The 124,898-nt window shown below is 32.7% G+C and overlaps 10 protein-coding genes across 10 annotated transcripts; 2 read left to right on the top strand and 8 right to left on the bottom strand.

The window, feature by feature from the left end:
• Positions 1 to 32,818: 32,818 nt before the first annotated feature.
• LOTGIDRAFT_93542 (hypothetical protein) lies at positions 32,819 to 34,174 on the bottom strand (the record flags this gene model as incomplete). The annotated part of the gene is made up of 1 exon (XM_009057035.1): positions 32,819 to 34,174. A coding segment is annotated over one exon (1,356 nt), but the record flags the coding sequence as incomplete, so codon positions are not given.
• A 6,378-nt stretch (positions 34,175 to 40,552) lies between these two features.
• On the bottom strand, positions 40,553 to 50,070 carry LOTGIDRAFT_228655 (hypothetical protein; the record flags this gene model as incomplete). The annotated part of the gene is made up of 5 exons (XM_009057322.1): positions 40,553 to 42,414; positions 42,704 to 42,841; positions 43,132 to 43,228; positions 44,466 to 44,596; positions 50,020 to 50,070. 5 exons carry the CDS (start codon positions 50,068 to 50,070, stop codon positions 41,497 to 41,499), a joined length of 1,335 nt encoding a protein of 444 aa, XP_009055570.1. The 3' UTR covers positions 40,553 to 41,496.
• A 13,648-nt stretch (positions 50,071 to 63,718) lies between these two features.
• Positions 63,719 to 76,428, top strand: LOTGIDRAFT_209470 (hypothetical protein; the record flags this gene model as incomplete). The annotated part of the gene is made up of 17 exons (XM_009057321.1): positions 63,719 to 63,786; positions 66,709 to 66,782; positions 67,520 to 67,626; positions 68,262 to 68,339; positions 68,527 to 68,606; positions 68,772 to 68,909; positions 69,218 to 69,327; positions 69,995 to 70,097; positions 70,522 to 70,589; positions 70,999 to 71,041; positions 71,271 to 71,351; positions 71,595 to 71,673; positions 71,997 to 72,093; positions 72,344 to 72,549; positions 74,597 to 74,740; positions 75,121 to 75,198; positions 76,180 to 76,428. Coding segments are annotated over 17 exons (1,658 nt in total), but the record flags the coding sequence as incomplete, so codon positions are not given.
• Positions 76,429 to 79,659: 3,231 nt separating this feature from the next.
• Positions 79,660 to 92,746, bottom strand: LOTGIDRAFT_209465 (hypothetical protein; the record flags this gene model as incomplete). Its single annotated transcript, XM_009057320.1, has 30 exons — positions 79,660 to 79,816; positions 79,988 to 80,155; positions 80,603 to 80,834; positions 81,117 to 81,222; positions 81,320 to 81,371; positions 81,637 to 81,750; positions 82,080 to 82,208; positions 82,490 to 82,549; positions 82,752 to 82,840; positions 83,202 to 83,377; positions 84,365 to 84,537; positions 84,780 to 84,941; positions 85,430 to 85,487; positions 85,754 to 85,826; positions 86,052 to 86,178; positions 86,950 to 87,011; positions 87,255 to 87,400; positions 87,724 to 87,778; positions 87,938 to 88,016; positions 88,302 to 88,381; positions 88,886 to 88,976; positions 89,239 to 89,380; positions 89,578 to 89,711; positions 90,056 to 90,152; positions 90,737 to 90,810; positions 91,050 to 91,149; positions 91,337 to 91,451; positions 91,661 to 91,731; positions 92,090 to 92,259; positions 92,546 to 92,746. The coding sequence occupies 30 exons, from the start codon at positions 92,744 to 92,746 to the stop codon at positions 79,784 to 79,786; spliced, it is 3,369 nt and encodes a 1,122-aa protein (XP_009055568.1). The 3' UTR covers positions 79,660 to 79,783.
• A 1,576-nt stretch (positions 92,747 to 94,322) lies between these two features.
• On the bottom strand, positions 94,323 to 99,396 carry LOTGIDRAFT_228652 (hypothetical protein). The gene is made up of 8 exons (XM_009057319.1): positions 99,211 to 99,396; positions 97,793 to 97,832; positions 97,105 to 97,224; positions 96,838 to 96,945; positions 96,385 to 96,447; positions 96,140 to 96,262; positions 95,610 to 95,738; positions 94,323 to 94,622 (listed from the first exon to the last, which is right to left on the bottom strand). The coding sequence occupies exons 1-8, from the start codon at positions 99,328 to 99,330 to the stop codon at positions 94,519 to 94,521; spliced, it is 807 nt and encodes a 268-aa protein (XP_009055567.1). The 5' UTR covers positions 99,331 to 99,396; the 3' UTR covers positions 94,323 to 94,518.
• Positions 99,397 to 103,801: 4,405 nt separating this feature from the next.
• On the bottom strand, positions 103,802 to 105,194 carry LOTGIDRAFT_95897 (hypothetical protein; the record flags this gene model as incomplete). The annotated part of the gene is made up of 2 exons (XM_009057318.1): positions 103,802 to 104,613; positions 105,161 to 105,194. Coding segments are annotated over 2 exons (846 nt in total), but the record flags the coding sequence as incomplete, so codon positions are not given.
• Positions 105,195 to 108,205: 3,011 nt separating this feature from the next.
• LOTGIDRAFT_105064 (hypothetical protein) lies at positions 108,206 to 108,784 on the bottom strand (the record flags this gene model as incomplete). Its single annotated transcript, XM_009057317.1, has 1 exon — positions 108,206 to 108,784. A coding segment is annotated over one exon (579 nt), but the record flags the coding sequence as incomplete, so codon positions are not given.
• Positions 108,785 to 108,883: 99 nt separating this feature from the next.
• LOTGIDRAFT_100449 (hypothetical protein) lies at positions 108,884 to 109,114 on the bottom strand (the record flags this gene model as incomplete). Its single annotated transcript, XM_009057316.1, has 1 exon — positions 108,884 to 109,114. A coding segment is annotated over one exon (231 nt), but the record flags the coding sequence as incomplete, so codon positions are not given.
• Positions 109,115 to 111,819: 2,705 nt separating this feature from the next.
• Positions 111,820 to 117,061, bottom strand: LOTGIDRAFT_153427 (hypothetical protein; the record flags this gene model as incomplete). The annotated part of the gene is made up of 15 exons (XM_009057315.1): positions 111,820 to 112,057; positions 112,455 to 112,527; positions 112,704 to 112,801; positions 113,267 to 113,409; positions 113,570 to 113,709; positions 114,078 to 114,198; positions 114,419 to 114,462; positions 114,520 to 114,522; positions 114,723 to 114,840; positions 115,323 to 115,390; positions 115,552 to 115,593; positions 115,657 to 115,658; positions 115,941 to 116,134; positions 116,306 to 116,384; positions 116,997 to 117,061. 15 exons carry the CDS (start codon positions 117,059 to 117,061, stop codon positions 111,820 to 111,822), a joined length of 1,428 nt encoding a protein of 475 aa, XP_009055563.1.
• LOTGIDRAFT_182349 (hypothetical protein) lies at positions 116,847 to 121,331 on the top strand. The gene is made up of 7 exons (XM_009057314.1): positions 116,847 to 116,863; positions 117,673 to 117,963; positions 118,225 to 118,374; positions 118,668 to 118,818; positions 118,996 to 119,130; positions 120,163 to 120,262; positions 120,864 to 121,331. The coding sequence occupies exons 2-7, from the start codon at positions 117,685 to 117,687 to the stop codon at positions 121,075 to 121,077; spliced, it is 1,029 nt and encodes a 342-aa protein (XP_009055562.1). The 5' UTR covers positions 116,847 to 116,863; positions 117,673 to 117,684; the 3' UTR covers positions 121,078 to 121,331.
• The last annotated feature ends 3,567 nt before the right edge of the window (positions 121,332 to 124,898 follow it).

Raw genomic sequence — 124,898 nt, 5'->3', positions numbered from 1 at the left:
ACATGGCGCTAACTAGTTTGGTCTGTAGGGGGTAATATCAGGATACATACTCAATTAACATTCTAATTACAGGCATTTAAACTAGAGTGAAGACTGTTAGCATGTTTTCTCACCACTCTATGGGTGGTGGTCGAACCTGTTTTCTTGTGTAGACTACACCGTGACATCAAAATAGCAATTCAGCTTGCTATGCTTTCCTCGACGTAGTTACATTTTAGCTGCCTAAGAAAGTGCAGAGAACAAAGGTAAAAGAAATGAATTAAAATTTAATCGATTTATAAGAGTCTTAGGTATCTGCATATTGTACATGATAAAATTTTGACGTAACCTGTACTGGAATAGAAGGAAGAAAGGCATTGAATATTGGAATGACTGTTGTAAACTGGGGTTAGCTGGGGTTAGCAATAACCGCGTACCTTTAAACATAGCCAGTTAACAAAATGTAGAGACACGAGGAAATGTAATGCAATGATTCAAGCATGTAAGATATTAGATCGGTGTCTAATGTAATTAGTCACCATATAATTAATAGGGGTGATAAAGTATACGTATAACAAGTCTTCTACTCTAAGCGGTAATTGCTAATTTAATACCCATGTTATATGGTCCGTGTAAATGTACATGTTCACCAATTAAACGGGTCAATACACGATGTTTACCCACAGTCTATATTAAATTATATAATATTTAATTCTACAAGTACAACATAAACCTCATAACCAGAGTGTTACTATTATTTTAAAGACCACGTCTAAAGCACATCCGTCTTTCGTTGTCAATCTCTGCCTTTTTAAGATCAAATATTTTTGATAATAAAACCCACCCGATTGGAATAAGCCAGTGTCTGTAGTATCACAGAAACCGTTGTTTTAACCAGCTTACACCCATCCTCAATTTTAACAGGACAATAATTCTATAATACAGATAAGTATAGTATAACGCTCATTTATCATTCGGTTGTCATGGGGAAATTATGTCACTGAAATTAAAGATTGCAATGACATTGATAGAGAGGCTATTTAAGCCCTTACTTACCTGCATTGTAATAAATTTGGTGAACCGCAATCTGTGTAGCCCGAGCTAAATTTATAATATCCCGTCGTGATTATCAAGAAATAAATTGTCTTTTATTTGCTTCTTCCAGAGAATAAGACATCTTATTCTTGTAAGACACAATTTACAACCAGTATGAGCTACAGAATCCCTTAAAACGTCAGGTATGAAATGATCTGATTGTTTTTAACGATTTTTACCTAGTAGTCGCTAGGGAGACCATGCGTACTCCATTACTATCAGGCTCGTAACCAGCCCAATGTGCCACGGGGGCGGCCGCATTTGCATAGGGGGCAAAAGCTGATAGAGACCGATTTCCTGTTGCTCTCGAATTTGTCCTGCTTTGGACAACATTTTTGGTTACTGAAATTGTTTTGCTAATGCTGTTTTTCGCATTGCCTTCTTTAGCGGTTATGAGTTAATCAAGGAAGTTAAATTTATGAAAGCATTTTCTTATTCTTTTACAAGGCAATTTCAATTAATTAATACTTTTTTAAAACATTAACATATTTTATTCATTATAGCGGACACTTCATAAATTAAAAACACCTTCAGGCGCTCTTAATCATCACAACCAATTTGTTAATTAGATCTGCTAATTAATTCATCTAATAATCTTTTCTAATAATATAATATGAATAGGTTCACTTTACGAGGAGACGTCTGAAGTCTAAGAAATCCAGTCTGGACAAAGACGATATCAGTTACATTCTGCTGACAATGATAATATTTGATGTAAACGGTTCTCCATAATGATTCTGCCATTCAAAGAAGAAATTGTATTGTTTATATAGCCACAGCTTAACGTCGTTATAATAATTGATGCTATCGTCGAAATCCTCAGGGAAAATTACTCTTTTATTTGTTTTTTCTTCTTCAGAACACAATATAAATCGAATTAACCTTGTCCCGAGAATTGTTGGTCAGTCGTTTATTTTTGTCCATAAGGTTTTGCTTCTATTAAAGAAAGGGCCCCTCATTGATTCGACTGACACTTGTATGAATGAGTTGTAAATTGGTGTAGTGTGTTTTAACACCATTGTACAGTATTATCTTATTTACATACGAAATTGTTGCTATTGTAATTTCAGCAAAGTAAAGCAAAGCAATTTTGGATTAATATGTAATATAACGTTTACTTGTTTTTCATTGTTTTGAATTCAGCTCTTCTAAACGTTAGGTGTTTTAATGTAGGAAGTGTTGGCTTATATTTTTTTTAACAACTTTTGTTTTCAGAAGGTAGAACTATGATTAGTTATACTGAAATATCTTTCATCAGAGGATTTGATAAATTAGAGTATAGGCTATAGAGTGTAGTTCGTTTTTGGAGCAAGAACCTGCATTAGATGTTATCCGATGTTGCACAGTAATTGCATTCAGTCAAATCACTTTCTTGTAGAACTGAATAATTAATGGGTTAGCAGAAGAGGTAGGATGAACGAACCAGTTTTTAAATAAAACTGATGGTTAATTTACTAACGGACCAGATGTTAAGAAGACTTCCTAATGCTTTCTTGAACTTCTGTTGTAAATACTTCCTTAATGAAACAGACCCACTCACTCTTTTATTGGTAAAACATCCCACCATGTACATTAAATAGATTAAAAAGTTTTAGACAATAAATATGTTTAACAGGTCATTTTTTATTCTCCATGTGAACACAAGTTGAAAGAATATTCCTGAAAATTTCTGAAATAACTTGACATCTTTAAACAAGTGGTTTACATTTAGATTTGGTAGCGTTGCCATAGAAACTGCAATGGTCTCCAGACTCGAATATCGTGTGTCCCATGATTTAGTTCAAACTTAGCCTGCAATTTCCCGCCTTTGTTCAAATCATCGACAGACGACCATATCATTCGGAACACGATTCTTTGATGACAAAACCCGAGTGAAAAAATAAAAGACTTAAACATTTATTATTACTATTAGAAAGAATGCGACAATGTCACGTCTTGAACACATACAGGTCGTTTTGCTTGTCAACCATCGTAGGTTAAAATGAAGTGCAAACCGCAGTTATTTTACTGAATATTAAACAACAATTATTAAATTTTGATTACTCTGTAGGAATTTCATAGAAAAAATTATTAAAGGAAATGGAAATTTATATTTTAGATTTTTACCGACAATGTAGGAAGCAGGGAGCACGACCCATCTAGTAGTCACTGCATTTCATGTGGACGTAAGGCTACATTACATAAGACAATTAAATAGTGAAAGACGAGGGGTCAGGACAATCTCCAAAATAGCCTTGTCTATTGCTACACTCATCTAGCTATTCACGGACCGAGGCCTTTTTCAACAGCATTGGATTACCCATAAATGTTATCTGAAATGGAGCAGAGTCCTCAGCACAGACGAGAGCCGTCAATATATGGCATTATGAGGACAGAGAGCCTGTCTGTTCAGATACTGGGGACGGGACTGCGAGGTGGTCCGAGTATAATGAATCATCGGTCCGGCCCGGCATGGCAGGGGACAATGATGCCATAGCCGCTGGGTAAATAGTCTGGAGGCCATACATTAATATGTGCCACATTTTGCTCTGAAAAGTCGAGTTTAAGACTTAAATTTGGGATCGTGAAAGTAAAATCCTGAATATTTCCTTGTTTAACACGTGTGATGTATGTTTTACACTACTGTGAGATATATTATACCGACTGTGTACAAAAACTACAGAGATTTCAGTAACTTGAGACAAAAGAAACAGATGAAATATTCGAGGATCTTATCGATGTTTAAAGAATAAACTGGTCTCTGCATTAAATACATATCAGGCATAACATAAACTAAAAAATATACCCCAAACCTGTCAACAATGTCTGTAAAATATGGGATTAAGTTCTACGCGTGCCTTTACGTATGTTATTAATATTAACAATTAATATGCATATTTTATTTCATATACAATCTATATTTTGAACATTGTGTATTCATATAATGCACAATTTATTTGTCTTTTCAATATTTCATAATGCACAAGCTGTTTCTTGATATTGTTTGAATGTGTTTATACTTTCAGTCGATTTAATAATTGTCATAATATATCAATACGAGGACTGATATAGGCTAAATATCGACTATGTTATATTCAAAAAGTATATGTATTAATTTTCAGAAAGGGTTGAATGAATCCTCGTTGTTATGGTTATTGTGTGTGAGAGTTCTGGTGTGATATTAACAAGCATTCATAACACCAAGTATCTGACTGATCCTGAACTCATCAGCACTCTGACTGAAACCTATACAGTTCAGGCCCGTAAATAAGGGGGTCGGCAAATTAGTCTGGTTACGGGTCTGATACAGCCAGCATAATTAGTAGAAGTTAATCTACAAAATATCAACTTGTCATTCTTAGCTGGATAAACCATACCTCTATTAAGCTCACCACCTCTTAGTAGGCAGCCACTTTTGAGTATTCCCTTGACTGGCTGCTTATTACAAGTTAGACTGTATTTTGTTACCCAGTACAACCATCAACATGAGATAACCCAACAGGCATCTCAACAGAGCTTTTTTGTTCGCTTAATTCTTAACAATCTTCAGCAATTTCATCAGATAGGTCAACTTCTTTCATTCCTAAACTCAAAACAATCATCAGCAAAACATCAGATAGGAACATTACAGTGCTCCAGTACCACAGAAGAGATTAGGCCTAACCGTTTATTTAACCCAAAACATTCTGTGTTTCATCAGATACGTCAACTGCCTTTTCGGTCCAGTATCTAAGTTGATATTACCCATTCCTTAACTCAAAGCTATCATCAGTATAGACGATAACATTGATCCAGTATCTCAGAAGAGATGAACCGTATATTCTACCCAAAACAACCCGCAACTACCTTCTTGGTCCAGTGTTTAAGAAGAGTTAATCCATACTTTAACTCAAGACAATAATCAGCATTGCCTTAAAAAGTCCTGAAACAACTTTTCATGAGATATCTTCTAGGTCCAGTATTTAAGATGGGCTTAACCATTCTGAATTTCCATTGTCATAAGACATCAGTTAGGTCGACAACCTCCTTGTGTCTCAGAGGATAACCCAGCATACCGGCGTGAATTTACTGTCTTAATCTGCTTGGAACTATGGCAGAAATTAGTTACACTGTTATTTTTCATTCATTTGATGCACGTTTTTTTTTTATTAACTTTAGCGTACCCCAACCCTTTGAGTGTGGTTTTACGTCTAAATACGCTATATCTTATTTGAGCCTTGATGAAAAAGAGAAAGCCGATGTTTGGTCAAAAGTTTGTGTTTTTAATAGAGTCCTACAGATTCAAACATCCTATCCCAAAAGGAAGAGTGGTCTTAGTCTGGTGTCCAATGTAACTTCATTAGAATTACTGCTGTTAGTAAATAGATTATCTCCAGAGGTTCGCCATAAATTATGTTAATCTGTGTCAGGGTCGTCGTCAACATTGTTTACTGGTCGTTAATCTCAACTGACCACTACACTACTGACCGAAGGTCAGTCTAATCTCTCCTTATAAACAAGTGGACAATTCACCAAGTATTTTACACCATCCAGCTAAAGTATATCGTACGTTTATCTATCGAAGTTTCGAAGATTTAATTAGTATCTTAAATGTTATACTTTCCTGCAATATATGTATAGTAGCCTTTTTCGTGGTGATTTTAATTCATATTCCACATTCAAAACCTAATGCTTTCTAGCATATACATCTGAAAATATAGCCGGTGCCGACATTTGCATACTTTTCATTTTAAAATTTAAATAAAAATTATAAAAAAACACTTTTCGATACCAAATTATTAAACGCTCTAAATTCTTACATATTTGTTTCCACGTGGACAATTCTTATATCATCACATGTATCTTAGCCTGGCAGAACAAGAACATTCTGACCTATGATCAACTCGAGCTAAAGGGTATATAACTTAGACGTTAAAACAAATTCTATGAGCATTTAAATCTGTATCAAAGATAGCCAACTCCATGATCTCTAGTCTTAAAGGTCAGCTAATGTTTTATTTCGTACTCTCCCACCAAGACTATGGGTAAACAGTTATTGACATAACGCTTATTAAAGGTTGAACGTTTGTACTTACTAATACAAAGCCAAAATGGTATTTATTTTTCACTGGTAGGCTATATTGTTCATAAGCCACAATACGATTTCGTTTGTTGTACTTCTAAATCATTAGGGTGGCTTAAGTTGTTCGATTTATACAGATAAAGGCGATATCCGTAATACCCCTTAGACTCTTAGGTTAACGTTAATCAATGCTCAATGATAGTATACAATAACGAAGCTTTTCATATACTTACTGGGTTAGCATATCAAATTGTATACACACGTGCTTTTTGATGGTCCTTTTGAGACAAGTGGCGACATGTAAATGCAATGTTTCCTTACTCTCGGTCAAAGTTAATAAAATAAACATTGAAGCATGGGCGACGTTTGGGGTGCATTTGAGTTCAGTTACCCATTAGAACTGAAGATAAAGAATACGAAAAAAACCACGGATAACATCACTGAAACCTGAAACCTGCAATTTTTGGTGTATTAACGACCTTGAAATTCCAATGTATTTAAGACTAATATAATGTGCCATGTTTGGTTGGTTGGTTGGTACATGACAGGTTAATGTTCGCTTCCAGTGCATGCTGATATCGCAAACTAGGCAATGAGAATGGTTGAATTGGATGATTCTGCAATGTGCTGCTGGTTTGGTAGTTGAAGATTGAAGTGCCATGTTTTGTATCAGTATCTAATTATAGTTTTAACTTGTAACACTGTTTTCAAAGTAAAGTGGTTTTGTCGTGTTAGATAAACTACACTACGTTCTATTTTTTATTTGTTATTCAATATTTGTATTGCCATTGTGTCAACAAGATTTTTACTACATCTGATTTGTTGCTTGGTAGATAGTAGATACCTGGCGAACTAATGTCTGTCGCCGCTTTTTTGTTCAAATAGAAGAATCTAGCCCCTCCGTGGGGAGAATATGGTGAATCTCTAGGAGGTGAATCGGCACCAAAAAAAAGGGCCCAATACATATTTCTTCCGTGTTGCACTATGCCAGTTAATTTCGTACCAAGGATCAGGTAATTAATAGTTGCAAATTATTTACAATCCATACGTTTGAAACTCGCGAATAATATGGGCAACCAGTCCCGATTAAGAGAGGTCGTTTTGATTGGTTAAAATTTCACCGCATCATACGAATATTTGACTTCAGTAAATCAGCTATATTATTTTATTTCATACAGTAACATGACATGTAAGTCGTTAAATCGACTAAGAAAATTGTTTGTTGGACTCGGCTAGGAGGTGAAAAATGGTTATTGCATTCCGTTTCCACAGGCCCAATTAATTAGACATTAATAAACCTGGTAGGAGGTTGATGATGATGATCGTAGAAATTATAATTTTAGTTTTAGATTACCCACTCTGGGTGTGGATTGGAAAACCATCAATATGTGGCAATAGCTGCATTCTGTATCATTCACTCCACAAACTTTTAATAAACTTTTCAATTACTCAATTGTAAATCTTAACAAAGGAAACGAATCATTTCAAACCTTACTCACTGTACTGTAACTGGTCATATAATTCAAACATCAACATATAAATTAATATTGCACTCGAACAGTTGGAAGATAATTGCGTAGGTGCATGACGAACATAACACATTATAAACAAAACTTTCACCTGTAACAGCAAAGCCCCCATGCAGGCTATTAAAAAAGCAAAGGTTGCAGTGGACAAGTACTCCATCTGTGATAGTTTGTGGGCTTATTTTCTAACACTTATTATATGCAGCAACATAGTCTTAAAAGTTGTTCCATTGAATTTTGTTGTGTCAGCAACATCCGCTTTTCTCTATCAAATTTGAAAGATTTAGCTTAAAAGTTCCAAATTGCACCCATATGGTAGCCAGATTCTACAGACCTATTCTATCAGAAGATAATCTGCCGAAACAAAAGAAATATGATTCAGTCTTTTCTGATAATGATAATGCTATCCTACAATCAGTCGTGTAATTTTTTCATTCTTGCGTGATATATCACGAATAGTTTTAACATATGTAGTATGTTTAGGTTTGTACAATAGAATGCAGTATTTCTACACTAATGTCAAGTTAAACTAATGAAAATGTCACTGGAAACTTTTTTTATGTAATGCAGTCTTCATAAAGTGACTCAAAATGTTAGATTAAAATTATATCCACGAATTTCAACAACGTTCAAGTGAATACCACCATATTGCATAGTGTGTAATACATTGTTTTAATATAGAAAGTGTTTCAAGCGAGATTTGGCATAAAAAAGCAGAACACCAGCCAACTGCAAGTGATGATCTTGACTGAGCAGTGGCTCAACTACTGTAGGGACTGATGGAACCAAGTCCACAACTCCCCGCCCCTAAGCTCCCCCCTCCCCCTCCCAGAAGAAATGCAGGAGAGAATGTGCCATAAAAAAAAGATTTTCCGACGGAGGGGCCTCAACCCTGTTAAGTCCACGATCCCCACTCATCTAGTAGAGACACTGTGACTAAGACGTTTTAAAAGTCATCGCGGTCGATTTTATCATGCTTAAATCATGGAGCAATTGTCCTCAAATAACCTTGCAATTTATTGTAGTGTTTAAATGTTATATAAATTGTCGCAACAATGTATGACGTATTTTATCATCCAGTTTCTTTTATTGTGTGTAGTGGATAAAGTAGTGAACATCGAGACGGTTTGCGTTGCCTGCGATATTTGATATTGATATACTGCATTTAACTTGTTCTTCGTCATGAATATCGTCAGAAAAAAAACTAGAAAAAACTTTTGAAAGGGTATGACATGAAGATCATATATTAAAATGATAAGTATATTCGAAACTACGTTGATCTCCAGTTTAGGAAATGTGATACTCTTAGCTAAAATTGTACTCTTTCCGTTGAGTTTCGATACCTACTTTGCATTTCATATGCAACTAATACAGTAATATAATATAATAATATAAGCTACGAGCTCAAATCAATTCGCACCAGACAGTCCCAAAAGAATTCGCTGTGCCTTATAAATTCATGAATATATAATTATATATATATATAGTTGGAGTGATGTTCTAACCTTTACGGGTATATTATAATGTTGACGTTACTGATAAATATTATTATTGTAAATACGAATTAATCCTTTTATTTACACATTACAATATTGACATATAATCTCAATAATAAACATCACCATAGTTTATATAGGTTTATCATGACCGTAAAAAGTTAGGATGTCTGTAACCCAAGACTTCAAAGGTAGTCTATATATATATATATAATTCAGAATCGATCAATACAAGTGAATATTAATGTTTTAAATGTATGAAACAATTTTATTTTCGTAGCATCAAATAGTCTATGACGTCAAAATCACCCATTACACACATCATAAAGATGTAGCTGAAGCCCAACAACAGTCCTGATTGTTCGGGCTCTAAAATTGGAATTGATGAAAACCAGACCAAATAACCAATAGTAAGATATAATTGGCTTTACAACTAGACAAGATAACAACGTCTCAACAACTAGATTTGATGATGGCATTGTCTCGGTAACTAGACAGAATGGAAAATACTCAAATCTACAGTTGGTGATGACATTGGCTTGATAACTAAACAGAATGCAAATACTAAAATCTAGAGCTAGATAAAGATAAAGTAAAGGTTCGAACGTCATACCCACTATATATATCTTTGAATTTATGAGGCACAGCGAATTCTTTTGTGTCTCTCTCTATCTAGAGTTGATGATGACATTGGCTTGGTAAATAAACAAAATGGAAAATACTCAAATCTAGAGTTGATGCTGATATTGGCTTGGTAATTAGCCAGAATGCAAATACTCCTATTTAGAGTTGATGACAAATACTCATATCTAGAGTTGATGATGACATCAGCTTGGTAACTAAACAAAATGCAAATACTAAAATCTAGAGTTGATGGTATTTGCATGGTTACTGGACAGAATGAAAAATATTCAATTTTGGGCCGATAATAGCATTGACTTTGTAACTAAAGAGAATGGAAAATTCAATGTGCTCAAAAGTTAGCTATTCGGATCTGAAACTAGATATTGCATAATTCTAAAGCTAGATATGATGACGGAATTGTCTAACGAGACAGGATGGTCCATACACTAGTTAAAAAGAATGACAACTTTGACATTAGTTTCAACCTTATTACCAGCACCAGGTCTAGTTTTAGACACGATAGCAGAGGACCGGGTTATTGGTTGTTACAGACATCTAAATACAGATTCAGGTCGCGTTATCGCCGACGGCAAAGAACATATGTTTGGAATCGAGACAGTAATCTTTTTGAATTCATGGTTAGAAAATGTCACAGTGATGCCCGACTTCCCTCTAAATCTTTTAATGTACAAACATGTTTGTTTAAATTTTAAATATACACGTAAATTTTATAGGAAGTTTTGTGCGAGTCACTAAGTATTTTAAATTATTTTGTTTATCTGATCGTCTTTACATCTGTCAATTCACCCCGAGACAACCTTTTATCAAAATGTCTCAAATGTGTTTTATTAGTAATAAAAATAGCTGACATTTTAAAGATATACTTGGCACGATTTTGCTTGGTACGTCCTAGACCTAATATTGGTCAATTTTCAAGCAAGCAGCTCTGTGGCACCGGAAATTTCGACGGCATAAGTTGAAGCAAGTTCCAATATGAGTTAACATGGGAAAACTAAGGCCATGTGTATTACGGCTTGTATTCTCTCGACAATTTCAAAACTTAAAAAGCCGAGTCTGTTGTCTGAAATTTATTACATGATGAAACTTTCTCTTGTGTTGACCCACTTTCAAACGCTGTGTTGATTATTTAACACAGCTTCACCCGATAATAGCATCAGGATAAAGTTGATATGCTGGGAGGAAAAGGTCGTGAGAATTCTATGAAATAAGTTGTTGTTTACAATATCGGCACATGTCATTCATAATCTTAAATATTAGCCTCACTTAAACTGGTATTTGAAGATTTTAAGTATTCTACTAGAGGAAAAATAATTTACATCGAAAAAGAGTCAGGGGATGAGACCCTTCAAAACGATTCACCTACATCAACACATCAAAAGACTGTAGAGATTGCCGCAAAAGTGACCGAATCCCGAATGAAAGTCCTGAATAGATGGACTTGCCCCTGAACAAATTCTGACAACGACCAATTTCATTACTGCAAATATACACACACACCATCGCCCCTCCGGATATATTACTTAGAATATTGGATAGTACATCTGGTGGTTTCTGCTCTCTGAGTCAATCAAATTTTCCCCATTCTACATGAATCAGGCTGTGAATGTATGATCAATCTTTATTAGTTCACATGGGTTTCAACTCGTGGCTATCAGTCATTATACAATAAGATTGACAGTGTCTACTTCCTGTTTATTGAAAGTTTATTACTAAAACTTTCCTTTATCGTTACCTATTTTGCAAATTAAAAGAGACGTGATTGTGTTACGGCGATCTAAAATGAATCTCTTTGTATTGAGTGTTAAGCCATATTGTATTTATGAGCCCATCAAATCAGATTCTGATCAGTCAATTGTGATCATTTTAATACTCCATAATCGAATGAATGAAGCCAATGAATTCTCTGCTAGCATAATTTCACTTCTGTTAAAAAATCATGTAGTTAAGGTATTGCTGGGAATTTTACTTCGATAGAAAGATCCTTAAATAGTTGGATTATAGATATACATGTCTGTCCATTGATGTCTCAAAAACATGTTTGATCTAATCACAACATGAGAGGATTGTAACTTGAATCGTAAATTTTGAGAAAGTGTAACTTGAACTAATTATGCAAGGAATTTGTTATTTTCTCACAAGAAACTACCTAACCCCTGTAGTGCTGTCAAAGTATTGGATTTCTAAAACAAGTGTCCAACATATAGTGTTACTTAATGTTTGTATCTGATAGAGACTGGAATCGACAAATATGATATTTCCCTGCCTGTCTAGAGACATCAGGTCGCTGATATTACGTAAATAAAATAGGCTACATACTTTCTATTATTCTTCGTCAAATTAATAATTCTGAAACAGCCTTGCGAAGACAGAGTTACTGAAGATTATGAATTGCCCATTGTCCTTAACAGAAAATGTTTGTTGTTTAATTTAAACGCCTCCAAGCGACTAACCTTTTGATACTCTCAGAAACTCAAAAAAGAGATATGGTGTTTTAAGTCCGCTTTTGAAAGTTTGAGAAGATTGCTTTTAGAAGAAGTACGTACATTGTGAATCCAGCATCGGCCTATTCATTACCATTCTTAAATTCATTTCTGAGATTTGATCTGTATTGCAATGGACATTTTAATCAAGCAGGTAATGATTTTATTACAGGTGAACGTCAAGTCATCAAGATAACAACAGATTCTCTTCAACCAATTCTGTGATAAAAATGCAAGTATGAGATACCAATTCCACAATTTTCAACCTTCTCGCCGACTTCAATTCCAAACGTGTTGTTATTTTTACATCTTCAAGAGTAAATGATACTTAGTTCATGAATTTGTATGTCGATCTTCGAGCGATTTTCTCAGTTCAAAAACAGCAATCAATTGTGATTCTATTATTTTCTTATCATTTTGACTACAAGTAAATTCTAGATCGTATCTTTGACCGATGGCACCATGAATGGTAACCGAGTTATGTATGTAAGGAATGATGATTTTTATTAGATTGTTTATATACCAGTCGTCCTAGACCTGTTCACATCTGTTTTCTTCTTCACTCTACCTGGATAAATAACGAAGTCCAGATGATTGAAAGGTGCTTTAGATGTTTATAAATAAGTACCTTTCTTTGGAGGTAACGAATATACCATTCCGAGAGGATAATGCGCTCAATTTCTAGCTGCTCTTAGTGCACCATTATAGAGTGACCCTTTCCAATATCTCAGATGGCCAGCAGTGCTTGAACATTGATGCAATTCCCCTTTGTAGCTTAAATAATATTGTTCCAGTGAAAGAAAAATAGTGGACATTGCTGTCCCAAGCTTTCGTTGATCACCATTTATTCCCATCAATGTCCAAAATTGGACGCCTCATGTTAGCAGCTTCACCGTCAATATATAAAAGCGAACGTTCGTTCAGCCTAAACTCTAAGTCTAGAAAAAGCTTTTGAGAAGTCCTACTGGTGATGACCACTTAGATGACTTGATTCTGCTCTTCTGCGAATGGGATCTGACAGACGTTATCGATATTGATGCTTAGCCAATATATGGGCTTAACTCCGCAGTATGAGGATAAGTTTTTGAAAGAAAAACTCAAAACTTATCGTCATCTTAATACGATTTTTGCCTACACTGTGCTGGCATATGAAGGCAAAAATCATACTAAGGTGATATCTTGTCATATGTTATTAAATATTATTAGAATACTTCATTTTTTCAGAACAAATAATGTTTTGATCCTTTTTTTTATGAAATCTCGGGAACATTTTTCAACACCCCCAGTCACGATTTTATATGGACGCACCTGTTGGTAAATTCTTATCTGAGGCCATAATCCCGTAATACGTACTGCTTTTTCTTTCTAACGCTCCATTAATGATGATGATATTGGTATAAAATGAAGACTGCCATTGAAGTAAACGGTTTTGGCAAAGTAATCAAACAAATACCAATAAATGGGTGCTCGGAAAATAATGGCCAACAATGTGTCAGATATGACTAGTCCAAATTGAAACTATTATGTTGATCAGAAAATAATGGTATTATGAAAGCTAGTATTTGTATAGTCATACAGATAGAGAAATGGAGATCCAACAGGTTAAAGATGTTGATGGTTAAAATAGACTGAAAGAGTATTGGCCAATATACAGCCGACTCCAAGGTTACGTTTGGACTAAATGCAAGATTTACATGAAAATCCCACAAACTGAGAAACTACGTCGTATATTCCAAATATAGATTACGGAGATCGAACATCTGGAAGAAAGTGTGGACTTGTAGAAAATTGTCTTGCCGATCCCAATAGCACAATTAAATGTTATAGTTTAGCATCAGATTGAAAACCAATGACTTTGGCATAATTATTTGTGAGTGGCCCAAAGGTAATGTCTTAATTCCCAGATTAAAACACATTTCTGGTGACCTAAATGCTAGCTAATTGGTCTGTTGAATACCAATGATTATCATTGCGTCAATAATAAAGAGAGCCAGACGATTTAAAGCAGACAAGGGTTTCCCAAGTTGTTAAGATGTTGTCTATGTCTAACATCTGTATATTTCACTAGCCTTCTATTGTAAACCTGGAAAAAATAAATATTTACACCATTAAATATTTTATGATTTATACACGCGTCATCTCTTCTTTACTTCATGTCTGCAAAATGTAACTTGTAAGTTATAAAAAGATGAAAAAATTGTTAGAACATTCTTTAACACTACAATAAAAGAGATCCATATATCAAGATTCCTATGTGTATGTGTTCCAGTGCTGACATCCGTTTGTTTTCAAGAAGAAAAAAAAGTGGAAAAGCTGTATAATCCACTGTATTTTATGTTCCAGAGAATTATTTACTGCAAACTACAATTTTTGGACTCAGAAATTTGGTATAGTAGGATGAGACAGGTATAATGTTGTACTCGGTACAGTGCCAGTCACCTGAAACTGGGGGTCAAAAAGAGGACAGACTGACTCAATATGGGAATAACTGACATGGCTGAATTCAAAACTCTATGGAGGTGTCATAGTCGCAAGTCTCTAATTGAGTGTCTGAAACGGTTCTCCTAAAAAATATTTCGAAAAATTGATTTCATTTAGTTCATTCCGACACATATTTTTAAACCACTTTTCTTTGGGGGCAAATGTCCTTCTGTGCCCCAACTTTCTTACTCTTTCGAAATCAAAACATGGAGTCTTAAAACGAAAGACAACCATTGTTTACGTATTCTTTGGGTATCATCTTTAAGACACTCGAATTTACACTGCCATTAAGCTAACAGACATTATGATATTAAGTCAGAAATGTTATTGAAACATTTAACGCCATTACCACCAGAACACATTACCTTACAACCTCTCTAAATAATATGAATTAAAAACCAGATCATAAAACGTAAACATACCTCTGTAGGTCATTTCATTTTATTACAGGTATAGGTAAATTGGTCTGTGCTGTTATTTCGTGTATAAAGATAAATTAAGTTAGATGAACAAAAGTCTCAGATTGTCTTTGTGTCAGAATGAAATATCATTATTATTTGTACAGAGAGTGAATTCCAGTCAAAATGTTTTCGGTTGCAATATGTCAAGAAGTGTGTTAATGTCAAAAATAAGATTTGAAAGTATCAGGACGATAACGTCACAGAAAGATATTCCAATGGGGCAAGGCTTCAGGGTAACCATAGAATTTTATGAGTACCGGAAGTAGAACAGATGGAACCGGCTGGAGGCACCTGTCATGTTAAGATGTTGACTTTGATATCGCTAAGTGGCCGTTTATTGCTATCGTTAAATTGCAGTATGAAACTATTATCAATTTGTGTCCTAAACAGTATGCTAAGAGGAAATTGGCCTACAGACCTAGCCAAATTCTTGGGAGAACATACCGTTGTAGAAAGAATTAGATTAAAGTAAATAAAAATATTGTTCACGGTCAAAAATTTGTAATCGAGTCTGAATTAGTTTTATTATTAATTGTATAAAAGGCAGGAAAGTCTACCACTAAAGAAACAATTGTATTGCTTTATTTCTATCATTAGGTAAGATTGTATTTTAAAATAGAGTAATGGTTTTCACATTTATCTTTTCAATGTTTAATGAATAATAAAATTGTACGCTCGAGTGGACGTTGGAAATAATCTCAATACGGTCCTTGATATTTGACAGTTTTACATGGTAAACATCCACACCTAAAATCAGCTGTTTCACCTGTACCGTAAGTTTTGTTAACAGTTGTGCGTATTTACATTTGGTTGAAGTGTTTTACATATCAAGGGTATCCTGAATAATAATTTATGTAAGGTTGAAATCGCGTCTGGATATTCGAGGTTTCTGACCCGAATTTTTAGACCTATTATCTAGAGTTCTGGTTAACAATAGCGTCGTTTAAAAAAGTTTTGTTACATGAGATTCGAGATAACATGAATCTGTCACACCCATATATCACTTCACTTGATATAGGATATCTTATCATTATAACGGTTAAAGATACACTCCTTTTTCATGTTGTACAATTACAACTAATGACCTATATTTATTTTCTACTTTCTATTCAGTGTTATTTTTGGAAGTCAATCTCGAGTGTATTACTACATTATATCAGATGCAGAGGCACTCCCTGTCTTAAAACAACTAATGCTAACTACCGTCCTTACCACTAAAAAAATTGATGCCCTTAGCAGTTGAGCAGTTGAGATACTATACTCAGAGGTTCTATTCAGCGTCGGAACCAAAGAAACCGGATTTGGTATTTCACAAGCGATTATTCAGAATGACCCTAATTCACTGACTGACGTCAACTTTTATTTCTTTTTTATTCATAGCTTTACATAGCTGGCAGTGTAGTAACAAATCTGCCAATGAGCGATGCAATGAACGTCCTTTGAAAAATAACCATGTGAAGAAGGGATCGGCTCGTCATAATACGATCAATACGACCCCCTAGATCGACAAGATTCAGCGTTGAACATGGGCAACAGACGGCAACTGCAATTTTTTTTTAAAGATAACTTGCCAGACAAGGTAATATACGCTAACTCGCAGCTTTGATTTTAAAAAAAATATTTGGCAGTACAGTAACAATTTTCAGTATTAAATATTCAGCCTTCAGTCATGCACTTCTTGCGAATTTTTTGAGGCGATACTGAATAATTTTACCAAGTTTCGTCAAAGTCTGTCAAGAACTGAACTGAGTGTTAACAGGCTAAGAATTGAATGCGTTTTTAAGAACAAGGGCAATAACTCATAATAAATATTTTTCGATTCTTTTGATTTTCGCGATGGTTCATCCTTGGTTGATAACAAACACTCACACCAAATTTCCATTTCATGTGGGCCCAATTTGTAAAATGAAACATACATGGATATTTTGAACAAATATTAGACAGTTGCAACAAAGCTTTATTGGTACAAAGACAAAATTATAAGATAACGGAAGTTGAATCTTTCCATGGGTGGTTACCGACCATATCAAGATTTTCTGGAAACGTTCTTCTGTCCAAAGCTCTATTAAAATCCCATGTTTGATGAAAATATTGTATATGGAATGGATATGAATAACGCTACACCCTGCTTGCACTCAACAACATAGTAGGTTTGAGAATAATTATTTGAGTTTTGACACGAGTTTGTTTCTTCTGATGGGCGAGCATCTTATCTTTAGTACTTATTGTTTATCTATGGTATTGTACTATATTTAACTAATTCCATACCAAAAGATAGTCCAATACATAAAGTCAATAGTAGATATAATATAACCAACTTTCTCATCTTCAACTCTGAAAGGAGTTTGATTGTTTGCTCAATTGTACACAGCAACTCCCTCAATGGAATGCGTTCAATTTCTAAGGTGTTAAGCTTGCCATAAATGCTATACTTTTTGTATTTCGAATGTAAATAGAAATGTTAAACCTGTAAACAATGCAGTAAGTATCAACCTTAGGGCAAGGTCCAGCAAGGAATATATGTATATTAACACGACGTGTCTTGCTGACATAAAGTATATTCTAGATAATATTTATTCTGAAGACTGGATAATTAAAACCCATTTTCATGTATTTATAATGGAACTGTCTGTAGTTAGGACCAAATTATACTGCATCACGTTGATCAGACCTTTACTAATCAGAAAGTTGAGGACACCAAAACAATAATTTACTACGGTTGCTTTTTGTTTTATCAGTGGCGGCTCTAGCCTACCGAGACCGGTGGTACAAACAAGGGACAGACATAGCGGCAACTCTGTGAAGATGTCAGTTGCAAGCCCCTGATAGATTTAAGTGTTGTTACAAATATTTGCCAAACCAAAGAGGATATTAAAACGAGTTGGTTCTTTTATTGAAGTGCTTTGCTTTTTCAATCTAATTTTAATTGAATAGTCACCATCCTCGAAAATAGAAAAGAACCTTGGATTAAAAACATTTTCGTCGAACTTCTGATTTTTGTATATATAATCTGAAAAGGAAGTTCATGTTGTAAAGGCGCAACTGTTCTAATAAAGCGATAAAAAAACAAAAAGGAAACTAAAATAAAAACAACATAATAATATTATTGTGCAAAACGGAAGAAGGATATGAGGAAAAAGCTTGAAATTAATCGACGAGGTTTTTGAATATCACTTTTTTCACCAGATATGAAGAAACATCTAAATTCTGCATATATTCCGACTTACTAGAACCGACAGGCTGAAATGTAGAGGAATCTGCAATGGCATTTTGATGGAGAGTCCATGCTAGAAATTAAGAATTTAAATGACAACCTTGTTCATGGCAAATTAAAGCATAAGAAACCAGAAAAATACATCCCCTGACCGCATTTTCCGATTTCTAAATGAAGTATCTGTTCCATCCTATGCCTGTACATAAGGGAGAATCAAACCCTCGAACAACAGTTCAGATATCTGAGTTCTGCTACATCAGTTGTAAAAACTTTAATTTAACTTGGCATTGAGTTTCACTTCCACCAATAAGTGAAACAGGAACAGAGGAAATATGTGGTGATTTATGGTCAAATTATCGATAATGCTTCCACGAAGCATTTGAGGAATTATAGTCTGTGTGACTAAAAGTTATTTACACTTCGAAACGACGTGTAGGTGTGTTGATACCAAAAACTTATTGTGCATTGGCATGTAATGTAATGGAAATAGTGAAAGAGGTGGATTGAAAATGGCTTTACAGCTGATTTTACGTGAAATACTTCCTGAATGGAAAACAACTATAGGGCAACAACTGTGTTGCGAAAACATGTGCTTGTAAGGTTTGAAGCCATTCAAACTGGACTGTTTTTCGCAGTCAAACACTTAAAAGTCCTATAAACGTTCAAACCAAGCTTAAGACTGCATGTCCTATATCAAAGAAGAATTTTTTCTGGATTTCTTAATGGACATGATTACATTTAACATTGGTGATAAAGAGCATTAAGTTATTAAGTGGTATACTAATAGATATTGGAAGATATATTTAGCTCGTTATATCTGTATTATTTATGATCGTTAAACAGTATAATTGGTCGTTATTGATAATAATGTTATAGTATTTATTATTTTATATCTTTAGTGTATATCACTATTAATAACCAATTGAACTTAGCCGATACAAGTGACTATAGTTTGTTGATAGATGTGTGATGAATATTGTTCGAAACGCTGAATATAGAAAGAAAGAATATTATGTCAATCGTTAAATAGAATAACACTCAAAGTCGACCGATTTCGATTGGCACAATGCTCAGTCCCGTATTATTGTAAACATATTTCCGGTGACCAGATATCCATACTCTGCATCAATAGATATACCAAATAAAGATTATAAGATATGTGTTCTCTGAGTACTGGATATCTACTTGACAAAACAAAATGATCATGAAGACCATCAGAAGAGTTGTTGATTGATTTGTAAAAATAGATAAACAATATGCACTATGTCGGATCTCCTGTGTTATATTTTGCAGATAATTGCAATACATAATAACACGTTATTAATATTAACTATATCGAATACGTATGGAATTTTATTATCTGTTGAATCTTAGGAACAATTTATCATATCCATTTCACTTCCGATAATATTATAGTCGACACGAAATTCTTTTTATGGGTTTACCGGACAAGAGGGATTTTTCACAAGTTTTTACCTTGCTGACTCGTGTCGGTTTTGTCTTACGATTTGAGTTCATTCGCTTCAAAAACCAAGGATAACTGTACCGTAGCTCAACTACTACATCAGATGAGAAACGTTGTTTTTTTCTTTCCGCTTGGTCAGTGTTTTATACTACGACCAGCGGTGCTACATCATTTGATTGACAAGTATAGATAGGTGAAACGATAAATGTGTCATATTTCTATGAAAACCTATTGTCCATGATGTTAAACCACCTCCAGGCTAAACTCTCAGTATTTATGAATGCCTTATTTAACTACACAATTTGTAGTTTCAGATTTATTTATTTTATCTTAACCAAACTTGTTTTCATTTAAATATGAAACATGTTCGAACAATATATTTTTCGGAAGCCTTTTTCAGTTTTTTGGGTGCCTATTTTGACTAATTTTTTGGTCTAGATTTGGAAATTAATGTCAGGAATCACATTTTCTTTCAGATTTGGGAATTAGCCGAAGTCGGTCCATTTTCGTATGGATCTATTATTACCCACTGGAACATCAATCAGTGAATTTGTATTGGTAGTAGTACATAATAAGAAATTGATGTCAAAAAATAAAGAATGAAATGAATGGAGTTTTACGTGCTACTCTTCTGTACCGAAGAGGGCTAACGAAGACGTGCAACGCCATGCAGTCAGCAATGAGGCAAATTTTGCCAGGACAGCAGCATAAAGCTGCTCGTTTTCGATTTCCAACTGTCGAGGGATCTTTCTCATGCACAGCGTACACGGGGCCTCGTTTTTTTTTATTGTCCCTCTTATCTGCATCACTAACAGGGGGGAAACCGGATTGGATTTATGCTTTTCTTTCCCAGTTTTGAAGTAGTCACAATATATGCCCCTGACCTTAGTTATGAATGAATGCATCAATAAGGTTTTATTTCAACGAACCTCTTCAAATTAGATCTTCCTGATTAACCCTTATAATTTCTTCAAATTACATATACATAGAGGTTAACTTATCAAATCATATAAAGAATGCAGGTTAACAAATTTACGCTCATCGCGAAGGTTTCAATCACTGAACTGTAACAATATAATTGTTCACTACTTTAAAAATAACGTTATATCTATGACGAGTATTGTTGTGTTTCTGCTCGATGTCCTAAACATATTATCTTCCCTGCCGGGACTTGACAATGTGATTCGCGCTGTAGATATAATGTTTCTTTTACCAATCTGTCAATCATCACATATGGACGCTATATAAGTACAATATTGGTTATATCCGGTTTTCAGTTTAACATAACCAGAATTTGTGTTATGGTATTACCCTTGAAAAAAAATCATCTGTATCAATAAAAGACCTCGACTGATTCGCCATCCCTTTACGAAACCAAATTTTAAATTTATTCCAAATTCTCATACGAAAATGTAATTAACCTACACTTGTATCCACGTGTGGATTAACATATATCGAATGCATCTCGAGCATGCATGACCTGGCGAAACAAGTTCACTGACATCAAATACATTTCAAATTACCATATCAAACAGTAAGGCCTCCTCTAGAATTACACTAGCCAAGTGTGTCCACTAAAAGATTTACTATTTGAGTGACCAGCTAGTGTAAAATGACCATCATTGGCTTCGAATATTGACAATAAAAATGTGTATGACGGTCGTCATCTTGAATCAATATAAAAGAGGACTGATGGATACACACAGAGTACTTGTAAAAGTGACCTTTTCAAATTGATAGTCCCAAGATTATTTTGAAAATCAAGTATGTTTCAAGCTTCAAACACATTTTCTTCACATATGCTTGAATTCTCTTTTTTAAAGATTCTTGTGATAATAGTAAAATATGCAATATCAACGTAATCACGACGTTGTAAATGCCCACCGAACTGTATGAGGGAAATGAGGACCGTTCAGTTTAAATTTGATCGTGTATAGCTTTGCGAGGTGAAATATCTTCAGGGCCAAAGTAATCTACAAGGGATTAAATTTGTGAACCTTTCTTCATCAATTTATCCCCCTTTGTTGTCTCCGGTGTTCCAGATATTTAAATACAATAATGGAGAGAAAATACAATATGGAAAATTAATAAAGGGGGATAATAAAGTCTATTATTATTCGTGTGCTTGAGAGAATGTTAAGTTTAAGTGTCAATAAAGCGTCCATCTGACAAGAAATGTTCAAATATTTTTTCATCCCTCTGTGAATATTAATTTTGCCTATTAAAAAGTTGACACTAGTCCCAATTTCTTTTTTTCAATAACATATAATGAGTTGGAAAGAGTTCAATCTTCAACTAAGAAGGCGGTTCCGTGGGAAATCCTAGTGTTTGATTCCTGCATAGTATAAGCCCGTACCAATAAATAACTGAAACAATTAATATAGGCACATTCTTCTTTCAGCATTTCTCTTAGAGTACATGCCGTACAGATCTGTTCAATTTTATACTTCAGAATGGAGCTCTGCAAAACATTTTCGGTAGAATCTTCAGTCAAAGTTTCTATTCAGAAAGTTCTATTGGAATGGATAATACTACTAACATAAGTGAAGACTGGAACACCTGATAACACTTGTAGCATACGGTAGAATCTGATAAGTATATAGATAGTATATAGTCTATATAGTAAATGTGTTTATTTAAGAAATTGATGCCAATTCCACGATAATTATTACAGAAACCGGATAGTTCTTAACTTTCCTTGTTTTGAAAATTGGAATTTACGAGATAATTTGTTTCAGACAGACAAACAGACATGCTGCAAAGTTTTTTTCCTCTTTTACATAAGGGCTGTGAGCCTGGTAAAACTTGAACTGAAGAGAATGTTAACCAATAGCCTTTGTTTTGAATAGTAAGTAAAAGTGTCAAGAAGAGATGGTAATTTAAAGAAAGTTAACGCTAATAAAACTTGGTGTTAATAGGTAAAAATAACACTGGGGTGTTTCATCCCACTAACACTATAGTGTAATATAATTGCTAGTTATTGTAATACAATATTCTTATTACAGATTAAGTTTTAGTGTTATTACTCAATTTATTTTACATCTTCAGAAGGTTTTCTGTACTCCCCATCGATATATAAATTTCTATAACAAGAAATGGATTAGGATGGGACTTCATTTACTATATAGTTGTAAACCCCTCAGTTACTGTCCATTATACCCCAATCAACAGAAATTGCTTAATTCTGCAAATAATAAGGCGCCAAAGAAGTCGGGTCAGAGAAACATGCTTACAAACTTACAAGACTCAAAGATGAAATCCAGGATCACATACCACTACCACCGCTTTCACCTTCTACTATCAGTATGTCTGAGTAGATGGTGATCCTAGAAGCTTTTAAAAAATACGAATACAACAAAGATTCTCATCTTGATAAAATCTGCAATGAAATACACTAATTTATCTATTGGAAAACTGAAATTGTCTTCAAGAATCTGATATCTGTGATTCTATTCAACACTGTTTATACGATCAAAAATGTCCGTGCTGTTGCGTCTGGTAGTTTTGCCTACATCTTTTTTAAATGGCCGACCTATATTTTAACTCTGCAACTTACCGTGAGAGTCTAATCCTTACAAACTACCTTCAGATGATTTTAATTAGAAAATTATGCCTTATTGTATAATTCTTTTTTATTGAGGCAATTACGCCCAATTTGAATGTTATTAATCAAATATAAACCAATATGAATTAGAGATACTACAGCTAAATTCGCATATCTCAAATAATAATATCTAAGAAGACGTCATTGCGGTACAATCTAATTGTATAAATATACAGTAGAGTGGGTGAAATGTCTTCCTCGGGCCATTTACTTAAGAATTTGATTACCAAACGTTGTCATGCTCCAACGACTAGGTTGAATTTCTTTTCAAAGGTGAAATTATATACGGAAGGGCAATCAAGCAAAATTAAAACATTCAAACATAAACCCCAATATGTGTATTTTGAATTCTAAATTAGTTCATGTCTTTGTCGGTAGTTTACCAAAAGGCAATTTAATCTGCATCGTTTAGAAATCTTTGAAATTAACGATTCATCGTTGATGTACTGTTCATCCTCAATAGGCAACTCGTACATCAATGTCTACATAGTCAGCCCGCTGGTCAACAAAAGTCGCCCTCTGTCCAATTAAATTCATTGATCGTTGTTATGTATCAAGGTCAAACGCTTAACAATCAATCTGTTTAAACCAGATTTAAATTGTCGAATTAAATATTTAACGAACATTTAATTCACCTTGATTCAACATTAACTAAATTTAATTCAAAAACAGATCCAGATATTTCGTTTATGCGATATTGCATTAGGTTGTTTCTCTGAGCTATAGTATTTGTAAATGAATCCTCGTCTGTGACCATAAGGCATGCGGTATATACTTCAATGGACGTTTTCAAGTATTGGTGGATAGGGATATCGAAACAGCGATAATTTGTATGCCTTCTATAAATCATAGAAGTTATAATTTCCAACCTTCAGAGAAGTTATAATTTCCCTACCTCTAAGGAGAGGTGGGGTTTCCGAATGAATCACTAACGTCAATAAATTCACAGTTTATTGGTAGTTCGAATGTTGATTTAGAAATACGAGTACGTGTATACTAAGATTTCAAGATGAGTTCAGATGACAAGTTATGATCATTTATGGCCTTGTTCAGATTAAATTTCATCTGGTGTAAACATAAGGTAAAATTTATTAGAATGGGGTTTCTTTAAAGTAGTAGCCGGATCTGAATTGGTGATTGACAATAACTGAAATTCTGGTATACAGAATCAAATTCAGTACATCTTACATTGACTTAAGCTTGTAGGAAATCATTTCGATAATTGAGAAATTTATAGAATCATGCTCAAAGAAAACACTGATAATCCAACCGAATATTTGTATGTCCCCTGTCCTATTTTCGTGACAAATGATTTTAAAAACCTGAAACCTTAATTACAAGCTTTGTTATTTTCTTAGCATTTCGGCCAATTGACAAAGTTGTTAATAATAACGTCGTGTTCTGGATCTACGTGCGGTTATGCGTCAAACATGCTCAGAAATGGATCTTAAAATAAAAAATACTTAAGCCAATAAAAAGGAGCCCTTCTTTTTGACCCATTTAAATCATATTTTTATCTGTAGTAAATAATACGAAACGTTAATAGTATTTTACCTATATACATATCAAGATTGTTTATATTGTTTTGGGTTTTTTTTGTACACTTGCCAAGTAGCTTAAAAGTTAAAGTGCCTCTGTGTCGCTGAGCAGAACTGAATAATAAGTGACCTAGTCTGTTTTTCATCATTTCATTATTTTTTTTAAGTTATATTTTCCAGCACTAATAATATTTTGAAATTTGAAATATAGGTATATCGTGCAATATTTTACGTGGAAAGAAAAGATACGCACATCTCACCAAAAGAACATAAATTGGGTTTAAATATTATCAACTGTAAAAGGTCATCTATGATAAGGGTCACAAACTATTCTCGCCCTTGAAGAGCTTTCATTGGTCGATTTTAATTGTAAACACTCGTGACCACACGTTATTAGTTTAAATTTCGGACGTACTGTAATGAATGACAAATAGTATTGTATTATATAGATTTCGATTTCATGTAGAGTTACTAAGGTTTTAATCGCACTAGACCTAGTAATATGGCAATTGTAATAAATATCAATAACGAAGTCACTGCCATTCAGTTTCGGACTTAATGTAATGAGTAACATAGTTGGTTTCTAATATATAGATGCATAAAAACCGAACGACACCTAGCATTTGATAATATGGATTTCACTTTAAATTGCTCATATACGCACTATATACTTAGTAATATTAAAAATGTAATAAATATCAACGACGTCATTACTGAACCGTATTGCACATTGTTAAAAATATTGAGTATTCTGAATAATATAGGTTATAGTTATATATTATCAATTCAATTTATTGATTTCCTTTTTAATTCATTGGTTTAAAGTCGCTTGAAAACAAAACTCCGATATTAACTTTCAGTCATTAAAATTCAGAAAACAAATTTCATTCCATTATAGCAATATCTTGTTTTGGATTTCGGGTTTTTGTTTTGTACTTCGAATTTCATGAATGTTTCATGAATGTAATATATAAAGTTATTGTTGTATATTGATAAGTTTGTGTAGAGGATTGTTGTATATTGATAAATTTGTGTAGAGGATTGTTGTATATTGATAAGTTTGTGTAGAGGATTGTTGTATATTGATAAGTTTGTGTAGAGGATTGTTGTATATTGATAAGTTTGTGTAGAGGATTGTTGTATATTGATAAGTTGGTAAAGATAAGATTGTGGAAGATTTTTTGTAGAATGATCTATTGTATGATGATTAGTTTGTGGAAGATTGTTGTATAATGATAATTTGGTAGAAGATTGTTGTATATTGATAAATTTGTGTAGAGGATTGTTGTATATTGATAAGTTGGTAAAGATAAGTTTGTGGAATATTTTTTGTAGAATGATCTATTGTATGATGATTAGTTTGAGGAAGATTGTTGTATAATGATAATTTGGTAGAAGATTGTTGTATAATGATAATTTGGTAGAAGATTATTGTTTAATGATAAGTTTGTGTAGAAGATTGTTGTATATTGATAAGTTTGTGTAGAGGATTGTTGTGTATTGATAGGTTTGTGTAGAAGATTGTTGTATATTGATAAGTTGGTAAAGATAAGATTGTGGAAGATTTTTTGTAGAATGATCTATTGTATGATGATTAGGTTGTGAAAGATTGTTGTATAATGATAATTTGGTAGAATATTATTGTTTAATGATAATTTGGTAGACGATTGTTGTATAATGATAATTTGGTAGAAGATTGTTGTATATTGATAAATTTGTGTAGAGGATTGTTGTATATTGATAAGTTGGTAAAGATAAGTTTGTGGAATATTTTTTGTAGAATGATCTATTGTATGATGATTAGTTTGAGGAAGATTGTTGTATAATGATAATTTGGTAGAAGATTGTTGTATAATGATAATTTGGTAGAAGATTATTGTTTAATGATAATTTGGTAGACGATTGTTGTGTATTGATAAATTGGTAAAGATAAGTTTGTGTAGAAGATTGTTGTATATTGATAAGTTGGTACAGATAAGATTGTGGAAGATTTTTTGTAGAATGATCTATTGTATGATGATTAGTTTGTGGAAGATTGTTGTATAATGATAATTTGGTAGAAGATTATTGTTTAATGATAATTTGGTAGACTATTGTTGTATAATGATAAGTTGGTAGAAGATTGTTGTATATTGATAAATTTGTGTAGAGGATTGTTGTATATTGATAAGTTGGAAAAGATAAGTTTGTGGAATATTTTTTGTAGAATGATCTATTGTATGATGATTAGTTTGAGGAAGATTGTTGTATAATGATAATTTGGTAGAAGATTGTTGTATAATGATAATTTGGTAGAAGATTATTGTTTAATGATAATTTGATAGACGATTGTTGTATAATGATAAGTTGGTAGAAGATTGTTGTATATTGATACATTTGTGTAGAGGATTGTTGTATATTGATAAGTTGGTAAGGATAAGTTTGTGGAAGATTTTTTGTAGAATGATCTATTGTATGATGATTAGTTTGAGGAAGATTGTTGTATAATGATAATTTGGTAGAAGATTGTTGTATAATGATAATTTGGTAGAAGATTATTGTTTAATGATAAGTTTGTGTAGAAGATTGTTGAATATTGATAAGTTTGTGTAGAGGATTGTTGTATATTGATAAGTTTGTGTAGAGGATTGTTGTATATTGATAAGTTGGTAAGGATAAGTTTGTAGAAGATTTTTTGTAGAATGATCTATTGTATGACGATTAGTTTGTGGAAGATTGTTGTATAATGATAATTTGGTAGAAGACTGTTGTATATTGATAAATTGGTAAAGATAAGTTTGTGTAGAAGATTGTTGTATATTGATAAGTTGGTAAAGATAAGACTGTGGAATATTTTTGTAGAATGATCTGATTTTTGTAAAATATTAAATCAAATATTGAAATAACAGGTTAATCGACAGATATCTGAAGGCTTAACAAATCTGAATAGATCTTATCAATAAGTGTAGGAGTGTGGTTAATTTTATCGTCACAAGGGTAGGTGTGTCTTTTCGTCCTTTCCCATGACAAATTTCCGCTGTAGGTTAGAAACATTTAACTGAACGTTCAATGCATGAATACAACACTACTCGACAATTTTGCACCACCGACAATTTTTTAAACCAAATGAGAATGAAATCACTTGAGGCTATCCGAATATCAGACATATATATTATCACAAGAGAATGGTGTTAATAAGAATCTCTTAAACTTTTCCATTTTTCATCCTTTTGATCTTATCACATATTTTCAGTAGTTACAAGGTATTTTATAAATATTTTGGATTTGTATTTACATAATTACATATAACCTTAGCATATATTATTATATATTATGGTATATAGGCAATCAATTTGTGAAGAATTCAATGTGTTTGAAGTTGTATAATCGTACACCCAAATGAAGTTTAACAATTTTGAGTATCGTCTATCTTGGCATACGAAAATCATGAGAATATTATTGAATATGAAGTAAAAGGTATCTTGCCTGTAACAGCTGTTTATGACATCATCTCACCATCCAATATATTGACAGGTTGTAATAATGATATATGATAATTTACCTGTTTAGGTGACTCATTATTGGCAAATCATTATGGTTAATCATTTATTTGAAAGGTATACTTCCTCTCAGGATGACCAAATAATTGAAATTAATAAACTTGGTTAAAATGAGTCTTTGTTCATCAGTGGACATACCTGGTGTCAGAACTATAAAACAGAATCCCTCTGTAATCCAATAACTCTATAAAACTAAGTAATAATTCATTAAATTAAGTAATTTTGGAACAGTCTTAGAATTTCAATTATTATTTAGTTTAATGGATATCTAATATAGAGATTATTCTTTATTCATGTCAACTGGTAAGTCTAACTGTTGAATATATATACACTTGGTGACCAAGTTTGTGACTTAAAATTTTTTGTCCATTCTAAGAGCTAGGTAGTATTCTGGAGCTTATGATTTGCTTTGAATAAACTTGATCAACAAAATCAACAGTTTAAGATTTTTTAATTGGTATACAATAGTAGTATGGTTCTTTTATCACAGACCTATACAAACAAGGTAAAAGGAATCTACCACGAAATTTAATAATCACTTATTTCAAAGGAATTTCTCAAACTTAGTGTGTACAAGCTCATACTCGAGTTTAAAAAAAATCAACAGAAACATATCCACATACTCAAAGAAATCGCACAGTTAAACCCATCCAAACCCAGTTAAGCAGAAACTCTGCAAAGGGCGAGCATGCCCTTCATCAATTATACTAGGCCTATGTTTCGAATTTGGTATCGGGAGCTCTATGCTGATGTTCAAAATGCTTGAGACAAATTTTGTGTAGAATAATATACATCGCAAGATATGTATATTGCCAATGAATTGGCAACGGCGATAATAAAATCACGAACACACAAAGTCACAAAAAGCAGTCAGTGATGTAGGACTGTAAAACTAATCACAAAAGTAAAGGGTTTCTAAAATCACAAAAGTAAAGGGTTTGCTCACTTAGTATTGTACTTGTTACTTCCCTTTAATACTGACTATTGGGTTCGCAATGGTTGAGTACTGCAGTTTGACGGCTGTTTGGTTACCTGGGGGTCTATGATTCAATCTGGGTACAGGTTGAGATATGACCTTGGATCTTTCAACTCGGATATCCCCGTGTCATTGATGTTAAAGCGTCTCGTCATTCGGATATGCATGTTGAAGATCACTTGACAAATTGAAAAAAAAAAAAATAGGTTAATGTCGTTGTCCCGACAAAAGGTACCGCATGCATACAATACTTAGTTCATGCATGGCAGAAAGTTGGAAGTTCATTATATATGCATGTATTTATAATTATGTTTTATGCAGTAAGTGTTTCGTTGTTCAGATTTGACTATTAGGCCGTGTTTTTCATCTCTTGAAAGTTAGATATTAAAAGACTGGCACAAGGTTGATGTACGGGTAAAATTTCTATAATTGCACTCTCGATTTCACTTTTTTCACTTTTACAACGGACTAAACATTTTGGCAACTCTAGTATTGAACATAAAAGAACCCTATTTGGTTCGCGAACTTAATTATGTTAAATTGATAAGATTATTTGTGTATTAACCTGCAGTTTAAAACAGAAAAGAAAAGACACATTAATTTTTGACAATGCCTATCTGTCAAAATTAAAAATACAAGACAAGACTCAAATTAGATTTTATATTCAAATTAGATTTTATATTAGCCTTCATAATACTTAAATATAAAAGAGTTGTATATATATGTCTTTTCTATCTATGACAGAGTCTCAAGAAAAAGACAGTCGTCATTTTAACTTACAAACGCGGATTTATCTGGACAAACATGGATTTGAAGGCTAAAATCTCGTCGGTGAGCTGAACACTATTACTGATTAGCTTAGCTAAAATATTACCGTTTCTGAGACTAAGGTTCTATTGGTCAAACAGATGGCGAACCTATTCCTTTAAATTCGTTTCCATTTTTAAGGATGGAAATTAATCTCACAATAAAACGATTTATTATGAGTAAAATATTCCAATCTAGATAGTACCTAATCTAAGTCCTTCTTCTTTTTTATTTTTTTATTATGAGAGAAAGGCATTGTCAAAAATTAATGTTTCTTTTCTCTTCTCTTCTTTGTCATTGCATGTATAGCATGCAGGGTTTTAAACTGCAGGTTTATCCCATAAATAGCTTTTGGGTTATTTTTTTAAGGTAAAAATTTTTTGTGCTCAAATTTTTCAAAACTAGTCACCAAAATCAAGAGATACGTGTCCATTTTAAAATTTTAACTAAAAAAATCTAGCCGTTGATTTTTTTGACCCAAAAAATATTTAAAACGTAAATTTACATTAACTTTTAAAGTCGGTCATTCTTTTGAAAGCTGTTTAAAAGGTACTCCACTAAATATGTCTCTAGCGTATTCTAAACGTTTCAACTAATAATATCGAGTCATTATAAAGCCTAACACCAGCAACTGTTTAATCATCGATTAGTACTCTCCTTTTTTAATTAACCCTCATCTTCCTCATTACTTCCCATACTCTACATTGTCTATTCTTCCTTCCACCCTATTTCACGTTTCAATTTAATCGTAGAATCATTTAGTCATTCGCATTGAAGATCACTTGACAGTTGAAAATCTAGGCTTATACCGCTTTCCTAACAAAAAATCCCTCATTGCACAGTGCATGGCGATGTCCGACTTCTTTGCAGAAAGAAGGACGTTCATTATGTACATACTTGTATGTATGTATATGTTTTTATACAAAAAAACTGTTTCGTTGTCCATATTCGACAATAAACTTTAATTGACTTTTATCCTACTTTGGAGACAATATTTTTACAAGTGAGAGGAAGATGGGCTATTAAAGGGAGGCAAATAGATTGTTTTTGGCTACATCGTGACCAATATTGATGTAGATTTGAGATAATTGACAAAAGACCACTTCTGATAAAAAAAAAAATAATTGTGTATTGAGCACTATTTTTACGTTAAAATTTTTCGTTATTGTTACTTCCTGTAATAAATAGTTCATTTACAGTCACCAATGTATTGCTACACTTCATTATAACCTTGAGTTCACGGTATTACATTACATGATCCGCAACAGCATTCGAGGTCCAGTGGGTCATCAAATGAACACACATAAAATGGAATAAATGAAGTCAAATTTTTAAAAAATAATTTAATATTCAAATCAAATATAGCTTGCCACGCCCATTGGTAGCTTTCCTTTACATCAGAACATTTGGCAAAACCAGCATACGCCTTAAATTCATTCATGCATTACCTTCTTTAATTTAACTTCTTTAATTTCTATCAATACGTGTATCAATAATTTCACCAAGTTTCTCAAAATCCATAATTAAATGTACGTGTTTCAAAGATTGTTGAGAATATCTCATATACTTTCCGATTTATTTTATTTTCGATAGAGTTTCATCTTTTCAACAAATTTTATCCAAATTCTGTAAAGTATTATGCTTTCTTGTTACGGATGGACCGTCGGATATGGGTGAAGACAATGTACGCTCTACAATTCAGTGAGCGCTTAAAAATAAGAATGCCACTGAATTTGTTGCACAGACTAAAACTTTAGGAAGCCAAATATTTTATATCATTGTCTTTAGCATAATATTTTCGTTGCCAGAAAACAGCTAGACCCTGACGTGAAATCATTATAGTACCACATTATTATTGCTAGATCTTTTCCAACACTGTCACTGATCATTGATAGTAAGAGTCTGTTTTACAATAGTCGAAAGTTTGCTTTATGCTATCATTATTTTCAGATTGACAATATGTTAAAGTTTAGACCATAGTAGTTCCAGTTGGCAAATGGGCAAAGAATTCGCATTAAAACATCATGATTTTGCAATGTAAAGATTAAAATTTGATACGTTTAAAATTTGCAAAAAAAGCTTTTGGAATCAAATACAAGAGTAGAAGCTACAATCTAAAAAAAACTATCACAGCCGTGATGATAATGATGATAATAATGATAATAATGATGATAATGATGATGATGATGTTCTTTGGATATTTTGATTGACAATATTTTAAACATTCATTATACAGGTATCACTTGAACAAAAATTGAAAAGGTGAAAAAGAAAATGGAAGAAAAATTAATAAGAGCACTTGGTGAACTTTTGTCACATTATATTCATAGTTCCATAATAATTAAATTACTCTCTTGAAATGTAACGGTAATTATAGATAGTATTTAATAAGCTTCATTATGGAGAAAAGTGTTTCACTGATTATCTGAGACATTTTGATCCCTTATTGAACCCACGCCCAGGATTTAGGAGCAGTAACAAAAAGACCTCATATTAGGTGTTACACAATCCCCATCAGAATCATACCTATTTATTCTATCTATACTTTCCAAGGAGGTAAAGAATTTCTTTAGCTTTAATTTATACATCACAGTGGCATCGAACATACCATCACCAGGTGTCGTTTTGATCACTATCCCGAACATCAAACAGTCCTTTTCCCGCCATTTTGTATCCAACTTTTGTAAAATATCTTGATAAGTGATGTTTAAATTGTAGTTTGTAACAGACACTCTGGCGCTGATTATTGAAGCTAATTTTAATTGAGAACATTGTCGGAACGGAGAAATATTTTTGTTTATTAAATCAACTAGGTATTGTGAAGCTCTTTGTACAATTTCGTCACCAATGGAAAACCCTTCAACATCTTTATATTTGCAAGTACAATAATGAAGAGGAATTTGTGCGTCTTCACATCTCCTAAATTCTGGAATGCAATCAAAAAGGCTTATACCACGTTGGCCCACTGAGCATGTTTTTCTTGGAACACCAGTGAAGTCTAAGATGTCCTTTAGAAATTCGTGAATATCAAACGGCGTGGTCAACCGTTTGCTATTAGTCACGACATTTTTATATATGTCGGGATATCTGTTAGAAAACCAAGTTGGAAAGACAATATACATCATTGGTAGGCGACTTTGTATTCTTCCATAATCTGTTTTCATGATCTTTCCAAAGCGATATCCATGATCACCAAAAAACATTAAGATCGTATTATTTAAAACCCCACTTTGAAACGTCCTGACCAAAAATTCATAATAATATAAATCGGCAGTAGTAAGTATTTCTATGCTGTCGTGAGTTAATCGCGTATTGAATGTAAATGAAAATTTTGGCACATCTTTAACATAGTTCATAAAATCTGATGAATAATCTAATACTATGTTCGTTTCTGGGCGATTCAAAATACAGAATCCATTATTCCATACTGAAGAATCATCATCAAGCGACAGAGTGAATGGTCGAAAGTAATAGTCTGTTGGAGGGTTCTTGAAACCATGAGCTTTGTAGTTATATATAGAAATCAAAGGATGGTCTTCTGCAAAAAGTAGTGCGTAACCCATTTTGGAATAATTTTTTAAGATGAAATTGAAATCATCAACAAAAGAAGATTTTCTATCTGAGATATTAAGACGCTGATGTTCCTCGGAAAGGAAATTACCAGTGAACATTGGTGTTAAATTAACAACTGTATTATCAGCCACTTTATTATAACCTTCCAACTCAATGGCTGAAAGATTGGTCAGGAGAAAGTCACGAGTTTTAGGCATTTTGACAATATGATTGAAACGAGAGATTGAGTCAATACCTATCATCATTACGTCTAAAACTTCTTTTGGAGAGTCTTTCAGTTGTCTTTGTTGGTGTCGTTGTTTTAATGTATTCAATTTCTTTGGCTTTGGAATGAGAAAGGCATGAAAATTTCTGTATATATTCCAACCTGCTTTATCAAAGCAGTAAACTCGCAGAAACTCATCTGAAACATTGATATCCTTATTGAAAACAATCGGAGTGGAGTAATTTACTTCATCGTCTGTTCCAGGCACACGAAGGATCGCTTCATATTGGCAGTAAGCGAAATTCGGTATTGTATCGCGAACAGATTCATTTAATTTTAGTGTCACATTTTTTTGATATGTTAATGGAATCTTATCTATACATTTGATTATGTTTGCATCTAAACCAAAGTATTCATTCAAGCCTGGGTGAAATGGGTCATAAGACGGAATCCTACATCCTTCAGTATCCAACATATACGATGTCACTTTTAAACGAGGTATAAAAGTGATTCTGTTTTCCAACCAATACTCGTATGACACTCTGTATATTATGATGTACAAGACCACACAGAAGAACAATCTGAATTTTATACCGAAGTATGGCAAAATGATGTTTTTAAACTTCTTCCAGATCATTGTCGTTCCTCAATGATTCACAGACCTTCAGAGTCTCCTGAAAAACAAAACAATGGTCATAGATTTAAAACAAAAATGCAACAATGGAGCACTTAATTGAACATCTTCATGGCTACATGATTTCAACTCATTAGTTCTCATTCTTTTAGGTTCTTTCCTAAATCTTAATTAAATATTCCGAAATCGATAGCTTTAGATTGATACAACTTTACAAAAAACATTATTCTGAATAAATGAATAAAATTCATATTTTTGTTTTGTGTTTTTTTTTTTCTGCAGATAAACTACAGTCATCCATGATCTGACAAGTTCCGGTTCCTACTCTCAAATGTACTGTTCAATAAAATAATTTGTTTTATTTAACCACTTTATTATTGTTTCGCATACCATGACCTTTTATGATGCTATTGGGTTCAAATTCAACTGTACATACTTTAAAGAGAATCTTGTCACATTATGAATGATAGGGGAAGGGAAAATAAAGATGATAGCATTGTATGGATATACCAATGGTTTATTAAATCCTAGTTTGATTTGAAAAAATGTGAACTGTTCTGTATTAGTTATATTATAGCTGATGTAATGAATTCGGATGCATTGGGTCATTATAACCTGTAACATTTAACATATAGTTCAAATTTTTAAAATAAAACTCTACTTCCTATTGAAATTAAAAACCACGTGTGTATGGCTTGTTGGTACGAAAAATGATACCAAGAGCAGCTGCGACCATCCAACATGCGCAGCTCTTTGGAAGTGCGTAGGCATAAGAAAACTTATTGAAAAATAGAATTGGTTTTGTGCATTCTGGTGCATCCTCCCACGGACTAACACCACTGGCGCCGCTACTGACCAGGAAACATCCAATCAAGAGTAGTGCATATCAAATTATGCCATTAGGTCAAAAGTTGATATATGTCATAGAATGCCGAACACTATTGTATACTAAACACAATTCGGCTTACCTTGCAATAGGCCTACATAAATATATATATATCCAATCCATTATATGAAGGTTATCAAATACATTTCCAGTACTGAGTAAAATAAGAATGAAATGGCAGACATTATAGGATGAACCGTGTTTCAAATGAAATATACAATTGTAGTCTAGAATGATACAATTATGTTGGCCTCCAATTCACGCGAAAGCAGGATAGTATATTTAGTATGTCAGTTATCAGTAGAATGAGACAGACCTATAACTTAAAGAAAATCTCATAGTAATTATAAGATAATACTATTTAACTTAATGACTTAACTTACATAAAACTTTTAAGATGCTGTATTCCGCTCTGTTCATTTTGCTTAAGAGGTCGATCCTTTTTGCGGATTCCAAGGCGAGGAAATATCCAAAAACGACCCCAATGAAAGTAGAGCAATTATTGATAGATATTACTTATCCTATCACTGACCAACGGCTATAGTACACCTTGTCCGATCTATCATATTTCTTATCTTATATTTGAATGTAGATATACAGGACTCAGACCACTAAAATCCTCTTTCTCCCTTATTTTGGATTTTTGAATGCCTATTTTTGACTAATTTTTTGTCTAGATTTGAAAGTTGATGTGTGAAATTGCATTTTCTTCCAGATTTTGTGAGATGGTGAGAGATTTTCATGCGGAAGGATATAATTCTAAAAATAGTCTTTTTTTGTCTGGGACAGTCAAGCGGGTGTTGATTCAATGTTGTGGTCATGATATATTGAATTTGGCAAGGCTTTCATGTGACGTATTGGAAAATTTTCAACGAGATTTCTGGAAAAAGTTATAGAAGTTGAATTTCGTGATTTCATGGAAATAGATGACAAATGAAATACCGGTCTTAGTCCGTATGTAGATGTAACACAAACCGAGCTTGGAAACTTAAAGATGGGTTCCCTCATTTTCATTTATGAAAAATCAAAATATTAATACTTATGTGAATAGAAAGTAGAGGTGTTCTAATGACTTGGAAAAATACCAGTTTATCTCAAATGTCCATGACTAATTCATAATTAGCTGAATTAGAAGAGAATTAACAGCCGAATTCTAATGAGTGACCGATCATGAAAGGTCAAAAAGTCTTATTTTTGTTTATCCAGACAGTACCTACATGGCCATTTATGATTGGTTAAAACCCTTAATTATATGCAAAAAGAACATATTGATATGATTAAGAATAAGTGATAATTCATTAGAAACACCAATTAATTAAATAGTTTGCTTAATTTGACACTAAAAAATAAGGAACCCCATCTTGACATCCTCTGCATGGTTACATGGCTAATCCGGGAAATATCAATACCAAGAGTTTGGCCAAAACGGATCTAAGTTGTCATCAATTTTTTTTTGTCTTTCTTCCTGGGCCAAAAAACAACTCTCGGTTTCACTAAACCTAGTTCGATCCATGCCAAGTTTCAAGGAAATCGACAGAGGTATATTTCCTAGTAGGACATTACTATAGAGCAATTAATTACATGTATCATGACACTCCACTTCTTGTTAAATCAATTGCTAAATATTTGTATTTGCCTCTATTGCTACATATAAATATCGATTCGAAACGCGAAAATACGACGGAGTAATGTGACCTGATAACTCATAGGATAATAATACCACTCCAAATTGGGAGTATAATCAAAGGACAAAGGTTTTTTCGAATATCTACCCTAAGGAGCGGTATAACGAACACATACATTTTACTTTTAAATTATTAACATTTCCCTACAGATAGCGATTTTATTGTAATGGCAGCCAAGTCGTCCGGGGTATTTTCATATTAGAGTTCCACAGCATTTTTCTATCTTCCTCGTTTTATTTTCAATAGGGTACGTCCTTAGTAATAATATTCAATATCACAAAGTTTCGTCTAAATCCGTCAAGGTCAATAACTTAAATTTTTCTTATTTTCAGTAGGGTTCATCATTGGGTGATTGCAAACAATCATACCAAGTTTCATCAAAATCCGTCAAGAAACCAGCAATTGTGGACAGACTGACAGACAGACAAACAAACAGAAAAGCAGGGGCGATGACTATATACGCACACATTTATGTAATTTTTATAACAAGGTCAATGCAGAAATTTGATTGGATTATACGCTAACCAATACACATTACAGTCGTTACAAAGACTATGTTAAGTTTTCTGTAGACGTATTCGATTTATTGTATTTTTTTATTGACAAAGTATAAATAATCTGAGGTCTATTTAATTGTTTTTAGTAAATTTTAACTTAAAATAGGTTATCTCCCGTTTGTTACGCGTCCAAAATGTCAAACACTTGAAACAATATACAACGACTGCATCGTCCTGCATGTATCGAATAATTAGTATAAAAAAATATAAAACTTTATAGAATTCTTTACCAAAAAACAGACGGTTGGACGGACCTTTCAAATATCGTGTAGGTGTTTACCAATCAATACATTTTATTTACAAGTTACTGTAAACGGGAATGATTCAATATTTATTTTTTAATTTTTTCATAGGCGTTTCTAAATTAAATTACGATTATGATATGATAAAACGATTTTAAGCATTACTAAAAGTAACCATACTACACATGGAACACACGTTTGAAATATTAGAATATGCATACACTTTTAATCGAATCTTAATGAATCTGGGTAACTCCCAATTTTGAGGTATTGTAATACTTGGCTTACAGAAAAGTTTTTCTCCAATATAAAGGAATATGATATAATAATTGAAACAAAACAAAATTGAACTTTATTTCTAGATTCTATCACAATACATAATTTCACTAAACCATGTGCCGAACTGTTGGCTTTTTGACAAAGATATGAATCATCACTGCTATCCACGTTATGTCTGTTATTGGTGTATTTCGCAGTATGAGTTGTTGGAGTATGTTATTCTCTCAAGTAAGAAATGGACAATAGCGAACTTCCTATTCCCCCTCTTACATGAGACCTAAGAACATTGACTTCAGATTTAGATACAAGACGAAGACAATGCGATGAGGTTACATTCAGATCTAATGCGAAATCAGCATATTATACTGCACTGAATTCCTCTTGATAAGTTGATATATTTTGTCGATAATTACATAATTCCTTATCTTTCTTACCTTTTTATGTATGAAATAACTAAACCTCCTTTCTTGACATTGCTATCTACCACCTATAATTTACACATGTTCCATGTAATATTCTCAGTATTGACCATTTCGGCACGCGGCTTTGTGCATGCCGAGTCAATCGATTTTCCTCAAGTCCATTTTCGGCTCATACGAAACTATGTATGGTTCCTACATGGAAATAACACAAAGGAATTTGGTTCACAATCACCATAATAGGCATCGACTTAATTAATAGAATTTTCTAAAAAAAAAAAAAATAATATTTCAATTCAGCCTTCAGTCAATTTTACATGTATTTTTGGCTGTTTACATACATCTTCATAATGTTAAGCTATTACGAACTTCGTCTAATACCTTGACTGCACTAGCCACCTTTTTTGCATAATGAAAGTTTAAAAATGGAGCAATTTGGTTGCATTATACGTTAGCGAATACAACAAAAGAACGTCTCAAACAAAAAAGCTATGTCATTTGCAGTCTGCATTCTGTCGGTTGACAATATTCGCTGTCGTTCAATCCAATCAAATCGCTACTTTCCGTGATACATGAAAGGTTAATATTGCAATCAACGTAAAAGACGAAAAAGAAAATGTAGAATATGTAATACATGTATTGCAGATTAGTGAAAATAATGTTCAAAACATTTTGTTTTGCATGTAAGAAATTGAATGATGTTTTTTGGTGGTTTTATTTTGGCAATTTATATTTTCTGACCCACAACATGTTAAAAGCAATATGTTTTCAAGTGTCTTTCGGACATTTGCCAATGTTCTGACGTAGCAACGAGAACAGAGTATGAAAAAATAGCAAAATTACGAGAAATAATACGTGGGCAATAATGCTAAATCGATTCTCTTTTTTGAATATCAACCCCAAGTTACGAACTATAATCATGCATATTAAAACTGTAATAACATCTTCATCTTTTAACCGGTATATATGATATGTAGATGGTCATTAAAATAAAGTTGGACAATTTGCGACTTAACCATTCTATATATCAAAAATGAAAATGCAGTAGCTTCCTTAAGTTGTCAACCTATGTTTGTTATAAAACCATGTATGAAGGTAGAAAAGTTGCTCGTTTCGTCAACAACATGCTTAAGACTATAAGAGGGCGTATTTGAACGTGTCCATTCTTTGTTGTCGTCGCATTGTGAAATTGTTGGAATTAATTGTTAATCTCGCCAGTATGTTTGATATTGACCTACCCAGTTGACGCATATCGGGTATGTATGATATTGACCTACTGCAGTTGACGCATATCGGGTATGTATGATATTGACCTACTGCAGTTGACGCATATCGGGTATGTATGATATTGACCTACTGCAGTTAACGCATATCGGGTATGTATGATATTGACCTACTGCTGTTGACGCATATCGGGTATGTATGATATTGACCTACTGCAGTTGACGCATATCGGGTATGTATGATATTGACCTACTGCAGATGACGCATGTCGGGTATGTATGATATTGACCTACTGCAGTTGACGCATATCGGGTATGTATGATATTGACCGACTGCAGATGACGCATGTCGGGTATGTATGATATTGACCGACGCATATCGAGTATGTGTGATATCCTATGATACAGGCCAGGTTTGAGTCAAATGAGGTTCACAGTAGGTGGTGCTTTCATATTTTCCAGCCCTAAGTAATTGTTTTCCTCATAGAAAGAAACACAGACCATCAATGAACAATAATTTATTCAATCATAAATACGCTTTGAACCACTTAATTCTAAAATGTGAAAAAGTGAAATAAAAAACTTGTTCATCAAAAATTAGAAGTTGTATCGCTTGTCTCAGCGTGTATTTGGAAGTCTTTCGAGTGTTAAATCTTCACTAGAGCGATGATGAGTATTTCTTTAGCATATTTATAAAACATATAAAATAAAGCGTACAAATAATTTTTCAAATTTTTACATCGAAAAAAACTGAAACAAATATATTTTCTTACAAAATAAATCAAAAGATGCCTACTTTGTTCAGGCACTAACAGTCCAAAAAGGTTTGGTAAACTACTTTTGGCAACTAGAAACTCTCTTTCTATATCCATCTTTTACATGTTTTGGACGGACAAAGTAAAAGGCCTCGTGGATTATTTTTGTTTTAACTACAAGGTAACCATTGAAATTAATTCAAATATGACAAATCAGAAGCAGCCGATGACTTATATTAAGATTAATTCAACATTTTTATCGGTTATTTTCTCAGTGGAAGACTATCGAATGATATGTAGTAGAGATTTGGGGTTGGGCACTGGCAAGTTTCCGGGCTTATGTGAACTTGATCAACTACAAATGATCTTAGGAAATGGGCAGAGATTGGCACAACTAATTCACTTCATACATGCAACTACCTAGACTTTTGAAATTGAGCACATGAGTATGTTATAGTTGCGTGACGTTAAGGAACTTAAATAAGAAAGCTGATATATATACAGTTTGTTTTTCAAGAGAACAAAATACAGATAGTTCAAAAATCTGACAAAAAATTAAAAAAGAAGCGAAAGTAACCATTGATTTGGTAATCATTGTTTTGATGCATGGGATATTTTTGTTTCCTTTCGTGTCCTATTGGTATTCATCACCTTCCACGGAACAGATTCTAATACATTTAAAGAATACAGATTACTCGTCTTCTTGGATTTCAATTGGCTTTGGTTTTAAGATATCTCTTCTACCACCGAAGGACATACCAGATTGGTTAGCCCCGGATGGATTACCGTATTGAAGGTTAATAGCTGATTTGGAGTCTGCGGCCATATCTTCAACTTTAATATCTGAAATGTGTCTCATGGCTCCCATACCCATCATACCTTTCTGTGAGGCAAATTGATTTGTACCAGATTGTAAACCAATAACACCCTGGCCATCTTGAACAGCATCGTCAGCTCTGATATCGGACACGTGACGTACAGCTCCAAAAGACATACCTTTCTGTGAAGCGAATTTGTTTGTTCCGGACTGGAGACCAATAACACCTTGACCATCTTGGGCGGCATTATCAGCTCGGATGTCAGCGATGTGACGGACAGCTCCGAAAGACATGCCACTCTGGCTGGCAAATTTGTTTGTTCCTGACTGCAAGCCGATGACACCCTGTCCGTCTTGTACAGCATCATCAGCTCTGATATCTGATACATGTCTCACAGCCCCCATAACCATACCGGCTTGACTGGCGCATTTGTTGGTACCAGATTGGAGACCAATCACTCCCTGGCCCTCTTGGATGGCATCATCAGCACGGATATCGGCGATGTGACGTACAGCTCCGAAAGACATTCCTTTCTGTGAAGCAAATTTATTAGTTCCGGATTGGAGACCAATTACACCTTGACCCTCTCGGAGACAATCATCAGCCTTAATATCAGCAACGTGACGTACTCCACCGATCGTCATACCCTTCTGTGAAGCCAATTTGTTTGTTCCGGCTTGAAGGCCAATAATGGTATCTCCTGCTCTTAGCTGTTCTTCGGTAAATACAACTCTGTGCTTTTCAGTAGGTTTAGATCCACAAGTTTTACCTTCGAAACCATGTCGTTGTGCCTAAAAGATAATGCCGAGGACTTAAAATAATCCCTTTTATTCAAAATAATGAATAATGGAGTGATAATGTAAAACACTATGACATCCTACGTCAATACATCCACATTGGTCCAAATAATCATTGAAATGGATATGTGCTACTACCTTATACAGGTACTCCATCCAATACGTTGTGTATATTAGAAGTTCTTCTACCATAAAGTATATTGAAAATGACAGAAGAGTTATGAGAATGGTATTAACACTGCTATTGTATGTAGAATAATAAAAATGATTCAAATGGACTTACTTCGGTTCCTACTTGCAAAATTGTTGCTAAGACCATAGCCATGTTTCTACCTTCAAATAAATCTGATGTTAGAAACAAACTAGACTGCTTCACACCATAGGCATTCGACGCTTTCAAAAAGAGTTCAATGTTTTCCATCTGCAATAGAAACCATTTACATTAAGGATGCTATAAACAATTGATACATACAACAGGATAAATTACTAGAGAATAGTTTTGTTTTCTAAATCTCTCTTGTGTGTATTGAAAGGGCGAATTCCTGCTTTCCAAGTCATTTGGGTACGGTAATCCGGGAGACTAAATGGTCAAGACATTTGACCCAAGTGTTTTCGCTGAAAGTGCCATCTTTACTTGTTTTGCCACACATGGTTATAATAGAAGACAGTATTTAAAAGAAATCTTTAAATTAATATCGAACTGATACGAACCTGTTTGAAGTGAGAAGTTGGGGGATTAACTTTAATTCTGATATTATCACATGCTGGTGGTTTGTTTGGTGTTCCTTCGTAGATTTTCTTAATCAATCTGAAATCAATTTAGGAATTGAAGCAACATTGGATTTTGATGTAATACATACATTGTCTTATGGACAGTAACAATATCACATCATGATCTTGAATAACGTCGACATGGTGCAGAAAAGTAGGACGTAAAACTCCATTCATTTCATTTCATTTGAATAATATCGGATTGTAGGGAGGGGGTTGCTCTGATAATAAGGGCACTTTTACGACAACTAAAGCTACCATAGATAGGAAACGTCAAATCTGATCATAAAGGTTATAATGCACTCGAAAATGCATAGTGCTTGAATTAATTTGCACAATGATTTGATATTAATGAGTCTGCTATGTAATATGTATGTATGGATTTTTTAATGTGACACATGAATGCAGTAAAGGTTCGGGGAATTGTTATTCGTCAATAAGATCGTAAATCACTTCATCAGAAATCTAGCATCAAGTACTAAAGGAATACTCCGGTTGTAGCGGCTAATCCAGTACTGTTGATAACAAAGCAGCATCTCCATTTTCGGACAAACAATTTGATTTTACATACAGCAACCACAAAAACAGTAAAAAACCACACAAACAAAGTGTCCTGTATTTTACAAACAACTTTATGAGATGACAATACAAACAAACGAAGAACTGTGGAGATTGGTATTCCATTCGAAAACTATCGATGTTTTTCATATACCAGCCTTATACTTTGATTTTGAAATATGTTTTCCGCATTGTGGTATAAAAGTATAAAATCTTTAGTGTTTTCCACGTTGCAGGTAAAACTTATGATGTGGAATTTTTTAAACTTCAACGATGAAGATGTGTCACCATTGTTAAATGATATTTCACTCTAACTGTGATGCAAGTAACTCCGAGTTTTCCGGTACACCCGATAGCTAGAATTATTTATTAAGTGTTTTTGTGGAGCCGATCATTGATTGTACTTCATCGAACTTTATCAACTCTGATTTTGTGATTCTTCTGTGCACGTTTAAGAATCCTCGATAGGTGGAAATCAAAAATGAGGAGGCAAGGTCTTGACTTGTCAAAACGATAATCAGCCAGGACGTCATCCCTTAGAAATTGGCATTCCAACAGCAACAAACATTGAACTTTTTTGTGTTCCTTTGCCTATGACGTCATGGTGGGGGAAAAATCATTGAATTGATCAATTGAAATAGACTCCAATGGTCTTTAATATCCAAGAAGACAAGATGGAAATAAGAGAATCTGTCAATTCAACAACATTTACTTACTTCATTAAAGTTTCACCATTTCTTAGATTCTTCTCAACTTCAAATGTACCGGTACCAATATCAATATCTAATAATTCTTTTATCCATTGCCTTACTTCAGCTTCGGCTGCTGTGTCGTATTTGGCGCCCATCTGGAATTAAAATATAGGATGTGCTTAATTGGGTAGGGTCATCTTCCACAGGAATTTTTTTTTTTTTTTGAATAGGCTCTCCTTCATTTTTTTCTAGGGATGGGGCCTCTTGGAATTGTTTCCCGTGGACTTGGTTGAATCAGTCCCTGTTGTAGTTGATCCACAGTCTAATGCTCTATATTAACTGATGACCTTAGACAAACAAGGTGTCGGGACTTTTGAATGCTACTTTATGACATACAAAAATAAAATATCTGTTTGTGACATATTATAGATTTGAATCAATAATTGTTTCACTTTAATTTAGTGAAGGCATTTGCATCTTCAGCGAATGCCTTCACTAAATGAAAGAAAAGTTCCCTTATCCTAATCCATTTCTTTTATGATTAAAATATTACAACAATGTATGCAAATTGGACAGATTAGCAATTGTTTAAAACATTTCGCTTTATGAACACGACAAAAAATTCACTGAAAGAAAATTTAGCTTATGTACTGCTGTTCTGGTTTGTCAATGAGCTTGTACATTTATGGTAATTTCAACATATTTCGCTTAATGAACTACAAAGAGTTATTTAATTTAGCATAATACAAAAGAGCATAAACTGCTACGTATCCAATATTATTATAATATTATGTAATATTGGAAATAAATGGGGTTGATTCCACGCGAGAAATTTATATTCTGATAATTATTTAATTAAATAATTATTTATGCAACATTTCACTTCCTGCCGATATGTCCTTCATTACAATATAACGTGCCGCTTGGTTAAAAATAAAGTTGGTTAAGAAGAGAGTTTTTCAGAATCAGTTCAGAAATTCAGGTAATTTTCAGTTAACAATCTGGTAAAAAGCGACTCACTAGAATCTCATTCTATTAATAACATTTCGCCTTTCAAAACATTTCAGAATGTCTGGATAATGTTGGCTGAACGTAAATATCAATAACATGTGACTGGTTAATCGTGATTGAGAACAGACGAGATGTTTGTGATGAGGTATCAGGTTTCAGCAGTCTATCTTTAGATAACGATGCCATGGTTGCACTGCGAACTTGAATACATATTTACTCAATTTAGCTTAGTTCGGATTATTCTTCTGTCGTACTTGGTTTTCTGTTATATTCTCCTATTTCATCGAAATTTTGTAAAATTTAGTTCCCAGCTGTGTTAAAGAAGCCTAGGTTTCAAAATGGCGTCGTATCTGCCTAGTGGTTACTCTGCCAAGAAGAAAAGTGTAGTGTATTTTTGTCGTTACCGAATAAAGGAATTTCTGCTTCCGATTACGTCATACGTTCATCAATGTTACATCATTCATTTCTGCTTATTAGCTTTCGAAATACTTTAGTTTGATATTTTTTATTGATTAGCCTTAGAGCTTACGATTTGTTTGTGAATTCTCTAATTCAAATGAGCCTTAAATTTTAATAACATTTTGGATCTATGAATAGAAAAATTGTCCTATTTTCTTTCTTGTGGAAGAAACAGGTTACGTAGAAATTCTATAGATTATGGTGGTCATTTAACTGTGAGAATAAACAGATGCATCTTCAGCCTCGTTTGCCGAATGGTTGTATTCATATATTTTCTCACCGAACGAGACATAGTAGACAGTACTTGTTGAAACATACGTTAATTAAAATTAAAGCCAATGGTAGTTTTTCATGATGCGAAAAGCCGGAATTAATGCCGAGAGAACAAACATTCGTCATTCAACACAAGTATTCTGCTTAATTCGTATAGTTTTTTTGTTTGGGGTTCACTAATTCTAGTATTCAGTCCGTCGAAGAAAGGTCGAAATCGGTTAGAAGCAGATTACTGTCCGGCTTTGAGACGTGGTGTGCTTGTATGCTCGAGATGATTCAACTCAAGTTATTTGAGATGTAAACGCTACTTTCAAAATAGTGTGGATTATGGTCCTCAGCGAGCCAACAGAATACAATTTCATATCTTACAGAGTCATATGGAGACTCAGAGATCCCTTTCCTTATATGTGCTTTTATCATCCTGCCTCTTTTCGTTTGGTATGGATCGAACGTTCTTAATGCTTCTGCTCTTTATTCTTATATTATATTTACACAATATTTGATGAATAATTTCTTTTTAATCGGGTTTCATCTGACGGTGCATATGGATTTTTAAATTGCCACGTGAGCATGGAATTGTTGAGTCTTGAGCAGATTTTCTTTCTTCTTTTGCCCATGAAAACATTCCTAATCAGTTGAAGAATTTTCGTGTAAGTGGTTCTTGTTGTAGAACACATCTCTTCTCAATACAAGTAAGTATTATTCATCCCTTGACAATCTTTTGACAAAAGTAGGCATGGTTAAATACTCAAAAGAGTATTGCTTAACTCAATTCCTTGGTTTTAAGTTAGTGTGAATGTGTGATATATCGGTGTAAGAAAAATGCGTTTATCACTTATGTTTTGTATGTATTTAATTAAATCAGATAGGGAAAAGAATCGATTCCTTGTTTGCCTCTGGTATACATCGTCTTCTTTTAGAGTATAGTCTGATAAACCAGCAGACGATAAAACATCTGGTGAAATGTTCGGCTGCTACAGGAATCTGACGCGTGTCGGCTGCTGTTTACCGGTTAAAGTGTTGATAAGGGATGAAATGTAATTCAAGAAATATGCCAGCCGACCTAGTATAAATATATTTTATAAGAATAATAACATCATTTTAGGAATTATTCGTGCTCTCTTTCACAAATAGCAAAACACAGCATATGATGTCAGTTTGACCTGTCCTAAATATTCATTCATGACCAATAACTCCCCACAAATAGTCAGGAAACGAAACAACTGAGATGGTCCATATTAAGGAGAGCATGGAGACCCTATTAGGCCTTGTCGTTTCTCCCTTCCTTTATATTAATTAAGAGTATAGCCCTTACAACCACAAGTCTCAAAATTCCCTGAAATCGGACACTAGCTATCTAGCACCACACGGGGAACTAATCTTTGTCTCATTTGAATATCGTCATCAAAAATCAAAGGATTTCATGGGAAACTCTAGACGATTGTATACGATTGAGGCATCACTCGCCTGGTTTTTTTTGCATATTTGAAATATCTTGATATTAATAAGCCATAACATTCATAGAACACCACTTCACAGTTAAAATATAGTTAAGTATTCAATTATATTTGAATCTTTAATTTGAATCACTTTAAATTGTAAAAGAAAGATTAAATGTTCAAATTTTGGTGCATAAATTAATCACTGATACTGCCATAGAATCCCCATGAGGATTTAGACTGATTAAATTTGAATTTGGCAAGCTAAAAATTGCCACCTAAAATATCGCACAGGAATGAAGCATCGAATACATATTTTGAATCGGTATAATTTAGTGAAACATGCATTTCAATCATTTAGAGCCACTCTGTTGAATTTCCCCACCCTCCCCCAAAGCATTTGTGGCTATTGTGCTCACAGTTTAGTGCTTGAGGCAAGAGATGTACATATTCTGCATTACATGAAGAACCTTATTAAATCTAGGAGCGGTATTTGACAAGGGATGTTTCAAACCTAAGATAGACCTATACCTACTTTTTGGCAAGAGATTATTATAGAGACTTTTTACCAAGAGACGTGCTTTGCCTTCTTTCGTTAAGAGATTATTGAGGAATTCTTATTAAAGCTAACTTTGTCATTTAATGTACAATGTCTACTTTTGTTAAAAGATTGTCAATGACTGATTTGGTATTTTGAAGAGATGTGTTCTAGCTTCTTTTTGACAAGAGGAGTACTATATTCCCAGAGTTTTTCAAGATATATATCAAATATCTACTTGTTTCCAATTGCTTGTGTATGTATCAAATATTGTAAATCATTACACATGGTGTATGCAAGGAAAATAGCGACCAGTATAACGAAATGTTAGAAGAGTGGAAAATTTTGGTGGTTTGATTGGAATATAAATATTTGTCCATAAGGAATTGAAGCAGTATAGCATTATGGTCACCCGAATCGATAGCTTAATAAGTCACCGATTTACTTGATCATGATAGTTTCTGTCTATTGCATTTTATTAATATCTTAAAGGTACCAACTGCAGAATTCGTATCATTAATTCTCGAATATAAAGAACCAGTACCCGTAATAGATTAAAATAATTGACTTAAATCAAATTAAGTCAAAGATATAGTCCAGCAGTTACGTTTAGTGACTGGTAGGTATAATTCCGGGCGCATCTTTAAAAACATTTAAAAGAATTGGTGAAGAAATGAACAGGTTGGCTGTTTCACTCCACCAAGGATACAATACTACCACCAGGTTCTAATGAACTATACAGACAGAAGTAGGTTTATTAGTGAGCGAGCTATTTTAAGAACTACCTTTCACCTCTGATGAATAAATGCCTACTGTTTTCACTATCGTATATCCTAACTACCTAGACGCTATGTTCTATAACTTCACTACTTAATGATCATATTAGGTAATGCTAGTTATTTCGCTTATTTGATGAAATCAACATTTAGAACCTTTTGAATACATGATAATTTATTCTAAGAAAGGTATGCGTAGGAGGGCTTGGCTCTGGGAAGGAGATTGAAAGAAAGTGATGAAATTTGATTATTATGTAATTGATACCGATTTTCCAAGGCGTTTTGCTGGAATGGCCTGTTTGATGCCATTGTTGTCATTTCGAGAGTTATTGATTAGCTTTTGATTGTTAAGTTTGAGCAATTTTTGTAAGAAAAACTAAAGACGTAGTCGTTTCACTACTGTTTGTTTTTTGTTCGTTTGGTAAATAGATTGTTCAGGTATAAATAATACACTAAAATAATTTTGCTTAGCCTAGTCAAGTGTGTTTTCTGTGGATGAACTAAACACATATTTTAGAAAAGGTGGGTGCATTTTGTTTGTTTGGGTGCCTAGATTTAAAGCTTGGCATTTGTGCACATTCATATACTAACAATTTGGAGAATCACAATGGTAAAGGCATTAGAAAAGATAGAATAATGGTTCCTGATAGTCGAATCTATATATAGATAATTTTAATGGACATAATGACCTTGACATTGTTCATTATTAATGTCAGTTTAATTTTCTTCAAATTTGCAAAATAATATTTGGAGTGTAATTTGTAACCACTATGTAGTGAATACATAACATTATAGTATCAAGGCGTTTTGAGTGCATAGCTATGCATTTGGGAATCGCATTACATCTTGCCCAAAAACGGTGTAATGGCGGCCTACAGGTGTGAAGTAGCATATTTTCAGGAGGAAGTAGGTTTTTCTGGTTAAAAATCATATGATGAGCTGATAGTGGTGATCTGGTAGATAGAAGAGTGCTATTGATGATAAGGAAGGTTTATCTTGAAATTAGATCTCTCAATATTCCACTTTGACATTATTGGCACGAAATAAAAAAGTATTAAAAAACACTAGAAAAAATTCCTCACCTTTGTGATCAAGGCACGATCCATGCCCTTTGGTGCTGCTATGATAGCCATGGCGAATGTTTTCTAAAATACACTGTCCACTAAAAGAATAAAAACTGTTGTAAGTGTGATCCCTTAGTTTGTAATGCCTGCCAAGGAACTGGACAAAGTGTGGTACCGGTTGGCTAAATAGAACACCTCACGACTTTCACGGCAAGCTTCGATAGAAAGGATGAGCAGTACAATACGAAACTAGTAGTCTTGCCTACTCAGCTGCCGAAAACTTGGCCGTTACCTAGGTTTCATGTTTCAGATATCTACATGCCTTCGCCATATATGTCGTGGTACCATGTGACTGACGAGCTGTTCCGTTAACGCGTTTGGTTAAGAAAAGATAGTGCACGCCTTCGGAAGTAGTCGTTGCTAGGGAAGAGATTACTGACTCAGATGGAAGGAAAAGATGGAACCTACGAAAGTTTCTTACCTGTATTATCAGTCTTTAGATATCGTCATCCAGTACACGTTTTTTAACTTCGAGAACCATAAGAAATACGTAATCATCTGGAGTTGGGATTACGATTGACTAATCGAGACTAGCAAGTCTATTGATACCAAACTCCTCCCTGAAAATTATTTCTTTATTTATTTACAGTAATAGAAAATTTGTGATTTGAACCAGTAGATTCCTGATCGCGGTGGTAATCATAGTCTGAGTCATTCTGACATATTTGTAGTACTATATTTTGATCGGTTTGAAACGTGGATTAGAATTTAATAAAATTTCTAACCCTGAGTAACCGGTTCACATGATATGTTATTGATGACGTTTCCAGATAAACCATCAACCTATCTTGTAATATTATAGTGTGAATATATACACGAGTTGTTAGTTGATAACAGTAGTTATCAATATTGTTTTTGTCGAACTTTTGGGCGAGGTTGATGCATTAATGTGATAATTGTACTGAATTAAAATGGGAAAAAGAATTCAGTAGCTGAACTGATGAGAACGATAAGAAAATGCGTAGGATATAAGATTTGAGGATAAGCTGCTATGTAATATGTTATAATATCATAATTGTTCTTACAGAGTACGTCTAGTTAACATATATTGCACATAATGAATAATGATAGCAATTTCAGTGCTAATCTCACAGTATGAGACCGACACTTGAGAGCCCATTAATTATGTTCAGCCCCTCTTAATCAATTTTGAAAGGGATTTGGCAAGATAAGAAATAGAAGTGTTATCTACGAGCTGCGAGTTTCGTACCTATTACATATCAATAATTTTATGATAGATGTCACAAGACAGTCGAGTTCCTTGATAAGAATTAATTGTATCAATGAAATACTGTTTAATATCGAGTTACTGTACCGAATTGGACATTAAGTTACTGAAACGAAATGGACATATGAGTAAATGAAAAGTAATCATGTGAAATGGACTTTAAGTTATTGAAATGGAATGGTATGGCATGGACATTAAGTAACTGAAACGGAATGATATGGCATGGACATTAAGTCACTGAAACGGAATGATATGGCATGGACATTAAGTAACTGAAACGGAATGATATGGCATGGACATTAAGTAACTGAAACGGAATGATATGGCATGGACATTAAGTAACTGAAACGGAATGATATGGCATGGACATTAAGTCACTGAAACGGAATGGTATGACATGGGCATTAAGTTACTGAAACGGAATGGTATGCCATGGACATTAAGTTATTGTAACGGAATGGTATGACATGGACTTTAAGTTACTGAAACGGAATGATATGGCATGGACATTAAGTTACTGAAACGGAATGGTATGACATGGGCATTAAGTTACTGAAACGGAATGGTATGCCATGGACATTAAGTTATTGTAACGGAATGGTATGACATGGACTTTAAGTTATTGAAATGGAATGATTTGGCATGGACATTAAGTAACTGAAACGGAATGATATGGCATGGACATAAAGTCACTGAAACGGAATGGTATGACATGGGCATTAAGTTACTGAAACGGAATGGTATGCCATGGACATTAAGTTATTGTAACGGAATGGTATGACATGGACTTTAAGTTACTGAAACGGAATGATATGGCATGGACATTAAGTTACTGAAACGGAATGATATGGCGTGGACATTAAGTTACTGAAACGGAATGATATGGCATGGACATTAAGTTATTGTAACGGAATGGTATGACATGGACTTTAAGTTACTGAAACGGAATGATATGGCATGGACATTAAGTTACTGAAACGGAATGATAAGGCATGGACATTAAGTTATTGAAACGGAATGATATGGCATGGACATTAAGTAACTGAAACAGAATGATATGGCATGGACATTAAGTTACTGAAACGGAATGGGGTAACTGAAACATCATGGAAATTCAGTTACCGAAATGACATCCATACGATTACTAAAAGGACATTGACATTGAGAAATCTTAAGTTCCTGTAATTAGATATTGACGCTAATCAATGACTATACCTTACTGCAATAACTGGAATTTGAAATTGAAATTATGTAACTGGAATAGAATACTGCAAATACAGCACTTAAAAAACAAAACATGGTTAATTGACATTGCCATTACGTAAAGGAATATTGACACCAGCCTCCTTTAAGACATTTGCCAATAATCTAAACATCACAATTTGTCCTGAGATGTGAGATAGCCTTTGGATCACATGCGAAATTATGCAATTATCTACTTTTAGCTCTATGTTTTGGTGTTCTTTTGGCTTGGAAATGATGTTGTACTTAAAGAGGCTTGTCCAGAAGTTATTCAGAGATGAAAGAGGTGGAACATTTGCTAAAGTCATGGGACTATACTACTTTCCCCCGCCTAACTAAAAGTGGCAGGGGGTTCCGAAAAGCTTTCTGAAACAATTTCCAAAAAGTAGTGTTTATATCATGAGTTATTCCGATGCTTTGTCGAATTATACATTGAGGTTTTTACCTCGGCCTACTGCAAAATAATCATTTGCTCATATGTTCGATTGTACCTAGAGATTGCCTATTATGGTTAGAAAAGTTCATATTGCAACAGTGAAGAGTTTCACTGTTATTTATAGTTTGTGCAACCTTATCAAAATAAACAAAATTCTACGCGGTGACCGGAGAAGACAGAAAAACTGCATGGACATTTTTTTATACTACTGAGACGTTGGATGTTCCATTTATATTTCGAGAGAATAGTGGCCAAACGTTGACACACGTTATTTCTGGACCATGATTTTACTGATGTATCAAACATACTTCAAATACACTGAAATGTGTAGTAATAAGTAGCTATTAACCCTGGAATCAATTAGTCTCAGGAATTAGGAGATAGAAATTAATTACCCTCCTGGCACGCAATAAATATTATCAGATGTATATACTTATAATTTCCACCATTGTTCCAAGCACGTGTTAGTTTCCTTGTTTGAAATATGTAATGTTATGATATATATTATGGTATTTGCATGTACCTCCAACAGTCTTCATTGTAAACCAAAGGAGTGTATGTCCTATAACACCTTATTCCTTGTACTATAAATTACAGCACTTCTTACAAAATTTAACATTTTTATTAAGACCGGTAATTCGTTTGCCATCTGTTAAATCGCGAAATTCAACCTTCTATAACCTTTTCCAGACATCTCGTTGAAAACATAAAAGCCTGGCCAATACTTAGTGTGTGGACAAAAATTCAATATATCATGACCATGAAAATCTTGAGCTAACCAAATTGAAAGTACACCACTACATTTAATCAACTCACAAAATCTGAAAGAAAATGCAATTTCAGACATTAAATTCCAAATTTAGACCAAAAATTAGTCAAAAATAGGCATGCAAAAACCCACAAGGGAGGAATTAGAAAGAGGATTTCTAAAAATAATACAATCATTTACATAAAAAGTTTTAGTGGTCTGAGTCCAGATGTAGGGACAATATGCTTATTCCTATGGGGTTATCTCAACGTTCGCCACTTTATTCCTTAGCAACTAATAAGATTCTAGATTCTAGTCATGCCCAGCTAAAGGAAAGAAAGCACCACAGGAACCAAAAACGTCAATATCAAGACGTGAAAGCCATCCTCAAAACCACAACCAAAAGAATGAACTGTTATAATCTTAAGCTAGAAGTATCTTACAGATGCGTAGATAATCCTCCTCTCCCGAGGCCTAAAGTTTTCTCCAGTTACCAAACTAAAAAGCTTCCTCGTCAACATAGAACGTGACTTACACCAATTAGCACCAGGAGGACATTTAAACTACCTGAGACACCAAGTGACAGATCATCGCAGATAGGGGAAAAGTCAGACATCATGGATAAGAAAGAGTACCAAGAAACTGTCACAAAACTTACAGGAGACTACGTAAAACCCAATGAGCATACATAAAGACGGATTGGACAAGAAGCTAAAGAACTTCAATCAAGTAACCATATAACCCATCAACTTAAATTCAGGCTGAGATCAAGTCGACACCCATCTTTGTCAGAGCAACAATAAAAATCCACGAAAAACCATCAAGGCTCGGCTATTCATAATGCTCTCGGTCTTCTATAACATCGCTCAACACCTTAACAGTATCTTGGTACCCTCGAGGAAAAAGCTAGTAATTGTTGTTTCATAAAGCTGTGTCCATATACTTATTACATAGCTTGTCACAACTTAAAGCATTGCTGTAAAAGAAAGTGGCAGGATGTGCAACTGGCAAAGGGATGTTTTTGCAAATATTGGATTTCACGTCTGCAAAAACCGCACGGGTGCCAATAGCGGAAAATAGATGAGACGCAGGATGGGCCTACATTAAATATTTCTTATTAAGAACTGTATCCAATTATAACACATCCACTCCAATCCTTGAAAAGGTAGTATTTCCGTGTTAGCATTTACGAAAACTAAGAAACTGAGTTAAGGCAATGGGTAAATTACGAGTTTTTTAAGTATCATGGGACATCAAAGCCACAGTTTTCTCATACTTGGTTGATATTATGACCTGGCATGCCAGAAAATAAAAAGAAATCAGATTTCTCCGTTCCTCGACTATTCGCACATTTAATTTGTCTGAAATTTGGTTTGTTTGGTTGACCACGTAAGTTTTATGATGCAATGACTGATACAATATTTCGTATTTATCGAGATTCCATTCCATTGAGTGTTATTAGACCAGATGTTTGACTGTATTATGACTGGCAAGAAATATTTACGTATTAGTCAAACATTCCAGCCCACCTGCTTTATTTTAACCTTTATCCAAATTAACTCCCTTAGATACGACCACGTTAGTGGTAAACAATCTTCGCTGTGGCACGGGATGAAGATAGAAAGGCTAGAATGGAAAAAATACAGCACATCTTATCCGTTAATCAAAAAGTCCGGTGTAAACGAGCAAAACATAACAATTAATACACATGACTTATTTCTCATACATATTCCTTACAAAAGGTTTGCCTTGCGTACTTGTTGGGAGAAACGAGTGAACCGACCGACTGATTACGTTTGAGATAGGTAAATGTTATAAGCTGGTGATCGAGAAATATCGCTTCAAATAAAGGGAATTTGATAATTAGGAAATTAAAATAATCTTGTTTGTCTTGTTTGGCGGAGCGAAAATTACAAACGCTCATATCGCTCGGTTCGATCTACGACTGACAGAATCTGAGAACAACTCAAGGATCTACGACTTCTTGCAAATGATGGCAATCTGTTCAATTTTTTGGTTTTGTCGACTAGATGCACTGCGATTGATCAAATCGTGATGCCACCGCTGCTAACAGAGGCAGAGAATCCAGCTGTTCTCAGACCTTGAACCCCCTTTAAGATTCTGATAAATAAATGGCAGTTAATAATTGAGTACAAGCCATTCGGTCTCGCTTCCGACTATGCTAACGAGAAGTAAGTCACTGGTTTCCAAAAATTGATTGAAACCACTCCCACTGGGAAAGATTCTGCATCTACAGTCCTAACTTTTGCTACCACTTGGCGGCCATTACAGCCAAAACTGGAATGTGATGGTTCATTACTCTTTGACAGATATGATACAAATTTATATTGCACCTTGTCCCCAATAGACAATACCTCACTAAGAAGGTACTATAACTTGACCAGTTCTTGGCACCCTGGTATTAGATTTCATGTTCTAAATTTAGTACTAGGTCTTTCTTCACTGGTTTAAATTTGAAATTTGGTTCTCTTGAGCAAAACTCTGTTTGATTTCTTTTAAAAGAAGATGGTCATAAAATTTCAGAAATCAGAATCCTATAAATCAGGAATCTTAACACACGAATCTGATCACTTTAGAAACACAATTGTTTTGCGATAATTTGACAGTACCTGGCAATATTTTTATGATAATGTTCGTATAGGAAATGCATCCAAATGTCCAAATCGGTGTTCATAAAATTATCAGTATTAAATAGGGTTTCCCAAGTAAATGAGCTAAATTGCTGCTTTTCATGTCTGAAATTGCAAAAAGATCCATAGATGGTCGATGGGTCCCCCAGAAGCTGATGGGTAAACAACATTTAATAAACAGCAACTCATTGTGGAACATACACGCATACTGAGTAAAGCAAACGTCGCAGCGCTGGGTCTGTAGCCCGATTGAGCGGCTGCAATTGAGTCCAGGTTTTTGTTATTTTCCTTTTTTTTCACTGTTTGCTCATATTGTTTTCAAAGTCTGTCGTGTGCCAATTTGCAAGTGCTGATACCCCACCAGTTGAAAAAAAGTTATTGAATTATTTCAAAACAAGATACAAAAGAAACCAATGAGTTTATGGAATGGTTCTAAAAAAAAGTTGAATGAAGGTCAATAAGAAAAGTTAATATAAGAGAGGTCATAAAGATGTGCATGTATGTAATATGATAACAGAACTAAATTTTGAATCTTTAATTGGGCAGATTTATTGTGGTGTTAAGACCTGATGACATATTGTTTACAGTAGACATACCAACTAATTATAGTCACTGGACCATGGGCAGTACAGAATACGCTTTTTTTGGTAGTAAAATAGGACTGTCTACCTGCTCTTACATGTGACGAAACTTCAAACTCACGTAAACACGGACGGACGAATCAGTACAAAAAAGTCCGACCTCAAATCTCGACTTTATCGTGCATTTAGCGGGATTTGTAGTTTATCTGGCCAGGTTGTGGCAAATACCAAATGCCGCTATTAATCTTCTTTGTGTTTCTTTCCCTTTTCTTTTGTTCCTTATAGCTTCGGAAGGTTCGGAAGCTTCTAGGGTTCGGAAGTTTAGGTTGTAACAAAACGGTAAAGTAATGTTACGGAAGCACAGGCAGTGCCCCCCCCCCCCCCCCCTTCGGCATGACTCTATATCTACGTTAGAAATTCGGGCAACCTCAGATGCCTCCCCCACCGCCACTGGCACGGGCTAGTTCGCTCAACGATGTATTAAATGTTGCCAATACACATACCGTATAGCAGAATGCAGTTTTAATTTCTGTATGTTAAGTTACTATAGAGGTTTGAATTACCATGAGTATTGGTATACAAATCAACTTATCAGCATTTCTTTCTTCACCTCTTGCAAGATTTACTATTCGTTCCTGCTATATTTAGTTCCAACCAACAGGGTCATATGCTATGAATAGAAATCGGTATGTTTTTGTTTCACGAATATGAAAATTTCTTTCCAGATAAGATCTATCTTAAACCTTGTTAAAACTGTTTTTTATTAAATAGAAAATGACACACCTAATTCTACATTTTTCGTGATGAAATTTTCTTTGAATATACTGAATTATTAACGCCCAGTATCATTATTTAAATCAGTATTTAAGATTGTAACGATTTAAAACTATATATTCTGCATGGAATTGAAGTGAATTGTCTCTGATCCTGAATGTAGCGGGAATTATTGAATAATAAGGGTGTACTGATCTGATCTCGTGTGGAATTTGTAAGAAAGTGGACAGTGCTTTTTAGGCCAGAAGTTAGAATTCGGGGTTTAGTGAATGTTAACATGTTAGAAGTACAGATGCAAGAATTGATAGGCAATGTGAATTTCATATCAGTCTCATTGACCTTTATTCGTTTTCCATTGTCCTCTCGCCTGCAGATACTAGACAATGTTGTACATACTGCCTTGAAATGATAATATTATAACAGACCAATACTCGCCCGAGGACTTATTTATTAATGTACTGTTACAGTTCATAAAAATCATAATAATAGAAGGTCATACAGTCAGTCAAAGTTCAATTTTGATATATACATTATATACATTTTGTAAAACTAAACCTTTTTCCTGCTGCGTAATATAGCAATAACATCTCCTTATTTTATCGTAAAGTCGATGCCCTGTGCCAACATTAAGACCTACATACTAGGTCAATTCTTCTGTCAGTATTGAAACCAAGGGCAATTTTAACTATGAATATCTTTTTTTCCAGCCTCACTTTCATAAAATTGCAATTTTTTTTCAATAACTTGAATTCGTATTATTTCCTCCGTTTTGATGTAGCAAACCTTCCCAGATACAGTTTTAAAGATACGAATTTCATCAAAATTACGTTGGCTAATTTTGAGGATGTTTCTCACTAGCTAAAAGGGTAGAATATGACGTTTTTTAGACATGAAAGTGCTATTTCGTATTAAACCACTAAAACAATGAACTAATAGATCGGATAGCGGAGATAGATTTGCTCTACGTATGTGGTTGACTAGCCATGATTTGCTAGAACAATTTAGGCAGAGTCTTGCACAATAAGAATCGAGGCCTAAAGCCCGTGTTGCTACTAGACAATAGACATCCTCTGCTTATTCTTCTGGATCACCATATCTTGATGGAATTCCACAGAAATAGTTTCATACTAATCATGTTATTAGGTATATTTATAATATAGACCTACTCATGGCATGTTTAACAGTAACAGCAAGAATAGTAATTAAAAGAAAGTAAAATCTCTTCGTTATATTCTTATCTACGAAACGTTGCCATGGGAACGAGTAAGGTAAATGATGTTGATTGTATTTGTAGAGAGTAGATCTGTCAGAGCACCTAATCTTCATCTATTTATATTTATCATACTGAGCTACTTAGAAAACAATCCGACACGCTACTTTTATTTTATCATGCACTACAAATTAAATCATCAAGATTCATTCTGAAAATAGAATGCTTTAATCAGTGGTTAGGATAAATACAGCAACATTGTGTGTAAGGAAACTAGGGTGGGGCTTTCAGGGCCAGCCCAACCTGTTAAATATTAAAGGGGCTGTTTCGGCATTTTTCGGGGTTGATTTGTGTCTTAGGTATGTGTTATTAATAGTCTTCAAAAGAACTAGAAATGTACTAAAATCGCTTAATTAATTCCTTCGAAAATACCCTGATCGCGGAATTTCTCTTTCTATTTCTTTATATGCTTTTTCTATATAGGAAATTTTATATTTCAAACGCGGATAATTCTGGCACTTGAAGGATTAAATTTCGACGGTGAGAGCACTTTGCCTATATAACTGATGACGAATCTCTCCCTTTAACTTCGCAGACAAAAAAGAATGAACAAATGCGTTTCTGAAAAGCCATCCGCTCCCGAGTGGCATAGCTTAAGCCAAATAGTCAGGATTGAAGTGTGAAGGTCGTGAAACATAAATTTTGTCTTTCGCATTGGTCAATATGAATCAATGAACCAATACAAGTCCTCGTCTTACCCCTTCAGCAACTGTTGCTGAGAAAATATTCCCCGACGGTTTCCAGTTCACATGAATTTTCAGCCATCATGTTAATGACAATTTGAGTAATTTTGAAGAGTTAGTCAGATCTAATACTTCTAAAGACCAATATATCACATCAAAGAAAATATAGTAACAAAAGACTTTATATATCATTCTGTTGATTAAAGCCACATTTCTACCAAATCTACCAGGATATATTTAAACTATTATTCATGAAGGTTATTTCAAATATATGGTACCCACATTAGATTGGTATACAAGTCAGGTACTTGTAGTGTTAGCTAACAGAGATGAAAAAAGGGAAGGGCCGGTATTCAGGCCGATTCAACTGTCAAAATCTGAGAAAAAGAATTTTCGACGACTTCTAGCAATCTGATCTGATCAATCGTCGCAACAGTTGACAGACGCCTCTGTTTTATAATATTGAAGCAGAACTTGATTATTTTCGACTTTTTGATTCAGATTTCGAGTCCATCTGACAGTCCAACGGAGTCCGCCTCAACCGAACGGCTGGATAGTCAATAGGCTGAAGAACTGGATAGTCAATTGGTTGAAAAACTGGATAGTCATAATGCTGAAGAACTTAATAGTCAATAGGCTCAAAAACTTAATAGTCAATAGGCTCAAGAACTGGATAGCCAATAGGTTGAAAAACTGGATAGTCATAATGCTGAAGAACTTAATAGTCAATAGGCTCAAAAACTTAATAGTCAATAGGCTCAAGCACTGGATAGTCAATAGGCTAAAAAAATGCCGATAGTCAAAAGGCTCAACAACTGGATAGTCAAAGGCTCAACACCTAAATAGTCAATAGGCCGAAGCCATGGATAGTCAATATGCTCAACAACTTAATAGTCATTAGGCTGGAGAACTTAATAGTCAATAGGCTGAAGAACTTAATAGTCAAAAGGCTAAAAAAACGCAGATAGTCAAAAGACTCAACCTGGATAGTCAAAAGACTCAACACCTAGATAGTCAATAATCAATAGGCTCAAAACTGTGAGTAGTCGATAGGCTCAATAGGCTCAACAACTGTGAGTAGTCAATAGACTCAATAGGCTCAACAACCGTTGGTAGTCAATAGACTCAATAGGCTCAACAACCGTGGGTAGTCAATAGACTCAATAGGCTCAACAACCGTTGGTAGTCAATAGACTCAATAGTCTCAACAACCGTGGGTAGTCAATAGACTCAATAGGCTCAACAGCTGTGAGTAGTCAATAGACTCAATAGGCTCAACAACCGTGGGTAGTCAATAGACTCAATAGGCTCAACAACCGTTGGCAGTCAATAGACTCAATAGGTTCAACAACCGTGGGTAGTCAATAGACTCAATAGGCTCAACAACTGTGAGTAGTCAATAGACTCAATAGGCTCAACAACCGTGGGTAGTCAATAGACTCAATAGGCTCAACAACCGTTGGCAGTCAATAGACTCAATAGGTTCAACAACCGTGGGTAGTCAATAGACTCAATAGGCTCAACAACCGTGGGTAGTCAATAGACTCAATAGGCTCAACAACCGTGGGTAGTCAATAGACTCAATAGGCTCAACAACCGTTGGCAGTCAATAGACTCAATAGGTTCAACAACCGTGGGTAGTCAATAGACTCAATAGGCTCAACAACCGTGGGTAGTCAATTGACTCAATAGATTCAACAACCGTGTTTAGTCAATAGATTCGATAGGCTCAACAACCGTGGGTAGTCAATAGACTCAATAGGCTCAACAACCGTTGATAGTCAATAGACTCAATAGGTTCAACAACCGTGGATAGTCAATAGACTCAATAGGTTCAACAACCGTGGGTAGTAAATAGACTCAACAACTGGGTAGTCAGTAGGTCCAACAACTGGATAGTCAATAGGCTCAACAACTAATAATAATAATAATAATGATATCTTTATTCAAATCTCATTGAGACACATGAATATAATATACACATAATATTTACAGTTAGTGACAGTATGGATTAATAATATCTACAGTTAGTGTAATCTGACACCTTATAACATTTATAACTCTCAGTGTTCATTTAAATTTATGTACAATAATAGAGATGAATTTACATGGATTCTCCAACTCTGTGCCTTGGCTATTAAATAAGTTATACATATTAATAACTGAAGGATGCTTGAGGTAATATTTTTTCACAAATTTAATGCGTTCGTTCTTGAGGATTTGGCATTTGAAAATGTAATGGAATTCATCACCTACTTCATCTTCATTGCAGAGAGAGCAAATACGATTTCCTACTGGGATATTTATGAAAACCCCGGCTTCAATTGGAAGTCTATGACTTCGACATCTAAATTTACTAAAGTATTGGCTGTACTTCAGAGGTAAATCAATTAGGTAATGTTCAAAATTGAACGTGGATTTAAGCAGCCGATAATTTAAGCATTTACTAGAATTATGTACAGTGTTATTCCATTCTTGTTGGTATTGATCTTTTAGCCTTAACAGTAAAAATTGTTTCAACCAGTTAGCATTAATATCACGGGCTTGGGTGTCCCAAATATAAGACAACCCAGCACTGTCTAAAGTGCTTTTTATGGAGTTCAACCATATATTAGACTCGTATGATGTATACAGAGCATTATGCAATTCACAGACAATTTTCGATTGAGGACCAGTTACAAGTTTATACCAGTAATTAACCATTCTATATTTTATATAAATTTGCAAAGGATATACACCAAGCTCACCATAGACCATGACACTTGGGGTAGAAGTTTTTCTAACAGTGTGTTATCAGTGGAACCCCATATCTCACAACCGTACAAGGCAATAGGTACTACAAGAAAATTAAACAACTGTATCTGTGTATCTACATCGAGATTTAATTTACGAGCTTTTTGTAACAGAGAAAACATTGCTGAAGATGCTTTGCTGGATAGTCAACAGGCAACTGGATAGTCAATAGGCTATTGTTTTCAAGAACAAATCAGTTAGTTGTTGATTATGATTTTTCAATTGCGATTAGGCCTATCATTTGGCATGAACTTTGTTTCTGATAGTCTCTTCAAAAAACCTTGTTTCTGATAATCACTTGAAAAAGCCTATGTTTTCAACTCGAATTATGCTACAGAAACCACAGACATTGGTAAAGAAAGCGAAATAGAGCGTACATTGGGCAATATTGTCTGAAACCCAGTGGTGGTGCCAGCCAGTGGTGACTGTGGTGCAAACAGGAGGCAGACTGACTTGGGGAAAGAAAACTGTCAAGGTTAAAAGTCAAAATGAGAAGCTTTATAGAACTGCTGAAGACGACACCTGCCATTTACCGCGTCTTTCCCAAGATAATTTTCGAAACATAGTATTGATTGGGGGCAAAAACGTATAATAAAAGATATATTGAGAGTGGAGGTTAAATTGGGGTGCAAACCATTTTTCTAGGGAAAAGTAATGGATATAGATTCAGTTAGGTAAAACATTCCAAAGTTTGGGGGTCTGGACGGTAAAAGAGCGCTCGCCGAAAGTTAAAAGTCTGGCTGATTTATGATAAATAGTGAGGTGCAATATCGTTTATACATTTAAAAGTTAAAAGGAGGTTCTTGAATTGGATTCTAAAAATAATAGGTAGCCAGTGAAGGTCGATTAAAATTGGTGTAATGTGGTCGTGATATTTTTTGCCAGTGATGAGTCGTGCTGCTGCATTTTGAACTTTCTGTAGCTTGTTGGTAATGCGTAGAGGTGAACCGATTAATAATGAATTACAGTTGTCTAAACGGGAGGTGATCAATGCTTGTACTAGAGTTTTAACAGAGGAAGAGGGAATATTTTTACGAATTTTACTAAGGTTACGGAGATTAAAATAGCACAATAACTTTAGGTTAGATAAAATATTCTAGTAATTATTAAAAGGTTAATATCACCAAATTCATGTATAATATTCAAATTCAATTATTTGACACCTTGATCTGTCCCTGTAAATAGAGTTGCTTAAAAATGTACAAAGGGAGTTAACTCTTGTTAAGGTCACTCACTGAATATCCGGTACAGTAATGGCGACATCAAGAAAGCCGCTCGTTGGAGCTGTGGACCAAGGAACAAGTAGCACACGATTTCTGGTGAGTGTTTGGAGCAATTATCAAATAGAACTTGATTCTAATCCATTTTTGGCCTCCATATAACTTTTTGTTGCAACCCACTCTTAAGCAAATGATATTAAAGGCAAACTATTAAATCCAAATTTGTCTAAATTTTGTTGTTTCTCTTGCATCATCAGTTATGAAATATATAGCAGACGAAATTTATCAGTAGGCCAATGTTTTGCTCCTATATCTCTATTGGTTAAAACCTTACTTTAGTGGTGTTTAGAATAAAATAAAGATAGTGTTGTCAGTGAATATTACAAGTGATTTCATTATGAACTTATTAAAACCAATATTTGGTTTAGTCCAATTATTATTACCAGCGAAATAAGCTTACTGAGAGACACAAAGTCCCTTTTTAAAGTATTTAAATTGTGCACTTTGGACTTATGAACTTTATTCTATGTTTTCTGAAGCATACTATGTATTTGTGAAATGATATTCAGCAGATCTATTATATTTAAATCAAAGGGAGAAGCTTTAGTATGTGGGGTGCATTCCTCTATGCCTATATTTTTGAAGAACTCAATTTCTAAAATGATTGCAAGCAAGCCTCTAACATCTGGCCTTGCTTTGTCCATACCCTTGTCGAAGACTGGAGAAATCTGCGAGTCAGTGAATTCTCTGACAAATTGTTGTTCTAAATATTGACATGCTCTTCTTTATTATAACTGACTAGTTGACATCATTTTATATCATAATTTAATACAAAAATGTCCTTCAAACTAAATGACATTGTAAATCTTTTCAATGACATAAAATTTATTATTCAAATGTTATTCATGAATACTTGAATATTTGGTCAATTTTTCACAGCTTTTCATAAAGTAATTTGTATGCTGAATGTGATAAGGTTGATATCTAACACTCCCAAAACTCAGTTTAGCATAATGATAGCTGGTTATTAAATCTTAAAATCTTTTATGTCCACAAACTGGTTTGTGACATTCCTTTCATGTGGTAGAAGTAGTACTGTAATAATTTGTGATATTTCCTCAGTCAGTCTGAAGTCATCAGTTTCAAGCACAAAGTTATATCTTATAATCTGCTTCAAGAGCCTATCACTGCCCAATAATATTCATTTATTTTGGTGTTATATTAAATTTGCATGCTGAGGATGTTTTTGATATTTGGCTCATACATGTGTCCAATCACTTTTAATGTACCATACCATACCTAATGATGTGCATGAGATCACCAATTCAGATACAAGGCTATGATACAATACATGAAAAAGATAATATCGATATATACAAACTAACATATTATCAAAGATTTTTTTTATGTGGAGGTATATTGTCATCACCTCTGTTAGTGTAAGTCCATCGGTCCTCTTCGCTTGTGAACCCTATTATATAGTCCACAGTTTCTAGGCAATTTTTATAAAATTTGGTGGGTATGTTTACATCCATAAGTTCTTGGACAGGTTTGAATATGGGTACAATTCGACAATGGGTATTGGAGTTTGAACCCTAGATACATGAAAATTATGTTAAATGTGGCTTGTAAGCACGATAGTGCCTACGGTTTTTATCTGATTTTTGGCTTTAATTCGACAAATGGTATCCGAGTTTCCACCCTTGATACATTGGATATAGATGATGTTTAATGTGTGATAATGCCATGCCTCGCACTGTAGGTAGAAAGTTTTGTATCTGATCTAGCTTTTTGTGTTCAATATATTGACATTTTTCTTTGATACAAATTGAAGATCTGATTTGTGTGTTTAGTATGAATTTACATATTCTTATCAGTCATATATCAAGGGGCTTAATAGAGTCAGATAACCTTAGAGATCACTCAGGCTCTCATGTATATCTACACCCTACTAATATATTGTTTACTTTTCTTATCTGAATTTGCTATAAACTGTCAATTGAATAGCTATCTATTGTACTTGATCAGTGTTCATGTTGGATACATAAAATTTTAAGGGATCTTTCCATCGCTTTTGTTTTCAAATTCAACTTGGATTCTAAAATTGCAAAGATCAATGAAGAATTGGCCTATGTATTGAATTGATGTTATTTTGTAGTTTCTGATTATAATATAATAATGCATTTTTATAACATCTATTCCTCAGAAAGTTCTACTCAATGGTGCTTGGTTGCTTTTTCATATCTGGTATGCACGTAAATAAGTGTGTCTTAAGATGAGTCTTGAATATGTCCACTGAAATTGCATCATTAATATGTTTTTGGTAGCACAGGTGCTGCGGCTGAAAAAGCATGATCACCACAGTATGCTTGCAAGACTTCCTGGAAATTCCAGCACAACCAGATCTTTTCTAGTTGTTGAATGTGCTTAAAAGTCCTCCAGGACCAGTTTTTTATTCAATGATTTCATGGGTTACCGACTAATACTAGATATTGATATTAATTACGATCTTCTGACCATGATTAAAAAAGACTCAATGAACTGTTGTTATAGAAAGATAGGCCTTAATCCTATATAGATAAAGATGTATGTTTTTATTAGATAAAATTCTCATTGATATAATGTTGATAATTTAAAGGTCAATAATCTTTAAGATAAATATAATTTAAAATAAGTGCATTAAGTAAGGTATGCATATATATAAACAACTTTATGAATATTGTTTTTTGTTGATATATCTGTTTGATTGTTTTTCAATTCATCTTCATTTTTGCTCAATCTTAGTTAAGCTTTTAATTAAATTTTTGGAAGCAAAGTTTTACCACTTTTGTTTAGTTTTTGTGTATCAAAGCAAATAGGTGTTTTTTCCATGTCAGACTCTCAGTTTAATTTTGAACAGATTTGAGTATAAATGATTCAAGTTTTTCTAAATATATACAGTCTTGTTTTTGTAAAGGATAGATATCTACAGTGAATAATTAGTAAAGCAACATGAACAACTGTAACTATTTTTGATTTCAGATCTTTTCAAGTCAAACTGCTGAATTAATAACTTATCACCAAACTGAAATCCAGCAATATTATCCTAGAGATGGGTAAGATATATTATAATACTTTAAATAAGCTTACATGATTGACAAAGACATTGTTTGTGAAGTAGGCCCTAATTACTTATTTGTCTATGTACATACGATGTTTATGATGATAGCTTTACATATTTGACCTATTTGTATCATATTTGCATTTGTTGTAATATTTATATTTTGATAATAATAGTACCCTATGAATATTTTGAAATATGATGGTACTGACTAAAAGTGATGCTGCATGCATCAACATGAAGAAAATCTCACTATCAGTAATGCCAGCTTTTTGAAAAGGGTCAACAAATAATATTATGCATCTCATTTGATAAAATACTTTCTGATCAAAAACTCGTTAAATCCTGTATACTTATTTGATAAACCAAGAATCTTGACACTTGAAATGTAACATTTTTTACAGGTCATGTTAAGTTCATGACTTTATTTGATAGCTTGAAATAGCCTTAAAAACTAATAAGGTCATTAGCTTTTGTCATGGTTTATTTTCAATGTTTTGTAGCTATTTTTAAAGATTTTTTTCTGTAATGAAATTGAGAATTATTTTGTTCTGCAATTTCATAAATCATCAAGCCTAATCTATGCAATTTATCATGATGTATACGGTAATTAATGCTAGTTACTGTATACCAACTAATCTAAGTACCTGAAGACTAGGACAAATTAAGTAAAATATTATTCTAAAATCAAAGTCCTTTCAGTTGAGACCCAAAAAAAATTTGTTGTTTTAGATGGGTGGAGGAAGATCCAATGGAGATTTTGGAATCAGTTAAAACTTGTATGGAGAAAGCAGTTGATAATCTGAAGGTTTTGGGTAGAGATCCAGTGGATATCAAATGTAGGTAAATAATAGAAATAATGCAAGAATTGTTCATTCATCAATCCCTGTAAAGCTGAATCTGTCTTGGTGATTCATTGTGAATTTTGTTGTGTCTTATTTGATGAGACTCTTTATTTCCAGTATTTAACAATGATTTGTTAGTAATAGTGACCCAAATATAGTCCATAAAAATTATGGAGATAAACCTGACACTTGCAAACATTTAATGTTATGTTGTGACTATTATTTATCTAATGATACATTATATTATCATTTTGAATCCATACCTTACGAATGTTTTGATGGTGTCATTATTGATGCTAACCAAAAAACGTAGCAATGCAAGTCAATGTTTTACATTGAATATCCCAGAACTCTTTATCATGAATTAAAGGGAAAAAAATATTGAACATGGAGATTAAATGGTTTTTGAACAAAGCATTGAATGGTTGAATATTAAATGACCCTGAACATGAGATGCATTATAATTTATGATTTATATAATAGATGCCAATAAACACCCCAACAAAAACACAAAACAAAACATCCAGATTTGCGATTTAATCAGATTGCTATATTTTTGGCAGCCTCTAAAACTATGAAAAGAAATTGTATTGTATGTATTAGTTTTGATTTTTAAATTATTCACCTAGGTATTGGTATCACAAATCAAAGGGAGACAACTGTAGTATGGGACAAGATTACTGGACAACCTCTACACAATGCTATAGGTAAGTTTCAACCTATGGAACTCTACTATAAATATAACAGTTTTGGAGCACTAGAGTAATAATAATTCAGATCACACAAATTAAGACGATAAAGACATGATCCTGTTGTAACATTTAGCTCTGCAAAAAAAAAAACTGAGTTCAATCAAATTTGTTATTCAGCGGAATAAATTCTATTTTTTGGTAGTATGGTTAGATGTACGTACAGCATCGACAGTTGAAGAATTAGTCAATAAAACACCTGAAAAGGATAAAGATTATCTAAGAGTAAGTTTTCTGATTCTCAACCTTTATTCAGTAAATTTCAATTTTTTTGTAGGATTTTCCTTGAATTTTCATTACCATACTCAATTTGAATGACAATGTTATAAATATATCGTATACAGCTTTTGGAAACTGAAATGGTATATTCAAATTGTTCTATGTTTCTAGCCTTACTGTGGTCTACCTCTAGCTACGTATTTCTCAGCTGTGAAAGTCAAATGGTTAATGGATAATTGTGAGAAAGTAAGAGAAGCTATAAGAGATGGAAGATGTATGTTTGGTACTATAGATTCTTGGTTAGTTTGGGTAAGTAACTTCCCGGTGATTTAGATTCAGAATTAAGAGATGATAAAAGCAATAGTTAAAGTAAACAAATATATCATATTTTGAAAATGTTTTTACTTTAAGAAATTTCTTTATTTTCCTTTCACACAAAGCCATATACAGTGTACTTAAATACATGATGTGACTTGGGGATTACACCAGTCTATTTCTCATTCAAAAGTCAATGTAACTAATAATTCATATGATTTCTGGGATTGATTTTGTGTATTTGTGACCCAAATTTATTATGATTAATCTTCAACTTATAAATGCATTATTTTTATTGATAGAATTTAACTGGTGGACCAGAGAAAGGACAACATATAACTGATGTTACTAATGCTAGTAGAACAATGTTAATGAATTTACATAATTTACAATGGGATGATACTCTATGCAAGTAAGTACTTAAATTATCGGATAGTTAATCAAAAAATCACAGTTTGGTGTGTGCCCTTTCACAGAGGTCCTCATTAGACGAATATGTTGTTTCTACATGTTAGCCTTCTGTTCACCCTGTCAGTGATATAAGATAGAAGGGCTGGAGGAAGTGTCTAGTTAAATTGAACAATGAACTGAGGCCTTACTAATGCTGTCATGATATATCAGTGAATCGATGTATCGTGATATATCGTGCTACAATAAGTGTATTGTATCTAGGGAAGTGTATTGTATCTAGGGGCGTGTATTGATACCTCTCATTTCCACAAAAAGTGGGTATTACAAAAAAATTTCACTTACTTTCGAAAGAGTGAATTTGGAAAATATGTTACAATGGACATTAACCACTTCTATCTACTGATTACCAAATATTGAAACTTTGAAAATAAAATGTTACTTTGTATCCAATTATCTCATATCATGATATTTATCGTATCACAAGTTTGGCGATACCCAGCGCTAGGCCTTACATGCTTCAGGCTGTGCTGTGTAAGCTAATATTGCTTTGTTAATGATAGTATACCACATTACCTTTTTGATTTCATAAGTACAATAATATTCAATATCCATGTTGTAATAATGAAGAAATGAGATTGGGTTTTCTTAGTATTTTTTTTTTATTTCAGATTTTTTGATATACCCAAATCAATCCTACCTTCCATCCACAGTTCCTCACAAATATATGGTCATTTGGTTGATGGACCTTTAAAAAATCTTCCTATATCTGGGGTTGGTATATATATTTTATATTTAGATAAATACTTATATCAAGATTTAGATTTGCCTGGTGTATTCAACACATTTCAACACCTTTCTCTACATCCATTGAGTGTATTTTCTTAAATTTGATTGGTTGAGGATATGTGTTTTTTTCAACAGAAGTACTAGTGTATAGTGTACTAGATCAAGGAAAGTCAACAAAATAGGCATGCCTTAAAGTATTCAAAATCCATAGAGTGTATATTCTTTTCATTTAATGTGATTGGTTGAGGATTTAGGTCATTATTAGTCATAAATGAATGGAATATTGGCCTTCTATAGTCAACAAAAAAGCAGAAAAATGTATATTTTTATATGAACACCCTAAATTTAACTATAAGACTGCAAAGAATACTGTACAATTTTTTGTTATCAAATTCAAATCCATTTGTAGATACTTGGAGATCAACAAGCAGCATTAGTTGGTCAAACTTGTTTTTCTGTTGGACAAGCTAAGAATACGTATGTATACATTATTCAATTGTAGCTTGTGTCATACAGTGATGATAAATCTATTATTAGATTTTCTGACATTCTAGTATTCTATCTTTGAGGACTGGTACAGCAGTCAATCAATGCATCTTATTGTACCTGTTGTATTGATATGAAACACTTACATAGACATTGACTGACAACTGGACAACAGATTTTTCATTCGTCATCAAGGTTCTGTTGCTAGGCCAACCTGAACTCACCTTAAAATGACTGTGACTTAATGTAAAAATGATAAATGTTGGTATGTTTGGCCCGAGCATTATCAATTTAGGTGATCAGTTTGATATTAAAAGAGAAATTTAAGTTATTAGATATTATATTAATCAGATTGTTTGGTATTTTTATCGTTTCAATTGTACTATTTATAATTATATAGGTATGGTACTGGCTGTTTTCTGTTATATAATACTGGACCTACGGTAAGTACCTATCATTGATACAGTATAATTGTGAATATAGTGCATACTTTTACCAGAAACACTATACAGCTCAGTTCAAACAACCTGGATAATACTTGTTGTATATGCCAAATCAAGATCCAATAGCATAAGATATATTTCAAAAAAGTTTTCATCGTTGTAAAATGTTTTTGAATTATGGCAGCCAGTTTGCAGAAACTAACAGAAGAATATATTTTGATATTTTTAGCCTATTGATTCCAAGTCTGGATTATTAACAACTGTAGCTTATAAACTTGGTAAAAATAAACCACCTGTTTATGCTTTAGAGGTAAGTAACTGAGATATTATTACTAATCCCTGATCAATTAAAGAGGTTGACATAGCCTGACTTAAATTGAAAGATTTGTCCAGCACTTCATTTGAAGATGGATGTCCTCAGATTCAGATTTAGAAATGGTGAAGTAGCCAACAGGAAATTAACAATAGTATGTCTAGAACTATACTTTGATAAGGTTGGTTATCCCAGCTGTACTAATTGTTCATTGTATCCTTTCTTCTATAACTATTATAGGGAGCTGTAGCTATAGCTGGAGCCTGTATACAATGGTTAAGAGATAATCTAGGTATAATAAAATCAGCACCTGAAGTGGGTATGTATTATGTGTCTATTCAAATAATTGCATTTTCTCAGTATGGTGTTCGTTCACTAACTTCATGTTTGAGATGCTGTCCCAATGCAGATAAAGATGATATTTTCAGATTTAATTTTAATTATTCAAACTGGACAAAAATATAGATGTACACACAACAGGCAGTACATCTAAAATATATTATTGGAATAAAATAGTAGTCTCATACTTTTATGTCGGAAATTTGACCTGCTTGAAAATCAAATTTTAACATAGTTTGTTGTCTGTTTTAATAAATTCTTCTGAATATTAGTTGAGTGATGCCTTAAATATTGTTTTTACAGAGAAATTGGCTAACCAGGTAGAAAATACAGCAGGTTGTTATTTTGTACCAGCATTTAGTGGTTTATTCTGTCCTTATTGGCAGGATGATGCTAGAGGGTAGGTCTTTTTTTATTATCAAATCCACTCTTCTAATTTAAATCATAAAGTTTTCAGAATTTAACTTCCAGTGAAATTTGAAGCAGAAAAACATATCAAGATAGATGCAAACTGATCTGGGGTTTGATCATAGCTTTTGAATCTCTGTTTGTTGTCATCTAGCTGTTTGGAGGAAACAATAACCAAGATGTGTACAGAAATAGGAAAAGAAGGTCGATGCTGCAAGGCATGTTAATTTGTATGTTTTCAGTACTATTTGTGGTTTAACACAATACACCAATAAACATCACATAGCACGAGCTGCTCTAGAAGCTGTTAGTTTTCAAACTAAAGAAGTATTAGATGCTATGAATAAAGATAGTGGTATACCTTTAGCCTTATTACAAGTTGATGGTGGAATGACAGCTAATAATTTACTGATGCAGATACAAGCTGATATACTTGGCATCAATGTAGGTAGGTATAGCAATTCCCTTACATAAGTATATTACTTACTGATGCTTAGTTTTATACTTAACATTAATGTAGGTAGGTATGTAAAGTTTATTATACTTGACATTAATGAAGGTGGGTATATAAAGTTTATTATACTTGACATTAATGTAGGTGGGTATATAAAGTTTATTATACTTGACATTAATGTAGGTGGGTATATAAAGTTTATTATACTTGACATTAATGTAGGTGGGTATGTAAAGTTTATTATACTTGACATTAATGTAGGTGGGTATATAAAGTTTATTATACTTGACATTAATGTAGGTGGGTATACAAAGTTTATTATACTTAACATTAATGTAGGTAGGTATGTAAAGTTTATTATACTTAACATTAATGTAGGTGGGTATATAAAGTTTATTATACTTAACATTAATGTAGGTGGGTATATAAAGTTTATTATACTTGACATTAATGTAGGTAGGTATATAAAGTTTATTATACTTAACATTAATATAGGTAGGTATAGAAAGTTTATTTTACTTGACATTAATGTAGGTAGGTATACAAAGTTTATTATACTTAACATTAATGTAGGTAGGTATATAAAGTTTATTATACTTGACATTAATGTAGGTGGGTATATAAAGTTTATTATACTTGACATTAATGTAGGTGGGTATACAAAGTTTATTATACTTAACATTAATGTAGGTAGGTATATAAGGTTAATTATACTTGTCATTAATGTAGGTAGGAACATAAAGTTTATTATACTTGTCATTAATGTAGGTAGGTATGTAAAGTTTATTATACTTGACATTAATGTAGGTAGGTATATAAGGTTTATTATACTTGTCATTAATGTAGGTAGGAACATAAAGTTTATTATACTTGTCATTAATGTAGGTAGGTATGTAAAGTTTATTATACTTAACATTAATGTAGGTAGGTATATAAGGTTTATTATACTTGTCATTAATGTAGGTAGGAACATAAAGTTTATTATACTTAACATTAATGTAGGTAGGTATGTAAAGTTTATTATACTTAACATTAATGTAGGTAGGTATATAAGGTTTATTATACTTGTCATTAATGTAGGTAGGAACATAAAGTTTATTATACTTGTCATTAATGTAGGTAGGTATATAAAGTTTATTATACTTGACATTAATGTAGGTAGGTATATAAAGTTTATTATACTTGTCATTAATGTAGGTAGGTATATAAAGTTTATTATACTTAACATTAATGTAGGTAGGTATATAAGGTTTATTATACTTGTCATTAATGTAGGTAGGAACATAAAGTTTATTATACTTGACATTAATGTAGGTAGGTATATAAAGTTTATTATACTTAACATTAATGTAGGTTGGTATATAAAGTTTATTATACTTAACATTAATGTAGGTAGGTATGTAAAGTTTATTATACTTAACATTAATGTAGGTAGGTATATAAGGTTTATTATACTTGTCATTAATGTAGGTAGGAACATAAAGTTTATTATACTTGTCATTAATGTAGGTAGGTATATAAAGTTTACTATACTTGACATTAATGTAGGTAGGTATATAAAGTTTATTATACTTGTCATTAATGTAGGTAGGTATATAAAGTTTATTATACTTAACATTAATGTAGGTAGGTATATAAGGTTTATTATACTTGTCATTAATGTAGGTAGGAACATAAAGTTTATTATACTTGACATTAATGTAGGTAGGTATATAAAGTTTATTATACTTAACATTAATGTAGGTGGGTATATAAAGTTTATTATACTTAACATTAATGTAGGTAGGTATGTAAAGTTTATTATACTTGACATTAATGTAGGTGGGTATATAAAGTTTATTATACTTAACATTAATGTTGATAGGTGCAGAAAGTTATCTTCGTAACCATATCACTTGCTTTTGCTAATGTACTTGGTATTGATGTAAGTTTGAACCCTTATAGCATGTAATTGTGCCAACCCTATTTTCTGCCTGTCTGTGCCTCATGTTATTTCAAATTCACTTTGATTCACCTATATAACCATTACCGTTCTTTTCAGTTCGCCCATCAATGACAGAAACAACAGCATTAGGAGCAGCAATGGCAGCAGGCAATGCAGAAGGTGTTGATATCTGGAATTTAGATAATTTACAATCTAAAGATATAGTTACAGATACCTTCAAACCCTCTATTACTGATATAGGTTTGTTGACTGTACTATTCTTATTTATAATAAACAATTTACTGCCATATCAATGAAAGTATTGTGACTTCTCCATTGTGTTTGAAGTAAATGTTTATGGAGGTCTGCAGTATTTTCTGTGATCCTTCACCATATGATGAGCACAAGTTATTTAATCATATCATCTGTATTTTTTCTTATTGGGGCATTGCAATTTTATGTTGTTCAGAAAAGTGATTGTGAGTTCTTATTTTGGTTACTTTGAGCAAGTCATATTACATCAGTATTCCAGTTGGCATACATATTATTTGGTACAGATAATGTGGTAAAAGTGTATTTTTCTTAAAGATTCTTTAAATTCTGTTAAATCTGAAAGAAAATTCAATGTTTATCTTTTCTAGAAAGAGACCAAAGATTTAGTAGATGGAAAATGGCAATAAAAAGATCTCTTAACTGGGCACAAAAGGAAGAGAAAATAGGTAAGTGAGAGATTAAATTCAGCAGATTTTTCTTTTCTTTGCAAATATGGTGGTCAATTAGCCAATGTAGTTTTTGCTTGGCTTTATTTCATGAAATGATCTAGATAAATAACAGAGTGGTGCAAACTTAGGTGCCAGCAAAACTTTTATTTTTATTTATAACTATATTTCCAACATGTATTACTCCTATATGTGCATGCATATTTTATATAACATAATTTATATTTATTTATAATTTATATAAAATTTCTGTTTCACTATTAGAAATATATATTATTGTCCTTGTCCGCCATATCCCTACCTATAAATTATATATAAATAAACAATGACATTATGGTTCATTATTATGGTTACTTACTTGGTTAATAGAAATATTAATTTCCGACAGAGTTTATTTTAAAACCATTTATAAGACTGCTTTAGAGAGATAAAAATCAAATTTGGCTTAAATGCTTTGTATTTTTCTTAAATATTTTGTCAAGTTATACGTCATATATTTTGTTATTTTTCTGCCAATGCTTAACAAATTATTGCACCCTAACACCCACCATGGGAATGTCCAGCTAGTCTACCAGTAGATTTCAATTTTTACATCTTTCGATCTCAACCTTTTTTTGGTACACCTTAAAATGTTAACGTTATCTCCTAAAAACAGGTTTTCATTGATTGATAATGTACTGGAAATTCCTATCTATATGTTCCTATGAAACAGTGGCGGTGTCAAAAGGGAGGGGGGGTGCAGGGTGTTTAGGCCCACTATTGGCCCCCCAAAAGCCAGTTTTTTTAGCAAAAAACCCATAACTAGGTCAGAAATATTTTGACAATATATATCCTGTATGCAACACATACCTGGTAGAATTGATGATTCAAGCTGGATATTCCTTTCACTTCCACCATCCTAATTAATGCTTACAACTAATACTAATTCAGTTTTTCTTTTATTTTTCTCTTTTTTTTTCCAATCATTTGCTGAAAGCTTAGATCTATCAGAAGATCGTGGATTTTGGAAAACATTGACGGCAGGACTTTATATTTGGTCAAGTTTTGGACTAGTAATATTTGCAGCTTTTCTCAAAAACAGATGACCTCTACCTCAATAGTTAACCTTTGTACTTGCCAATTGCAAAGAACCCTAGAAAACAGCTTACAGTGTCAGATATCCATGGTGTGAGAGAAGATAATAGAACACACCGTACAGTTGAAATTGTGATGAGAACTAGTAACATAGATATAGAGGGTGTGTTCTATGACATAGTTGTGATACAGTAATTTTGTGATACATTCTGTTCTCATTTGTTAATATTGCACTTTGTTTAGAGCAAATTATACTGCTTATAGACATTTCACTTCTAAATCAAGAACAGTTTACTAGGGTAATAACCTCAGATTCAAAATAAATTAAACTGTTTAGATTTGGAAATGTCCCTTTTTACCAGTTATATATAGGGAGACAACGAAATCAAACTTTTGTTTTATGTACTGTTTATTGTAATTTTAACTTTGTTTGTTGAACATGTTAGTGCCTATATTAAGAAAAAAGGCCGATAAATTGTAGTCAGAATCATGTAATTTTAATGTAAAATGGCAGCAAACACTGTTTTAAGGTAATGTCAAGACTTATTCTGTAAATTAATCATATTTCTACTCATTCAAATCAAATCATTCAAATTGTTTGAGCAGATCTCTAATTACAAAACAAGTTTGTGAATCATTTTTATTTTATAAAGCATAATCGAACACAATATTTTTTTTTCTTTAATTTTCTTTTTGGGTTTTCATTGTAGTCTTAATGATATTTATAGGAGCTATTCGTGCCATTCTCCTGCCAATCAGCATCGCTTTAACAAGTGAATAACAGACAGTCTTACGTCGTAATATCAGAAGTCATATCGCTTCACTAACCCACAATTATTGGTTGAAATGAATGTCAACAGTCACCCACTGGGTATATATCCTTCCAGATTACAATGAAGACCAAATAATGAAAAATAACAAAATTGTTACCTTATCTTGTTAAGATTGAATAAACCTATACCCTGCTTTCATTCTTGTAATGCCTTAGCCGACATCTTATATTAAATCAAGGTCAAATATTATATTACATTCAATTGTTACATTGGCTATTTGTGTCTTTCACCAAGGATATGCTTTAAATGTTTGTACTTTAAGTTTCTCAAAACTGTTTAATTCTGTCTGCTTATTTCTATTATGTCCCAATGTTTTCCATCTTCCTTTTTTTTTTATTTTAATATATGTTATGCATAACTTTGTTTTTTCTGTTAAGAAAACTATTTTTTGTTATAAATAAAAATCTCTGGTATAAATCTTATACATGTATTATCATTAATACTCAATTTTTATACACAATTCTATGAGGAATATACACATAATCGACCAAATATTTACTTCACCAGATAAAGAGTTCAATTAAAAATGGCATATTATTGCTTCATTTGTCTTATAGTTCTTGAATATCATGATTAAAACATTATTCAATAGAACCATCATTATTGGCATTATTCTTGATTCTCTTTTGAGGCCTTTAAAAATAGAAATTCTATCAATTTTAGTGATTATTATTAATGCTGTCCTGGCTTTGTTTTATTTGCAATAAATATTTAGGAATTGTAAGGTATTAAAGGTTTTAATTCTTTATTCTATTAACCTGAAGCTTGTGTGGAAAAAAATTGATTTTTAAATAAATAAATTTCATATATGATTGTGTTTTTTCTGGTGAAATTGGTAGTTACTTATTTATGAACTAGTAATTACTAATTTGTATGTATTTTGACAATTTACTCATTTACCATGAAACTATTTAATAAGCAAGTGATATCAGTACATAAGGCTTGAATTTAGAAGATTTAATCTTTAGGCTACTAGAAATAAACCCATTTGTTACAATTATGTGCCAATAGGCAATCGTATTCTGTTAATTAACTCGAGATTCATTTGACATTCTTTTTTCGACAAAATGAAGAGGACAAAAACTCCTAGAATAAAATATTTTAGTCACTCGTCTTAATCCTTTTTGGTGGTGAGCCATTTGATAATTTACTCATTTGGTGAGTAGTTCAGTGATGTAATCTGACAATTTACTCATTTTGTGAGTTGTTGATTGATGAAATCTGACAATTTACTTATTTGGTGAGTTGTTCAGTGATGTAATCTGACAATTACGTGAGTTGTTAATTGATAAAATCTGACACTTTACTAATTTGTTGAGAAGTTCAGTGATGTAATCTGACAATTTGGTGAGTTGTTAATTGATGTAGTCTGACAATTTACTCATTTGGTGAGTTGTGGTGTAATCCGACAATTTTACTCATTTGGTGAGTAGTTCAGTTATGTCATCTGACAATTTACTTATTTGATGAGATGTTGAACAATGAAATCTGACAATTTACTCATTTGTTGAGTTGTTCAGTGATGTAATCTGACAATTTGGTGAGTTGTTAATTGATGTAGTCTGACAATTTACTACTCATTTGGTGAGTTGTGGTGTAATCCGACAATTTTACTCATTTGGTGAGTAGTTCAGTGATATAATTTGACAATTTACTTATTGATGAAATCTGACAATTTACTCGTTTGGTGAGTTGTTAATTGATGTAATCTGACAATTTAATCACTTGGTGAGTTGTGGTGTAATCTGACAATTAACTCATTTGGTGAGTTGTTCAGTGATGTAATTTGACAATTTGGTGAGTTGTTAATTGATGTAGTCTGACAATTTACTACGCATTTGGTGAGTTGTGGTGTAATCCGACAATTTTACTCATTTGGTGAGTAGTTCAGTGATGTAATTTGACAATTTACTTATTGATGAAATCTGACAATTTACTCGTTTGGTGAGTTGTTAATTGATGTAATCTGACAATTTAATCATTTGGTGAGTTGTGGTGTTATCTGACAATTTACTCATTTGGTGAGTTGTTCAGTGATATAATCTGACAATTTGGTGAGTTGTTAATTGATGAAATCTGACAATTTACTCATTTGGTGAGTTGTTAATTACTCAGTTGATGAGTTGTTAATTTGTGTAGTCTGGTACTTTAGTCATTTGGTGAGTTGTCAATTGATGTATTCTGACAATTTACTCATTTGTTGAGCAGTTCAGTGGTATAATCTGATAATTTACTCATTTGGTATTGAAATCGGGTTATTTACTCAACTGGTGAGTCGTTCATTGATGAAATCTGGCTATTTACTTATTTGGTGAGTTGTTGATTAATGAAATCTGGCTATTTACTTATTTGGTGAGTTGTTAATTGATGTAGTCTGAGAATTTACTCAATTGGCGAGTTGTTAATTGATGTGTGCTAACAATATACTCATTCAGTGATTTTATGATGTAATCTGACAATTTATTCTTCAGTGAGTACTTCAGTCATGAAATGTGATTATAATTCATACAATTTCTTCAACAGACATGAAATAAAAATTTGAACAGGAAAAAATATCATTTTACGAACTATTTATTGCACATTTATTATAAATAAAAATTATCAAGAAGTTTCTTATACACTTTAACTTTACAAAGAATAACAAATTGATTGGGAAAGTGCTAATTCACCCATTGTCTTCAGGCTGGTAAGATGATGGATTTACCAAGAGGCTGAAAACAAAATTAAAACATGCTACATAGTGTGACATGTCTAATTTTATGATATTATATAAGAGATAGGTATATATTACTACTGTTCCATACTACACTGAATTAATCTATTCTACTTCCTCTTTAGAGAGGCACTTACAATACTTAGAATAGATAGGATCATTTACTCACTCTAATAAATATATGTGTAGGTAACATTTTCTGGATTATTTCATCCATGGTATTAGGATATCGAACCATATTAACATGTAATTTAGGTAGTGCTAGATGACCAGCAACCAATGGAAATAAATTATATTTCAATAAATAATCTGTCCCTGGTAACACTCGGAAATGAGTCTGAAATTTAAAACAGCAAGTAATTAACTAATAAAGCCATGAGAGTTTGTAATAAGTCAAGAAGCATAATTTGACCTATGTATCAATGTGAAGTTTGTCTTCCAACATCATTAGCTTTTAAGCAGATTAAAGAATTCAATGGAGGCAAGGTGTGATGTTATCCCATTGGACGACTGGAAACGGAAAGAAAAGAACAGCAGAAATGCACTACCCTCCATAATACTTTTTAGCTCTAATTGTGACACATAATGAAATTATCATGCCATATTTGTGTGTTATGGAAATAGGACACCACCATGTAGTGTACAATGACAAAATAATTAAAAGAGCCTAAAGTACTGCGAGTGGAAAACTGGTTTGAAATCTCAACTTATGCGTGGGTTAAACCCCTGACCTAAGCTAAGCTCAAATTAGTCTTGAAAATTCATGTAATAAAGCAAGACTTACATGTTTATTTCCAGCAAACATAAAGTTATCACTAGCATCCATATTAACTTCTATCTCCTGTATATAGGGTGTACGATTTTTAATAACATAACATATTGGTAATAATGTCTTCACACTACCATAGGCTGGTAATTTTAAACTGACTGATATTGGTATATGTTCAATATTAACTGTTGGTAGAGGGAAAGAGGTTGAAACGTAGGGTAGATCCTGTTTCTTATCTTCTTTTCTCCTGAAAATAAATACAGACATTAATAAATGTGTAGTCACCAAAGATAGGGGCCTAATTAAAAATCTTAATCAGTATAAGTCAACATTATTTCTCTGTTGATTAAGTAGTAAATTATCATTTATTCTTCTTCAAATTCCAATTGTTCCGTGATAAGCATAATAATCATTGATCAACTATAGCTCTAAAAATACTTTCTAGACACAAACATGAACATTGCAGCTTTATATTTCAATTAAGTCAATAAAAGTTTCTATTTGAGTATAAAAGACTCACATGACATACCTTCTCCAGAACACTGTATAGGTACCAAGAGAGACAGATGGCTGAATGGTTGCCAAGGAAACTAAACATAAACATTCAGCAGCACTTTCAGCTTTCTTCAATTTCACTGAAATTCCCCAAAAATAATGTAATTGTATAAATGCAATACGTAAATTATATTGAAGATTTGTGAATACTTTTCTTATTTGAAAAATGCTACTTACCACTAGTAATCTGTGATTCATGTTTCTCACTCACTGTTTTAATATATTCACTCTACAAAAACAAATAAACATTCTTCACAGTTATATAATAAATAGCAAGCCAAAAACATGTTATTGTTGAACTAGAAAACGTTTTTTTATCAAAAAGAAATGGTCTAAATGTTCAATACATACTAGAACTAAAGTTTTATATCTGCATTACTCTACATAGCTGATTATTTACTTCAGTTTTGAAAAAGATCTGACAGCAAGGCTGTAAGGGCAAATAGCTGATGTATCTAATACAAATTAAATTCAGTGGATAAAAACAGATCAACACATACCAACTGAACCTCACTGGTCTGTAGTTCTATTGGCCAGGGAGATGTACAAGATATTTCAGGATTTAATAGGAATGGTTCTTCTGCATGTAGAGCTTCCACATGTTCAAACTAGAAAAATATAATAATATTAATGCAATTGCTTTCAAGATCTGAACTAGGCTTATGATCATGTCTTACTTTGGACATCCTCCACTCAGACATAGACGAATTCAAATAAACAGGGTCTACTAGAAAAAAAATCCAAGATACCAATGACTTTCCATATATGGTCAAAACTAGAATTTCATTCTTTTTATTTTGAACAAAGCTGACCATTAAATTGGTGTTGTGATGAGTAACAAATTTTCTGCTATGCATTTGAAAAGCTTTCATTCAAACTCATATCAAATTTAAAAGAAATGAAATGACCTGGAGTTCTCTCAAATTTCAAAACCTACCTTCATAGATTGAAGATTTATAGAAACATCAAATGGTGATACAGTAGTAAGATTAATAGTTTCTTCTTTTATACACTGACATGTTAAACTATGTTGTATTCCTACACTAACTATTACTGTATATTTAACCTAATAATAATAATATATTATCAATATCTGATTATAGAGTCATGCATTAATACATTTATTCTTTTTGGCATTTTAAATTTTTAATTGAAATATATTAGACTCTGGGTTAGCTAGTTTGGCAAGGCATGACATCACTGTAACAGAACACCTGATGCAAATCTGTAACTGGGATTGTCAGCCTACTATCTCTTTTGGAAATACTTATACAGTATGTTTATTAGCAGATTCTTGGAACAGCATTTTTCAAACACAATTTATACCAAACTTCTTCATTTTAATACCTTAGTTAATATGGATCTTGTCCCTGGTTGAAAACACTTGATATAGAAACATTTATCTATCTGAAATTATATGAAATTATATAAGATATTAATGTACATGTACCTTGTAACATATTGACAGGTGTATTCAAACTATTTCTAATCTTAAAACTTTAATCTCTTTCAACCTGATAGTTCTCTGTATAATACTGAAGCTAAACTAGATCTACTTCATGTTTAAATTTATCCATGGATTAAAGGTAAAAATTCAAAGCCAGCTCACCTTTTGTCCTGGCTTTAAATCAGGTAAATCTAAGTTCTCCTTTACTTTCATTTTATCACCAATCTCAGCTTTATCTAAACTTATATGAGCTATGAATGAAAATAAAATCATTTACATTTATTTTTATAAGTAATAAATACTGTCATCATTCTTTTAGTTTCAAACTGTCAATGGATTCCGTACTCTTGGAATAGTGATTATGATACACAGTTTTGTTTTCCTGTAAATTCAGTTTTAATTCATAATTTCATAAAAAAAAATCAAAATATTAATATTGTTCTATTTGAAAGGATAGATTCCATACACATGAATTTCCTATATGGGTCTCTAATATGGCTCATCTGCAATTTGGTAATGTGTGACAATTTTTAATATACACAACAACTTGAAAAGAAAAATTTCATAAAATATTCTCAAAAATGATTAAAAAAAAAAAAAAAAGGAAATTACCTCCAGGATCTTGAGAAGTCTCATGTTCATTTTCTAAAGCAATATATAAATTAACAGATTGTATAGCATTCTCTTCTTCATTACATATATTAATATGTACAGGATAAAACTCATTTAATAAACTAGGTGACTGATGAACTAAAGATAAGTTTAGTTTAGCTGATCTTGGTAATATTCTGTAATGAGAGTTTATATATTTAATAAACTAGGTGACTGATGAACTAAAGATAAGTTTAGTTTAGCTGATCTTGGTAATATTCTGTAATGAGAGTTTATATATTTAATAAACTAGGTGACTGATGAACTAAAGATAAGTTTAGTTTAGCTGATCTTGGTAATATTCTGTAATGAGAGTTTATATATTTAATAAACTAGGTGACTGATGAACTAAAGATAAGTTTAGTTTAGCTGATCTTGGTAATATTCTGTAATGAGAGTTTATATATTTAATAAACTAGGTGACTGATGAACTAAAGATAAGTTTAGTTTAGCTGATCTTGGTAATATTCTGTAATGAGAGTTTATATATTTAATAAACTAGGTGACTGATGAACTAAAGATAAGTTTAGTTTAGCTGATCTTGGTAATATTCTGTAATGAGAGTTTATATATTTAATAAACTAGGTGACTGGTGAACTAAAGATAAGTTTAGTTTAGCTGATCTTGGTAATATTCTGTTATGAGAGTTTATATATTTAATAAACTAGGTGACTGATGAACTAAAGATAAGTTTAGTTTAGCTGATCTTGGTAATATTCTGTAATGAGAGTTTATATATTTAATAAACTAGGTGACTGATGAACTAAAGATAAGTTTAGTTTAGCTGATCTTGGTAATATTCTGTAATGAGAGTTTATATATTTAATAAACTAGGTGACTGATGAACTAAAGATAAGTTTAGTTTAGCTGATCTTGGTAATATTCTGTAATGAGAGTTTATATATTTAATAAACTAGGTGACTGATGAACTAAAGATAAGTTTAGTTTAGCTGATCTTGGTAATATTCTGTAATGAGAGTTTATATATTTAATAAACTAGGTGGCTGATGAACTAAAGATAAGTTTAGTTTAGCTGATCTTGGTAATATTCTGTAATGAGAGTTTATATATTTGATAAACTAGGTGACTGATGAACTAAAGATAAGTCAAGAAGATTAGCTTACTTCATAGTAGAACTTGATTTGAATTGTTGCCATTTCTCCTGATCTGCAGTACTAATACCAGAATCAGTAGTAGTTAGTTTAGGTGAGGTACCGTTAGTAGTATCTGTACCAGTACCAACCCATCTCAATATTGAACAACATCCTGTACCTAGTTCTAATGCTACACTAGTAATCTGGAATACAGGTTTTTGGTAAATTAGAAAAAAACATCCATCATAAGATTAATAAGAGGAAATGTTATTTGAAGAAAAAGTTAAATTGCTCTAAATCACGGTGATGTTCTTCAAATGTCTGAATTAAAAAAAGGAGACTTTTTCTGCTTAAAAAAAGAGTAATTCATTTTGCCTCAAAGTTTATAAAATTCCTTGGATGTGTATATGTACATAGTGCAAGATAATAGTCCAGTGCAACTCACCTCAATATAAGAACCAACATCATCTGCTGTGGGTAGGAATGAAAATGTGAACAATCTTGGTTTCCCTGGTAACAGATAGAGGTCAGCACCATCAGCTTCCAATGGTGATGATGCAGCAGTTATCCCTCTGCCATCAGAAATCTCACATTTCGAGTTGTGAACCTTAAAAATGAATCAAGTTTGGATACAGATAAGGTAAGAAAGTTAAAGAATCTATTAATTAGATGGCTCCTGACATTCAGAAATACAGAAAGAGCTCACAAACTTCATTAAGAATGACACAGCATGTGGCTACATTGTCTTTTGGATTACTGCTCAGGTACATCACAGTTCTTGTTAATAAAGATATTCCATGTAACTGCTCTGTATGGAGAGCTAGTACATTATTACCAGTATGTCATATTCATTACCCCTATGAACTGGAAGTTTCCACTGGGAAGTGTGATGTGTAATCACTCTTTGGTACTCATATCTCTAATATACTTATTTGCATACAGTATGTCACACATAACAAAATATAAATTGTCTGTCTCTGAGGGTTCTGGGCTGCTCACAACATACATCATTTTAGTGCTATCCAAAAATAATTCTTACAGATAACTTCATATTTTTAAAAATGTTCTCAATGTTACAGTAGTGAACCAACTTACTTGATTATTAAAGTGTACAGACAGTTTAGAGAATCTTATTGGTAATGGACAAGTTACTCTGTAAATGAAGTAGAAAACATACAACAGTATATAGGATGGAAGTCTAAACTAACAAGCCTTATTTACTCTCAGACAACAAATTCTTTCCAAACTTGAAACTTGAATGTGACTTTATTTTAAGAGAAATTTCATCAGCATTAGGTAACGTTATTTCTCAAATATCTTTTATAAACAAATTCATTTTGAAGAATCGGAATTGAGTATATGAAGACATATGTCCCAGCAATCAAATTAAAAACACAATGAAAATCAAACAGTTTTTACCTCAGGTAAACTTCAAGTTTAACTTTTGTATCAGCTGATGTAGAATCTCCAATAAATCTTGCTTTACAATCAACTAAAAGATATTTACATATCTTTATCATTTCAAAAATCAATGAATTCAAACCATTAACAATGGTCTGCTTTAGACCAAATTGACAAGTAGTTATTTGGGCTATCTATCCAGTGAGAAGCACATTAAAACAATCCCGTATTTCATGATCACCTGTCCTGATGACAGATTTTCTATCTGAAACGTGTTATGAACAAAGTCCCCACTTTTCTACAAGTAATAACTTACTAAAAGACACCAAAGTAGACATCTCAATAGTAAAAACTGATGATTCTGATTTTACACTTAACCACTGAGACTTAGCTGATTCTACTGATACTTGATCTAAACCTGGTTCTGGATCTGGTGCATCATTCTAGAATAAAAACAGTGATAGTTTAAACTTTACTAATACTTGATCTAAACCTGGTTCTGGATCTGGTGCATCATTATAGAATAAAAACAGTGATAGTTTAAACTTTACTAATACTTGATCTAAACCTGGTTCTGGATCTGGTGCATCATTATAGAAATAAAACGGTGATAGTTTAAACTTTACTGATACTTGATCTAAACCTGGTTCTGGATCTGGTGCATCATTCTAGAATAAAAACAGTGATAGTTTAAACTCTACTGATACTTGATCTAAGCCTGGTTCTGGATCTGGTACATCATTCTAGAAATAAAACGGTGATAGTTTAAACTCTACTGATACTTGATTTAAACTTGGTTCTGGATCTGGTACATCATTCTACAATAAAAACAGTGATAGTTTAAACTTTACTGATACTTGATCTAAACCTGGTTCTGGATCTGGTACATCATTCTACAATAAAAACAGTGATAGTTTAAACTTTACTGATACTTGATCTAAACCTGGTTCTGGATCTGGTGCATCATTCTAGAAATAAAACGGTGATAGTTTAAACTTTACTGATACTTGATCTAAACCTGGTTCTGGATCTGGTACATCATTCTAGAAATAAAACGGTGATAGTTTAAACTCAACTGATACTTGATTTAAACCTGGATCTGGTACATCATTCTAGAATAAATACTCTACTGATACTAATATCTCTATAACTATTAGCTAAGAAAAACAACCTTTACATTGAATATCATTTGAAAAAATAAAATGATTACTTACTGACATAACTTTGGTAAGATTTTTCTCTATTCTGGATTTCTCTTCTATAGAACATTGTGAATCTATTCATATATTAAGGACTTAATCAATCTCATATAAAATCTTGAATCACACATTTTTCAAGCATTTCAAAGCAACCCACCCATTACCCCATAATATCACAATTATTTATAGTGAAAAACGATAGGTATAGCTCAGAACTAAATGCATTAATTGCTATAAATAGCTTCAATGTTTGGCATTTAAGACTTAGGTCATTTCTGCACTAGGACATAAAAGTATCTTAACCCATTTTAAAAGGATACATTGACCACTAAGTTCCATACAATTAGATACATACTCCTGTACTTTAGCTGTTAGATAAGCACATTTCAATGATAATGTTAATATAGATGTTAATATTGGTGACCATCTTTCAGCTCTATAATCCCACATCACTTTATTTAATAACCTATTCAAACAAATAAAATCTACTAATTGGTGTACAACTAGTTTCTGAACTTCTGAAGTTTAAATATATGTGTTTTTTTTTAACCAATTAGATACTTCAGTGCGGAAAGCAAAATAAGTTATCAATTTTTTTCTTGTATGACAAAGTATTCTTCGCCAATTGCTGAATCAAACCAATGAGAGGACTCAATGTTTTTATAGAATATCAGTTTCTTGTAGGTATTTCAATATGGCTTGGTATCAAAATTTGCTACTTTCCAAAATACAACTTTTTCACAGATCCAAGTTTTCATTTATTTAAAGAAAAAAGTAGAAATTACTCACATTAAAGCTTTTCCATAGTCTTTAGCATGAAAATATTCTTCTCCCATTTGGACCACTGAAAAAGAGATCAAAGGTTACAAAGATCAAGTTTGTGGTAGATGTTTCAGCCAACAATTTTTCCACCTAAATTCATAACTGTTTCCACTTAAATGCTTAAAATATGTTTATCAGGCATTCTTAATATATTTAATTAATTAATTAACACAAATCTTACTTAAATGTCGTTTCATTCTAGGTGATTTATATTTTTTAAACTGAGCTACAGCACTGCTTAATAATGGTATGATGATCCACTGTAATCAAATATAAAACTCATATGTAAACAAGAATTGCCAAAAAAAGTTAAATTCAAACAGAAGCTCATCAAATTAAATATTTGATAAAAAAGCTAAACATTTCATTAGGTTTAAACATGAAATAAATATGTTTATCTGTAAACACACCTGAATCCTATTGAAATAAGGTTAAGCACAAAAATAGTAGCACAATAGAAAACTTAGCTAAAGCCTTTCTTAAACACATACTTGTCAAATGTACAACTTATATATAAATTACCACCTTAAAATAAATTTACTTACACTATGATCTTCTTGTTTTTCCTTCATCTGTAAAGCTAGGATACCTTCCTTCTCTTTCTGAGCATCTGGTGGGTCAATACCTAGAATAACAGATACAAAACTATGATAGAAAGCTTTTCAATAATCAATATACCAAATAACCATCAATAGCTGTGTAGACTAGCAAAAGAAATGCCTAGTTGATGAACTCTAAGGCAGAATGGTAGTGAGTGTTCTGGACCACCTCACCCATCACAGATATTTCCAATAATCCACTAGATGTATCCATACTGAAACCTTCCATTTCATCAAGTCATAATAATAATAGTATATTAATTGTGTTAATTAAAACATAATCTTTCCTTCTTACATGTAATTGTAATTTAATATGATAAGGAAAGACTCCAAGATAAAATTTTAAAGGTACATGTTCCTGTTATTATTCACTACAACATATAGCTTAATCTAAGTTACCTATGACCTTTATCACTTTTCAGAATGATTGTGCTCAAAATAAGGAAAATGCTACTAAGTTCAGTAAACAAGAATGGCTTCCCAAGGTCTCATTTTCAATCTGATACAATGAAGAATACATTTTTCCTTACTTTGATGTCCTTGTCTCCATGGTCTTTGTCCAAAATATTCCAAATTATCCAACCCATCTAATATAGTAGTATTAGGAATTCCAGTTTTATTCTGAAAATATAGCATGACTGAGTAATATTAACAGAGAGCATGACAAGAGTAGTACTTACCATACAGAGTCTGACAAAGCAGTACTTACCATACAGAGAGCATGACAGAGTAATATTTACAGTGAGCATGACAAGAGTAGTACTTACCATACAGAGTCTGACAAAGTAGTACTTACCATACAGAGAGCATGACAGAGCAATATTTACAGTAAGCATGACAAGAGTAGTACTTACCATACAGAGTCTGACAAAGTAGTACTTACCATACAGAGAGCATGACAGAGTTGTTTTCTGGTAATGGAATGATTAGCAGCTTGTTGATAGTAAAAACCAGGATGTTGGGTCTGTAAAGCTGTCAATCCTAGTTTAATAGCTTCATCAAATAAATCTCCAAATACCTGAAATCTAGAAATTAGCCATTTCTTACAGTTGTATCATATTTCAAATGACAGAATAAGATTTGAGGTTCTTTCTGGCCAAGACTCAATAGCACTTAACTCAATATCTGTCCATATTCATTTAACTTGGGTTGGGGAGGTTGTCACTAGAGCTTCCAAACAAAATTTTTTTAGAGTAATAAAACAACAAAGGCTCATACTTACTGTTTAGACATCCAAGCACTATTTTCAAAAGCTAGTTCTGGAGTACCAGTTGTTGACTTGAAGAAATCTATATGTTTACGGAATTGAGCTATAGCATCTAATGGTATATTGTGTTGAAATGACAGACGACAGATCTAAAACAATAATCATTATAGCCTGAATAACCTGTTCTCAAGTGATCACTGTAAAATTATCTGAACCACAGACATATGACTGAAAATCACTATGTTGCAAATTGAAATGATTTAATGGCCTTGATACACAAAAAAATAAGCAAAATAGATCTTAACTGGAGCAGGAAGTCAACATAAGAAAGTTCTTAATACAATAAAAACTTTCAATTCATATCTAGTTGACCAGATTTATCTCATGATCTCAACATCTGTTTCAACTATTTTTGGAAATGGAAACACATATGACAAAAGAAACATAAGAAAAATACTGAAAGACCAATTATGGATCATAAATAAAATCTTACCTTATAATTGACAAAACCTGCCATAGTTTTTATCTCTAACATATTAGTATCATACATTCTCAGATCTAATATATGACCATACGCTTGTTTATAATGTCTGAAATCAACCAAACAATCTCAATAACTACTAATAACTGTTGTCAATTTTTGATTTTAGACTAATTTAAGTGACAATACCAACATTAATCTCTAAAATACTTTTCCAGGGTATTAAAACCTGGCATAAGACTAAACAAAGTTCAAGATATACTGTTTGTATATTAAATGAGTAGCAAAAATCCTTAGAAGTAGGTGAGCAAAACTTCAGTAAGAGAGCAAGACCTAAAACCTCAAGATTAAGGGAGCAAGACCCAAAACCTCAGGAGTAAGAGAGCAAGACCCAAAACCTCAGGATTAAGGGAGCAAGACACAAAACCTCAGGAGTAAGGGAGCAAGACCCAAAACCTCAGGATTGGAGCAAGACCCAAAAAGGAGAGCAAGACCCAAAACCTCAGGAGTAAGAGAGCAAGACCCAAAACCTCAGGAGTAAGGGAGCAAGACCCAAAACCTCAGGATTAAGGGAGCAAGACCCAAAACCTCAGGAGTAAGAGAGCAAGACCCAAAACCCGAGGAGTAAGAGAGCAAGACCCAAAACCTCAGGAGTAAGGCAGCAAGACTCAAAGCCTCAGGAGTAAGACTTACTTGAGAGCCGTATGAGAATCTTGTTTCAACTCATTGAAGAAAGCAATTTTAAACTGATGTCTTACATAGAATAGCTGAAATGAAATTCAAAATACATTAACATTAACAGTTCTATATAGATGTTCTAATCAATCACAAAAAAAGTTTGATAATGATTAATCAAATTATATAAAGTAGTACATTCTGTCTGTAAGTATGAACACTGATATTAGTTTTGATCAATAGGGTATATGACATATCGTAAATAAGTAACTATTTGAGTACTAACTCATAGTAAGATTGTTTTATATTTTTTTTAAATGTCACAACATACCTGATGTGTAGTTTTATTTAAGAAATCTTTATGTGATTTGACTTTTCTAGCTTCTAGGTGATAATAGCTCTGAGATAACTCATAGAATGCATTCTCTAATCTGAAAAATAAATTACCCTTTTCACCAAAGTACTGAGAGCGAAAATCATCCACATATGATGGACACCAAAAGTGTAGGTCAAGAATCAGCCAGTAGAAATAATCAATGAGAATCAAAGTTTTTATTCTTGAAATCACATGTATGTTGAAGCTCCAAATTAGGCCAATAGACATTAATTTATACAAACCTAATAGTATAACCTATAAGATGGTCTGTATGTGGTAGAACATATAGTGATTTAGCTGAGATATCACACATATTACATAATGATGAGGCTCTTTCTGCTGCCATCACATCTTCTCCTGTTGAAACAAATTAAACAATTTTTTTTTGACAACTAAAAGTATGCAAAATCAAATTAAAAAGTCCACACGCATTTACTTTCTTTTTATGACAAAAATAACAGCCAATTTCAGTCAACAAAGGGGTAATGAATCCAAAACTGCAATCAAAGATGCCCAGCTAACCTATCATGAAAACAACTGATATCAAGAAATCCAGATGAACTAACCTGGTGGCAATGGAGTGTTTTTCTGTATCAAAACTACAGCAACCTTTGTTCCTTGTCCTTGTAAACTATTTCTGTAAAAACAAGACATAAACATCTCATAAAAAGGTACAAAATATTGACAGTAACAAAGTACTAAAAATAAGCAAAATATATGAAATGACTACATTTCCCGCCAAAGGTGAGATTACAAAGCTTTTGTTCTGATAAAATCAACATTTATGTCAAGATTTAAGTCTGAAATCTGTATATTGAGACTAAGATCAGTATTAAAACCTCTTGTCGTACATTTGATATACTGCTAAGATGAAATTCTAATATCATTTCAAAAATTTCTATATCGCCCTACAATTGATGTATTTAATAAACAATGAGAATATTATGTTATTGTATTATTGCACAGATATAGATTGTAGATATAACTAACTGTACCTAACAATTTCAACTCTAGTGGCACATTCCATCTGCTTTTCTTTCCATAGGAATTCATCCCAATCTAAATCATAGAATACCACAACAACTGCTGGTACTTCATTTAAATGTTTGGTCATCCATGTTCTTTTCAATATACCTTTCGGTATGTGCCATTGATATGATGTTCTCTATTATGATATAATATTAAAGTATTCTATTTTGTAAAATAATATAATATTCAAACTCTTACATAGAAAACCTCAGATAAATTAAACGGATTGTTCTCCCAAATTTTTAAGTGAATCAAGCATCAATTAGCACCATTCCAATTTTCAATCAGATGTCTGTAGTTCCTGCAATTCCACTAAAACTAAGTGTTTGATGAAGTTGCTAGGGCGTTATAATCCCTTAGTATAGGATAACTCATACATCCAATTAAACTCTTAAAACTCCACATAAAAACTACCTACAAACCTTTTGTTTACTCTTAGGGTAAACATGATCAGCTTCTTGGACATCAAATTTTAATGGTACTCTGTCTGACCTCCTGTTATTACAGAATGAATCCCAGATAGATTTGTGTATAGCATTATAGGTAATATCTAAACCAGTTAAAACCACCAATCCAGTAGGTCGACATAGTAATTCAGCTGGTAATTCACTGGCCCATGACATAATTTATTATCCTTATTTATGACTGTAAAAATATATCAGCATGTGAAACCATATAGATTGGCATTGTAAAGCATTGGAATTGTCTGAAATCTGCAGTGAATATTCAGGACACCTCTCAAAGTTTCAAATCAATATCACAATATGAAGGAGAGTGAGATGAAACAGCAACAGTGCCTGCATAGCCTTTAATGTTGAAAATTGATTTGACTTGAAAATATTCCGTTTCAATCATCATTTGCTTTTGAAATCATATCATTAGAAAGATTTGTTTTAAGATGACTGCCATTAAGTCAGCTTGTATCCCTGGGCCTGGGTGGTTGAGCTTAATTTAATGATATGATTGCAAAAGAAAAGTCAAAGTGAGAAGAAAAGGTTGCATAGCTACTATCGTATAAACCTATGTATGCTAGGCCTATAATATTGGGGGACAGGGAAAAAATGAAAATGAAATGAATGGAGTTTTACGTCCTTTTACTTTTATAGGAGGACAGGGGGTGGGGTGGTTGTAGCCTATTATCTCTATTTAACCCTTATCTTTTATAGGTTTGATTTATTAGCAATCCTACCAAAATTAAGTCTGGCACAGGAAAGTTTTGTGACTTTCAAATATCAAACAAGGACAGAGCAAATACTCTAAATCATAATAATTATTTTGACAAGAGATGAATTAAATTGTTACCGGAAGTCGTAAATATTGGTTTCGTACAATAGTCGATTTTTGTTTTGTTACTAAAACGAAATAATATTAGGGTAACGTACATATTTTGAAACTCTAATTGAATTGCTTAAATTTCAAATCGTTTCTAACAAGCCTCTATGACTTGTAGGCTATATTACATTATATAACGGCAACGCTTTCAAACCATGTGATTGGGAATAGTGGCAACTGCGCCACGGCTTTTATTTTTCAATCCATCCAACGGATATAGTAACAATTACCAGTATGAAATATTCACCCTTCAGTCATACACTTCCTTCAGACTTTTTTGGGTGATTATGAACAATATTTTGATCAAATTCCGGTATTGAGCCTTCGAGAGTTCTTAATTAATACGAGCTACAAATTGAACGCCTTTTCAAAAAAGCCTTTTTATTTTTCTGAATTTCAATTTAGCATCGATGATAATAAATAATTTCAATAAGTTTCGTTAAAATCTGTCAAGAATTGAACTTGTTTTCAATGACAAGGGCAGTAACTTTTATTAAACAATTTTTGATTTTTCTGATTTTCAACAGGGTTCATCCTCGGATGTTAATAAACAATTACGCCAAGTTTCATCAAAATCTTCCAAGTATCGTGTATTCTAGAGTTTTTACGAGCTGGGATTGAACGCGTTTTCATTAACAAGGGCTATAGCTAAATTATAAACCTATGGTGGTAAATCTTTGATGTTGCAGGTTTATTATAATTGAATAATAAATTCCCAACACTTGGCAGGTTCTTTCTTCTGAGGTGCAAGACTTACCCATGTTCTTTATTCTGGGGTACAAGGCTTACAAGGTTCAAAATCATGGTAGGCCTACGCCTGCCACTAGCCGGATGAATGACTGAGAGTTTGAATAATAACGGAAAATTAACAAAGAAAAGATTTATTGAAGATCACAGACGTATGTTTTATATGAAATATATCATACATGTACAAACTATTGAAAGGGCAAGGAAAGGATGTTTCTGAAACACTAGTAGCAATCAATCATGTAATTTTGGCTTATAACATTTACGAAAGCATCAGAAAAAGTACTTCAATATACAGCGTTATAGCACTTTTTGCCTATGGCTTATTCTTTTCAAGAGTACGAAGAAATTTCTGGAGTAATGTGTTAAGCTCCTTTTTTTCTGGTTGTTGTTGTGTTTGTACTGGAGGGTCAGGGTATGCTGAAACAGAACAGAACAAAGCTTTATAAATAAACCTGATATTACAGGAGAAGATGAGTGTCGAACCCCGAAATTATCGGCATCGTCGAAAACTCACAGCAACTAAAAATAGCCTCGTGGATAATCGGATTAATGAATGCATGTAAGTAATAGCTTCAATCAAAGCAAGCCGTATGCAATGACTCTTGTAACTATTGGCGACTCCGATACCGGGGGTACAAATAGGGTGCATAAACGTATACAAATCTTACAAAATCTTTTTTTAAAATTTGCTATAATAAAGTGGGGGTTCAAATGGACGTGAAAACAAAATGTCTATGTACGCAACCTCCTGTACCCCAACTGGCGCAGCCACTGCTTGTAAATCATGTCCTTGAATCTTTGCTTGAACGTTCGGTTAGCCTAATAAGGAGCTGGAGTGATCAAATCCAGTCCGTATATAAATTTTATATGGAATTCGTTGAAAATGAAATGAAATGAATGGAGTTTTACGTCCTACTTTTCTGCTCCATGTGGGCTAATGAAGACGGACAACGCCATGCAGGGTGCAGTGAGGGAAATTTTGCCAGGACAGCGACATTCACTTGCTCTTTTTCGATTTCCAACTGTCGAGGGAATAGAATTCGTTGAAAATGATATAAAGAAAGAATACAAAATTGTCTTTTTAAAATAAAGGAAATGGTTCGAATTGTTTGGGGTTGATTTGGGTCCTGAATATATATAATTACTACTGTACTGCAAGAATAGCATATTCAAATAGTGTGGATTGTTGCATTTGTCCTATCTCGTTAAGGAAACCTGTCACAATACATACAATGGGTATAAAAGAGAAATAATTGTCTGTATGGCAGATTTACAGTGAGGTTTCTATGTGGGCTTCGATCCCCCTCTTTTAAATTTATTATCATTGTAATAAACAAAGAAGTTTTCATGACCTTGACAATTATGTTGCCCCTATACTTCTATAGTATAATTGTATACGTTTACCTTCTTTCCAAACACCCTTTATCGTGTGCCCAGCAGCAGCAAACCGCATACCATCTACAGCAGCACGGGTCAGATATCTCGTAACACCGGATAATACTCTTTGAGCATCATTGATGGTAATTTTTCCTTCTGAAGCACAAAATCATTTTTATCAAGAAAAAGGGGATGTTCATCGAAATTTGTTTCAGTAATCATGTAGGGCTACGTTCGCTGTCACAAGATCTCAGATTAAGTGAGCAACACGTTATTTATTGTCTTAATCTATGCATAGAGTGCCAGTGAGTACAGGCGGTACCCGACAAGATTGGTTCAGTTCAAAATGCTGGGAACCAGGGAAATGAACAGGGAAATGAACCAGGATGATTTACAAGTTACTATACAGCCAATGTACCACCTTTGTACAGAGATTAAGACCATAGAGTCAGCTTATCATTTAACTGGACAATGAACTACTAACTATAGGCTTTTTCCTCTCTGAATAATAATCACAAATCCAACTTCATGTCCAAACAATGATATTTCTTACGTACCGTTTAAGCAATGATCTTCTAGTGAAGCAATTTCCTCTTCCATATCTCTAGCCATACATTCCAAATCAACCACTGTAGCTTCAATATTTCTTAACTTTGCCTCTTGTGGATCACTTTTCACCTCTACAATAAGATACATATTCAGAATGGATTTGCATTCATGTGGCAAGTTTCTGTTAAAATAAATTATATTTGACAAGGTTATAATATAGATACTCTTAAAGTTTTATTGAGGCCACACTTACCGAAGTTTTCACTCAATTTGTGCATTCGATTGCATCTACCAGGATCTTCAAACCCTTCACTATCTGAAAATAAAAAAAAAAATCAATCAAATCTTCTTTAAAGGAATGTTTTCGAGTAAATATTTGCTTTATCAACTCCACGAACTCATTTTCAGACACTTTTCAGAATACAATGACAGATTGTTAACGTCTTTAAACCGTGTGGTAATTTTCCTTAAACGAAAGACAAACCGGAAGTATGATTTTATGCTTATGCGATGGCCTTTATTTGGGAATGGTGGCGAAAAAGTCGCCGAAAACGGTGTTTCCGACACTTCACCTCGGCGGGAGATCAGGAATTGAAACATAAGCTACAGATGCCGTGATTAAAGACTTCAAAACGTCCTTTGAATTCTTTTGCCGACAGTTAAAAGTTACTGAAAATGATAAAATGTAATGTATTTGTATACTTACTGAAATATAGGTCTAGGGTTGCTGCTAAACTTTCTTTCTGTATAGTTTCATACAGACCGTGACCTGCCATCATAAGAGTTTCCATTTCGTCCTTTATATCTTCATATTCTAAAATAAATCAGTATCATTGGTTATTATGTATTGGACTGATGCTTATGGGTTTTGAAAAGTGAAAATTTCTAGAATCATACCACCCAAAAGTTTATCGACCCTATCTTTAACCAGTGGGTATTGAGTATCAAGAAACAAGTCAAAATTTTCACTTACCCAGTCTCCCTTGCAGGATTCTGTAAAATTTCGGTCTCATTTTTTCCAAAGCTTCTAAAAATCTTCCAGATGATTTCGACCATCGAGCGACCATATCCAAAAAGCTTTTTGGTGAAAGTTCTGAAAAAAGGGATTAGCATGTATAACGCTCAAGTTGTTAACTTTCTTTGGTATCATGGAATGACTTCCTTTTGGTATCATGGAATAACTTCCTTTTGGTATCATGGAATAACTTCCTTTTGGTATCATGGAATAACTTCCTTTTGGTATCATGGAATGACTTCCTTTTGGTATCATGGAATGTTCAATTTTGGTATCATGGAATGTTCAATTTTGCAAGCACATTAAGTGTCATAGTCTTCATATCGTCTGGTTTTTTTTTAAGTCGTTTGAATATTTACTTTCAGTGATCAGTATCAAAATGAAAATCGACGTCTGGTTTCTATACAATTTCAGCGTCGGATAAATGATAGTTTTAAATTTAAAGGTCTATCAAAAAGTCTTTTGTGCACGCCTTTCCAATAGTAATAACTTTCGATTGTACATGAGAACCTTGGTATGGACAATGGATAATACCCTTATCCGATATTCCATAATTTCAGAACAGACAATAACGTTTATCAGCTTGTAAAACAACAAGTGACGACTGTATACATGTTTTATTGTAATTAAGTAAAGTAAAGCTTACTTATTTTTTGTTCGCCTTCAACAGAAATTGTTTTCTTTTCCTTAAAAAGAAAAAAAGCATAAATGAGTTTTGATCTTTTATTTGAATGAGTTTCTATTTTCTAAAAAAAAAAAATTGGTTCATATTGAAAGGGATTGTAAAGAGGATTTCTATATTTTATCAGGAACTGATAGTAACAATTTGCACCATTACAATTTTCAATCAGACGTCTGAGATTGCTGCAATTCCACTATAACTAAGAGTTTTATGACGCCATCCCCTCAAAATAAGACCTTTGCGGAGGCAAATTGATGCTATCATTAACCCGATACACACCCAAACTTTAGAAAATCTCTTTACAAGTTAGTCGGTTTCCCCCTGTCAGTGATGCAGGTAAGAGGGGCTGACATGGTAAAAGCGTCTAGTCGTTCGGATAGGACAATAAACCGAGGCCTCGTGTGCCACAGGCTGTGCACGTTAAAGATCCCTCGACAGTTGGAAATCGAAAAAGAGCAGGCTAATGCCGCTGTCCTGGCAAAATTTCCCTAATGGCACCCTGCATGGCGTTCATTTCATTTCATTTACAAGTAAGTATAGATCATATTACGCAAAATTTGAGAGGTAAAAAAGTGAGCGGAGGGGGTCAGCCGACCGTTCCCAATACTATAATTTTACTTGATTTGACCTACTTGAAAGCTAACGCTAACTTTCAGTCAAAATGTTAGATAGTTGTGAAATTCTTAATAATTAAGTGAGCCATTTGGAAAATTTAGCCTATGCGCTGATTGGATGTAAGTGGGTTAGGGTCTCATAACGTTTTGAGGGAATATTACCCCTTAAAATGGATATTTAAAGTCTCTTGGTCAATAAGTGTTTATATTCAACAGTTAGACTTACCAGTTGACATGACTAAATAATAGAATCCCTATATAACACGATATATCAATTAAACTAAATAATTATTGAAACACGCTTCTAAGTGTATACAGTTGTGACACCAGACAAGTACACTGATGAATAAGGACTCATTTTAAGTTTTACGGTCATTCTAAGAGGTAGTACACCTGTGTAAAATTTTACAGACTTTGAGTGGATTGTGTCACACAAAACTAGATTATGACGCTCAAGCCACACGTTATTCGGGTAGTAAAAGGGGATGCAAAAGTCTACAAGAATAGATACTAAAATTAGTAATATTAAACAGTTAGGAATATAGGAACGCCTTCATTTTTCTCTTAAAACATGAACAAAAATAGCGGATTACATAGAAAAGGATTTTTGTACATCTGCAGTACTTCTGAAAATTATTTACATATTATATTCAAAACCCTAAAAGTGCAAATTTGTCTCTTTCAGATATTATTCAGTACTTCGACTGTTAGATATTTTCATATTAATTAATATCGTAAACTTGAAAAATATGCAGAAATGACACTTACTTCTCCTGCAGATTGAGTGTATTCTGACAAACTGCGAACTAACTCTTTTGCAAGGTCACTTTCAGCAGCATTGGCATAGGCCAAATATGCGACGACTGTAACAATCAATAATAACTTCATGTTTGTTTGACGACGTGCGAGGCTCAGAATGCCTGCTCACTTTGCAACCAGATTATATACTCGGGGTATACAATGTAGACTGACTAGATGTGATCTCTATTTACAAGGAATACAAAACATGTTAATAGTATTTCAACATATATATCCTTTGTTTCGCTCTCTTGATCATAAAAAATAGGGAGATATTTGAGCACTGTTCATCATGGCCTTCAAACGCACTGAAGCAAATCAGAAAAGGTATAACGCTATGGAAGGTCATCTTGGCCTAAACTGAACAGTTCAAGTTATTGATTGTCATGCCATTAATTGAAATATCCTAATCGTGCAATTTAGTCTTTATCCAATTTCGTGCCATCAAAAGATTGTTCCTGTTATTACATAACACATTGACAAGATTGTGGAAGCACATGAGAGGTTTCCACTCCTAAAAATTCATGGCCATGCCATGGACCTTTTGTAAGCTTGGGGCTAAATACGCCAACTATCTGAATGATATTGATATTTTAGATGATGACCTAATGACATGGTCAAGTTAAGAATGTGAGCAACAAAAAGGAGAAACTTTACCAATGAAGAGCCACTCTAGGGAAAGTTTGTAGGTTTTTTCAATCAGTAATCAGTTCGTTTTGCTGGGTTCCAATTTAAAAGAGACTCGAGATTCGCCAAAAATACCAATGTTAGTCTAAGCCTAATAACAGAGTACAGCAGTGCACGGACTAAATCACCTCCCCCCTCCACACCTCCTCCAACATTATAATCAGAGTTGAAGTCGCCTGACCTCAAACTCACCTTATTGTAGATATTTCTATTGTTGCTTCCATAAACAAGCTTATAATTATTGACCTTCAAAAGCCAATGTTATTGTGGCCAGAATAGAAATTCGTTGGGGACTAACAATCAGAGACAAGGGTTATATTCGGACAATTAAACTAGATTGCAATTTCGGGTTGTTGTTTTTTTTATTATATTATACATATTATTCTTTGAGTTTCCATAATCTAACAAGTTTTCTTCTAAGTCCCGTTCTAATTCTAATGACATTGTTTTAACCAATCAAATACATATAATGCAAGATATCTATGCATTTCCTCATATCAATGACGAATTGTGGGAAAGCGAAAACCAAAGAGACTTTACATTGTGTTTCGCTTTTTACTGGTTCCTCTAGGCTACATAAGCTTTGATTGGTTAAAATGACGTCAATGGAACGTAACTGTGGTAGAAAACTGATAAGATTATAATGGAGACATATAAAATATTATGAAAAAGAAATGAAAGTGTGATCCTTTTACAATTGGTATTCGAAAAGAATTATTCAGGGGTGCAGATCTACTTAACTTGGAACATGATCTATAGCTTATGCCGGTTGGCAGCGGTAGGCGGTTGGCTTTTAAAACCCACCCCCTTTTGTTCTCTTTACAATTCTATAATAGATTCTAGGAAGTATAAAAATCAGAATCAAAACTGGTAAGGAGAAATATTTAATATATGCTTAGTGCTATTTGTACATGCTACTAATTTCTTTTTTCTAACCTAAATTTCGCAATATTAGAAATATATGCGAGATATTTTGCAATCGTCTGCCTACACAATCACGCCATTGTAACGTAAGAAGAGGTATAAAATGGTTCACTTATCACTTTGAATGAAAAGTATAGGCCAACCACAATAATAAGTCCACTGAAATCATAGCAACTTATTTGACCAAAAATGGTAAGCAGTGGTGGCAGCAGACTTCCGAGCCTGGGGGTACAAATAGGGGGCAGACTGGGAAATTCAAAAAACGGCAGAAAGGCGCTTACTGCCATATTAAGCTGTCTGTTCATAGTTTTTCCGCAGAATCATTTTTAAACCAATATTAATATCCCAGAAACATTATCACACTTCGCTCTTGTCTTTAATATATATATATATTGAGACTTCAACAATAGGCCTATAACGGGTGTCTCAAAAAACGTCCCAAAGTTCGACGGGTATAGTATCTCAGCTGTTGGTATTTTCATGGTTGGACAACGACATTTTGAAGTATATCTGTGAGAATTTTGAAATAGATCAGTTTACCAACAGCTGAAATACTAGCCTACCAGTTGAACTTTGAGACGTTTTTTTGGGACCCCAACTTATATCAAGAACGGATAAAAACTATAGCCTCTATCGTGTTAACAAGCCAAATTTGGCAAATTTTAACAATAACTAAAACAAAATGTTTATTCAAAATGAGCCAAATTACAACTTGATCGAGATCCTATCAATATAATAAACATGTATACCAAGTTCCATTAAGATCGGTTAAAACTGTATGACCTATTATGTTCACAAGCAAAACTTGCTAAGTTTACTTAGTCAGCAATAACTCAAAGACAGTTCATTCAAAATGAGTCAAATTCGAACATGACCAAGATCTTTCCCATTTTACATTCCAAGTTTCATCAAGATCAGATAAAAATTGTAGCCTCTATCGTGTTTGCTAAATTTGACAGGTTTTTACTAAATAAAGGGCAATAACTCAACAACCGTTCATCTAAAATGAGCCAAATTAGAACTTAAATAAGATCTCATCAATATATACATGCAAGAGTTTTATAAGTATCGGAAAAAAGCGAACGGACGAACGGACAATATACGACCACATTTCCATAAAAATCTTATTTTTAATACGGTTTTTACCACAAAATATTAGTCAGAATGCACCAAGTCAATTAACCATTTTTTTTTAGCTTCTCTTGACGGATTTTGACGAAACTTAATATGATTTGTTTGTAATCACTCACGGATGAACCCTATTGAAAATCATAAAAAAATCGAAAAACTGTTAGTAGAAACTAGAAGCTCGTTAACACTAGAAGGTGCATCTTGACGGATTTTGATGAAACTTGGTGTGAGTGTTTGTTATCACCTAAGGATAAACCCAATTGAAAATCAGAAAAATCAAAAAAGATTTAGTATGTGTTATTGCCCTTACTCTTGAAAACACATTCACTTTTTACCTTGTAAACACTCTTGAAGGCACAATTCTTAACAGATTTAGACGAAACTTGGTGTGAGAGTTTGTAATCACCCAAAGATGAACCCTATTGAAAATATTTAGTTTGAGTTATTGCCCTTGTTCTTAAAAACGCATTCTAGTTTTAGCCTGTAAGCACTCTAGAAGGCCCAATTAGACAGATCTTGACAAAACTTGATAATATTAAACAGTATCGCCCCAGAAAGTTCATAAGAAGTGTAAGACTGAAGGTCATACTGATAACTGTTACTGTACTGCCAAATATTTTTATTCAAAATCAAAGCTGCTAGTGGGCATTATATTACCTTGCTTGGCAAGCTAACTTTACAATTGGAGTGCAAATCATTTCTAGAGAGAAGGGGGAAATGGTTAGTTACCGACCCTACATACCCTGAGTACCCCTAGGCCCTAACCCAGTATAAATAAAGTGAAAGGGGCTCTCTAATTTCAGAATTTGACTGATAGGAAATCAGATGAAATTTATCAGCAATTTTGACCTTCACAATTCTTGTTTTATCAAACGTGAAATTTTGCCAATAGCCATAGAATTATAATTTTTATGCTTATGAAAGAATGTGACCTTTTTGGTCATACGTTAACAAGTTTCTTGTATAAAAACAAAAGCTGTTTAAATCCTAATCACTCAAAAGATTGACTTGATATAAGTTAATAATCATAAAACTGAACTTGGTAATCCCTGAGATTATCTTGATCAACTTACATAGAATAATATAATAGATTTATATATTAATGGCAATAACAAACATAATTCAATACTTTCAAAGCATTCTACTATTTTTTCATTAAAAAATACATCAGTACTTTTAACTGTACATTTATAATATTAGGCTAAGAATAACCATTCTTTTGTAAAATGATAAAACATAACAGCACTTATCAAAATAACAATTTGATGCCACGATTGTCAGTACTTACTCCTAAAATATAGTACCAAACCCATGGAAAAAACGTGATCCAATCTTTTGTGTACAAGTATAGTATTCACATCATAGTCATTGCAAAGTGTAATAAATATCATAATTCAAATATTCATTTGGTACAAAAGCAGTATTCTTAAAGGGATGGTAAAGGTGTTTTTCTAAACTTTATATGTGTATTGGGTACATATCAATTTGCACCATTTCAATTTTCGATCAGATGTATGCGGTTCTTGCAAAGGGCCTTTGAGATTATTTTGCAATGGTGATGTCATCAAATGCTTAGTGCAATTGCAGAGACCACAGACGTCTGAATCAGAATGGTGCCAATCTATGCTATCAGTGTTCCCGATACACATAAAAGTTTAGAAAACCTCTATACCGGTATAATCCCTTTAAGTTTCACAGGTGTGTACAATTAACTATCTACTAAGAAAATAAAATCTTTGGTACGGAAGGCATAAGCTAATAGCAAGAAGCACTGTCGAAGATAAATTGGTGTTTTTCAAAGATTAACACCCCTATTTATAAAATGGAAATCAGCAATTAAAGATAAATGATCAGATGGAAACGTAAAAGATGGCAGACAATCTTCACCAATTTCCTCTTCACTTGGCAGACGTACAAGGGAAGTAACTTTTAAATGGTTTAAGCTAAAAAATATATAATCAATAGTTGCAGAGTTTTTTAAAGGGCCTACAGGACTTCCTCTTATCTTTAAGGTGGTATATGCCGGTTCCTTGTGTAAATTGTCTAAAAATGTATAAGCACTATTCAGGTTTAAATCTTTTGTTACCATTTCTTTATATGCTAGTTCTTGAGGATCAGCATTAAAATCTCCACATAATATCACAGGACTGTTCTTACATTTCTCTTGTAAAAGTTTGGCTATAAATTGACTTTGTTGCTTTCTCAATTCATTAAAGTATTTTTTTGCTTTGAGATGAGTTACAGCCACAAAAATGTCACTGTCAATATTTTTCAACTTCATGCAGCACAAAATACATATCTGATTGGTGTCATAGTTTTCTTTTTGTTTAATGATGTAATTTTCTACTTTAACTTCTTTGACTTCTGAAGTTTTCCAGAACACAGCACAACCATCAGGTCCAAAATTAGGGGTAATGTCTAGACAGGGTGAGAAGGGCTTTTTGCAAAATGTTCCTTTATAACCTACTTTCCCTAACTCCTTTTCTAGAAAGTTAAATTGGTCAACTTCTTGAAGACAGAGGATAGTTGGATTGTGGGTAAGGATTTCTTCCATGATATGTAATTTTCGATTATCCCAGGATAAAGCTTCAGCTGGACATTTTACAAAATTATCTGTACCTTGACTTAATGCTGAAACATAATGCAAACAAATAAACCTTACTATTCACATTTGCAGATACAATAGAAATACTTAATAGTTTGTAATATCAGGGTCTATCATACTGTAATATTGTGGTATTAAGATATTGAGTCTGTATAAAGATTTATCGCCTTTAGGAAAGCCTGAATATAGATGGCAGACAGAATTTGTTTGAGTGTGGAAAATCTTGGAAAAATCAGTCCCCAACAGAACAAGAAGTAAATCAAATGTAACAGATTTATGTTATACATGCTTTAAGGCTATGAAACCCTAGAATTCCCTTAAATAGAATTTGATGATAGAATAGAAATTATCTACAAACTTAACAGATGTGGTGAAATGTAGTTCTAACCCATATAGTCAAAATGTAGAGTTTATTATTATTACTGTAAAATAGGCTGCGGTTGAATGTTGTATTCAATGCTACTTGTTTAAATAATTTATGTGTTCTGATGACAGTTCTGTAATGAAAATCTATTCTAAGCAAGCTTTCATGTCTACTAAGGGAGAGTTAGCAAATCAACTTCATCATCGTACCTTGAGCTAACATGTTCCATTGCATCACACGGAAGTCTGGAGCTGTTTGAGTGGCATGATCGATTGTAAATAATTCTCTCTTTAACAAAGCTGGTAGACTCTTATTACTTCTTTCTTCTTGATAATCCTTCAACAGTTTACTAGCTGACATTTTGACTAGAAAAAAGTTACCATACTAAAATGGATTAACTACTCTCTGACTACAATGAGCTCAAAACATAATTCTTTGCCTCATCTCAAATATATTCAATATAAAAAATACATTTGAATATATTTTGTGTCCACAAAAAATGTAACTATAAAGATTAAAATTTAACATTTGAAGTAAAGACACATTCCTCCAAGAAATTTCCATGAAAAATATCAAAATTTTTCAATCTAAAATAATATTCCAAATATTGTTATCTATATCATATGGATGGAGCCTGTCATAGAGCCTTAACTGCTGGAGCCAGGCACTTGCTTACTAATAAGTAAGTAAATTCTTACTTTTTCGGTAGTCTTTTATATCAATACTGAAAAATGTCTTAAATATTGCCAGAAAACTACAATTTACGAGACGAGACCTTAGTCGCGAAGTTTGTTTACATCCGGAAAGTAAAAGTACCTTTCCGGGTTGGAAGATTACCCAGTCCTATCAATTTCAAATGCAGAGTCATAGGTGTGATAATCAAGACTACCTCCAGAAAATTTACGGATTGATAAATATTTACCTACTTATATTAAGGTTTATACTTACACAGTGAAAATTACTATGGCTACATCATAACAATTGATTGATGAATACATGCTGTTCTAATCTAAGAGCCTTAAGTGTGCTTAGCAGGTGAGTGGCTAAGAGGAAATTTTTGACCCTCCCCTTGAAAAATTTTGATGACTTGAATGTCTTTTTGAATCCCCTTGAAAAATGTTCAGCTGGTCATGTCTGGCAAATAGAGCCAAATCAATGGCCCTGAATTGGACACATTATTAATTCAAATGAAGCGTGTACACACAAGTTCTGTGTGATCCACAGATGCATGAAGGCAAAACAAATTTAAGGATATTTTGTATGAATTAAAAAACTTTGATGATTGAAGAGTTTTAATTTCCATTAAATTTATAATAAATAAATATAAAAAAGCACCATATAGTTCATAGTAATTTTGGTCTGAGATGAAATAATCTTAGATGAAATGCAAAATCATGTTATTGTCAAATTTTAGCAATAGCATCAAATATTTTTTTAACACATAAACAGATAGACTGAGCTTGGTCTTCAGAATGACACTGAAATATGTAACATTGAAACTCATTTTTTCCAACTTGACCAGTTTTTAACGCAAAATTCTGTTTTCCAATTCCATCAATGTAAGTTATCATTTGACAAATGGTATGAAGTGGATGGCGTTGGAGCACATCTTGTCCATTTAAGTCAATGACTTTGATTCCGTGTCTATTTATATGAATATTCACTTCAATAGCTTCCTTTGATGAAAGTGGTATTGCCCCTTTAATTTGAGCTTCCTCTATTTTGTCAATCAACTGAGCCTCAGTATCACGTTTTTTTGAATGAATTACGCTAAGTTCGTTAATTTTTCCCAAGAATGACACTTTAAATCGAATTTCTAAGTGTAGAATCTTGCCATCACTGTCTTTCACATCTTTTCCTACAGCAAGATTTTCACTACTTGAGACACCAGAGCTGTCAACAGACTCTCTGCTTCCACTCTGCTGGTTCTTATTTCTATTCTTCTTGAACATACTGCTACCATAGATTATCTTTCCAAAGCACTTGATGCCAGTTTGCAACTGCAGTTTCACATACTACTTTTAATTTCCACTCTGGTGTTAGTAAAGTTACATGTTTCAAACCAGCTAAAAGAAAACAAAAACACGTTTCCTACAATTTAACGATGAATCTTTTATATGTACGATTTGACTAATTTCTTGATCTCATATTGCACAACATCGCCATGGGCCATTTGGCCACTGTCCGATTAGACAAATGAGATAATTTTATGCTATCAAAATTTCGCTCCAAACAAAATTTGTGTTGATATTCACTTGTAATAAAGATATAAAAATGAAATTTCAACAATTGATAAAGGATAAACTTGAATGATGAAGAAATATTTACCTCTTTTCACTTCAGCACTAAAAAACGTAAACATTGAGCCAAATTAACCACGCCCATTTGGACCTTGAACTTGAACTTTAGTCCGAAATATTCTAGCCATTCACAAAAGCAGAATAGATGTGTATGGACAATAGTTAAAGTGATACTACGTCTTAGAATGAACATACAATTTAAGTTCTCGAAATGGTCAATATGAGTATATACTCATCAGTTAGTATACCTGGTATTATAATGTTACAACAGAATTCCTGTAAAATTGAGAAAATTCATAAAACTAAGTAATTATTGAAAAACCATTAATCTTGATATTAAGCGTTTTTCAATAGTTAATTGCATATTTATGGATAATAACTAAGTTTTTTTGGATTTATCGGATTATATAAGGATCCTGTTATGTTATTAATGACACCAGGTATATCTACTAGCTATTATTGACCAAGTTTAAAATTCTTAAATTTTATGTAGTAAGTATCACTTTAAATAGGGATGATTTTCAAACACTATATTAATGCCAAACAACTGGACCTTCGACCTACCCAAAGAGTAGCCAACAACGTTTTCTTAAAAACAAAATGAAAAACATGAGTCTACTCATACTATTGTATTATAAGGATGGGGTGCACAACACTTTTCCCCTTCAAATCCATTCGAAGGGCGTTTTATGTAGTTTGAATGAGTATTCTTTCAATGTTAGATCTATTCCATTTTAACTATGGAATATTATGTTCCACCAATAAAATTGTAGCCTTACTTAGGGCATTTGACATAAGTAGTAGGTCTATTCGACGATGTAAAAACAACTTATTACACAAAAGTTATCTTGAGATAAAAAATAATGTCATTAACTGACAAAAAACTGAAAAGTCTTGGCCTCTGAAACAAAATTGATATGGAATTAGTTCTGTCAGCTTAAAAAGATTTATTCTTTAAATAGCTACATTATTATTGTGAGTTCTAACATGAGAAGCTAAGGCAAAATTAGATTCAAAAAAGTTTCCACATAAGTAGCATTTAACCCCTGTTTCAAGGTCACTTACATTTAACTTTTCTTTATGATGACACTTGACATGAGAATACAGGCTACTGTTGAAAGCAAATTTTTTATCACAATATTTACAAGAATAGTTTTTCTCCAATTTATGCAGATTTGCATGTTGATCTAGAAGAGATTTTAGTTTAAAAGTTTTAGAGCAAAATTCACACTGAAAAGGTTTCAAGTCACTATGTGCTGTAATATTGTGTCGATTTAAGTTGGTTCGATTTTTGAAAATTTTACTACACAAGTTACACTGTACTACTTTTCGATTAGAGTCATGTGTACGCAGGTGTTTTTTCAAAGATGCTTTGTGAATGAAGGCCATATTGCAAATTGAACATGAGAAATTCCGTACCCCTGAATGAGATAACTGATGTGATTTCAAATTAGATGGTGTTTTGAAAGCTCTTCCACAAATATCACAAATGTGTTTTGCTTCCAAAAAATGATGTTTTTTGTGAGTTTTTAAAAGTACTTCAGTCTGAAAATGCCGATCACAAGCATCACATTTAAAGGGTTTGAAGTCTGAATGTAGAGAAATGTGTTTTCTTAAATGTTCTTTCCTACTGAAACTTTTTCCACAAATATGACATATTTCATTACGTTCACCATTATGAACTGTTGCAACATGACTTTTCAAGGTGCCTTTCAATGTGAAACATTTGCTGCAAATATCACATTGAAATATTTGGCTGCTATGAGTTATAAGCTGGTGAGAAGTTAACGTTGGTTTGTTTTTGAAGGCTTTGTTACAAGTATTGCACTGAAATGGTCGCTCTGTACTATGAGTAAGAATATGGTTAGTATACACGACAATGCGACTAAAAAATTTTCCACAATGCTCACAAGTCAGTATATCATAGTTTTTCTTTCTCTTCGGAAAATCTTTGTTAGATAATGCTTGTTCCTTGGATTCATCTGCAACTGCATCTTCCTTTTCATCAAGCAAAGTTTCATTTGCCCTGATTTCTTCTTCATTACTGTTATCTAGTTCCATTGTCTCTATGTCATTGGTATTGACACTGGCAACAGAATCAACCAAATCTTGTGGGGAATCTTCAAATTTTATCATAGTTTTTTGAAAAGGGTGTTCTGTAGAAGAAACATTTTTCACAAATGAAAGAACTAAGGATTTCTGGTTTGTGTTTTCTGTTACTGAAGCAATTCTAGTCTCCTGTTGAATTTCAGAGAGCCTGCTGGATTCTTGGACTTCAAGCAACTGAATTTCTTTTAATTCTTCTCTCATCACCTCAGGGGTTGATGTAACAATCATGTGTATATCAGGCACAGATTCAGTTGGAACAGATGAGCTATTATTCTGGTCCGGAATATTTTTTATTTCTGGCTTCGTTTCATGAGTGTCCAAATGGAAATTATAATTCCTAATTTTATCAAATGTTTCCCCACAATTTTTACAAGTCAGAACATGTTTCACTCTAACATCAGAAGCTCTACGTTTTTGTCGTGCTACCTTCCCAGTGGAAGATTTCACTTTCCGTACAGAAGATTTAGTTCTTCCTTTAGTTTTCATCCAGGTTGTATCTTCTTCAGTGTCAATAGAAGACTCATCCCCTTTAGTCCTAGTAACAGTTTTTGGTTTGGAAACTCTTCTATGTTTAGTTTTAAGCCATGCATCATGTCCTCCTGAATTTTGCAAATTTGAAGAATTTTTTTGGGTATTGGAAGGTACTTTAAGTCCATTCTTGTGTTTGTCAGATTTGGTATCACATGGAATTTCATCATCTGCCTCCTCATCAGCTTCTTTATTGATTCCACTTTTAGTTCTAATTCTTGATGACAGTCGTTGAGTTCTGGTTGCCTGTCTGACAGGATGAGATTTTTTCGGTCTGTGTTCATTAAGTGGACTCCATGAATCATCACTGTCATCATTTGGTATAAAATCATCATACTCATAATTATCATCAACCTGTGTCATTCGCTCTTCATTAAAATCATAAGATTTGAGAACCTCCTTGTCACTGTTGGAAGAGTTTTCATTATCATAAGTAGCACTGACATCTTGTGAATCACTCTGAATTTCAGGAATGTCAATATAAATGCCAAATTGATCCGTTGACAAGAACGAGTTGGGTGAAAATGTTGATTTTTTTCTGTGGTTTTGGGGTTTCACAGTTATGATCTTATGTGGTACATCTTCTAATGGACCATTACCTAACGTGAGGTTCACAATTTCTTCAATTCTGATATCCAATATTTCAATATGCTTTTGCCATATTTTCAATCCATTCTTTACTTTATATTTGAGACTATGTGGTATTTTAATTTTTGCTGATAATTCTACAGTGTAGAATGTCTGTGAGTCAATAGAAGCATTGTCATCATGTGATTCTATGAAACATTTCAATCCATTTGTTAACACATTCATTTTATTTCTGTATAATGTGACTGAAAAGAAAAAAAAGAAAAAAACAATGTTTATCTGCTGAGAAAAACTTTTGCATCCTACTTTTAAGCACAATTCTGACTCTGCAGTCATTTCTGGTGGTCATTAATTCCAGGTCAAATCCTTTCAATTCTACTCAAGTATTTTAAGATGGCTTTAGGCCCCTATTATTGGCTAGGCCAACAAGACAATAATGGCAGTATAGCATCGTTATACCTGGTCACATTGACATTGTCATCGATTGTTCTCCATATTGCATTTTATCGACCTACAATATTGTTCAGATTCTCTTTACAATCCCCCTGCTCAGAGTAATACTTTTGTCATGGTTTGCAAGATGAGTCTTGAAAAAACTTACATAACAGAATTTGATATATTTTCAGGATTTACCAGAAATTTTATTCGACCATATATTCTCTATCTTGTCCTTCCATACAGACACAAAAAAATATTACGGATTGAATGTGAATTAAAGAAATCCAAATGTCAACAGCTCGTGTATCATCGCCTAGGGTGGTATACAAATTCTACTTTCAATCCTTAAGTTTCTGAAACCACATTATCCGAATAGTCTCATTTCAAAATTTTAATAATCAATTGAAATTATATATAGATTCAACAAATGAACAAGAAAAAAACACTTAGTTCTTGCCATTTATATGCTAATTGAGCGCAAATCTTTCTTGATTTTCTACATTATGTCCATGTGCATTATGGATCACCTCTCTGTTACAAGCATACAATATATTGTGTGCAACTAGGAATCAGAACTGTGTTTGGCACACTGGTACATTTCAGTTGTGAGAATAATTTTTGCTTTATGTGAATCTGATGAGCTCTCAACCACTTAACATATCGCTCTGCTACAATTCATTTCAACAGCTTGTGACCGTTTTGATCTGAAGATGACAAACTGCCCCCAGCCAGAGGAAACTAGTATTCAAATGTTCGAAACCTGTACACCTGGTAGAACCATTTTTTAAAACAAAATTCATAATAATCAAGAATTCGCCAGGGTGAAGATGCTGTGAGCTTGAAAGGGTACAAGCAATTGACGATATAAAAAACAAAGTATGTAAATTTATCTATTTATTATAATGCTAGCTAGTTTTGTGTTTTGGGCTTTGGGACTGTAAAAATGAAAAATAAAATCGTAACCAAGTATAAACAACTCCAAGAGAACAATATATGGAGGTCAATAACAGAGGAATAAAGGGAAATTTTTCATCCAATTTTAACAAAGAATGGATAACAGAATTGTAAAATTCCAAAGGCACTATTCCTAACAAATATACTGATTCCAACCAAGACACAATAGGTAATAATCTTTCAGAAGATCTGAAAAAGAAGAAAAAATCTTGGAATATATAATTAATTTATTAACATATAATGTACAAGTCCTAGTAATAGGTTCTAGTTTATGCGATGCCATTATTGGGGTTTCTTTTCTTAAAATTGCATTTTTCCAATCTCGGAAAAGTCTTAAGTTTTATTAGTAACTATATATCATATTATATCAAATCATTTGGATGCTTGATCAATGATGTAGCTAAATAACATGTGGATGGAAAGAAAATGATCTTTTCTTAAGATTCCTTTAAAACTTAGTATTCTTGTATATAGTTGAGATGAGTTAGAAATAAGTCCCTCAAAGGTTTGATCTATTCTGGAAGATTAGAACTTTTAATAAATTCTGACAAAAATAAACAGACATGATTAAATGTTAAAGACTTACTTGTGAATATTAGACAGGGTATAAAATGAATAAAAACAATGCAATAACAAAAACAATACTTTTATTGGCGTTTCTGAAAAAAAAAAAACACATTGTGTCAGAAAGCAATTGGTATGAAGGATTGTTTTTTTCATTTCAATCAACAGAGTACCAACATATATCTCATATATCTTGGGTTAGGATAGCTTCCAATTTGTTGATTGCTAAATGCAACAGACCTGAAGAAAATCTAATTTTCAGGCAACTTACCAAATTGTGTAAATAATAATGGAAATAAGGAATAATATCCTATTGTTGATAAAATTAAATAAATTCTACCATCTTCTTTACTTTCAAACACTAATAATCTGAAAATTATAAGAAATAAAGCCTTTAAAATGGAAGTTAAAAACTATTTATATTGTACCAAGTAAAATAGACCATTTAAGAAGAAAATATTTTGTAATTCCATTAAAAAACTGAAATTAAATGCAACAGTTAGTACTTAAAAAAATTAGTGAATGGTTTTCCCAAATTATAGCAGAATCACTCACAACTAAGTCAGTTGGTCTCAATTTGTTTCCTTGTGAAAACTACACAATACAACTGGCAAAAAGTAATTGAGATGAGTAGATGTGGGATTATACAGATTTTTTTGGGTAACGGGGCCACTGATTCTGTTGTAATTCGGAATACACAGAATGTTGGAATACTCAGATTTTTTTTTAACTAGCCTTAACAAATTCGGACCGGTAAATATTGTCTGATTGTGCAGAATGTCAGAATACTCAGATGTTGGATATCACAGAGTACACTGTATTACTTTTACTTACATCATTGGTATAATGATGATTAAAATGGCCTTTTCATGAACATGCCATCCAAATAAGAATGATGCATAAGCACATAATATTAAACATCTCACAAAACCAACAGATCCTTTTTTACGGTTCAGAAATAAATTGAACAAAGCAGGCTGAAAGAAAAAAGCACAGACATTACATTAATGAATAAACTACAAGAAAAATGATTTCTCACCAGTATTGGTAGATGTTGATATTATATTGAAGCTGTAAAGAGACATGACTCCTTTAAATGATATTACTGTTGTCTGCAGTAGGTTTAAAATTACTCACCAACATAGCTATCAATGTCAGTATAACAGTATAGAAAGGTTTTATAGAGGGTAGAACTGTATGACTAAATTCCTGTACTAATCCACCAGTCATGAAACCTGAGTCTGATAATGTTGGTGGTAAGAGTTTTAATTTACTACCTGAAATTATAAATAACTAAATAAAATGTCAGCATAATATCAGAGATATTGTGTCTGAAAAAGCTATAAAATATATTGGCTTTAAGGAGATAGTTTGGGGATTTCTTTTCACAAAATCAAATTTTGTCAAGTCTGAAATTAAGCATTAAAAGAAAGTAAAAAAAAACAATTGATAAGAACAAGAATAAGGACTTCATGAGTTTTACCTTTTACCACAATTCAATTTTGGAAAATCTTGGTACATCATAGGCTATTTCTTACCAAACTAAATCTGCTGGTTTCACAGAAGTAATTCATGATATATAGATTATATTCTGAAAAGTGATACATATGGCTAATATAGATATTATCTACCAATTAACACTTACCTATGATGAATAATGCTTTATCAGCTATATTATATAATGCCCAGAAATTTGGTGCCCAGTAAGCATGACATAAACCTCTCTTAAAGGGAAATAATCTAGATAAAACTTGAGATAACTGGCCCTGAAATAAATAAATCTTCCACTCTATATATCGATATGTTATTCATAAACATTTATGTAAATCACTGTAAAACTCTAGTATGATATGCTCAATTTGGTTTTCAAACTGCGTAATAATGTGGCACTGCTTAGAAATAATTTAAGTCATTTTAATTCATGGTTAAATGAAACAAAAATATATTTTATTTCATTTTGATTTATGACTAAAGAAAGTTGCATACCATATATATGAATGGTGCAAATGATAAACTGAACACTGATATCACTATAACACCAAGATAAAATATTTTTAAAACAGAAAAACGAAAAATCACCATTTTACCACCTGTAAAAACATAAAAAATAATCAATTTCATGAGTTAAAAAAAAAAAAATCATTCAGAAAGAAACTAGAATTCATTCAAAATTAAACTCTGAGAAACAACATGTTTCAGGTTCTCTTGTAATTATCAATATTTCTTTATCACTCTACAATTAATGTATTGAGTTCTGTTTCAACAGTAAAAATATTTGATTATCTATTACCTGGATTATAACAGTATGATGTCAATAAATATATAAAATATACTGGAGATACATATAAATATATGTGTTTTAAATTCAACAATACACAAAACAACAGGGCTGACTGTAGATATTTGTTCTGAAATGATATATATTAAAATTGTTCACTATGTTCAGAAACGTTCACATCCTTCATGTTTGAAGTTAAAATAGTACTTAATTAGACTTATTCATAAATAAACCTAGTACCAACGATCCGAACCACAAAACAAAACCTGAAATCCAAAACAACATTTCGACGAAAAATTGCTGGCAATTAATGAACTTTTCAAATGAGGAAGTATATCAATCATAACTGAGTAAGAAATAATAATGAAAAGTGGTATCAGGTCTCTAGAAGAGTAAGCCTACCCTGGCTGCACCGCACCTGCTCAACACACACTACAAATAGGAACCGAAATAATATCAATAATAACATGCTATCACAGTTTAATTGATGAGGAAAATCTAGTCTAAATTCTAACTGAGAAATGGACTTTGGAATCTTGAATAATGTCTTAAACCTTGAAATTCAGTCCAAGTAATGCAGCACGTCCATGATATTATGTTAGTGGTACATACCTCATACATTTTAACTATAGACAATAAAAATATTCCCATCAAAAATCCATTGTATTGAAAATGAATGTCTGTCTGTAGTTGAGGAAATTAAATCAGAAATTTTGAAACCAGGAGCCTGTTTCACAAAATAAACCAGCTGTTATAATGATAGAAAAGCATACATGTTCAAAAATTTAATGGTGATGTCAATTTTAAAAATGTTAAGAATCAAAAGAAATCAAAAGGATACGGTCAACAATGAGTAGACCTATATTTCCTATCAATAATATAGCTATAATCAAATAAGGATTTTTGTAGACATCATTTGAACTGGGTTGACTTCCTTTCTTTTTACCACTTTTACTAATATATACATCACAAAATCTAAAACAATCATATCAAGACATAACTATAAACAAAATTAATATAAAGTAAACAAAGCAAATTTTATCATGAACGAAGATTTTGATACTGTTGCCTGCAAGAAAATAAAGATTACCTATTACAAACAACTAACTATTTCTACTCATTTTGGTATAGGAAATGTATTAACAAATTATGAGTAAGACACTAAATGTATTGTTGCTCGATTTTTCTTTTATGCAGTGGGATTGATATTCTAAATGTAGCGAGTCTTACTTTTTGACAGCATAAATGAAAATAAAATCAGTGAAAATCACAGACATTCGTTGAAATAAAATGGTAGCTTCACTGGAATAATTTAGATTTTCAACTTTCAACATCTCTTCATCAAAATACTGAGCAATTTGAGACAAACCATATTCAAACCAGGCAAAAAATGGAGGGTAATCTAATGTCCATTCTGATGTGGCCTGAAAGTGAAATTATATTGAAAATCAAAAGTCAAGCAAATAAGAGTTCATGTATGATTTTCTATAAAATGACAAGAGGTTAAATAAAAAAATAAAAAATGGTCAGGCTATCAGAAATATGTGTGAGTTAAGTATTTTCTGGATTATACTAGAAAACAAAGTTTTACTCACCTCAGTGTACCATTTATTAACAGGTAAACTATGAGTTATGGCTAGCCAGTTTCTATGAACTTCAAAATCTGTCGATCGACTTAAAAATGATTTAGGAGATGTTTTAGTAAAATGACAATCACAGCAATCAATAGTCGGCAAAACAAGTCTTGTGAAAACGACTTATATTGATCAGAAAATGCATTTCTGTTACCTCCACTGAAATTCATTAGTCCATTCTATGAATTTCTTCTTAATCTTCTAATTTCCACATACAAATATACCAATGCCAGGGCAGGGCAATATAACATTCTTGGTAGCCTACTTTTAAAAAAGTTATGGCCCTGTGCAATGCACCTTGGCTATTCTGTTGTTAGTTTGTTACCGAGGTCAAAATGTAGGAAATCCATTAAGAGCATAGTTTGAATTAAAATAGAACCTAGTAAGTAGAGTCTTAATTATAATGTAATACACAATAGGTAAATCTACAGTTAAATCTTATTGAAATTAAATCCACCATTCATTCATTCTCAATTGAGAATTGAACTTTTTAAGGGGAGGTAACTCAAGGAAAAAGATGTAAACAATGGTTTTTCTGAACTTCAAAGCCTGTTTAATGAAAAGCTACGCATTGAAACGCTTTCAACTTTAGTGCAAATGGAAGGTCTTATTAAAAATTAGCCCTGTACTTAAGATAAATAATGTTGCTTACTAGGCTGGAAGAAAAAGTAACTTGAAACATGAAATTGTAGCAGCCACGACATAGAAGGCAGCCATCTTTGAAGTTTTCAGCTGTTCTACTTTCGTAAAATGATGTTGATGAAATTTCGTCTGCTGTTTTTCTGATGCAATAATTACTGAAGGTTATACAATAGCACAATATTGGTTCAGACACTTATTTGATGACTCTGTGAACATGTTGATTCCATTTGATTTCTTATCAATCTTTTCATTTCCAATAATGCAAACAAAATCTTAATTTTCAACATGAAGTTAGTGAAATATTCAATCATTCCACATTCGAAATAGGCTTATTATTATGAAATTCAAAGAAAAACCCAAAGCCTTCCATTTAATTGTGAAATACCACTTACATCAGTGCAAGCTAGATGAGGCTATTTCTCTGTGTAGGGTATGATCACTTTAATTGAATGTTATAGTTTATCTCATTAAAGTTGTTGACTGTTTTGTTACATAGGCCTAGCCTAATGGTGATAGGCCTGATGGGCCTTGTGCACCACTTGATGGTTTGAAGCATGCCTACGACTGATATCAGAGGTGTAATATTTATCTATATTTTAAGCCGGGACATCAAGCGTTTGTGAAATTGACCTATCTAACAAAAACCTCTCATTATTTTGTTTAAAATATTCTAATTTCCATTTCAGAATTTTGTCACTATGATTCAAGTTAGCAGACAAATGTTAGCCAGCATTTTAAAGGCGAAGCAATTATACCACCCTTCAAAATGCACTTGTAAAAAAAATTTCTTCAATATATCAAGGCAATTCAGTGGCACAGCACAAGTTAAATTGAATATGTGCTCGTTAAAATCAAGGAGTTTGGTTGAACTCAAAGGGCGAGATACAACAGATCTACTACAAGGTTTAATAACTAGTGATGTTACATTGTTAAATGATAAAAAATTATCTCAATACTCCATGATGTTAAATGTTCAGGTAATGTTTGATTGTCATTTTCAAAACTCAGTTTAGTCAGTCTAATTGAAATTAGACCCATCTTTCATTTTTTTTTATTAGTTTTTATTTATTGTAGCCTATAGCCACTTCAGAGTAGGCCTTGGGTCTAATGACCAGAGTCTTGACCATAACCTTTTAACCAAATCTGATGACATCTTCTTTAACCAATCAAATTCCTTCAACCTCTCAGAAAACTCCCGATTAGAAATTAAATATAATCTAAGCTTATTTTTATTCTAGGGTCGTGTTTTATATGATCTATTGTTATATTATATACCAAGTGAAACATGTGATGAAAACACACTTCCATCTACTGTTTGGATAGAATGTGATAGTCAAATTAAAGATGAACTGATTCAAACTATCAAAAAATATAAAATTAGAAAAAAGGTTAGTCCATGCAATTCTCTTGAAGTTTAAAAACTTATCTAAACTAGGTGGTGGTATGAATCTTTATATCTCTCGGTTTCATTTCATTTAAAGCAGTAAAGAGTTATCAAGTAAGTACCAAACTTACGTTTATTTTCAAGAGAACAGAACATCATTTTTAATGAAGAATCACATTTAAAGCAATAATATGTCATTTACCATGATTGTTGCATCAACCCAAAATTGTTCTGGACAAACCTCATATCCTTGCTTATTTTAATCTACAAGTAATTGTTCAATATATGAAATTACAGGTTACCATTAGTGATATTAGTAAAGATTTCAACATTTATACCTCACAGAGTCTACCAGCTGTACCTAATACTAATATAAGACTAGCTACAGTTGACCCCAGAATACCAGAATTAGGTTACAGAGTTTTGGTTACGAGTGACTATAGTACAGGTAAATACTACTATATGTCATATTGTGACTGTAGCAGTAGTTACTAGTTCCACTAGCTTGCAGCTATAAAGCTGCCTACAATGATTTAAAGCCCAGATGTGATGGGCAATCTTGCAGAGGTTGCAAAAAGAAAATCTTGTACAATGTATCTCTTTAACCTAATACCAATGCTTGCAGATGACAGTATTAATATAGAAGATGAAGTGAAATATAGAGAATTACGATATAGATTAGGAATTGGTGAAGGAATTGTTGATATACCTCCTGGTAACTCTTTCCCATTAGAGAGTAACTTAGTGTTTTTAAAGGGAGGTAAGTTAAAACTGATTTATTTTTTTTTTTATTACATTATTTCAGTCAGTTATATTAAAAACTGTTAGTTATTTCAGTCAGTTTTGTTTATTATAAGTTTATATTACAGTTAGTTTTATTAAGGTTGTTTGTTTATTTCAGTTAGTTTTGATAAAGGTTGTTTGTTTATTTCAGTTAGTTTTGATAAAGGTTGTTAGTTTATTTCAGTTAGTATTATTAAAGGTTGTTTGTTTATTTCAGTTAGTTTTGATAAAGGTTGTTTGTTTATTTCAGTTAGTTTTGATAAAGGTTGTTTGTTTATTTCAGTTAGTTTTGATAAAGGTTGTTAGTTTATTTCAGTTAGTATTATTAAAGGCTGTTTGTTTATTTCAGTTAGTTTTGATAAAGGTTGTTTGTTTATTTCAGTTAGTTTTGATAAAGGTTGTTAGTTTATTTCAGTTAGTATTAATAAAGGTTGTTGGTTTATTTCAGTTAGTTTTGATAAAGGTTGTTTGTTTATTTCAGTTAGTTTTGATAAAGGTTGTTAGTTTATTTCAGTTAGTATTAATAAAGGTTGTTAGTTTATTTCAGTTAGTTTTGATAAAGGTTGTTTGTTTATTTCAGTTAGTTTTGATAAAGGTTGTTTGTTTATTTCAGTTAGTTTTGATAAAGGTTGTTAGTTTATTTCAGTTAGTATTAATAAAGGTTGTTAGTTTATTTCAGTTAGTTTTGATAAAGGTTGTTTGTTTATTTCAGTTAGTTTTGATAAAGGTTGTTTGTTTATTTCAGTTAGTTTTGATAAAGGTTGTTTGTTTATTTCAGTTAGTTTTGATAAAGGTTGTTAGTTTATTTCAGTTAGTATTATTAAAGGTTGTTTGTTTATTTCAGTTAGTTTTGATAAAGGTTGTTAGTTTATTTCAGTTAGTATTAATAAAGGTTGTTAGTTTATTTCAGTTAGTTTTGATAAAGGTTGTTTGTTTATTTCGGTTAGTATTAATAAAGGTTGTTAGTTTATTTCAGTTAGTTTTGATAAAGGTTGTTTGTTTATTTCAGTTAGTTTTGATAAAGGTTGTTATATAGGACAAGAATTAACAGCTCGTACATATCATACTGGTGTAACAAGAAAACGTCTCATGCCTTTAGTCTTTCACAGGTAGGTGATACATATTTATTATCTCAAGTTTGGGGTTTGTAGCCTCGAGTACAATCATACACTAAAGCAAGTGCCAAGGAGTTTCCTTAAAAATTTCCATAAATAGTCAGTGTGCTAGAATATCATGGGTCAATGCTCACTGTACAGCTCCCTTTACAGTTTGTGGTTTTTATTTCTTATAAAGGAGAACTGAGATTGATTTGGGTCTTTATTGTGCTTTAATAGTCTCCAAGAAGTGCCAAAACGCACGAAAATTGCATAATCCCTCCAAATATACCTCAAACTAAACCTCACTGTCTATTCCTATATACGTGTTTTCTATATATGGATTTGAAGGCTCAAATTTCGACAATGAGCCGTGAACACTATTACTGATTATGTACGCTAAAAAAGTTCCTGTTTCTGAAACTAAAATATGATTGGTCGAACGGATAGTGAATGTGCTCCTTAAAGGTTAAATTGTCTAAAATGTGGTTTGTGAACAGGATAGAGGCAACAGTTTATGTTAGAATTTTATGAAATTTTGTGTGTTGGTTTAAATCAACAATGTCTTGGACAAGTTAGATTATTGGTTTGATTTATTTCTTATGTTTTTTTTCAGCGATAAAGTGGATATAGAGGCAGGAATGAATATAACATCAGAGAAAGGAAAATCTGTAGGTAAATTTAGAAATAGTGTAAATCAATATGGACTAGGATTAATGCGTGTAGCTGAAGCTAAGGGAGAACTAACTGTAGTTGATAAAAATGGACAGAAACTAGTTTGTACAACAGATGTACCATCATGGTGGCCCAGTGAAAATCATGATTTGTGATATGATAAATGATATGTGCATTAATTTGAATTAAATCCATCTGAATTTTATACAAGACTCTCCTTTTCTAAGAGAACTTTGGATGCTTGAAGTTTGTTAAAGGAACGAGTTAGCTTGAGGTATGTTTGAAAGAACATTTCTAGTACTCTTGAAGACTATTTAAATATATTTAAGATTCAAATACTGATATTTGATTGAAGGTTTAAAATTTGGTGAAATTCCTTGATTGTAATAAAGCAAATCATTTCTCTTTTTATATTTTTATTTATCTTGAGTTTTAACAAGCAAAGAAAGAAAAAGTATAATTATGGTGTGTACTATATAAATGATCAAAACAGAACTACATACAAATCAGATGACATTTAACACAACCTAGCAAGTATAATTTTCATCTTCAAAATTAATATACAGACAAAAAAATATGATTACCTGAATAGTAGCAAATGAACATAAATATAGTCAACCAAAGATATCCATAGCCAAAAAAATATTTAGGAAAGATGGAAACAAACACAAATGGTCCACTTTATATTATTCAAAAACAAATTAGACTGCTCTTTGTCTGTCATTATATTATCCTTTCCGGGCAGCATAGATTGCAATCAAGACTATATAAGCCAAATTTTACACTAATGAATATATATTTGGAAATATTATGTTTAAATTCATTCCCAGATAATAGGTAATAAATAGATAATGAAAATAACCATGGCGCCATGCTAATATAATTTAATTGACTATATGTTAAATAATATATACAAAAATTAATTCTATAAATAAAAAATAAACAACAACAAAACAGCAAAGTCAAAGTATTGAAGTATTAATTTGCCTAAGTCTTCTATAGGGGGAATTAGGTTTATCACTGCCTTTTGAGTGAACACACGACTTTAAATAAAACCATAACTATCCAGAAATTCATAACTGCTAATCAAAATAAAGTTAATACCACAATTATAAAGTACAGAAGATGGGTAAGCTATCTCAGAAAGAAACTTAAAAAAAAATTACAACCTATTGCCATCATAAGTATCATTCTTTGTATTAAATATTTAATGAAATTTTGGTACAAAATTATCAAAACATGATTTTAAATATTGTATCTGAATTAATTATGGTTGATGTTTGATGGTATGATATTTAAAGAAATATATACTAACATTATGTTTGATTGCTATGAATATAAACCAATATACAGGAAATGCCATAATAATAATAAATTCTTTATTTTATGTAGAACAGAATAAGGTCCAATACACTTATAGTGACATGGTTCTGGTCCTGTCTGATATTCAGTCATTGATTTGAGGTAATAGCTGTTTTGAAGCAGACATTCTGTTTGTTCTTTATCCAACAAGAGAGTTTGAAATGATATTCAAATTCAGACAGATGAAAATTGAGTGTCCTAAATTTGATTCATTAAAACAAAAATTGAGACAATGACACGGGGACGAAATCTGACAATAAATAAATGACTAGAATTTAAACAGTTCATTTTGAAAGATGGAGAGTTTGGGACTTTCTGTAGCTAGTCATAATACACTAGAATCAGGTTGTTTGATGACAACTTCTGTGGGTCGTGTTGGACTGGGGTTGATGTTGATTGTTGGTGGCCAGGTCGTGGCTAATTTCATATGAATTCCCATTAGTTGTGATTGAAGATGATTCAAATCTAGTTCTGTTCTGGTTAAAACAAAAATTCCTGAAAACAGACAGTTTATTTAAACAACATCAAATTAGGTTCTGGTAAATCTTTATTGTAAAATCAACATAATCCAGATTTACAAATTTAAGAAAGGTAACTTTCCATAGGTAAGAAATATTTATTATTGCAATAATATAAGGAATTTACATAAAAAAGGTAGCCAGATACCTTTATCAAAGTGTAATAATCTTATAAAAGACAGATCTCATCAAAAGCCAACAGCTACCTTGGATCATCACAAATTAAGAAATGTGGATTGATTCCAAATTCATTTAAATGAAATCAAGCAAGTTTGCTGCCTTAGTCTGAGAATAAGTACCAGAATTCCCTCTGAAGAAGAACAAAGTTAAGTACTATACCTGTTTTCTTGTCTGATAAACTACTACAATAAATATTAAGAAGAGCAACAATATCATCTTCTGATGTCATACCAAATACATCATTAGGCCAGATTGACCTGAAATATATTACAGATTAATCAGAGATATTCAATAACATCCAGAAGACCCACCGGACCCAATTTTGAGTTTCTACAAACATTCATATGACAACAAGAAAAGATTCTACAAGAAGGTACTCTATGTTAGTACTGAAAAGATGTGAATTTTACTTATTTGTGATTGTTGGTATAGCACAGACCACAGACATCCCCTCAAAAGGATTAGGCAGTTTTTTTTTTAAAGAAATCCTTCATCAATTCACCGGGCACATATAGGTAAGTAAGCAAGCACTTAATTTGATGAGCCACTACAGAAAACTAAGACTAACCTAAAAGATCTAAGTAATTGAACAGCCTTAAGATATTGTTGTGTTTGTAAATATTCAGCTAAACTGGTGATGGCCTCCTGTTTGGTTACCACTTTATTATCAACATTAAAGGGTGATGCCTGGCCATTTTCTAGTTCTTGTAAAGCCTGTGACATCTCAACTTGAACTGATGTAGCTTGTAATGACATATCCAAAACCTAAAAATACAAGAACCATATTTAACAAAGATAACTTGATATTTCAAGTATCCTTGGTCCTTAGCCAAAAAAACCCACGCAATAATGACAAAAAATGTTCAATTTTTTAATTCTGATTATGCTTGTATCTGTTTCAGTTTCATGTGTCAATAAAAAATCTGTACAAATTGTCACATCCACAATTTACACTTCTATTCCTTTCTCCACCATTTTGATTCTACTACACCAACTTTTTTCTTAGGTGCAAATAAAACAAATTCTGTAACCTAATCCAACTTGTATAATTTAATGTCTGGTTGAATCCATAAATCCTGAACAAGAAGAGCTTCCCGATCAAGTTCCACATAGATGTTTAATAACATATTAAATTATTTGACAAATATTGTATATATCAATAACTACTGTACCTGAGGTGATCTAGTTACAGATCGGAAGACATCTAATAATTTTAAATAATTCTCAAAAAACTGTACTAGTTGGAAGATAAGTTTATATAATTTACGACACAAGTCTATTTTCTGCAAAAAATAATACAAAAAAATGAACAAAATTAGAAACTTGGAGACACAACCTACCGGTATCACTTAAGATAATCAAAGCATTAGTAGAAATTCCCAAATCTTGATAAACAGATACAGCCATACCTTTGTGTGAAAGGTAAACAAAGGATTAAAATGCTTATTCAGTTTTTTTTTCATCTCCATCCAAACAACTAGTGTGTCTATGTCACCCTCATGATCTGTAACACTCAAAGATGGAAACCAGGATGATAAGTCCAAGGAATTATCTCGACATATGCTGGGATTGAACCCTGGATCTTCAGATTCACTGAGCTTCCACGGCCCTTCTTTAAAGAAACCATGGCTTCTTGAGCACAGTGTTATATTAGTACTTTAGTTATATTTTGATGAAATTTATTTACCTGTTCATCACCACTACAGGAAACTGTTCCACCATCAAATAATGACTGTTGTTTTATATTAGATTTTAATGATTCCAAACTCTGAAATAATCAATCTGGTTTTACAGCCTTTTTTGTGAGACTGACACTTTGAAGTTAAAGTGATTGTAAAAATGTTTTCTAAATTTCCTTTGTGTATCTAGGACACTGCTAATCCACTTCAACTTTGCCAAACTTCGCAAATTTTTGT

This window comes from Lottia gigantea (genome assembly GCF_000327385.1).
Source record: "Lottia gigantea unplaced genomic scaffold LOTGIsca_3, whole genome shotgun sequence".
Lineage (NCBI taxonomy): Eukaryota > Metazoa > Mollusca > Gastropoda > Lottiidae > Lottia > Lottia gigantea.
This window is presented reverse-complemented; position numbering and strand designations above follow the sequence as displayed.

What these genes read in the sequence shown, in the direction of transcription:
- LOTGIDRAFT_228652 (XM_009057319.1), bottom strand. Translation starts at nt 99,330, where the DNA reads ATGAAGTTATTATTGATTGTTACAGTCGTCGCATATTTGGCCTATGCC. An exon ending in TGAAGGCGAACAAAAAATAA is followed by an intron (nt 97,225 to 97,792) that starts GTAAGCTTTACT and finishes CCCTTTTTTCAG; the next exon opens with AACTTTCACCAAAAAGCTTT. An exon ending in AAAGGGTGTTTGGAAAGAAG is followed by an intron (nt 94,623 to 95,609) that starts GTAAACGTATAC and finishes GTTCTGTTTCAG; the next exon opens with CATACCCTGACCCTCCAGTA.
- LOTGIDRAFT_182349 (XM_009057314.1), top strand. Translation starts at nt 117,685, where the DNA reads ATGATTCAAGTTAGCAGACAAATGTTAGCCAGCATTTTAAAGGCGAAG. An exon ending in TACGAGTGACTATAGTACAG is followed by an intron (nt 118,819 to 118,995) that starts GTAAATACTACT and finishes CAATGCTTGCAG; the next exon opens with ATGACAGTATTAATATAGAA. An exon ending in CTTAGTGTTTTTAAAGGGAG is followed by an intron (nt 119,131 to 120,162) that starts GTAAGTTAAAAC and finishes TGTTTATTTCAG; the next exon opens with TTAGTTTTGATAAAGGTTGT.